Source organism: Lissotriton helveticus, chromosome 5_1 (assembly GCF_964261635.1).
Source record: "Lissotriton helveticus chromosome 5_1, aLisHel1.1, whole genome shotgun sequence".
Classification (NCBI taxonomy): domain Eukaryota; kingdom Metazoa; phylum Chordata; class Amphibia; order Caudata; family Salamandridae; genus Lissotriton; species Lissotriton helveticus.
The window spans coordinates 764202160-764346338 of NC_136065.1; the positions used below are offsets into that span (position 1 = coordinate 764202160).

A 144179-nucleotide genomic window follows, 5' to 3' on the forward strand; every position below is an offset into this window, starting at 1 on the left:
CGAGCTCTTCATTGCGACGCCTACTTAAAGTCGTCCTCTCCCGCGCAGCGGGACAGCGCAGGGGGACGCCGTCGCTTAGCCGGAGTCGTGCCAGAGTCCTGCCCGTCTGCGCTCGTCCGCGTCGAGGAAGCGCGAGCGGGGCCTGGACTCTGGCATTTAGTCTTCATACCATCATGCAGAATACCTTGATGCTCAGGTACAATCGCGCCGCTCTGCTTTCTATTAGAGAGAGGCTCACGGTGTGTGTTCATGATTCAGTGCACCCCCTGTCGGGTCCCTATGATTGCGCCTGTGGCAGTTTGTCACTTGATACCCCGTCTGGGGTGCGTTCTGTGGAAAGGAATGCCCCTAATACACGTACTAATATCTCTGAGCGTGTACTTAGCATCTGGAGTCTGAACGTGAGATCATTGGTCAAGCACCATCAGTCCCTACGTGACATGATCGAAAAGGACTCTCCTGACCTCATCTTCCTCACTGAGACTTGGCTTCAGGATGCGGACACTGCAATAATCAATCTGGCATTCCCTCCCAACTATACAGTGTTCACTCGTAACCGCACTTCTAGAGGGGGTGGCATAGCTATGGTGATAAAATCCTGCTTCCCGGCTGAATGGAAAGCTCTTGACCTACCAGCGTTTGAGAGCGCTTCTTTTAAGGTAGCCTTCAGTCATCAGTTTACACTCAGCGGTATGCTTATCTACCGCCCGCCAGGGAACGACACTGTCTTCAAGGCCGCTCTTGCTGACGTGGTCAGCTCTTTAGCTCCGAGATGTGCTAATTTTAACATTGTAGGCGATCTCAATATTCATTTTGATCAGGGGTCATTAGCACCTATTAATACCTTGCTAGCGGACCTTGAAGCCATGCAAATGGTCCAACTAGTTACCTCCCCTACCCACACAGGAGGTCATATCCTTGACCCCTTCTTTACCACACTGGAGCGGGCTAGGGTCTCTGACCCGATGGTGGTAGGCTGGACTGATCATCTGCTGGTTAAAGTGTCATGTCCTATAGATGACCCACAATTTAAACCTGTGGACAGACTGATCCTTAAAAGAAATTGGCATAAGCTCAAACTGGAGGAGTTTTATAAGATCTTGGAGGCGCAGCCCCTGGGCAATCTGCTGAATGTGGAACAAGGATATGAGCAGTTTCGTAACTGGGTCCTAGCCGCCCTTGACTCTCTTATACCGATGCGCTGGTCGAAATGCCATGCTAAAGTTCCCAGCCCATGGTATAATGATACTCTTGCCGAGCTTAAGAGAACGTGCCGGCAAGCTGAGAGGGCGTGGAGGAAATCCTTTGATCCTACCTTGAAATCTTTGTATTTTGCCCAGCTTAAGATCTATCACAGGGCAATCTGTCAAACCCGGGCCGCACACTATGCCTCCGAGTTTCAGAATAGCCCCAACCCGTCTAAATTAATCTTTAAGGTTCTCAAAGACCTTATGGGGAAACGGGCCACCTCGGTGGAAATCTGCACGGACTCTCACTGTGAAAGTCTGGCATCCTTTTTCATGGAGAAAGTGCAGGCGATCTACCGAGGATTCACGTCATCTGTGCCCGATGTTGAGCAAACCGGTGTGATAGCTACGGTTCATGAAACTCTGTCCTGCCTGCCAGTAATGTCTGACGAGGTCTTCGATACTCTGAGCCTCAAAATTAAATCTGGCTCTCCATTAGATCCGCTGAAGCCAGAGTTATTTAGACTTCTCCCTCCCCTATGTCGTGAGCCTATACTGGATCTGATCAATCTATCGCTCACATCGGGTGTGGTCCCTTCTTCCTGGAAGCAGGCAGTGGTCAGCCCAATTTTAAAGAAGCCTAACCTTGACCCCCTACTACCTGCTAGACTTGAGCGCCACGTTTGACACGGTGTCTCATGACATTTTGATCCGGCGCTTGGAGGGAGTGGGAATTGAGGGGACTGCTCTCCAATGGTTTCGCTTTTTCCTCTCGGACCGGTTTTTTAAAGTGGCTATTCCACCGTGTCACTCCTCTTTCCATCCACTGGGGCTGGGGGTTCCGCAGGGCTCTGCGTTGAGCCCCACTCTGTTCAACTTATATGTGAAACCGCTGGCTGCAGTCGTCAGACAATGTGGCCTAACCATGACATCGTATGCCGCGACACGCAGCTGGCGGTGACACTCAGTGGTGATCCCGAGGTGAACGCTCCCAGATTCCGTGCAGGACTCATTGCCGTGGCAAATTGGATGCGAACTAACTGTCTGCAGTTAAATCCCAAAAAAAACGAGGTCCTGATTCTAGGAAAGCAGGCGGAGCTCTGGGGAGACCAGTGGTGGCCTCCAGAATTGGGGGTGACTCCCATCCCAGCTGCCGAAGTTAAGAACCTGGGGGTCTGGCTGGATCCTACACTCTCCTTCACCAGCCATACGAAGAAGGTTGCAGCTACCTGTTATGGTATTCTGCGAGGGCTGAGACCGGTCCTCAAATTCTTCGACCCCCCTACTCGGCAACTGGTGGTCCAAGCCTCCATTCTTTCTCGGCTGGATTATGGGAGTGCGCTGATGCTCGGAGTGAATCAGGCGGAGGCCACTAGATTGCAAAGGGTACAGAATGCCGCGGCGCGAGCCATCGTTGGCCTTCCTAGACAGTGTTCTGTTTCTGCAGTTTTGACTTCTCTCCACTGGCTGCCGGTCAGACAGAGAATTAAATTTAAGGCTCTCTGCCTGACATTTAAAATCTTGAAGTTTTCCTCTCCTCCAGCCCTCGCTAAGCTTGTTTCCTCCTATGTTCCTACGCGGTCTCTTAGATCGGAACTTCTCCATCTGGCGGTCAATACACGGTTTAGACTGAGTAGGATGGGAGGTCGCTCCTTTCAAGTATTAGCGGCAGGATTATGGAATTCTCTCCCTGTCCATATTCGAGCCTTGAATAGCCTTACTTCCTTTAGGCGCGCCATAAAAACTTTTTTGTTCCCAATCGCTGACTGATTCCTTCCTCTTCTTCCCAGCATCGATTTGTTGTGTTGTGGTACCTGATCAGGCGCCGGGACGCCCCTTGGCTGGGGCAGCTGCGCGCCTTATAAAAACTACTAACATAACATAACATTTCCATGCACGGTTTTAGCTCAAACATGCTTTTCCAACGCATACCATTACCACGCATTAAAAAAAAAAAAAACAATGTATTTTAGGGGGGAGACCCCCATCTTCCCGTAATTATGTGGTAAAGCATACGTATTTATGGGGGAGACCCCCCACAGCCCCCAAATTCCCCATATAATGTGGTAAAAGCATGCAGTGTAAAAACTTGTTTGGGGTAAAAAACATGCGTTGTAAAAAAAAGCGTGGTTAAAGCACTTTCATATAAAAACCACTTTGTAAGAGATGCTTTACATTATATCAGTAAAGAGTGATTACCAAAGAAGCAAGTTCATAACTGTGTCTAGGTAGCAATATAAAACAAGCATTTACAATGCAGATAAAGATATAGTATGCCTTTACCAAGACTTTTTTAGCCTGAAAGAAGAAGGATAGAGACTGAAAACCAAAACAATAAAGAAAGTCACCCAAGAAGTCAACACAGAACAGTTTTTAAAAATAGAAAATCACTTTTTGTACATTTTTTTTATATTTACAGAAATCTAATCCTTAAAAAAACGTCATTACCTTCATTCAAACGACAAAGCAGCGGCCTATAAGAATCTTCAGAAAACACTCCAACAGATATACACAGTAAGTATCTGTAAAACTCTACAAAACTACAGAGACTGTCATCAAAGATACATTTAAGAAAAAATAGGTTAGTATTTGTGGGGGGAGACCCTTCAACTTTCCATAATAATGTGGTAAAAGCATGCAGTGTAAAAACATGCGTTGTTAAAAAAAAGCGTGGTTAAAGCTCTTACAAATAAAAACCACGTTGAAAGAGATGCTTTCCATTACATAAGTAAAGTGTGAGTACCAAAGAAGCAAGTTTATAACTGTGACTAGGTAGCAATATAAAACAAGCATTTACAACCCAGATAAAGAATTAGTATGCCTTTACCAATACCTTTTTAGCCTGAAAGAAGAAGATAGACACTGAAAACCAAAACAATAAAGCAAGTCGCCCAAGAAGTCAACACAGCACAGTTTTTAAAAATAGAAAATCACTTATTGTACCAGTTTTTTATATTTACAGAAATCTAATCCTTAAAAAAAACATAATTTCCTTCAATCAAACCAAGCAGCGGCCTATAAGAATCTTCAGAAAACAATTCAACAGATATACACAGTAGTCACCACGGGCCCGACGGGGGCGATCCGCCCACCATCCTTGCAGCAAAGACCCACCGCCATATTACAATGACTGGGGGTTCAGCGGCGGTCGGAAAGACAGTCCGCTGCTTTTCCGCCTGGTCGACAAGTCGACCGGGAGAAAAAAGGTTCAATATGTTGGCGGTGTCTGAAAGACACTGCAAGCCATATTACAATGTGGCCGTGAACATGGCCACGTGCCGCTACGGAAAGGCATGTGGAGTTTCCTAGCGGGGGCCAGTTGTGGGCCCCCAGGGACTCCGGGGGGATGTGGGGGGTGCACATGGGCACCCCCCTGCCTTTCAATGAACAACATGGCAGGCATCGCGTGGTGCCTGTCACGTTGTGCATTGAAACACACAACCTGCCTTTGTGGCATTACGAAGGGCGGTGCTCTCTGCACTGCCTGCTGCAATGTTGCAGATGCACCATGCGCCCGCCAGTGTGGCGGGCGCACCCTAATCGGGAGTGTGGGACCGCCGCACCTCCAGTGGGCGGTCCTGTTTCCCAAGGGTATGGGGCCCTTAGTATGCCACTGCCACGCTTTTTTTTTACCACACAAGTTTTTAGCTCAAAGATGCTTTTCCAACGCATACCATTACCACTCATTTAAAAAAAAAAATGTAAAAACTTTTTTATTTGCATTTTCAAAACAGTGCGATACAATAGTCAGTAAGGATATAAAGCACATTGAGCACAGTATTCTTTCATCAGAAACCATTATGTGTAATACACAAGTACAAACATATCTGAATCCAAAAGTTGTGTCATGGGTTTCCATCACTTTCATTATTTCTAATGCATCATTCGGAATCAGAGCTAGAACTATCATCATCCGAGGGTGGATCACAAATGTCCCCTCTATATTTATTCCATGCCCCCCAAACTTTACTCCATTTACGGGGACATCCCCTATTGCGGAACACTGCCCGTTCTGAAATCATAGCTGCATCCATATCATGTTTCCAGGCCGCTAGCGTAGGTGACTCCATCCCACCCCATTTCTGCGCTATGTTCCTCTTTGCCATCAGCATACCCAATGTCATCCAACCCTGTCCCGAACCTCATTTTTTTTTTAAACCAATGTATTTGTGGGGGGAGACCCCACACTCTCCCATCTTCCCGTAATTATGTGATAAAGCATAAAACATTTGTGGGGGGAGACACCCCAGAACCCCCCATTTTCCCTTAAATAAGTGGTAAAATCTTGCGTTATAACAACTTGCATGAGATAAAAAAACATGGGTTGTAAAAATTATGTGGTAAAATCATAACGAGCAAGAAAATTGCTAATTGTGAAAGCTGTTTCACACACAAAGAACAAAGAGTAATTACAAAACAAGCAAGTGCATAACAGTGACTGTAATCCAATATATTTTCCCAAAACTTTTAAGAGTACTTACCTCTCAGCAATTAATAATAAAAAAAGGAAACATGTAAAAAAATAAAAAAATATATATATTTTTTAAACAGATAATCAACAATGTCCTGCAGCAAGGAAGCAACATATGTCAAATCTCGGACAGGTAATAACCTTCTATAATATGGTGGGTACTTCTATTGTAAAGATAAATCTGTTGAACCCAGATGTCATTGGAAGTGTGTGCAATATTTCTCATCCCATTGCACAGGCAGATCTGTTACTCTGAAAGAAACCATGTTTAGGACAACAGACCATAACCACGCTGCCTCTGCAATGGAAATAGAAGTACAGGAACATGTCCAATAAATTAAACTTCTAGCACACACCGCCAATGAAAACTGTGGTACAATACTGAGGGAAGTGGCTCAGAACACACCTTTGGATGTTGCTGGTAGCATGCCCTCCATCCCCAACCTCAGACGAATGGTTCAAAGAGAAAAAGTGACAAGTAACCCCCACCACATAACACCCGCAACTTTGTAGACATTAAAATCTCTAATGAATTATTGCTCACTTTCTCTAATGAAAACTTTCTTTTGCACAATAATGGAGACATTCGTAAAAGAATTTTAATTTTTAGCACTAACCATAACCTTATAACCCTTGAGAACAGTCCAGTTTGGACGATGGATGGTACTTTCAAATCAACATCCTATCCATTTTCTCAAATTTACACTGTTCATGCTAATACAAATAACACAACAATCCCTTTAGTGTATGTTTTGCTGCCTGACCAACAATCTTCTACGTACACTGATTTTTTGTCTGTAATAAAAAGCAAAACCGTGAATAAAAGTCCTCGAACAGTAATTATTGATTTTGAATTGGCAATGATTACTACAATTACAAAATTATACCCAGAAACGCAAATCCAAGGATGTTTCTTTCATTTTTCGCAGGCTTATTGGCGTAAGATTCAGAAATCCTCCTTGATTGAGGACTATTTAGCAAGCAGCAAACTACAATTTGAATTTTGAAAACTAACAGAGTTGTGTTTTGTACCACCTGAGAGTGTAGATGAGTACTACACTGCAATTACAGGATCCGATTTGTTTTCCCCAAATGAAGAAAAATTGGCATTAATACTAAATTAATTTGAGGATACGTGGATTGGCCGTCTATGCAGGTCAGGCCGTAGGAGTATCCTAGAATGGTGGAACTGCTATTCAACCTGCTTGGAGGGTGGTGCAAAAACAAAAAATGCCATTGAGGAATGGCATCATTCTTTTAATAAAACTGTATCTAAACATCATCCTAATTTTTATCATTTCCTGGAAATTTTGAAAAAGGAGCAAAGTTTCCAGGAAATGAGACTAGGTCAGGTAGCCTGAATCCTCAAATTTCCAAGAAAAGCAAAGAAATGTCTTAGAGACTATTGGCTAAACTTCAACAATTTACGTTGATGGTGGCTTCTGACTACCTTGACAGTATTGCGTACATTTTATATTACTGATTTAAAAAAATACTAACATAATTTCGAAATTACTTGTCATTTTTTACTCTATCAACAATTCATTTGGAATTTTTGAAAATGTTTTTCACTTAAAAAAGGAAAGTTGGGGTTCCTACCTTCAGTTGTCTTCTTTTTTCAACTTATTGGGACTGCAAAATTTTCCTTGAGTCACCATGAGTCAACAACTCCTATCACCACGATCTTTTTCAAAGCCTTTTTTTTATTTTGTAAAAAACTCCCAGAATAATCCATATTTTTCACAAAAAAAACCAAAATCCAGGAAAATTTGATAAATAGGCAACTATATTAGCCTCAATCCATTGCATAACTGGATTCTCCTTTTATCCACCATAAATTTTGCAATGATCAGTTCCAAAAAAATTGCATTTTTTTGCCTTAATCCATAAAGAAAATGCTTTTTGATATAAAAGTTTTAAATATTTTGAGAAACTCCAAAATCAAATGAGTAACAACAGAAGGCAACTATATTAGTCTAAATGCAGAGAATTTAAAACACGAACGTTGATAAGCACTTTGATAAAAAACAATTAAATGTGCAGTACTCAAAAAAATTTCTTCAGCAACAACAGGAACAGCTGTACTTCTCCAAATTTTCAGAATTATGGATATAGTATGAAAGCACATTTACTACCATCTCTGGAACCCCTGAAAAAAGGCATGCCCTGAATTAATGATTCGATATAAACAAATACTGTTATTACAATAAGAAGCATTCTCTTACATTTACATCCTTTTTTTTTTAATAAGCCATTCGTATGGAGGAAATGCAAACAGTAGAATGCATTGGTTTTTAAAAATTGTGAAAACTGAGCCTAATATTAACACTAAATCCTTTTCAAACGATAACACTTCCCACAGATTTTACTTTACATTAGGGGTAACCACCATGTTTTTATTTTTAAAATAAAGTTTGTTAAACGTACCTGTCTGCAAATTGTCCGTCTTCTCATCTTCACCGGAAGGCACTGAAGTCCGGAAAACGTGGAAAATTATCTTGCGCCAGCATCAGCAGATTCTTCAAAAATAGAAGACGAACAAATATTCCAATACAAAGATATTGAAAAGCGTGTGAAAATGTTATACTTTTTTTGCATATGCTTGAAAATAAAAAATTCAAACATTATCAATAAATCGTCTTTTTAAAGCAGAAATGTGTCTGATTTAATTATTTTCAACCCAAAAAATCGTGCATATTTAAAAAAATGTATATATATATATATATATATATTCACTGAAAAAACCATAGGTTATAGACCATATATAGTTAGGAATTAGAATTTAAAAAACCTTTTTTTTACTCACACAAAACCATTGAAATTCCATATATAGTTAGTTAGTTGCACTAACTATATATCGCGCACCCGCAATCCACTGCTGATCATGTCACATATTACATCATTCATGACATGGTCAGTGACATCACTGATGACATCACTGATGACATCTCAAATGACAGTGGAAGTATACTTGTCTGGACGAAGGATTTAGTAGGTGCATGACTGAATGTATGAGTGAGTGATTAAATGTGTCTCACTGAGTGCATGGGTTAGTGACTAAACTGTCTTAATTTGTGCATCATTATGTCTGTTGTTCTGTAAACTGCTGCATGTGTTGATCAGTAGCTATATGATTAACTATATGGGTTATTGATTGATTGTCCAAGTATTTGTATGGGAGACTGAGTGTGTGTGTGGCTGGCTGGGAGGTGTGTGACTCTGTGCAGATCAATGTGTACTTGTATCAATGATTGTATAAGAGAGTAAGTATGTGTTAGTTTTTTTTTGAAAATGTAAGGTGCTCTATGTTTAACTGTATAGACAAGAAAATGGAAGTGTGATTGATTCTTTACAGGACTGACTAGGTGTGTGAGTAACTCCATGGATGAGTGGCAAAGTGTGAGTGTCTGTATAGGTGTATGAGTGCATATGATAGTGTTGTAAAGATGAGTGATGGTATGTATGAATGATTGTATGGGTGAATGAGTGAATGTGTGTGTAGACGTAGGAATCAGTGAGTGCGTATGTAGTAACTAGTATTGGTGTGTCAATGGTTTCAAAAATTATACTCTGTATTTAACACTGGGTGTAACAGAGGTTATATTAAAATGTGAGGAGATGCATTGTATTGTCACATGAATGATATCATCAGTAATGTGGTCATTGATGTCAAATGAGATGTCATCAGTGATGTCATCAGTGATGTCATTTGAGATGTCATCAGTGATGTCATCAGTGATGTCACTGACCATGTCATGAATGATGTAATATGTGACATGATCAGCAGTGGATTGCGGGTGCGCGATATATAGTTAGTGCAACTAACTAACTATATATGGAATTTCAATGGTTTTGTGTGAGTAAAAAAAGGTTTTTTAAATGCTAATTCCTAACTATATATGGTCTATAACCTATGGTTTTTTCAGTGAATTTTCAAGGTTTTGTAAATGCTAATTCCTAACTATATATGGTCTATAACCTATGGTTTTTTCAGTGAATTTCATTGGTTTTTTAAAAGCTAATATCTATATCTGTAAAATATATTCTTTATTACGTGACGTATCACGTAGCCACGTGAGACGCCTCATGACAAGTCGCATAACCGTGACGTATCGGCTCTGCAGCGCAAACAAAACCCGTAACGTAAGCGCGCCGGAGCACGCTTACAGATATATATATCTTTTTTAACCTTAATTAGCCAAAATCCACACGTGCACATATCTTGAGGCCTTGCAAAGGCACATCAAACAAACAGTCCCTACAATTTTTCAAAGTTTTCTTGATAATCTATTCCATTTTTTTTGTTTTTTACTGTTTCTCTTGTTACGCTTACCGGGACGCTACCCGGTACGCGAACCGGATGCTCCAAAAACACAAGATGGCGGACTCCCGTTACGCTGCCGGTTAGCTGCCCGGTTCGCGTACCGGGAAGCGCCTCTACCGCGAAAAAACACAATTTTTTTTTTTTTGCCCCGCGGGGGACTTTAATATCCCCTTCATCAATCCTAGGGGGTCAGGAGGGGTTTACCTTGCCCCCTTTCCTTCATTTCCCCCTTCGTTTTTCACCACATCTTGTCTCTCGAACCTACCGAGAAACAAGATGGCGACCGCTCCGGACTGTTTACAATGTTGACAGCTACGCTGCCGGTTAGCTGCCCGGTGAGCTGCCCGGTTCGCGTACCGGGACGCGCCTCTACTGCGAAAATTTTTATTTTTTTATTTTTTCCCCCGCGGGGCACTTTAATATCCCCCTGATCAATCCTAGGGGGTCAGGAGGGGTCTACCTTGCCCCCTTTCCTTCATTCTCCCCTTCGTTTTTCACCACATCTTGTCTCTTGATCCTACCGAGAGACAAGATGGCGGCCGCTCCGGACTGTTTAGAATGTTGACAGACACCGGAGAGCCAATCAGCTTCGCTTCGCGAAGTTCCGTTACGCGCCAGGTACGCGAACCGGGGCGCTGCCCGGAGCGCGCTTACAGATATATATCTTTTTTTGAACGTTAATTTCTCAAAATCCACTGGAGCACATATCTTGAGACCTAGCAAAGGCACATCGGGCTAACAGTCCCTACAATTTTGCCAAGTTTCGTGCAAATCCATTCAGCCGTTCGGGCTAAAAGTGAGGCCAACCGCCCTATGGAAATTAACATGGGAAAAACACGTTTTGGAAGGGTCCCGCGGGACAACATTTTTTAAATTTTTTTTCCGATTTTCGCGGGGGGAGCGCACGGTAAGCGCACCTGGGAGCGTACCGGGGAGCGTACCATGGGGAAAAATAGTGAAAAAAATTAGTGTAAAATAATCATTTTGAGTGATCAGAGGTAGGGTAGCTCTGAAAAGAGCTTTTGGGTTCTGTGGCTGATTTAGGTACCTACAAGTACATCCCACACACACGCACACACACACACCCCACACACACACCCACACACACACTCTTCACACACACACATCTCACACACACACACACCCCACACACAACCCTACACCCCCACACCCACACACTCCCCACACACCCACACCTCCATCCACACCCAAACACCCCACACACCCACACCGACACCTTACACATCCACACCCACACCCACACACCCACACACCTCACAGACACCCAGGCTGTGTCCGGCCGAGACAACGCCCGGACACAGCCTGCTCCGAAACTGACGTGAGCAGTTGGGAGGAACATTACACGAATTGGTGACACAGAGACCATTGAAAGGGAGGTATAGGTATGCCCTCCTACACAGGAGAAACAAAATACCAATGAATGGGTGTAGGGTGAAGATACACAAGCCCTGAAGAAATTGCCGTGAGTTTTCTAATAGGCAATGAAGCATGTCGGCATTTTAACACGAGCAGACTAACAGCCTAGCTAGACTAGCAGACTAGCAGCCTAGAATAAATCACAGAAGGCCAGCTAGTATTAGCTCACTTTTAACGCAGTGGGGTTCTATCTTGCTATACACATATGTAAATGTAGGTGTACTTATATAGCGCAAACCTGTCACCCAAAGGGCTTCCTGGCGCTTGCTTAGGGAACCCGTCCTGGTATTCCCCTGTGAGAAACCCCGGCAGGGTGTCCACAAGGTGAAAGCCAGGCATCCCGCCGCGAGGGGCCGTAGTGGAGATTAAGCAAGCTATTGCCCAGAGTTGCAGAGTGTGACCCCGTGATTCGAGTAGGCACCGGAGCGAGAATTGTCGAGTCCGTGGAATTTTGAGCCCGAGACCCGCCGAGGCGGGGAATCGAACCCTGGTCCACGGTCGATCTCAGCTTCCGGGTCTGCCGCCTCTAACCACTGAGCCACGCTTCATATCTGGGTGTATATGCAGGCACTGGTACCCTAGCACCTTCACCTACTTTTATTCTTTTTCTTTGACACTTCACAATTTCTGTTCGAGTGGTGCACGCTGATGATGAGATCCTAGGTGGCAGGCGAGTACCTTCCTGCAGAGCCTTCATGGTGATACTCCCGTGAGGCGACACCACTCTTTTCCTCATGATTTTCTCATCTTGATTCTCATCTAACTGCTGTGTCTAAACCCCCCCTACCTGTGCTTTTCTCACTAGATGTGGGTGGCAGGTGAGGTAGAGATTGGTAGAGTTAGATGGGCAAACAGTGTTCTATGTTTTAAAGAGTCAGAAAGTGGTGCACCTGGTCTAGAAACATTAGCCTGTAGAGATGGCAATGTCCCCATCCTAATGGAGATATAGGAGGGCCTAGTCAAGGATAATCACATCACCATAAGTAACAGGTCCAGCACTGTGACATATATATTGGAATATACCAAGGCAGTTTGTGGAAAAAGTGTCATCAATTGCCCAAAGGTGTCCTTTAAAACCATTTCCAGACCTACCCCAGTCAAAGTGCCTAGGTCATTTCCACCACAGTGCAAAATTATACGGTCAGGGTGTGGCAGATGGTGAAAGGTTTTCACCAATGGTATCAATTGATGACATCTCAATCATCTTTGGCCAATCCATTTTATGTGCATATTTGGTAAATCAAGGTTGTGAAAATTTCTGATAGCTGCATACCTTTGAGCCCGGTGAATGTAGCTGTGTCCAATAATCCAGACAGAGTACATGGTGAGAGGAGGTTCTGGTGCAGTCAGATGAAGTGTAGGAATGAAATGGCAGTTGGAACAGTAGGAGTTTGCAAAAAAAAAACTGTGTAGTTTCAGTGCTCTTGAATCACAAGCAATGATTGGGGGATTCAGATAGTTGAAAACTGAAAGTTAGGGTGCATGGTTGTGCTCTGTGAAAGAAGTCATTTGAATGGTCAAGAAAAAGTAATTAAAAGAAAGATAGCACCTGATAAGCTGGTTTATTGATAGATCAAACATCCTTGCTGAGTTCATTTGCAACATTGTAGAATAAACTTTTAACCCTGAGAGCTCAGTGAGGAGGGAGTTGCTATGGTAGCAGGTAGAAAGGGCTGAGGGGGGGAAGGGTGTTGATTTGAAAATAGAGAGGGAAGAGTTTTGATTGGTTACCATGAGGAATATGTGTGTAGAATTAGAGGTTCTCTGTGCCATTCATGGTTGCAGTGCCTGGAGTACATACCTTTTGCTCTGCTAAAGAAATATTGGTGTGTGTATCTGACACTGTTCTCAATCTCCCAACGCATTTGTAAAGGTGAGTTATGATTCATTCAATATAGATAGAGAGTTCAGATTAAGAAGCACATTGAGCTTCTTTGCTGTTGGTTTGTGTGATGCTTTTTGAAAATGCATGGTATCAATATTTGCAATAGAGAGGAAATGTATTTTGTAAAATAGTGAGTTTTCAGAACTGAAATGGAATTCTTGTACATAGGACCTGCGCTGTGTTTCTAAAATGTTATTCAAAAAACGATTTTGGGGCAAATCAATGGTTTTACATTTTTGAGAAGGAATAAATAGTGTGTGCATGATTACATAAAAATATTTGAACCTTTCACAATCATATCACCTGTGTTACCTCAGATTAGGAAGCAGAATGAGCTTCTTTGCTGTTGGGTTGCGTAATTTTTTGGGTAATGCCTGGTAGGAATGTTTGCAATAGAGAGGAAATGTATTTTGTAAAATAGTGAGTTTTCAGAACTGAAATGGAATTCTTGTACATAGGACCTGCGCCGTGTTTCTAAAATGTTATTCAAAAAACGATTTTGGGGCAAATCAATGGTTTTACATTTTTGAGAAGGAATAAATAGTGTGTGCATGATTACATAAAAATATTTGAACCTTTCACAATCATATCACCTGTGTTACCTCAGATTAGGAAGCAGAATGAGCTTCTTTGCTGTTGGTTTGTGTCATTTTTTTGGTAATGCCTGGTAGGAATGTTTGCAATAGAGAGGAAATGTATTTTGTAAAATAGTGAGTTTTGAGTACTGAAATGGAATGCTTGTACATAGGACCTGTGTTCTGTTTCTAAAATGTTATTAAAAATACGATTTTGGGGCAAATCAATGACTTTTACATTTTTCAGAAGGAATAGATAGTGTGTGCATGATTACATAAAAATATTTGAACCTTTTATAATCATGTCACCTGTGTTACCTCAGATTAGGAAGCAGACTGAGCTTCTTTGCTGTTGGGTTGTGTCATTTTTTGGGTAATGCTTGGTAGGAATGTTTGCAATAGAGAGGAAATGTATTTTGTAAAATAGTGAGTTTTCAGTACTGAAATGGAATGGTTGTACATAGGACCTGTGTTCTGTTTCTAAAATGTTATTCAAGGTCAAGGTCAAAAGTTACGTTTATTTAGATCATAATCTTTAAACCAATACACAGTGCTTACTTGCAATAAACTATCAACAGTCATCAAAATTCATACAAAATTATCCTTAATTTCATTCCTTTAAAATATCGGTGTAAATGGACTTCCCCCAGACAGATGGCAATTGACACCAGGTACACATATTATCAGCAATTCCAATGATTTTCCTAATAAAACTCATAAAACCAATTATCTCTAGACAATTCCATTTAAAACATTAAAATCTATTACTGATTTATTATAACACTATGTACCCTTTTTAAAAATTTCCCAAGTGCGATTGCGATATCAATGCTTGGAAGTTCTGTTATTAGCTCAAGTGCTTGTCTCCTGTTCTTTATATCATATTTTATAAATATTGGGCGCAGCCAAAGTTTACGCTGTTCTAAATTATTTAAACAGTCTAGCAAAAAGTGCACGATGTCCCCTTTTGTGCCCAGTCTGCATTTGCAATGCCCATTAGGGTCCAACATTTTGGTTTTAAATTCTTTATTTGATAACCATGGGTTGATCCCAATACGTAGTCTTAGGATCTCTTGTCTAAGCCACGTGTTAGGCAATAGATCCAAGTAAGGGAACCAGGATTCCTTTGCCCATGCCTTCATCATGAAATCCACTGATATTTTCTTCTCTAGATATTCCCTATCCATACTTCTTGTAGACATTTGACCATTAATACGTAATTCCTGTTTTGAGCACTCTATAGTTAGCGCCTCACAAGACATATCCACTTTTATATTTTCACAGGCCTGTAACATTCTCCTCTTACACATTTTAGCCCATTTTAGGTCACTTCGTTGTATTTCGTTTCGGCACCAATGTGCAATTTTTTTATCGTTTTCTAGGCGTTTCCAGAACCGAATTACTGCACATTGCGTCTGAACTCCCCAAGCTGTTGTTCCTAGCTCTGTTCTTATGGCTTGAACCATTGCCGATGGGGGTAGGGATAAGAGCTTTTTCATGCATTTTCCTTACTCTATGTCCCAGGCTCCCCTACCGCTCAAATAAAGGACCTCCGCTCCATAGAGGACTTGTGGTGGAATCATCGCGTTAAATGCTTTCAATAATGGCCGATGAGACTTATCCCCATAATCCCGGTTAAACATTTTTAGACCAGCAATTGAGGTTTGTGACTTCGCTTTTTGGGCTTCGAGGTGTGTTTGCCAATTTAATTTTTTATCGAACCACACACCTAGATATCGGTATTCATTTACGGATTCTAATTTAAGATCCCCTAAAAACCAATTAAACTTGATCGCTTTTTTACCAAAGCATAAGATTTTTGTTTTGTCTAGATTTACCTTTAAAAACAGCTTTTTACAATATTCATTAAAATAATTCAGTTTCCTTTGTAAGCCAATTTCTGTTTGATCCACTATCACTAGATCATCTGCATATAGCAGACACGACACCTTTTTGCCATCCATTCTTGGACTGGCGCTACCCTTTACTTCGAGGTATTTCGGTAAATCGGCTAGAAAGATGGAGAATAACTGGGGGGCCAGTACGCAGCCTTGCCGCAGGCCATTTTCAATGGGAATTTTTGGCGTTAGTGTCCCCTCAGTATCCCTGATAACTTGGGCCCAATTTTCCCGGTGCAATTCTTTTAATATCATCAACAAGTCACTTGGGATATTTTTCTTAGTTAGTATTTCCCAGAGACAGTCCCGGTCTACCGAGTCAAATGCGGCTCGGAAGTCCACGAAGCAGCAACAGAGTTTTCCGTTCTGTTCCGTCGATTTCCTCGCCATTGCCCATAGGGAGAAGCAGTGATCTATTGTTGAATGACCTGCTCTAAACCCTCCCTGTTCGATTGGTATTATTGAGTACTCTTCCACCCAGGCGTTCAGTCTGTTAAGGACAAGTTTTGAGAAGACTTTTGCCCCTATGTCCAGGAGATTTATCAATCTATAATTTTGCGGTTCCCCTGGGCTACCCTTTTTGTGGATAGGTCTGATTATTGCCCCCTTCTAGTTTGATGGCATTTTTCCCTCTGTTAGGATTAATTGGAAGAGGTTTGAGAAAAACTGTGCCCACCATTTTGTTTGGGATTTAAGGATTATAGCTGGGAGGTTATCCGGCCCTGCTGCTCTAGTTAGGTTCAACTTCTTGATTATTTCTCCAATGTGGTCTTCTGTGAAATCTGATTTAAATTCGTCTGAGATTTCCTGCCACCCTGGTAGAGCTCTTACTCCTGGGACTAGTCTAGCTTCATACAGTTCCCTTATATATTTGTCCCAGGCTGCCTCACTTACGACGCATATCATTTCTCCTGCAGGGGGAGACGATGCTGCTTTTATCAATTTCCAAAATTGTCTCAGATTCTTATTTTCAATTGATTCTAGCAGCTCTCCCCAGCATTTCTCTTTGTACTCCATTTTTGCATCAAGGGCCATCTTCTTAAGCTCTACTTTTAGGGAGTTTATATATTTTTTCCTCTCTAGGTTAAATTCTTTCCTTTGTTTTCTAGCTTCTGCCCTTATTTCTCTTTTTTTAATTTGGCAGTCCATTGAGAACCATTTCAGGCGGCTGTCGCGATTTGTTTGGCCTTTACTTTTATTCTTCTTTAGTTCTATCCTAAGACATTCGACTAATTGGGCAATTTTCTCCTCGTACCATTTTAGATTTAAGTTTTCTAGATTTACCAATTCTATCTTTTGTTGGAATGATTTTAACTTTTCCACATAATCTTCGGTTACTCTGGTTGTTGCCCTTTTTGGATAATCTAATTCTTGGTGAATCACCTTTTCCCTTGGTTCCAACCTTCCCCATTTTAAACTTACCGAAAGCAGATTATGGTCACTACCTTCACCATTCAGTACTTTAAAGTCCTGCACTAAGTTGAAGTTCCATGCTGGCATAAAGACATAGTCAATTGGGGAGTTTTGTAAACCTTTTTTAAAAGTCTTCTTTGCAGGGCACTCTGATTTGGACCTGCCATTTAGGCAGAAGAGTCCCTTTTCCCCCAAATAATTGGCCAATTCCCGATCCAGCTTTGAGGGGTCACATGTTGGAAACTTTGCATATGTTATTCCATAGGCGTCTAGTAGTTCTGTGCACCAACGATCGGTCTTCCCTGGGTATAGTTTATGGTTAAAATCCCCTAAAATTAACAATATGTCTGAAGTGTACCTTTCAAAAATATGATCTACGTCCTGTTTAAAGTTTCCCATCTCTCTTGCATAGTCCTCTACATTGTCCCATTGTATAAATACATTTACAACAATTATCTTTGCATATGACTTATCCAGACAGAGATGGTTTATCCTACATGCCAATAACCATTTACACTTTACTTTTAACATTGTCACATTTCTTAGTATCTTCGTTGAGATAAGCGTCATTATTCCCCCTAAGGGGCGACCAAATCTTTGTCTCGTTGCCGGTCGATTTAGTTGGTAATATCCCTCGAAGAAGGGGGTTTCGCCGCATGCCCAAGTCTCTTGTAGGCAGGCAATTGCTACTTCGTTTATACGAAGCTTTAACTGTTCCCTTTTTAAATCATTGCCTAGCCCGTTTATGTTCCACGTTAAGAGACTTAGGGCATTCGGCGACCCTCTCTCCTATTCTATTTCGCTCAGACCCCCGACTACCTCACTTTCCTCCACATCGCACTCGATTGAGTCCCCTAGATGGCTACATTGACTAAAATTGCCCAACCAATCCTCATTCGCTGTGTTATTTATCACCACCTTTAGACGGTTATCCCCTTCATCTTTACCCTGGTGTATTCTCACCTGTCTCTTTCCCAGACCTGCGTGGCAGCTTAGGAAGTCCCTTCCTGTGAATACTTTCCCCCTTAGGTCTTTTTCAGTCAGTACCTTTACTCCTTCTTGGAGAATCTCACTGGCTTCCCTCAGAATTGCCTTTCTTACCAGATCTGAGTGTAACAATACTTTTGTTATTTCCCCACCTGTGGTGCTGTCTATAAAGCCCACCTGTCTTAAATCTTTTGTGTCAATCCCACTCAAGCTTACACATTTTGAGAAGATCGCCAAGATTTGTGATCTATTTAGGGGTTTTATTTTTCTTGACTTCTTATCCCTTTGGCCTTCTTCTGCTGGTTCTAGGTAGACCCATTTATTGTTCCCCTGATCATATCCTTTCTCTGGGAGTTCTAAAGTTTTCTGTCTTGGTCCTTCCTTCCCTGTTACTCCCGTTTCTATCTCTTGTGGCTGATAAATTTCTTCCGCTTTCCTATGTCTCAGGGGGGTCTGCCTTTGACTTTTTAATGAGGGGGTTATTCTCTGGCTTATGGGTTTATTCTTTTGTACTGTCCCTTTTGGGTCCTTGCCTTTCTTACTCTTTTCTTGTATGTTTTGAACCTTCCTTAATGTTTCTATTTCCGAAGGTCTGGTCGGGACAAAGGCCCGAGCCATAATGTTTAGTGTATCTCCGGTTTCTTTTTCCTTCGACTTCACCTTTGGCCCTACCTGCGTGGCCTGCTTTTTTCCCGCTCTACCTTTAGTGTGAATTATTACATGGTCACATCTCCTTCTTATCAACATTGGGCGCCTAAAGATATAGACATTTTCTGGGGGCTCTATCCGACTACTTTCCAAGCTTTGTTCCGTAGCTTGGGGGGTTCCTACTGGCCTTATCAGGGTAGACATTTGGCCTTTGATTCCAGTCAACTCATCCTCTATCTTCTTTAGGTGTTGCTTTTGAGAATTCAGAACTCCATTATTCAGCAATGAGACTTCGAGGATCTCTTGCAGAGTTTTTTGCAACATTAATAGAAGATCCATCATTGAGATGGTAGGGGCCATTGAGAGGTCAGGGTCATGTTGGCTATTTATCTCTGGGATTATGTGGCTTCTGATTTTCCCAGTATTCTGCAAATTTGAGTTATTTCCCCTTTCTTCACTCAATGGTACTTGGCTGGGGGATACCTCCCAAACAAAACTTGTCTCCAGGCTGACTCTTCTCGCTTGATCTTCATTCCCCGATACTTGGGGGGAGAACAGTTTTGGGGATGAAGATAGCCGAGGTACCAGCAAATTTGAATTCTGACTGTTTAGTATTAGATTTATTAATAGGGGATCCTCCAGCTCTTCTTCCTGTTCTTTTTCTGGCGTTCCTCTCAGGTTTTGATCCTCTTGAAGCACGTTATCTGTTCCTCTATTTGTTGTCTTGGAGTCCTCCTCATCAGAGTCCACATTTATTGCCGTTGGGTTTTGGATTTTATAGTGTTTACCTAAGAAATCCTTTACTGGGTTTGAGGGCTCTGTAGTCTGTTTTTTAAGGGATGTTAGAGAGCACCCTTTTTTTTACTTGCGGGGCCTTTTTTGGTCCTTTTTTACATTTCCCCTTCTTGCGTCTCTTCACGGAAATATCCTCCTGGGAAATCAGACTCTCTTGGCTCTCTTCCCTTAAACTGGACTCAGCCGGTTGTTCGCTCGTCTCCGGGCTGGAATCTTGTGCCTCCTTCCGCGCTTTCTTTCTTAATTTGCGGCCCATACCGTTTTATAGGATTAAACTGGTGGGGGTTTATTTATTTATTTTTTTACATTTTTTTTTCCCTATTTAACTTGCTTTCTTTTTACTGTACAGAGTGGGTTACTAATCACCAATTAATATTCATATATTCTGGCTTGAACATACACTCCTCCACACTCCTCCACACTGTAGCTGACTTACCTCTGTTGTGCACTATCCACCAGCCTGCCTTGCCAAGGATTAATGATGCAAATCTCTTCCTTTAACTCCTTCTCTGGGGGTGTTTTCAGTATTTCAGTGTTTTCAGTTTTTCCACTGTTTTCCCCCAGTTGGGGCGCCCAGAGGCTCAATGGTCAGGGCTAAAAGGTCGACTCTAGGAGGTCCCAGGTAACCGTTTTATAAAGCTCCCCCTAGGGGCACCTAGGAGCGCAGTTTGCCGCTTCTCGCGCCTTTCTGCGTCTCCCAGTCCCAGGTTTCTCTGGCCTCAACCAGGGGTGCCCAAAGCTTTGTCGACTTGGTGCAGCTACTCCCGAAAGGCGCGGAAGTGAGGGTGGGGTCAGTTGGATTCACCCCTCCGCTGTACCGCGCCTCGCAGCACAAACAGTCCAGACAGCTGCGGGGGGACACACCCCTCGGCTCACGTCTCCAGCTGCACCGAGCGCGGCGCCTCGGCGTTTAGAGACAGAAGATGCCTCCTAAACTCGCTGGGCATTTTTCGACGCTTTTCTCCCGCGACGGTCCCTGATACAGTTCCCGGCTCCCAGCTCTGGGTTTCCGCGGCGTCCGCGGCGTTTTCGCTCAGTTTGGTCCGGCGTTTAGTCCGGCGTCTCTCTCGTGATACTCCTCGTGATACTCCTCCTCTGGTGCTTCCGGCAAGGCGAGGCGGGGCGTAGCGGCAACAGAAGTCCTTATTCAAAATACAATTTTGTGGCAAATCAATGACTTTTACATTTTTGAGAATGAATAAATAGTGTGTGCATGATTACATACAAATATTTGAACCTTTTACAATCATGTCACCTGTGTTACCTCAGATTAGGAAGCAGACTGAGCTTCTTTGCTGTTGGGTTGTGTCATTTTTTTGGTAATGCTTGGTAGAAATGTTTGCAATAGAGAGGAAATGTATTTTGTAAAATAGTGAGTTTTCAGTACTGAAATGGAATGCTTGTACATAGGACCTGCGCTGTGTTTCTAAAATGTTATTCAAAAAACGATTTTGGGGCAAATCAATGGCTTTTACATTTTTGAGAAGGAATAAATAGTGTGTGCATGTTTACATAAAAATATTTGAACCTTTCACAATCATGTCACCTGTGTTACCTCAGATTAGGAAGCAGAATGAGGTTCTTTGCTGTTGGTTTGTGTCATTTTTTGGGTAATGCTTGGTAGGAATGTTTTCAATAGAGAGGAATGTATGTTACCTGTGTTTCCTCAAATTAGGAAGTGGATTGTGCAGATGAGGTGATGCATGTCCAGGGGCACAAAGGAGTTGAGGCCTGTGTCCATGAGTGCAATTGAGAGGACTTACCTCCTCTGACCCTTAGACAAACATTATCTAATCTGTGGCCCTTCGACAGGCCTCAATACATTGAGTATAATTGATCGTAACAGGCTGCAGATGAGATGAGGCGTGTTCAGGGGTGTAAATGAACTGAGGCCTGTCTAATGGTGCAGATGAGTTGAGGTATATTCTGGGTTGCAGATAAGGTGAGGATTGTCCAGGGGTGCATAGGAGGTGATGCCTGTGTTGAGGAGTGTAGTGGAAGAGAGGTCTGTCCAGGGGTGGAAAGGAGGTGAGGGCTGTGTCTAAGAGTGCAGTGGGGGATAGGCTTCATGAAGTGCAGTCCAGTGCACTCTTAGACACCGGCCTCACCACCTATGCTCCCCAGGACAGTCCTTACCTCATGTGTACAATCTGCTTACTAATCTGAGGAAACACAGGCGATATGATTGTGAAATGTGCAAATATATTTTTTTAAACATGCAGATACTATCTAATCCTTGTCAATAATGTAAAAGTAATTCATGTGCCCGAAATATTTTTTTAGTATTATATTTAAAAAACAGAGATAAGGTCATGTGTAGAAGTATTATAGTGTTTATATTGTTTGCTTATTGTCATTGTTTTGTTGTTTGGTAATAGTGGTCTATAATGATTTTTTTTTGTTTCCCACAGATTTAAATCAAGATTTCAATAGTAAGGAAATATGCCCTTAAGGGAAAGGAGACGAAAAGATTGTAAGCAGAAAAAATCAAAAACAGCAACGGAATTAAAGCAGTCTCCTACAACAAATACTTCAAAAAACAGGAAAAAAGCTCCTGGTAAGACAACTAAGTCTTTCTTACGGAACATATGTAGATAAAAAAAAAATGTTGGACAGAATGTAGAAAAAGAGAAGGAGAGAGCAAATTTGAAGAGGAAGGAGAGATTCCGAAAAAATGTTACTACTGCAGCAGGAGACAATAATATGTATAGGAATAGAAGGCAAAATCAATTTAGGGACATTCGTAAACGAATGTTTCGCAATAGGGTGGTTTTAAATTTGTTAACAAATATTAAAAAAGGTAAATAGAGATCTGCTTTTTATAAGAAAAAGAAAAGTGTAGAGAAGATTGTTGATCATGCTTTTGAAGTTAAGAAAAAAATATTTATTTTAATAATCAATAGAATTAGGACACTTAACAAGACAATTGATGTTTTCAAATCTAACAGTAAATAGAAAAGAGTAATTAATCGGACTAATTTTTGTAAAGTTTTTTCTGGAGAATGGATGCACAGTTCAAGTTGTGAGCCATTTTTTAATGAGGAGAGTTACTTTCAGGAGAATGATTTAGTGCATGCAGTTGACACCAGTGGTCGAGCATATGAGGTGAAAGACGGTTGTCCGATTGAAAAAGAGAAACTTGTGCCTAGAGAACCAGAAGAGGTGTTAACTGATGAAGTTTTAGGGAGACGTACTAAGGGTCCAGTGTAAACTTGGAAGTGTAGTAGTATTTGTAGTGTGCGACAGGAATCAATCGATTTGTTTTGTAATTTCTTATGTACATATAGTAAGTAAACTCTAAAACAGAAAATGAAGATGTTGCAAGACTTAGATCCTTGCAGAGTGAGAGAAAACACAGGTTTGCAAGGGCATTCACTGGCTTGTCTTTCTAGAAAAGTCAGAGTGTTTTTCATCATTTTAGGATGTTAGCAGTGCATCATAACAAAATGAGGAAATTAGTGAGAAGGTTGTATTATGCAAAAAGTCCAGCACTTAAGCTTAAACAATTAAACAGTGCTCTTTTGCATGGAACTGAATTAGATGTGAAGAAGATTTGTGAAGAAATTGAGATTTGTTATTTTAGTGAAAAAGAGGACAGTGTAGAAATTGACACAGAAATTCAAGGGTAATGTGGAAGATAATGTACAGATTTCAACTACAGAAAAGTTTGACCAGGAAATTATCAGGTTTAAGGTGAAATCAAGTGAAAGGCCGAATTTTACTTCTGTGTGTTGTCGACGAACTCATTATAAGCATCAAACTAGATTAGTTGATTTATACGTAAAAAGTGAAAAGATAAATAATTATGAGTGGAAGGATTTTGCAACTTATTTGTGGGTGGAGAATTCTTTTGATTTGAGTTCTGATCAGCGTATTTGTAAATATTGTTATGATAAATTAAATCAAAACAGAATGCCTGCTAGAGCTGTTCATAATAATCTTGAGTTGGTAGACATTCCTCCTGAATTGATGGATTTAAATACATATGAGTGTATTTTGATTCAATGTGTCCATCCTTTTCAGGCAATTGTTCGCATGGAGCCTAAGATAGGGAAATTGCCTCCTTCAGATTTACAGAGAGGATTAAAGGGAAAAGTTGTTTATTTGCCTCTAGATTTCAAGAAAAATATTGATACAATTGGTGTAGAGAAAGTGGAAGAGGAACCTCTGGTTATTCTAGTTAATGGGGTTCCGACAAAGAGTAAGAAAATCTGGCAAGATTTAGTGGATGTTAGGAAAGTCAAAAAGGCAACCTTGTATTTGGTTAGAAACAATGAGTACTACAAACATGTATGTGTTGGAGCAGAGGAAACAGCTGCAGATGAAGACAGTGATTGTTCAGCTGGCCAAAATGAAAACGTTGATGTGTCTAGAAGTGAAGAAATATATGAACATTATACTGTTCATCCTTTGCATTCCAAAGAAGTAATGGGGAATGCAATTGACTTGTTTCAAATGAAATCAGCAAAAGGAAGTCCCATTAGTGTATGGGAAGAAAGTTTGGAAGCTCGTTGTTTTCCACAGCTATTTCCAACAGGTCGAGGTGGACGATATGACGATCGACCACTTCAAATTCCAGCATCTGAATACCGGACTTTAAGATTATATGCTGAAGATCCAAGGTTTCATCAATGCATCCCATATTTGTTTCATCTACTGTATGAAAGTGACTTGTCTGGGCTTTCTTATGCAGTAAACCATATACTGAAAAGTGGAGTACATCTCCAAAATGTTTCAGCGAGGGACTTTATGGAGAAAGTTAATCTGCAAGATAATATTTTGGAATCTCATATAATCAATCTCATGGCATGTCAGCGTGGTACAAACGAGTATTGGTACCATCGTCATGGGGAATTGAAATGTATGCTAAGAAACTTAGGAACTCCTACATGGTTCCTCACTCTTAGCTGTGCCGAGTATGCATGGGACGACTTACTTCAATTTATACGCGAGGCAAATGCAAATATACAAAATATAGAATTCAAAACACCTGGAGAACTGTGTTCTTTGGATCCAGTGAATGTATGCAGATATTTTAATCATAGATTTGAAGCTATGATGTCTTTCATTACCAACAAAAAAAATCCTCCCCTTGGAGAGGTTTTGGATTTCTTTTGGATAAAGGAGTACCAAGCGAGAGGTGCTCCTCACATACATATGTTGTTGTGGATTAAAGATGCACCCAAATTTGGAACAGATTCGGATGAGACAGTGATGAGCTTCATTGAAGAGTATTCATAATGTGCTGTTCCGAAAACTACTGAAGAAAACAGTTTAATGCAACAAGTTTTAAGTTTTCAATCCCATCGTTGTGGAAAGTACTGTCGTCGAAAATTCAGAAACAAGGACAAGTTCTACACAAAATGTCGTTTTGGTTTTCCACGAGCAGTGATTTCTAAAGGAAGAGTAAATAATCTGATGTCTTCTCTGCGACATACTGTGACGAGGAAATCACCCAAAAATACATACAATTTAAAAAGAAACGAAGAGTCCAAGTACATCAACGACTACAACCCAGTGATTTTGTCCATGTGGAATGCTAACATGGATATTCAATTCGTTGCTGACAACTCTATTGCTGTGGCTCGATATGTGACGTCTTACATCACAAAAAAAGAAAAGACAGAACTGAAGGAAATGTGAGAGGACATTTCACATGAAAAGAGTATAAGCAAGAAATTATACAGTTACAGTCTAAAGATGTTGTCACATCGGGAAATTGGAGCATATGAATGATCCGTTCGATTGTCATCAGCAAGTCTATATGCCAAATCTAGAACCATCATTTGGGTGAGTCTAGGTCTTGCTGCAACACGAAACCGAGTTTTGAAATCTGTACAGGAAATAGAGTATTTGGCAGAGAAAGAACCAGAAAGTACAGATATTTTGAAGACAAACATGTTGGATACATACTATCCAAATAGAAGTCCTTATCTTGAGAACGCTTGTCTCTATGAAGTTCTGCAAAGATATATTTATAAGAGGAACATCAAAGAAGATATCAATAATGGAATATATGCTGTCATTGGATGTGAAGGATGTCTAGTGAAACAGAGAAAAGGTCATTTGATTAATCATCGAAAATTGAGTTGTGAAAATCCAGATAAAAGAGAATTTTACTATTTGGCTCTTTTGCAACTCTTTAAACCATGGCGTACAGAAGAGGAACTACTTGGAGATTTTCTCTGTTACGAAGACTCTTTTAATGCAACGAAGGATACCATAGAATGTCCTGTTTTTCCAAATTATCTGCAAATGTTGAATGAAGAAATAGAGCAAGAAGCAACAATTGCTGCAGAGATTGCGAGAGACAGTTCTCAAGACAGTCAGAGTTCTGCTTCATTGAGTCAGGATCCACTAGGAGGACCAATTATCCAAAATGAAGCTGCCACTGCCATGGATGAGGTGGAAAGAGCTATGGAGCGAGCTCAAAAGGATGTAATTAATTTAGAAGATTTGGTGAAACAATTAAACCTTGAGCAGAAACAGATATATGACGAAGTCACGGAACAGGTTGAACATGGATTCAGTCATGAGAAGAAAGAGTGCTCATGTACATCATTTAAGCCTGTCCAACTGTACGTGAGTGGAGAAGCGGGAACTGGAAAAAGTTTTCTGAATAAAGCAATTACAACTTATCTGCAGAAAAGGACTGAATCGCCGCTGTCTTGTGTTGTTACCGCTCCAACTGGGCTGGCAGCACATAATATTAAAGGGATTACTTTACATCGTTTACTGATGCTGCCAGTGGAGCATGATAACAAATTGCAATACCACAAGCTATCTGGAGATGCGTGTTCCGAAGTTTCCAGAGTCCTGAAGAAAATGAAACTTCTTATCATTGATGAAGCATGGTCTCAAATCTAATGCTTGCTTTTGTGCATTTGAGAATGCAAGAAATTCTTAGAACAGAGTATGATGTGTTATTCGGAGGAAAACACATTATTGTTTTTGAGATCTACTGCAGTTGACTCCAGTGAAAGGACAACCAGTGTTTAAAATGGTCACGCATGAAGATACCAGGAAGTGCCTAGGAAGCATTGGAAACGTTAATATATGGTTACATTTCAAATATGCAGAACTACTCCAAAATATGCGGCAGGCAAAGGATGAAGATTATAAAAATATTCTACAAGATGTAAGAATCGGAAAAGTAAGTCAGCATGGGAAAGAAGCTTTACATGGACGATTAATTTCAAATTTGTACCCAAATGAAAACATTCTTCCAGAGAATATTTTTAAGAAAATTAACGAGAAGAAATCTGGCATATGTTTGATGCCTACTCTGAAAGAATGTTCCATGTTCAACAACAAAATGTTAAAGTTAGAAAATGAAGAGATAGTGAAACTGGAAACTATAGATAAAATAGAGCATATGGGAGCAACAATTATTTTGTCAGAAAATTTGAAATCAAAATTGGATTCATTAGAGAAGACTATATCTAAAACTGCTGGTTTTGGAAAGACTCTGAATGTGTGTTTAAATTGTCGTATTATTTTGAAAAGGAATTTAAATGTTGAAAGAGGTCTGGTAAATGGAGCAATGGGTCCTGTTGTTGGTTTTGTGAATTACAAAAATAGAGATGGAATTGAAATTTTAAAAATTAAATTTGATGGCATTGACGAAATAGAACAAATTTGTCGTTGTTCAGCTAGATTTTTGCTTGTGAAAGACTTATATGTTCGCCGAAAACAGTTTCCTGTTTGTTTGGCATATGCAGTGACAATTCATAAATCTCAAGATTTAAGTGTAGATAGTGCTTTGGTGAACATTGGAAGTTCTGTGTTTAAAGAGGGTATGGCATATGTGGCATTATCACGAGTCAGAACTTTATCAGGATTGTACTTGATTGAGTGTGATGAAACAAAGATTTGTGCTGATTTAGATTGTGTTAAAGAATAGAATAGGTTAAGAAGAGAGTATGCTCCACATTTGCCTCAATATACTCTGTTTGAAAAACGTGTGGTAGGCCGAAAAAGTAGAAATGAGAATAATTGCAGTGAGGTACTAGCAAAAAGACAAAAAGTAGATGAAACTGTAATTGTAAGCAGAAAGAAAAAGGATTCTGTTGAAGATGTTGTTGGATTTCAGTTTGAAAACAGTTCTGATGTCAACTGCTATGCTAATGTACTGGTTAATGATGTTTTTTTTCTTCAAAATTTACAAGAACAGATTGTTGAAAATCGGGATCAAACATTCTGCTGTTTATTGAATTCTGTGTTTGAGAAATGTAGCAGTGATAGAGCAAAAATAGAAAGTGTTTCAGAAATTAGAAATCTTCTAGACATATGTTCTGGTCAAAATCAATTTTCACAGATTATTTAGCAGGATTGTCAGGAATTTTTAATGTATATGTTTGATGTATTGGAAGATGAAGGAGTAGATATAAAAAATATTTTTAGCCTTTCTTATCAATGGCAGTATGACTGTGACAACTGTACTTTATCACGTAGTACTAGAATAGACACTGAAAGATTTATATATTTGAGTTTACCAGACTGCAAATCAGTGCCTTTTAATAATCTAGTTAAAGCAGCTGATCACAGTATGGTGTGTACCCAATGTAAGTCTGCAATGCTGTCCACATTATTTTTACAAACTTATGGTAAATATGTGATTTTAATGTTCCAACGATGTAGACCTGATGGAAGTAAATTGTCAACTTCTATTAAAAATGTTGTGGCTTCTCAGTTATCAATTTCAGGAAGAACCTTTGCAACTGTAGCTATTATTTATCATGACGGTCCTTCAACAACATCAGGGCATTACACATGCTATTTAAAAAGTTGTAAAGGTTGGACCCTTTGTAATGACACTCATTTGACTTTCAAACAACGTTTGCCTTTTGACTTAAAAAATTCATATCTAGTGTTTTTAGAACCAAAATGTAAGTAAAGGTAATTGGGCTATGAAGACGGGAGCAGTTAATAAAGGTTAGTTTGCTGTTTAAAATTATATTCTGAGTAAAAGTGATCAAGATAATATAAAAAATTGAGTTGTCATATAGGTACTGTAAGTGGATCTTATAGTAAGTGATATCAGTATTATAGGAAATGGTGAACATGAGTGAGTCAGAGATGGAATTACGAACATTTAAATATTGTGAAAATGTTGTTTGAACCTTTCTTTCAGAACGTCGGAAAAACGGTAATTTTAGAGTTTGTTTTAATTAATTTGAAAATATACTGATACATCTGACACTATTTGGCCTTAAGGAATGGTGAAGGAATGAGCAAAGAGTTATGACTGAACAGAAGGAGTATATGAAAATAATGAAAATATTTGAGATGTTCTTCGAGGTTTTCTTCTAGAAAGTCGATGAAATGGAATTTTTAGAGAACAGCAGAGTACTTTCCAACGAAAAGGACCTTCATGATATACAATTTGGCCTAAAGGAAAAGTAAGTGAATCAAAGATTAGTGTACATTTGTTATTTTTAAGTTTAGATGTTTTTTTTAAAAACACAAACTTTTTGATTGTGTTTTTTTCTCCCCGCTGTCATATGATGAGTAGTTTGAACTCACTTTTTTAAGTGAAATTCAATATATTCTGAGAACAGCAAAAATAAACTATGTAACATGTTGTACAAGCTAATCTATAGTTTGTATTCTGTAATTTAAATTATATTCCCATTGTCTCGCACTCACTTTCCTTTTTCCACCCTCTTTCAGCTCTTTTTACTCACTTATAATGTCTTTCTTTCACTCTCTTTCAACCCCGTTCTTTTACTCCACTTCTTTCACAACCCCTCATTCTCATTTCAACTGTCTGCATCCCCTCTCTCCCTTGCATAACTATTCAGCTTTCAGTCTGTCTGCTTTACTTTCCTTTTCCGTGTTTTCCTCCTTTGCTCTTTTAGTAATTCCTCTTTACTCACTCACCAGTATTGTCGCACTCTATCACTATAAATCATCCACTCTCCCTCGCTTATCTTTGTTTCCTCCTTTCTTTTGACCTCTTCTCTCTATTTTCCGTTCACTACCTCTATGTCCTCAGTCCCTCACTCTCCTTGTGTTATGTTCACTTGTGTTTATCTACCTTCTATAATTTCTCTTACAACAACTTCACTGCTCCTCTCTCATCGTTCTTCAACCTATTTCCTTTAGTCCGGTTCCATTACTACCCCTCATTTCCTATCTTTCAGTGTCCTTCTCTTTACTTTCATCACCGAATCACTTTCTCTCAGTACCACTGCTTTAGTCCTCTTCTCCTCTCTTTCCTTCTTTTGCTCCCTTACTCATTTTTCTTTCCTCACTCATTGTACTCCACTTCACTCAGTCTTTCCCTTAGTCTCTCTGTCTACTAACTTCCTCACTCCTTTTCCCTCAATCCTTCTATATTATCCTCTCTCCCTTCATCCCTTCACTCTATGACTCTCCTTCACTTACTCTCAGTTATCTTCCATTCCTCATTCTTCTTTATTAGACTCCTTTCCCTCTCAGTCATTATCTTTTTACTTACTCCTGTTTCTTGATTTAGTTTTGCTAACTCATATTCTTTTAGTATATTTCTTACCTTCAGTTCATTTTTCTCTTCTTCTCTTCCTTTCTGTCAGTGACTCTATATGCCTTACTCTTAGTAATGTGCTCTCCTTCTATTTCTTTTTCCGTCTTTTTGTCCTTCTACCTTACTTTTTTCTAAATACACTGTTATGATTTTTAACCTCTTCATTTGTATCTTTAATTTTAAATACATAGTTTACTAATTATAACTTATTTTTTCTTCTCTCTTTACAGATACAAAATGTAGTAAAATAATGTAATTAAAGTTACATTTATTATATGGTAAGTGTGACTAAAGATATGTAGTTTGTCATCACCCTTTGCTTTAACCTCACTACTATTTTCTCAACCTACCTCACTCCTGTTTCTTTACTCTGATTTCCTCACTTATTCATATTCTCCATGTTTAATACCCTTTCCCTATTTCCCCTCCCACATTCAACTTCTTTCAGTCCCCATTCTTTACTTCCCTTACCCTCTGTTCCCTTCCTTTGCTCCCTCACTCATTCTCTTTACCTTAATCATTTACTTCACTCCTACACACACACCTTCCCCCAACACACACACACACCTCTGATATACACCCCCCCCACACACACACACACAGCCACACACACTCTTCACACACACACCCACACATCCCACACACACACACACACTCCACATACATACCCCCCACACTCACATAACCCCCACACATATCTTACACACCCACACCTCCACCCATACCCAAACACCCCACACACTCACACCCAGACACACACACGTTACACACCCACACCCCCACCTACACCCACTGACTCCCTATAAGTCACCCACACTGCCTTACTTACCTTTCTGTCCTGTTTCACTCAGACCCTTTCAGTCACTGTTTCCTTTACTCTCTCTCTCTCTTTTCTGTCTGTCACTCCCCATGTCTTACCCTAATTCAGTTTTTTCACCCTTTCACCCCTCTTTACTTACACTCACTGCTCTTTTCTCACCCTCCCTCACCGTTGTTCATTTATCCCAGTTCCATCACTACCCTTCTTTCCCCATTCTTTACTGTTTTCTTTCAACACCCACTCACATTCTCCCAGTACCTCTACTTTACTCTTCTTCGTCTCTCTTCTCTAATTTCACTCCCTTATTCATTTTCCTTTTCTCAATAACATCCTATTATACCTTCTCTGTTTTTTACTATGTAATAAACAATCCCTCTGTGTTGCTCTCTCTAGCTCTCTTCCTCTTAACATTACTCTCTCTGTGTTCTTCCCTCATGCTCACTCCTTCATTAATTTTTTTTTTCTTTTTTTTGGGTGCGCGCCCCGGTGCGCGTACCCTAAGGAAAAAAGAATGACAGAGATTCTTTAAAAATATAGTTTTTTTTTATAAATTAAAGGTAGTTCTAAAAAGAAATGTTTTGTTATTCTTTTTGTTGTTTTATATTTTTTTTATTGTTTTTTTAAAAATTTTTTTACTTTTTTTGGCTTTTCTGAACACTTTAAAAAAAAAATTGTATTTTTTATGGGGGGAAACAAAAAACAGGGAATTGTAAACGGCTCAACTGGAGCAAAAAAAAAATCAGGAAAAAATTAGGTTTTTTTGGGGCAATTGTGGTTGTCACCAGCAAGAACGATGAGCTTTACGCTCTGCTCACCATAGCTGATGGTCTTACCACAAAAAATACAAGTCACCCTAAATTCACCAAACCGTGGTTGGATGATTGGCATCGTCTCCCGTGTGTCTGAATAAGCAAAAAAGGTGGGGGCTTTCATCATTTGGAAAACAAAACTGTTCTGGACCAATGAAAAGTGTTATTTTCAAGTCACATGATCCGAGTTTTCATCATTTGGAAACCAAAACTGATCTGCACCAATGAAAAGTGTTATTTTCAAATCACATGACCCGACGCGCTTACGCTACGCGCCCCGGGGCGCACCCCGGGGTGCGCCCGCGGGCGCGCAGCGCAAGCGCGTCAGTACGTTGCGCGATCGTATGCGCTCGTGTGCTTCCGGGTGCGCTTACGTAGTGCGTCATATGACGCATCACACGGTTACGCGAAACGTCACGATGTTGTTTTCGTTCGCGAGAATAGCGCTAATGGGACGCTCACCGGTAGGCGCCCCGGGGCGCGCCGTAACATTGCGCTTACCCATGCGTTCACCGGTACGCACCCCGGGAGCGCTCCGGGGCAAAAAAAAAACGATTGCATAATTATACAATATAAAATTTGTTATTACATTTTTTACTTATTATACCTATAGAGATTTGCTATTAAAAAAACCATTGAAATTCACTAAAAAAAACCATAGGTTTCACACCAGTTATAGTTAGGAATTAGCATTTAAAAAACCGATTAAATTCACTGAAAAAACCATAGGTTTCACACCTGTTATAGTTAGCTGGAAGTTTTACTCGCATAAAACCATTGAAATTCCCACGTTATAGTTAGTTGGACTCACTATAACTTGCGCGTGCAATGCACTGCTGATGTCATCACATATTACATCACTCATGACATGGTCAGTGACATCACTCATGACATCACTCATCAGTGATATATATATATATATATATATATATATATATATATATATATATATATATATATATATTACCTACTGGCGGTCGCCAGTAGGTATATATAGTTAGAATTTTCAAAAATCCCATAGGGAAAAAATCCTATGTCTAATAACTTTGGCGTTTGTGGACGGAATTGGCTGAAATTTTCTGGAAAATGGAACATTTTGTTTCTGAGCAGCCCCTGGAAATTTGGGGGGGGTTCGTCAAGGGGGGGCCGAGAAAAAAGGGGGGTCCCAAAACGTGTTTTTAACATTGAGTTTTCCATAGGGCGGTTGGCCTCACTTTTAGCCCGAACGGCTGAATGGATTTCCACGAAACTTGGCAAAATTGTAGGGACTGGTAGCCCGATGTGCCTTTGCTAGGTCTCAATATATGTGCTTCAGTGGATTTTGAGAAATTAACGTTTAAAAAAAGATATATATCTGTAAGCGCGCTCTGGGCAGCGCTCCGGTTCGCGGACTTTACGCGTAACGGAACTTCGCGAAGCGAAGCTGATTGGCTCTCCGGTGTCTGTCAACATTCTAAACAGTCCGGAGCGGCCGCCATCTTGTCTCTCGGTAGGATCGAGAGACAAGAGGAGGCCAAAACAAAGGGGGAAATGACCATAAGGGGGCATAGTAGATCCTCCCTGACCCCCTAGGTTTAATGTGGAGCCTTTAAAAGGGCCCCGCGGGGCAAAAAAAATAAAAAATAAAATTTGTTTTTTTTGCGTGGGTAGCGCCCGGTTCGCGAACCGGGAAGCGTTCTGGGCAGCGTACTATAAGGAAAAAAGAATGATAGACTTTTCAAATACTGTATGTTAATTGATTGTTGGTTTTGTTGATTATTTTTTAATTTTTTTATTTTTTAAGCAATTATTTATTATTGTGATTGTGTTTGAAAATTTAATAACATTTCTAACATTTAACTAGTTTATGAATTACATATAAAAATGATTAAAGACTCAAACAATTTTTTAATATTACATACAATTTTATTTTTCGGATTGTTTTTCAAAATTTAATAGAACGTCGAGCATTCTTCTTTTTTTAAAAAATGTTTGGTTCGCTCCCGGTTCGCGAACCGGGAAGCGAACTGGGAGCGAACTAAAAGAAATAGAGCTTGCTAGAGTGCTAAACATTCTAGCAATTTTTTTTGAAAGGGGAGGTAGTTCTGAAAAGAACTTTTTTTAAAATGTTTTTGTTGTTTTATATATTTTTTTATTTTTTGAACATTTTTTGTTTTTTTTGTATTTTTTGAACAATTTTATATATTTTTTGGTTTTTTTTGGGGGGGAAACAACAAAAAACAGGCATTGAAAAGGGCTCAACAGGAGCAAAAAAAAAATTACTGTGTGGGGCGGTTAGGGCAATTATGATTGTTGTAAGCTAGGTTTATTGAATTGATACTCATGTTGCCACATGATATCAATGCACCGCAGTGCAGACAAGTAAACTTCATATGCCCAAAATTATCCTGGATGTTTGGCACGGTTTCCCGTGCCTCTGCTGCTGTCAAAGAAATCAACGAAGTTGACCTGGCCACAGGAGTTGCTGTTGGGTTCTGTTCCATGTCTCTTATTTCCGCCCGGCTGCAATTGAGTGGATGCCACCTGCTCATGTGCCTATGCATGGTATAGTTCCCATAGCTATACTTTTTATCAGTCCCTCTTGATAATTTTTCTTTGCAAATGAGGCAGGTGACATACCTCGCATTCACTTTTTTCTGGCCTGGAGGCATTGAAAAAAACTGCCAAATGAAACTGGCTTTCCTATGGGAAACCCGGGGCACCTCTTCCAAGAACTGTGGTCCTTCTCTCTCCTCTTCCTCTATTTCTTCCTCTTCCTCCTCTGTGTTGGTGATGACCTGGGGAGGTGGTCCTCTCTTCCCATGAGGAGGTGGTGGTGGTGGTGGGGGTCCACCAGCTGAAGCTACCATTGAAGCCATTGCTCTAGTATGAAATAAGGTCTTCCTCTCACAAAGATGAAAGTCAGAGTGAGGAAAGAAGAAGGGGTTTTCATCATTTGGGAAAAACAATAGTTCTAAACCAATGAAAAGTGTTATTTTTAGGTCACCTGACCTAGCCTTACATGATTATGAAACCAAAAGTTAAATGAACCAATGAAAAGTTTTATTAACAAGTCACATGACCTCTCACGCTTATGTTACGCGCTGCGGAACGCGCCCCGGATCGCTTCCGGGTCGCTGCGCTTCCCGCCTCGGTTCGCGTACCGGAGCTCTTCCGGGTGCGCTAACGCAGCGCGTCATAAGACGCATTACGCGACAACGTGATACGTCGCGCTTCCGCGACGCGTCACGATGTTGATTTCTAACGCGGCAGTTGCGCTAACGGAACGTTTACCGGTTCGCGGACCAGGTCGCGGCATCAAATTGAGCTAACGGAAAGCTTCCCGGTTCGCGAACCGGGAGCGAAACAAAAAAAATATTTAAAAAAAAATTATTAATAAACATATAAAATATATTTTTGGATTTAAAGAAGAATACATTTTATAGCTATAGATATTAGCTTTTAAAAAACCAATGAAATTCACTGAAAAAACCATAGGTTATAGACCATATATAGTTAGGAATTAGCATTTACAAAACCTTGAAAATTCACTGAAAAAAACCATAGGTTATAGACCATATATAGTTAGGAATTAGCATTTACAAAACCTTGAAAATTCACTGAAAAAACCATAGGTTATAGACCATATATAGTTAGGAATTAGCATTTAAAAAACCTTATTTTACTCACACAAAACCATTGAAATTCCATATATAGTTAGTTGTACTAACTATATATCGCGCACCCGCAATCCACTGCTGATCATGTCACATATTACATCATTCATGACATGGTCAGTGACATCACTGATGACATCACTGATGACATCTCAAATGACATCACTGATGACATCACTGATGACATCTCAAATGACATCACTGATGACATCACTGATGACATCTCAAATGACATCACTGATAACATCACTGATGACAACATCCAGTGACTGTATTTTTCTGTAAAGTTAAAATATGTCTTGAGTGGATGTATAAGTGTCTGGATGAAGGATTTAGTAGGGGCATGACTGACTGTATGAGTGACTGATTAAATGTGTCTCACTGAGTGCATGGGTTAGTGACTAAACTGTCTTAATTTGTGCATCATTATGTCTGTTGTTTTGTAAACTGCTGCATGTGTTGATCAGTAGCTATATGATTAACTGTATGGGTCATTGATTGGTTGCCCAAGCATTTGTATGGGAGACTGAGTGTGTGTGTGGGTGGCTGGGAGGTGTATGACTCTCTGCATAGATGTGTGAGCAGTTGATTGACTAGATGTATGGGTTCAAAAGTGCATGTGGAAACAGCTGTATGGGCAGTTGACTGTGTGCATGAGTGTATTGGTGAGTGAATGGATATCTCAGTGCTACATGTTAAAGTAAGTACATATGTAAAATACAGTACATGTGAGAGTTGACATATATAAATAACTGTGCATAAGAGCCAGTGAATGTGTGAGTGGCTGTATGGATCATTGTGAACTTGTATCCAGGATTGTATAAGTGAGTAAATATGTTTTAGTATATGTTTGAATAAGTAAGGTGTGTATAATTGTATAGTTGAGGAAATGGAGGTGTGATTGATTCTTTGTATGACTGACTAAGTGTCTGAGTAACTCCATGGATGAGTGACAGTCTATGAGTGTCTGTTTACACTGATTGTATCTAAGGTTATATTAGAGTCTGAAGAGGTTCATCGTATTATCACATGAATGATGTCATCAGTGATGTGATCAGTAATGTCAAATGAGATGTCATCAGTGATGTCATCAGTGATGTCATTTGAGATGTCATCAGTGATGTCATTTGAGATGTCATCAGTGATGTCATCAGTGATGTCATTTGAGATGTCATCAGTGATGTCATCAGTGATGTCATTTGAGATGTCATCAGTGATGTCATCAGTGATGTCACTGACCATGTCATGAATGATGTAATATGTGACATGATCAGCAGTGGATTGCGGGTGCGCGATATATAGTTAGTAAAACTAACTATATATGGAATTTCAATGGTTTTGTGTGAGTAAAATAAGGTTTTTTAAATGCTAATTCCTAACTATATATGGTCTATAACCTATGGTTTTTTCAGTGAATTTTCAAGGTTTTGTAAATGCTAATTCCTAACTATATATGGTCTATAACCTATGGTTTTTTCAGTGAATTTTCAAGGTTTTGTAAATGCTAATTCCTAACTATATATGGTCTATAACCTATGGTTTTTTCAGTGAATATTTATATATATATATATATATATATTTATATATATATATATAATAAAAAAGTTACCAGTGTATTAAATTACTTTCCCAAACACTACCCCTATCCACTAAAGATCCCATCGCTTAAGATAAGTAATTCGGATAGAAAATACATTTCTATTAAAAGACAATTATAGATATTATTTTCCACAAAATAATGTAATACCTGGGTAATAAAATTAATACCTAGATATTAGATAACTTCCCTGCCCATTACCACTATCATAGCTACATCCTGTGGCTTGAACTTAAATATAAAGTTTTTAAAATAAATAACCATGCATTACCACAAATGACCAAAAACATAACACATAAAAAGTAGCAAAAATAGTCCTGCCTACCTTACAAAAACTGAGCATTCCCAAAGACACTGTTCCCACGACGAAAGCATGATGAGAGCAGACTACTTGCACTGAATCCATAGAGTCCGCCAGCCAGTAGACAACACTGCCGAATCTGAGTGGGTGGGGGCGGAGAGAATTCCTGGTTACCCGCCATCCTGTTTGCAGCAAAGCGAAGAGGTGTGGGTGCCGGGTCATTAAGCCAGTGCCATAGAGTATGACAGAGTGACCTGCGGAGATGAGATGAGTGACGTGATGAATCTGCTTCTTTGTGAACATTGCTATGCTTGGAAATGCCCGGAAGTAGGTTGAGTGACGTGACGGTCTTCGTCGGTCTTCATGGTTGAGGTCTTCGTTGTTGAGAAAGTCATGAATTAGGACTTAGTTGTTCGAGATTCGTCGTGATTCAGACTTCGTTGTTAAGGTAAGTCGTTGTTCCAATTTCGTTGTTTAGGATGTTTCCCATTGAGGGGACATCAAAATTACCTATAACGAAATGACCTGGTTATGCAATGGGGGTCCCCAGGGTTTTTGGCCTGAGCTCTCTGGTCATCTAGGGAAACCTACCAAACCCACTCATTTCTGAAAACGAGACACCCAAGGGAGTCCAGGGAAGTGTGGCTTGAGTGGATCCCCCAACGTTTGCCTACCCAAAATTCCCAGCAAACCTCTAATTTAGCTGATGAAAATGATATTTTCCACATATTTTTGCATGGCCTACCACACAGCTTTCCGCTCAGTCTCCTGAGTAAAATGATACCTCATTTGTGTGGCTGTCCTATGCAGAATTGGCTAAAAACGTATTTTTTTAAAGAAAATGTAGCACCTAAAATACGCTGTGCCACCAGTGTGGTATCATTTTACTCGGGAGACCGAGGGGAATGCTGGGTGGTAGGACATATGTGCCTGCACGCTGAGCCAACATCAAAATGTGTGAAAACAATTATTTATTCAGCAAAATTTGGGTAGGAAACCGTTGGGGGATCCACCCAACCCATACCTCCCTGGACTCTCCAGGGTGTCTAGTTTTCACAAATGTGTAAGTTTGGTAGGTTTCCCTCGATGGCTGCCGAGCTCGGGGCCAAAAACCGAGGTGCCCCCTTTGTAAAACCAGATTTTTTTGTGATAGGTAATTTTGATGTCTCCACAATATGTTTTGGGCCCTTGCCTGTCACAGGTACTTGGCCCCCCACACAAGTGAGGTACCATTTTTATTGGGAGACCTGGAGGAACACTGGGTGGTAGGAAATTTGTGTCAGCCCGGTGATCCCACAACTTTCCCACACACATAGTGTTTTTCAGCGTAATTTGAGGTTTGCAGGGAATTCCGGGTAGAAAACTGTTCGGGGGTCCACCCAAGCCATACCTCCCTGGAATCCCCCGGGTGTCTAGTTTTCAGAAATGTGTGTGTTTTGTAGGTCTCCCTAGATGGCTGCCGAGCCCGGGTCAAAAAACCCAGGTGACCCCCCTGTTGCAAAACCAGGTCGCGAATACATGGCCTACCCAGGCAAGTGAGGTACCATTATTATCGAGGGATCTGGGGGAATGTTGGGTGGTAGGACATTTGTGTCAGCCCATTTATTCCACAGAAATTTTAGATAAATTAGTTGTTTTCGGCTAAATTTAAGGTTTGCAGGGGGTTCTGGGTAGGAAAACGCTGGTGGGTCCATGAAAGCCATACCTCCCAGGACTCCCCTGGGTGTCTAGTTTTCATAAATGTGTGGGTTTGGTAGGGTTCCCTAGATGGCCGCCAAGCACAGGGCCAAAAACCCAGGTGACCCCCTTGCAAAACTAGGTCGTTTTGTGGTAGGTAATTTTGATGTCTACACAATACATTTTGGTCCCTTGCCTGTTGCGGGTACTTGGCCTACCCATGCGAGGGAGGTACCATTTTTATCAGGAGACCTGGAGGAACACTGAGGGGTATGAGGTTTGTATCAGCACAGTGATCGTACAACTTTCCCACAGTGAAATTTGATTAACATTTGATTTTTTTAGCTAAATTTGAGCTTTGTAGGGGATTCTCGTGAGGAAAATCTTGGTGGGTCCATGCAAACCATACCTCCCTGGACTCCCCTAGGTGTCTAGTTTTCAGAAATGTGTGGGTTTGCTAGATTTCCTTAGATGGCCGCTGAGCCTGAGAGCCTGAGCCTGCAGGTGACGCCCTTGAAAAACAGGTAGTTTTGTGAAAGATAGGTGGGCACCTATGTTTTTGGTCCTGGGTTTGGAGGCATCTAGGGGAACCTAAACACCCCAGCTATTTCTAAAAACTAAACACCGGTGGGAATATACGGAGGTGTGGCTTGTGTTGATCCCCCAACATTTTCCTTCCAAAAATTCAATGCAAACCTCAAATGTAGCTAAAGAGTCACATTTTCCTCTAATATATGTGTGGGAAAGTTGTGGGGTCATCGCATGGCACAAATTTCCTACTACCCAGCAATCTCCTCAGTCTCCCGAAAAAAATGATACCTTACTTGTGTGGATGGGCCAAGTGCCTTTGACATAGAAGGGCCAAGAACGGGTAGAAATTGAGGGGGGCCCAAAGCGGGTCAAAAAGGGCAGTTTGTATATACGTTTTTCGGCTAGCCCTACTTTGGGTATCCACACAAGCGAGTTATCATTTTTCTCGGGAGACCAAGGAGAATGCTGGGTAGTAGGAAATTTGTGCCTGCACTGTGATCCTACAACTTACCCACACTGAAATGTGAGGAACATGCTAGTTTGTAAGTACATTTGAGGTTTGCAGGGGATTCTGGGTAAGAAAATGCTGGAGGATCCATGCAAGCCACACCACCAGCAAAGAGTTAGTACATTCACACAACCATCCACACACACACCGCCAGCCAAGCGTTCCTACATATAAATAAAACAACACAATCCCTGGCTGCTAGTGGGCTTTCTGCCCAGGGAGGGCAGATTAGGGAATATTCCCCCATCTGTGTTCCAGGGGAGGCAGGCAGGCTGGGGCAATTTGTTTTGGGAGGGTGGAGGCATTGGCATGCCCATTTTGAGCAGCCCCCACCTCTACGTAAAAAAAAAAACAATCCCTGGGGCCTAGTGGGCTTTCTGCACCCCCAGGGGGCAGATCAGGGGCTATTGCCCCATCTGCCTTGGGGAGGGCAGAAAGACAGTGAGATTGGGGGGACATTGGCATGCCCGTTTTGGGCAGCCCATATCCCTAAATTCAATGAAAAGAAATCCCTGGCGTCTAGTGGGCTTTCTATCCCCCCCACCAGGGAGGCAGATTGCTCCCTCGGGGTGCAGGAGGACTAATTTTGAGGGGTGGGTGGGGCAAAGGCATGCCCATCTTGGGCAGACCCCGCCTCTAATTGCAGTGAAACCAAATCCCGGGTATCTAGTGGGCTTTCTGCCCCCCCAGGGGGCAGAAATACTCTACCATTTTGGGGGTGGGGGCATTGGCATGCTCATAGTGGGCAGCTCCACCCCTAATTCGAAATGCAAAAAAAATCCCTGGTATCTAGTGGGCCTTCTGCCCCCCAATGGGGCAGATTGGGGGCTACTTCCCGCATCTGAACCCCAGGGGGTAGGAAAGACTGATGCACCCAATTTTATATGGGAGAACAAAAGCCGCTGCCCAAGGGGCCGTTCTCTCCTTCCTTGTGGCTAGTGAGTGGATCCCTGCTTGGGGATCACCCTCCTGGGATGATCCCCAAGCAGGGATCCACTAGCTTCCCTTTCCAACGATACCTCTCCTGACTTTCTAGAAGCTTAGGGGGCTGAGATAGAACCTATCAGCTCATTTCAGTTTTGGTTTCAATAAAATGACATCAGCGCAACGTGCAAGTTGATCGTCATTTCATAGAACCCAAAAGTAGGAAGGTGGCTACCTGACTATGGTTACCCCAGATTTTTTTGCCTTGTGTTTAGCTGGTTTTTGACTTAGTTGACCTGGTTCCCTGCCAATCAGGGCCCCAGGCCATCTGCTCTCTCTGTAAAATGGATTCCATGTACCCTAGGTACATACCACAATTGGAAATGGACTCCTTGTCAGCCCCTGTACCAGGCACTATAGGTGCTCAGGGCATAGGTGCCACCAAGGCCTACCAGGGGCTGCAGCATATATTTTGCCACCCCTGGCTGGTTCTTAAATTGACACAACTGGCTGATCACTCAGCTGGGGCAAGGTGGTGTAATCACCTCTTGCTTAGATATAGTATACCTATATCTAAACCTATATCTGGACACATATAAACCTGTGAGCCACTCCTATGGAAGGCCTTATCAATCCTGGAGGCAGAGTGTGTGGTTTAATGTGAGATGGAGCTCTGGCATGAGCTGAGCCTATCTGCAGCCGTCGGGAACAAATCCCTAAGCTGTTTCAGGATAATGCCATACCATATACTATTAAGTGCATTATAATCCTCGCGGTTATATAGCAACTTTGGTTTGGCTTTATCAAAACATGTCGTGTAAGGTGTCATACGATTTGGAATACTATCCCCTCGCCAGTTCTGGCGACGGGGATAGCATTCCACCCCTCTAGAGGGGTAAGACATGTTACTTTACTTAAATGCGGTTAATTTCTAAAAGAGCCCCAGTCCCAGCGCGGCCTGGATCAAAGGAAAGGGGTGTGTCCACCCCCTTCCTGGGTCCCACCCATAGGAGGGGACCTAGCAGGTAATCCAGCCCCCCAGAATCGAATAAGAGTGGGAGCACTTCAGATTATCCTGATGAAACATAAGAAACGAAACTCTGGACCCTTCGACATCCTACTCAACGTAGAAGACTGAAGAATCTCCCTTGTGGTCAAGGAGTGACCACCCTGTGCAAACAGGCACCATCCAGCCCTCGACGTCTGCTTTGTTGCAGTTCCCGCCGGAACTCGAGCGACAGAGTTCGACGAGATCAAGCTTGCCTGCCTTCTAACAGCCCGATCCACAGTCCCTGCAGAGCTGAGACCCGTGGAGGCAACCGGAATCGTGGGGCACGCCATCTTGGAAAGACCACGAGACGCTGACCGTGCAGCCCACGAGTGACCCTCGAAGCTGTACAACGGGGTTTGAGAAGCCCCAACCCTGAGCCACTCTTGCACCGAAGTTCAGCCCTCCACACTCGACGAGTGCTGCGTGGGGCCCTTCTGCTTCTTTTGGCTCAACGCGTTGGTCCGGTCACTTGCCAGCTGGCTTGTGGCCCCTGTGCCGACGAAACTTGAAATTCGACTTGTGATTCTGGTTGCCCCAGATTTGCACCAGCTCCCCTGAAAAGGAGCCCCCACTCTGACCTTCCTGGTCTGAGTGAGAAGCAATCTTCCAGTTCCGCGTGGATTGATTTTGCCAAGTGTTGTTTGCTCCAATCTTGAAGCCGACAGCGCCGACGGCGAGAGACTGCGTGAGACAGATCGTGACCCGCTCCTGGACTTCGCAGATGCCCCAGAGCCCACGTGACAGCGGAGAGAAGCTCCTCGACAACCACCTGATTGCGCCCGACATTGCCTGGTTCCATCCTGGTTCCACCCTGGTCACTGCTGAGTGACCCAGACTCTGTCCCCTCTGCTTTCAGGTACTTTTCGACTTGAGTCCACCCTTGGACTCCACCGGACACTTCTCCTTCACCTCGCCTGCAGCCCTGTCAGCTTCAAGCACCAAGAACCTGCGTGATGAAACCCGACTCAACTTCGACCCTGTGCACCCACTTCCTGTGGGTGAGGTAACATTGCAACGCCGTTGTTCCCACACTGGTACACACCTCTAGGGTCTGTGTCTTAAGTTTTGTTCCTCTAGGTTCAGCGGAAGTGTCCTTAAACTCTATTTGTGTAACTTTTACGCACCATTGACTTAACATTGATGCATGCTTGTGCTTTCAGCACTGCACCCGAATCCCGCGGGCTTTTCCCGACTTCAGCATTGCTTGTCCCGACTGCTCCCAGCGATTCCCTAGGCCCTAGGCCTAACCACTGATCGAATGGTCTCTCTTATACCATTTTTTTAGTATATGGTTTGAGTGGCCCCTTGGCCCCATCCAAAATTGTGCAACTTTGTATGTTATACTGTGCTTTTGATTTAACGCTTTTGCCCCTTTATTCATAAAGAATACTGGGGATTGTTTTTAGTAATAAATACATCTATTTTTATAATATATACTTGTGTGGTGTCCTTTCATTTGATATTACAGGATTGTATGTGGTAAAACAGCTCGCTTAACACGACCTCTTAAGTTAAGCCTTTAAGCTGCTTAGTCCATGCTACCCCTAGGATAGCTTGTCTAATAAGGTTGACTTACAACCAGACACCATAAGGGTTGTTTGGACTGATACAAGGTGGTTCCAGAATTGGAAACATCATATATCAGGCCAACTTCTCACATTGGTGAGCAGCGGTGCGGATTTGATCTTGCTGTTTGTTTTACCATTGCAATCTTTTTATCAAATTGAAAGATCACATCAAGTACCTTTAGGTACATATAAATCAAAAGCTTAGCATATTTAAGTTCTACTGAACTTAGTAGTTGTAGATTAAAGGGATTAGCACACCCTGACTACAACTCACTAGCAAGGTACAGTAGGGAAACACTTAGTGTAGGTAGGTGCATCACTTACACCACACTAGAGTCATGTCTGACACAGGAAAAGCCTCAGGGTCTGTTCCTGTGACGGTTGACCTTACCCAGGCAACTCCCAGCTATGACAAACTAACCCACAAAGACTTGGTTGCCTTGTGCATCTCAAGAGGAGGGTTAAAAAGGGGCAGAAGTCCCACCAGTCCTTCCCTGATAGCCATTCTAGAACAGGATGACTTAGAAAAGGCAAATGCAGTTCCCTTAGAATCAGGAGATGGCGTGAACCCCCCAGCCACTGAGACCACCCCAGAGGAAGAAGAGGAGGAGGACTCAGAGGTAGAGGACCCTGAAGATCAGGATCAGGGGGTTAACCAGGTTGTAGTTGCCAGGCTTAACCAGGCCAACTTAAACCTACTGGGAAAGGGAGAGGGCCAGCACCTCCCCAGATCCCACCCGATCATTCTCCCAGGCAACAGAAGAGTGAGATCTCCATCAGGGGACTCTCATATTTCTAGTGCCTCAAGAGAATCTCAGAGAGGTATGACTGCCTCTCAGAAGATAGAGCATAAGGCCAGGATGAGAGCTGTCAAACTCCAAATAGAGAGGGAGGTAGCCCTGGCTCAAGCTAGACTTGCCTTGGCAAGAGAACAGAAAATGTGTGGCTTAGATGCCACTGGTGGCAGCAATATTCCTAAAGAGAAACCCAGGTCCTATGATAGTAGAAACCTGACAAAGATTGTGCCCCCCTACAAGGAAGGGGATGACATCCACAAATGGATAACTGCTCTTGAGAGAGCCTGCATGGTACAGCAGGTTCCTGAGGAACAGTGGGCAGCAATCTTATCGTACTCCTTTTCAGAGAAAGGGAGAGATAAGCTCCTCACTGTTAGACATGAGGATGCAAAACAATTACAAAGTCCTGAGAAGTGTCCTAATAGATGGGTTTGGCTTAACCACTGAACAGTACATGTTGAAGTTCAGAGACACCCAGAAGACACAGACACAGGACTGGACTGATTTTGTAGATTGTGCTACTAAGGCTCTGGAGGGTTGGCTAAATGGCAGCAAAGTACATGACTTCACAGGATTGTATAATTTGATTATGAGGGAGCAGATCCTAAGTAATTGTCAGAACCAGCTCTTACACCAGCACCTGGTGGACTCAGATTTGACCTCTCCCCAAGAATTGGGAAAGAGGGCAGATAAATGGGTCAGAACCAGGATTAGGCCTAAGAATCAGGACAGTAACCAGAAGAAGGAGTCTACCAAGCCTCAAGATAAGGGTGGGGATAAAAGTAAAGAAAAGACTTCCCCAGGGCCCCAAAACTCCAAGAATGGGGGTGGGTCCCAAGACACTTCTTCAACTGAGAAAAAGCCTTATTGTTATGCCTGTAAACAGGTTGGGCATTACAAAACAGACAACTGTTGTCCCAAGAATAACAATAAAGAGAATGTACCTCCAAAGCCAGCTCCAACACCTCCTGTTACTGTCAGCAGTAATCCCCCAGGCAGTGGGAGCACACCCAGGAATCTGGGTGGGTTTACTTTTGGAGCCCAGGAGGACCCTGGCCTATCCAGGTCCCCATCCCCAAATACTCTTGTTTATGAGACTGGCATGGGGTTTGCCAACTTCTCTGATTGCCCAAATACTTTGAGCAAATATAGACAAGAACCCATCATCAATGGTTTGAAAGTTGAAGCTTTTAGAGACACAGGGGCCAGCATCACCATGGTGGCTGATTGTATAGTCCCCTTTAAACAACTTTTACCTGGTGCCACATATCAGGTAACAAACATTGATGGCATCCAAACAAATCATCCCATGGCAGTAGTAAGTCTCAGCTGGGGAGGTGTCACTGGCCCAAAGAGAGTGGCAGTGTCACAAAACTTGCCTGTAGACTGCCTACTTGGTAATGATTTGGAAATCTCAGCCTGGGCTGAGGTTGAACAGGAAACCCATTCTAGAATGGTAAATTCCAATGGAAAGGTTAGTGGGGCTGTAATGGCTACAGCCCCAATTCAAGATGTCCTTCCTGAAAAGGTTGGTAGGGCTGAGCAACTCTCTGCCCCATCTTTAGCAAAAGCTCTTCCTGAACAGAATAGCAAAGCTATTAAAATATAAAACACGTGTGTTTTGACGTATATTAGTCCTTCTGTATTTTTTACAGCGTTTTGATGGCCTTCGCTCCAACTATGCATTGCTACCTCATACCTGTACTATGCGTACTATACGTACGATTTTTTATAATAATAATACTCTGTATTATTTACAGCGTGTTGATGGCCTACGCTCCAACTATGCCTGCTACCTCATACCTGTACTATACGTTATATTGGTGCTATGTTATATACTATATTGGTGCTATGTACATGAACTTGTTGATCTACCTCCCTACTATGCCCCCTTGTTCCCCTACCCTCCACCTGCCTATGTAAAGCGCTCTGTTATCTGCAAAGATCTTGTTCGCGCTATATAAAACTCTCAAAATAAATAAATAAAATAAATAAATAAAATAAATAAACAGCAGAAACCCAAACTGAGTCTCCTCCTGAAAAGGTTGGTGGGGCTGTGATGGCCACAGCCCAAACTCAAACTGATATGTGTGTTGTGAAGCCTGAAATGATGGATAACTCCACACAAACTGAGAGCACAGAGGAGGACGAGAAATCTCCCCCTCACCAGACTTTAGGAAAGGATCAGCCTCCTAAGGGAACTGATCTTACCCCTGATGAAGGAACTGCCCCAGAGGTGGTTGGGCTTAGCCTGACAAAGCCTCTGATGTCAGTGGACCCTTCTCAGGTGGGACCCAGTCTGGAGCAGGTAACCTGCCCCTCTCTACCTTGCCTTAGTCAGCCCAGGGCTGCAGAGGACAAGAAGGACAGTAAGACCCAGAGGACCCCCTGTCAAATAAAGCACCCCATCAACAGATTAGGGGCACCAAAACTAGTAGCCCTAGTGAGGTGAAAACTTTAAAAACTCCTGAGGGAGCCCCCTTAAAAGTAGTTAGGGACCTCCCACAGATGGATTCTGTTGGGCACAGCCAAACCTGGGACCCAAAGGGCCCAAACCTGAACTGTCCCTCCAGCAAGCCAAACAGAGGGACCCAGCCTCCAGCTTTAGGTAGCCAGAGGTTGACCCTGAGAGCACAGTGCAACTCAGTTGAAGAAAGAAAGGCACACATGGTGGAAGATACTTGGAGGAAGCTGAGCCCTAAATTAGTGGAGCCTCACTTCAATACTCCATATCCAAACCAGCCTTTGACTTTGCATAAACACACCCAAGGTAGTGATTCCCTATGGTGGAGACCCTCTAATACCCCAAGGGTGAGGGACTGCTTAGTGGACCATGAGACAGGGGGTACCCATGCTAGTGCAGGTACTGCCTTATATGGCCACTCAGGCAATATAGGCTTACCTGGCCAAGGATAGCCTTATCTCCTTTCGTTTGGGGGGGGGGGGGTTATGTAGGAAGGTGGCTACCTGACTATGGTTACCCCAGATTGTTTTGCCTTGTGTTTAGCTGGTTTTTGACTTAGTTGACCTGGTTCCCTGCCAATCAGGGCCCCAGGCCATCTGCTCACTCTGTAAAATGGATTCCATGTACCCTAGGTACATACCACAATTGGAAATGGACTCCTTGTCAGCCCCTGTACCATGCACTATAGGTGCTCAGGGCATAGGTGCCACCAAGGCCTACCAGGGGCTGCAGCATATCTTTTGCCACCCCTGGCTGGTTCTTAAATTGACACAACTGGCTGATCACTCAGCTGGGGCAAGGTGGTGTAATCACCTCTTGCTTAGATATAGTATACCTATATCTAAACCTATATCTGGACACATATAAACCTGTGAGCCACTCCTATGGAAGGCCTTATCAATCCTGGAGGCAGAGTGCGTGGTTTAATGTGAGATGGAGCTCTGGCATGAGCTGAGCCTATCTGCAGCCGTCGGGAACAAATCCCTAAGCTGTTTCAGGATAATGCCATACCATATACTATTAAGGGCATTATAATCCTCGCGGTTATATAGCAACTTTGGTTTGGCTTTATCAAAACATGTCGTGTAAGGTGTCATACGATTTGGAATACTATCCCCTCGCCAGTTCTGGTGACGGGGATAGCATTCCACCCCTCTAGAGGGGTAAGACATGTTACTTTACTTAAATGCGGTTAATTTCTAAAAGGGCCTCAGATCCACAAAATGGATGCTTCTGCCACAGACACAAGTCTGACCCCCTGAAGCTGACCGAAACTCAGCCAAAGGGGCCTGGACAAAGGGTTTCCTGTCGCAGGGAGGTGTCACACCCCCCCAGACAGGAGATAGTGGATTGTAGCAGGGAGGTTTGAAAGAAACCAGACACTGCCTGGGGAGCACAAGGCTGCCCCTTGCATAATCCGGTCAAACCGGTTCTGGGGCACACCAGCCCCAGTCCCAGCGCGGCCTGGATCAAAGGAAAGGGGTGTATCCACCCCCTTCCTGGGTCCCACCCATAAGAGGGGACCTAGCAGGTAATCCAGCCCCCCAGAATCGAATAAGAGTGGGAGCACTTCAGATTATCCTGATGAAACATAAGAAACGAAACTCTGGACCCTTCGACATCCTACTCAACGTAGAAGACTGAAGAATCTCCCTTGTGGTCAAGGAGTGACCACCCTGTGCAAACAGGCACCATCCAGCCCTCGACGTCTGCTTTGTTGCAGTTCCCGCCAGAACTCGAGCGACAGAGATCGACGAGATCAATCTTGCCTGCCTTCTAACAGCCCGATCCACAGTCCCTGCAGAGCTGAGACCCGTGGAGGCGACCGGAAGCGTGGGGCACGCCATCTTGGAAAGACAATGAGACGCTGACCGTGCAGCCCACAAGTGACCCTCGAAGCTGTACAACGGGGTTTGAGAAGCCCCAACCCTGAGCCACTCTTGCACCGAAGTTCAGCCCTCCACACTCGACGAGTGCTGCGTGGGGCCCTTCTGCTTCTTTTGGCTCAATGCGTTGGTCCGGTCACTTGCCAGCTGGCTTGTGGCCCCTGTGCCAACGAAACTTGAAATTCGACTTGTGATTCTGGTTGCCCCAGATTTGCACCAGCTCCCCTGAAAAGGAGCCCCCACTCTGACCTTCCTGGTCCGAGTGAGAAGCAATCTTCCAGTTCCGCGTGGATTGCTTTTGCCAAGTGTTGTTTGCTCCAATCTTGACGCCAACAGCGCTGACGGCGAGAACCTGCGTGGGACAGATCGTGACCTGCTCCTGGACTTCGTAGATGCCCCAGAGCCCACGTGACAGCGGAGAGAAGCTCCTCGACAACCACCTGATTGCGCCCGACATTGCCTGGTTCCATCCTGGTTCCACCCTGGTCACTGCTGAGTGACCCAGACTCTGTCCCCTCTGCTTTCAGGTACTTTTCGACTTGAGTCCACCCTTGGACTCCACCGGACACTTGTCCTTCACCTCGCCTGCAGCCCTTTCAGCTTCAAGCACCAAGAACCTGCGTGACGAAACCCGACTCAACTTCGACCCTGTGCACCCACTTCCTGTGGGTGAGGTAACATTGCAACGCCGGTGTTCCCACACTGGTACACACCTCTAGGGTCTGTGTCTTAAGTTTTGTTCCTCTAGGTTCAGCGGAAGTGTCCTTAAACTCTATTTGTGTAACTTTTACGCACCATTGACTTAACATTGATGCATGCTTGTGCTTTCAGCACTGCACCCGAATCCCGCGGGCTTTTCCCGACTTCAGCATTGCTTGTCTCGACTGCTCCCAGCGATTCCCTCATCATATATCAGGCCAACTTCTCACACCAAAAATACAGCCTTGGGATCTGGGTAAGCTGTTTCTCAGCTCCCGAGGCTGTTGAGGAGGGGGAGGGGGAGGGAATCCCTCTGGTGCAAGCACCAAAGGGATTCCCTGTACCATGGCGCTGGATGCGCAGGAGGCGTCCGACACACATGAGCACTTATGCGTCAGACGGCTTCTGTGCTTCCGACGCATGGAAGGGGTTAAGAAGATGGCTGACAGTAGGAACAACATATTTACATTGTGCTTTTGTTAGCATAATAAATTGGATATGAATGATAAATTGGATAGGATTAAAGAGGTAAACATGTTGTTATTACTCCGTTTTATGAAAATGGAAGCAGCTTTAACTTGCGCGCTTTTAATTTTTGATGCTTTCTTTTAGGTCTCAATCGTTGGTGAAATAAAACTATTATGAAAGGATGCCTCCTTATATTCTCCAAACATGGCATGTAATGGGAGGCTTCTCAACTACATATCCTGCCAGTAGACAATGTAACACCACCTAAGCACCATCTTAGCATCAGTGCAGCACCAACTCATCACCAGTCATTATCACTCAGCACCACTTCAGCACCAACACCACACCACCTCAGCATCACTCAGCCCCAGGGCAGCCCCACTACTTCACTAGTGCAGCACCACCTCAGCACCACTTCAGCAGCAACTCAACACCAACACAGCACTACTTCAACATTGGCGCAGATCCACCTCATCGCCAGCACAGAATCACTCAGCACCAGCACAGCTTCACCTGAGCACCAACTCAGCATTAGCAAAGCATTAGCGCAGCACCATCTCAGCATTAGCACAGCACCACCTCGGCGGCAACTCAGCACCACTTCGGAATTAGTGCAGCACCAACTCAGCACCAGCGTAGAATTGCCTCAGCCCCGGCACAGCACCAACTCAGTACCACTCAGCACCAGCACAGCACCACCTGAGCAACACCTCAGCATCACTCATCACCACCTCTGTATCACTCAGCACCACCTCCACATAAGCACACCACCACTTCTGTACCACCTCCGTATTAGTCACCACCACCTCAGCACAGCATCAGTGCAGCACCACCTCAGCACCTTTGCAGCCTCACCTCAACAGCAACTCAGCACCACTTCAGCAACGGCAAACCACCATCTCCGCATCAGTGCAACATCACCTAAGCACAGTAATTAGCACCACATGAGCACCAGCTCAGCACCACCTGTGCACCACCACCTCAGCATGACTCGGCAACACCACAGTATCACTCAGCACCACTCAGCATTACCACAGCATCACTCAACATCACCTCAGCACCACCCAGTACCACCTGAGCATCAGCACACCACCACCTTCACCTCTGCATCACTGCACCACTACCAGTGCTCACATCACTACTTCAGAATTAGCACACCAACTCAGCATCACTCAGCACCACCTGAGCACCACCACAGCACTATCTGAGCACCACTGTGGTTCCTGACGATGGTTGTTAGGGGATCCATGTAGATGTTGAAGAGGATGGGGCTGAGGGAGGAGCCCTTGGGCACTCCATAGTTGGTCTTCGTCAGTTCCGAGAGTTAGTGATGGAGTCTGACCCGCTGAGTTCTTCTGGTGAGGAAGTAACATATCCAGTCGAGGACCTTGCCGCAGATGCCGGCACTGTGTAGTATGGTGGCTAGGATGCGGTGGGAGATGGTGTTGAATGCAGCCGAGAGGTCCAGGAGGATGAGGGCTGCTATTTTGCCCTAGTTGAGAAGAGAGCAGATGTCATCAGTGGTAGCAAGTAGAGTGGTCTAGGTGCTGTGGTTTCTTCAGAATTTGAATTGAGAAATATGCAGGATGTTGTTAGCTTCAAGGAATTTTGCTGGCTGGGTGTTGACGGCCTTTTCAATGACCTTAGCTGCGAAGGGAAGCAGCGAGGTGGGCCTGAAGTTCTTGAGGTCCGTTGGGTCCGCGGACGGTTTCTTCAGCAGGGGGTTGACTTCAACGTGTTTCCAGTCATCGGAGAAGGTGGCGGTCTCAAAGGAGCAGTTGATCGTCCGACGTAGTTCGGGTGCAATGGCAAAGGCTTCTCTGTGAAGACGTGGTTTGGGCAAGGGTCTGATAGTGCTCTTGAGTGGATGATTTTCATGGTGTCTTCTATCATGGGCGGGATCCATTTGAACATGGTCTGTTGGGTGATGACGGATGAGGGGGAGCTGGAGCGGTAAGGTGGTTTTGGTTGTCAAAATTGTCGTTGATCATCCTAATCTTGCGGTGGAAGAATGTGCTGAGGCTGTTGCAGAGGTCTTAAGAGGGTGGGACGTCTTTTGTTTCTCTTCGGGGTTTGACACATTCCATGATGATGGAGAAAAGCTCTGTGCTATTGTGTGCGTTGGTGATGATTCTGGCTTTGGAGAGATTTCTTCCTTGTGAATCTGATGAGTTGGTGTGCGGTGGTGGCTGCTCAGCAGGAGGCACATGTTTCCGTGTTTTTGTTGTTTCTCCATGCATCTCAACTCATCATCAGGAGGAGCGTCTGGGTTCTTGGAGTGCAAGGGTGAACCAGTTTGCTTTCTTAAGGTGTCTTCCGGTGGCTTTCTTGAGGGGGAAAAGTGTTGGCGCAGTTCGTGATCCATTGATGGAGGTTCATTGCTTTGGTTTTGTGTGTCTGACGTGGTCGGTGGTAGGGTGATATCGAGCACGGAAGTGAGCTAGTCTTAGGTGACTTTATTCCAGCTTCTGCTGGGGAGGATGTGGGCATGCTTGAGTATGGTAGGTTTTTTGAAGGAGAAGTGGATGCAGTGGTGAACTGTATTGCTTTACAACTCGGCATTGATGCTCATTAACAATTTATAAGGACTATCCTTTGTCCCCAGCTCGTTTGCCAATAGATATAAAATAAACCATGACATTTTCTCATTTTTTCGAAAAGTGAGGCTCAAGAAATATTTTGATGGTGTAGCTGATAATGAAGAAGAGGTTAATCTCTCTGGATGCAAACTACCATCCACCTTCACGCCAACACTAGAAATGCTAGGCCCAGAAGTGGGCATTTTTGAAAAAAATGTACTAAAAGAACTGGAAAAAATAATGAAATATATCCCTAAACCCCAACAAAACTTGAGCACTGAAGAGAGAACAGCCTTAAAACTACTACAAGATAATGCAGACATCACTATTAAACCGTGCGACAAAGCAGGGGGAATAGTTATTATGGATACTGATAAGTATTCCAATAAAATCTATGACATGCTCAATGTAGAGGACCACTACAAAAGAACTGACAGACGAGCAATTATTGAGCTTGCAAGACAAATAGAAATAACAGTCAATAAAGCATTCACAGATGGTTTCATCTGTCAAAAAGAAAAGGACTTCTTGATAAAAGCCAATCCTGTAACTCCGGCAATTTATGGTGTCCCCAAGACACATAAAAATATCCGAGATCCACCCCTCAGACCTATAGTGGCTTCTATAAATTCCAACACTGAACCACTATCAAAATACCTAGATACGTTTCTTTGTCCGTTAACAACAACATACAGCTCCTACATCAAGGATACGGGACACATTATCACCACCTTAGAGCATGCCCCTTTCAATGAAGACACACAATTCTTAGTCACATGTGATATAGAATCTCTTTATACCAACATCCCCCAGGATCTAGCAATGGAAGCGGTGGCAGCGCTCCTTGCTAGAACACCGGGACAAGGAAACAGACCCAACAACTTCATCCTGGAATGTTTGGAGATTGTTTTGCATAATAATTTCTTTGAATTTAGAGGTAGCTTATATCATCAAATCAAGGGAGTAAGCATGGGGGCTTCCTGTGCCCCCAGTATTGCCAACATTTACATGGGAGAGTTCGAATTAAAAAATATCTTTAACGAACTAGCCCCATTCTATGAAAATGTCAGTATGTGGCATCGTTTCATAGATGACATATTTTTTATATGGACGGGCACGGAAGAAACGCTAAAAGTATTTATGGAGTGGCTAAATTTAGCAGACCCACATTTGAAATTCACCTGCAATTTTTCATCCAAACAGGTAGAATTTTTAGACATATGGGTCCAAAGCAGCGAAGGAGAAATCACGGTCAGCCTGTATCGTAAGCCAACTGCAAAAAATACCATCTTAGAACACGGGAGCTACCATCCCCCGTGTCAAAAAGACTCTATCCCCTTTGGGGAATTTCTTAGAATCAGGCGCAATTGTACAGACATACAAGACTTTATGATTCATGCAAAAAAACTACAAGACCGGCTATTGGCACGTGGGTACCCAAGAAAACTGGTTCGCCAATCGCTCAAAAGAGCTAAATACTACAATAGGGACGCTTTATTTAATCAACCCACTAAAGCCCCTAACCACAACTTGGTCTGTGTTCTAAACCACACAACCCTCAACAATAAAATTAGACAGGTTATAAACAAAAACTGGAAAATTTTAAATACCAACGACCATGACACAGAACTAAAAAGACCCGTGATAGCGTTCAGAAGGAACCCCAACCTCAGAGACAAATTGGTTCACAGCAGAGAAAAACATAAAGACAGCACTGGCCAACGATCCATAGATGGCAAACCATTACCAAAAGGGAATCATAGGTGTGGAACCTGCCATGCTTGTGATCAAATCATCCCAGGTAACTTATGGACCTATAGAAGTAAAACAGGCCAGCTCACAGAGATGACAAATTGTAAAACATCAAATATAATTTATCTAATTCTATGCCCTTGCAATCTCGGCTACATAGGAGAGACTGCCAGAGAATTTCGTGTGAGATTCTCTGAGCACAAATCAGCTGTCAGAACTAACAAACACAATGCCCCCATGGTAGCCCATTATACCCAATTCGGCCATACAGAAAAAGATATGCGATGGTTGATCTTAGAACGAGTACAACACGACCCTGGGAAAGACATGACTAAATTAAGGAAACAGCGGGAAACGTTCTGGATATTCCATCTTGACACGGTACGCCATGGGCATAATGAAGAAATTTGCTGGATCATCACATAGTAGGCGCACTTAATCCTAGCCTGGCAACTGCAGAATATCAGAGGGCTATGCCACCATACACAGACTCCCTGTAATTAGATTAAAAGCACACTGTGCTGAGCCAAACCTCAATTTGCTATTGATACTATGCTATACAGACACCCATTAAAGATCTGCCTATGTACAATTAGAAGAACTAGAGGTAACTAGAGATTATGGGGCGATTTCATCACTGGGCAGCTGCTTGAAGTTAAGGCTTGGTGCCTGGCTTGGTATTTTCTGTAGATATTAAAAATACAAATAATGCAAAATGCAGCACAAAAATGTTCGACATTATAATCAAATTAATAGCCACTTTATCCATACCGAAGTTTGAGCCCACTCAAACCTCTAAATAAAAGCACTCTTTGCAACGTTAGGTCAGCATTCTTTGATCTGTATTTATATCAACATAGGTGCCCCCTTCGTGGTTTAGCGCTACGCAAAAAACGTCACCTTTATATTTATATCCATTTTTGAGTCCCTTCTTTGTGTAGACTAGTTCTCCTGAACACATACCCATGTTCAGTCCTACATCCATCTCTAAGCGAGAGGATTCGACGCAGCTGCAAACAATTAAGCTGTAGCCCAGACTATAAAAAGAAACGACGTTCCAGTGCACGATGTCAGTGGCAGTGACACCGGCCGAAGGCGCTGTTCGTTAGACGTCAATCTAAAGGTTTGCAGGTAAGCGTTTCACCCCAGCCCCGCTTTTTCCTTAGTATGCAACAGCGTAGTGCAATCCATCTCAAAGCAGAAATTCTTTCTGAGCTTTGTCACGGTCTTCTGCTTTTCAGGGACACGCTGCCGGAAAAGACTTTAAATATTTGCTCCACATTCGGGTTTTCGAGTCAAAATAGGTAAGGAAAGGAAATTCCCTCGTTGCATTGTACAAGACTTATTTAAACGATAGCAATACCTATTTATTGGAGGCATTAGCCTTCCTACATGACAGACGCACTGTGAATGAGTCTCGGAGGCAGTACAGATTTAGCTAACAACTCTAACTGTGAGATGTTTTACTAAAGGGACAGTCTATTAGAGCCAAACTTTATATAATCAGAAACGATAAGTTCGATGTTTATGCAACTCTGCAGACAGACAATTGGCAGATAAATAGGTCAACTTTACTGAAACATCCTGACGTAGACAGTTAGCAAAGGCTCTGTCCCCAACATGTGACACTGTCTTTATTTCATTCTCAGGACTCTATATTTCCAGCGTCGAGTTGGTTTAAAGCCCCTTTTGAAACAAATAAAACCATCGAATAAGCATTCAGACTGCACTGGATTCATAGCGATACCGGTAATTCTGCTACAGTGATGAATCCGAGCTATGATTATTGGTTAATATTGAATCCCATATCTAACTAGGGCGCATGTATATTCTCCTGGCAGGTAGGCGATTTTGCCACTCATGGGAGTTTTTTCGAAACGAGCGGAGATATTCAGTCCCACCACAACGGAGACATTTAATAAGTCACAGGTAGACCATATCTCTGTCAAAAATGTCCTATAGTGCATGCTGCATGCTGCGCGAGTGCATTAAAATCAGTAAACCGGACAAAAAAAAAAAAAAAATGTTTTTTCCTTCTTTTCCATCCAACTCCAACTCTGCATTTTTTTCTAAATTCTGAATTCACCCTATTTCTTTGTTAAAAAGTTGTCTTTACACTTTGGGATATAAGGTACTATTCACTACACGTATGTGATCATCCGCCCTTGTCTGCGATCTCATCACGCTCATAGCACATAGCATGAAAAAGAAAAATTTACTGAAGTAGGAATGTATACTAAGGATGCATAGACATTAATGCTGGAATCTATGTTCTCATTTCAGATAAATGTGAACCCCTTGTTTTTAATAGTGTGTCGTCCATTTTATATGTTGGCCCTGAGGAAGGTGATGTAAAGAAATGATACCACCGAAACGTACGTAGGCCGTACGCATCAGAGACCCTCACATAAGTCACAACTATATATGGGGAGTAAGAGAAAAATATGAAGTGAAAAGACTACCAACCCCTAATACTAAATCAACATCGTGAGGAATCTACAAAAGGACACAAAATAATTGTTTTCACCTTTTTTCACTGTGTTTTTTTCATTGTGTTTGTTGTGATAGTTTTGTCTAGATAGAGAGTATGAGTGATTGAGTATGTATGACTGATGGTATGAAAGATAGCAACAAAGTCTTGGGGTTCCAGACAAGCAATAAACCAACTTTGTGTTTTTTTATATTTAATGTATTATGTCACTGTATACTAAAAATGATTGTGAATATATTGTCACTAAAAAATGAGAAAAATGAAATAAGAATGATATAAAATAAAATAAAAGAATTGAAGAAATCAAATCAAAAATTCAAAGTGAATGATTTCATAGAAATGTCTGCATCCCTTATAAATTGTTAATGAGCATCAATGCCGAGTTGTAAAGCAATATAGGTCCTTTAAGAGGTTTTTCTAGTTTGCTGTTGGTTTGCTACTCCCTCCTCTAGACCTGAAAATAATATTGGGAGTACCCTTGTTACTCTTTCTATGCAGTGGTGAACTGTCCAGAGGAGTTCTATGGAGTGCGATGTAGGAGATGCTGTTTCCTCCGGTGAAGACAGGGTTGAGTGTATGCCCTACTGCGTGTGTGGGGTTGGTGACTAGTTGATTCAGTTCTAAAATGGCAAGTTTCTCTGGGAGGGAAGCAGTGTTTGAGTCATCGTAGTTATCCAGGATACAGCATCAGCACAGCACCACCTCCACATTAGTGCACCACCACCAGTGCAGCCCTACCTGAGCACCATTGCAGTCCCAGCTCAGCACCATTGCAAACCCGCCACAGCAGCAATTCAGAACCAATGCAGCACTACTTCAGCACTACCACAGCATCAGCGCAGCTTCACCTCAGCACTGCACCAGCTCAGCATCACTGATTACCAGTTTAATACCACCTGAACATCAGCGCAGCACTACCACCTCAGCATCACTCAGAACCACCTCAACATCACTCAGAACCACCTCAGCATCACTCAGAACCACCTCAGCATCACTCAGAACCACCTCAGCATCACTCAGCACCACTTCAGTATCACTCAGCTTAACCTGAGCTCCCCCACAGTACCACCTCAGCATAGCACCATCTCAGCATCAGCACAGCACCCTCTCTGCATCAGTGCACCACCACCAGCACAGCCTCACCTCAGCACCAGGAAGTCCAACCTCCGCAGTAATTCAGCTTCAGCGCAGATCCGTCTCGGCAAACGTGCAGCATCAGAACAGCATCGACTCTGAATCACTCAGCATCACCTGAGTATTACCTCTGCACCAGCACACCACCACCATCTCAGCACGACCTCAGTCTGCCCTTGAATCTGGCATCTGTTGGTTCTCCCCTAGTGTCCATCCGCTGCTTGCATTGTAATTCAGGTTCTATTTCTCAATCTCCACCCTCCTGAGGTTTATGTCCCCCATAACAAACAACAAAAATCTATAACAAACAAGCATTAGAACAGGCAAGAAGAAGCTACCAGCATTGCAAGGGCAAAAAAACTGGAGGAAATAGTTTTTATGTTAAATCTTTTTTTAATAGGGTGGTTTAGTTGTACGTAATGTCTTCTTGGTTATATATAAGGTAACAAAAATGCTTATTTTTTATGATAACATTCCCTGATAGCTTTGGCACAGAGCAGACATGCTTAATTTAAGGGTAATATGTAAAATATATAAGCAGTAGCAAAACAGTAATAAAGTCAACATTAAAAAATCCTTCATTGAATTACAAATATAGAGTAAAAGACAAATGACTCAAAATGGATATAAAAATAATGAAGGTGACTAGAGATATGAATTTTTAAAGTTTTAATTAGAGCAGAGTAGGAGCACCAAAAACCACAAAGGGGTATTGATATTCAATAGTCCTGATAGATGGGGACCTAGACTCAATTTGAGGTTGACTGCAATGAAGTGTGAGTCGGATACACAAACCACGTTCATCCTTGTCAAATATTTTACCTTCTGGCTTGGGGCCTGATTACAATATTGGCAGACAGGGTTTCTCCGTTACAAACATGACGGATATACCTTACAACAAATTCCATTCCATTATATCCAATAGAAGCTGTAATACCAGGGGCGGGATATCCCTTTTGACATTTGTGACGGAGCAGCCCACCTACCAAGTTCATAATGAGGTCCTTAGTCCTTTAAATCCCAATCCTCCACAGGAGTATGCATCTAAAGCCCTGCAGGACCATAGGTGCCCGATGGAGGCTTACAGTAGGGCTCAGTCCCAGTCAAGTTGCCAAAGGTCAACTGGGTACTTCTAGGTAAGATTTGCTTGTAGCTTGTTGTATACCATAACTATGGGGTAAAAGTTCCCTGGACCATCCCAACCTAATTTCAAGATGATAAAAGTATCCAGTTGCACTAAAGTTGGGCTCTGAGAGCTGGGGTATGTGTGTGGGGAGTGTACTATGGTAATCCAGTGTCCTCCCACATCTAAGACTAAAATCCAATTTGAGGCAACCACTGTATACACAATAAATCCAAAGACAGACGTTTGGTAGGACAAAAGCAGTGTCCTTCAGCAACCAGGCCATGGATCCACAAGAATTGTCTTGAAATCCTGTTCTCTCCCCTTTTAAGTGAGCCCTAAGGGTTATATGTAAAATCGGCAGACCTGTCAAGCAGATGTGACTCTTTAGTATCGAAATCGAGGCCCACTGCCCCACCCTGCATATTTGGTTGATTTCGTAGTAGTCCTCTCTGCCTATTCAGGTCAGCGTATTGTTTGCTCCTGGGATGCATTTGGCACCTGTTCACACCTATTCAAGGCTAATCATTTGCTGGGTGCTCGCAGAGGCTCATGTTAATTAGCCTTCTGACAGTTCAAGCAGTTCAAGGGTAAGTTTCTGAAAGTTAAAATGTTCCTTAATATTTACTAAAAATCCTACTCCAATTTTGAATTACATTTTTACTATCTATTAAATAAATGGTGGTTTGATTATTTTTCTAGCTTGTACTTTTCCCGACTTACAGTATTAGTGTTTAAACACAAAAAGTGACTAAATTAACCGGTGCTTAACCCTCCGGTAGGTTGGCAGGCATAACTTAGAGCCAATGTGTAAAGTATTTATTCAGCACTTTAACAGCAATAAAGTGAAAACACCACCACATAAGAAAGATCATGCACTAATTTAGAAAAATAAAGTACATTTTGCCATATTATTTCACAGCAAAATAACAATGAATTTCTTAAAATTTAAAGTGTAAAATAGCACCTAAAAGATCAAAGTGCCAACCATGGACATCTAGTCATGTGAGACTGGGGCAAAGTCGAAAGTTGTGGCTGACCACGATGGAGCGCGGTTCGGATACACAAAGTGTATTGGGCTTGGTCCCCGCTTACCTTCAGACGTAGAATTGTTTTTTCAAGAAAGATGTCAAAGAACTCCATGCGCTGCTGGGCAAGGCAGCTGCAGTTTCCAAGAGGGAGGTATGAATATTTCTATGTTCAGATTTAGTCACCTTAATGGAAGTTGAAAATCTCCAGCTGAATGAAGCTGCAGGCGGTAGCAGACAATGGCTCCTTAAGGCTGGATATCCCTTCTGTGAGGAGCTCCTGAATAGGATTTGCTGCTGCTAAGAATAAGGTGTCGGGAGCTGCTGCAAAGTCAGGCTGACTAGTGAGGTCTCTTGGGTAGATCAGCAAGCAGGTAGGTCCTGATCTCCTCACAGTTCTCAGAGCACTTTTTGGCACAACGTTCTATAAATCCCAAGTTTTGTATGAGGGCTATCTGGGCACCTTTATCACGACTTCCAAGGTTCCAGCACTGAAAGGGCACCACTTAAATGGTCATGACTCACTCCATCTGGGTCCAGGTGTGGGTTCAAGATGGTTGGAAACTTTTCTGTCCCTGAGGCTATAATCAGAATGCCAGTCAACTAGCCCTTAGACTCACTCTGTAAGTCTTGGGTTTTTATACTTGATCATACACAAAAGGAGCATAAGAGGGAATTAACAGTCAGGTTGCCCTCTACTTTGCCCAAGCGTCAATACATGCAGATCAGTAGTGGTAGTATATTTACCTGGTGGTTGCTATCAGAGTTCATACCAGCAACACACCCCCTGGGGAGTATTCTCAACTTTTTAGCCACGTATCCCTTGTAGGTAATCACAGTCGCCGCCCGTCAACCTGTGGGTATATACACATACATATATTAATAAATGCGTACACACTCCTAGATGTTTCGCATATTTTCCGTTTTGTGCAAGATTGCCTGCCACACCTCCGTTCATCTACCCTATTCGTTAAAGTCAAGCATATTATTTATACTGACCAGCATTGCCCCATATATTTGCTGTACTGCTATTTAGTATTTCAAGTTATTCATATCTCACGAAGGCCCAACTTTACATCTCAAGACATTTATCCATACTGCCTCCGAATCAGCGGTATCTCGATTTGACAAGGCAAATCACTCTGCCATGCTGCCCCTGGGTCAACAATATCTCAACTCGATCCAGCGGAACATTCAAGCATGTGATGTCTCTTTAGTTGTTTGTATCTCTCGCCGGGGAATCTCACAGCCCTTAGTCACGCTTACATACTCTTACTGCGTTACAAGGCGCCTCCAGCTGACACTCCTCCCGATCACCCAGAGTATTCACACGCTCCTTCAGGAGTGTGCACCTGAAGGGGACCCGTAGACCCACCCAGTGACCTCTCAAACTCAGCCCCATTATGTTGTCGCCTGCCGGTGCCATTTTGGAGTGGTGTTATATACGCATACTCCGATCTAAAATCCTAATATTTATGCTGCCTTTAAAAACAATTTTATGTTTTTGATGCCATTCACCAAGTGCGTGAATATTATAAATTGTGCAGGAAACACCTACCATCACTGCCCTAAATTATGTTACTAAAATGTAGTCGGGTTTGAAAATGCTGGAACCTCCCCGCACTCTGAATAAAGGTGTGGTAGCACAAACGTGATATATATGCATCTGCACTGCATTGGAGCTAATTCTCTTCCTACAGTTTTTTTATTAACAGCATTCCGAAATGCATTTCAAAACAGAGACAGGAATGGTCACGGCTCACAATTATGTAATGGTGAATTAGTACGTCGATGCAGTCAGGTGTCAATATAATGGGAACCACTATACTCCACATTTTGAGATAGTAAAATATTATCATCATTAGTGGTTCATTGATCACGCACAATTGAGCTCTAACAAGAGGTGCTACTTTTCAAACGAACTTAAGACCATGGCCCCCTTTATTATGAGTGACAATATGTTCCTAGCTGTCTGATCAGTGTACCTCCATCCAGTAATTCAAGCAAAATGTGATATACATCTCAGGTGTACTATCTACCCACTGTATTCCATTCGATACAGTAATTCAGGCACACTTGGTCCACCTTCTCTGAAAAGATCCATCAGATCTCCTTCCTGGCCAGTATGTCTTCCACACTATGTGCATCTTCCTCTACTCTCTTGAGCACTATCCATTTCAAATCCCTTAACTTGTGTCTCTGCTCTTGATAACAGCAAACTAGTTGTGTGGTCTATTTTCCTGCCTTGAGGGAGCTGATATGTTCTTGTGTCCTCACTTTGACTTTGCGGGAAGTTATGCCAATATAGTGCAATCGACAGGCACATGTGAGTCTTTATATTACATTAGTGGTATTGCAATTGTTGATTCAATTCAAATGCCATGTCTTGCCATTTGTCGACTGAACACTTTTTGATGTCTCCGTAAGATCACACACTGAGCAACTGTCACAGGGGAAGTGTCCTGATGGTATGCCTGTTTCTTTTATGTGCTGGATAGGGTGGGTGTGGACCAACCGGTCTCTTAAATTAGAGGCTCTCCTAAATGCAAACCTTGGGGGCGACATTTTGGTCACACTCGTGTCCAACAATGTCTAATGTTTTCTGATGATCTGCCTAATTTTCGTTTCCAGAGGGTCAAAAGTGGTTACCACTGTCAAGCAGATGTCCTTGTGGCTCTCATTCTTTTCTAACAAGGCATCACAGGGGTATTAAGCGCTCTCTGGCGTGCCCTTTTTGCCACCCTGGTAGGATAGGCTCTGTTTTCAAGCTTTGACACCAGGTCCTCAAATTGCTCCATATACATTCTTGTTGATGTACAATGTGAGAAGATGGCCTGGTATATGATGTTCACTATTCTAGTGAGCACCTTGCACCAGTCCAAACAACCCTTATGGTGATGGTTGTAAAGTCAACCTTATAGACCAGCTATCCTAGGGGTAGCATGGACAAAAGAAGTCTTAGGCTAAACTCTAGAGGGCATGTGAAGCCAGCTGTTTTACCATATGAAAACCTTTTAATACCAAATGAAAGAACACCACACAGGTTATATATTCAAAATATATATGTATTTATTTCTAAGCAACCCTCTGAACTCTTTATGAGCACAGGAGCACAAGCGCATAACAAGTAACTTAATATAACATACAAAAGTTGCACAAATATGGATAGGCCCTGGTGGCCCGTAAAACCATATACTAAAATAGTGGTATAAGAGCCACATCACGAACAATGGTAAGGCCTAGAGCCTTGGGAATCGCTGGGGCTACACTGGACTAACAGTTGTTAGGGAGCAGAAGGCCCACGGGATGCGGGTGCAGTGTCTAAATGCACACGCGTGGACACATAGAAGTTAATGGGTGCGCAAAGTTAAAAAGTTAAAGATTTTGGAGTCTTCCAACTGGACTAAAAACTAACCACTTGAAACTAGGACACTAGGAGTGTAAACATTTACAGGCGCACCGCAGTACTTGCGTTACCTCACCCACAGGAAGCGGGTGCATAGGTGTCAAAGTGTGTCGGGTTTCGTCGTGGAGTTCTGTGGAGCCTTGGAGAAAAGATGCTGCAGGCGACCAGGAGAGAATAGTCCGGTTGGATCCAAGGGTGTATCTAGGATGAAGAGTACCTGAAAGCAGAGGGGACAGAGTCTGGGTCACTAGCCAGTGACCAGGATGGAACCAGGAAGGAACCAGGCAATGTCGCGAAGCAATCAGGTGATGTCAAGGAGCTTGTCTCCACTGCCACGTGAACCAGGAGGTGTCAATGACAACCAGGAGCTGGGCACGGTCTGTCCCATGAAGGTTCTCGCTGTCGGCGGTGTCGGTTCTCGATTCGGAGTCAACAGGCCTTGGCAAATGGAACCCACACAGGAATCAAAGATGGCTTCTGGATCAGACCAGCAAGGTCTGATGGGCTGCTCCTGGCAAGGGCCAGTCTGGAGCAACCAGACCAGTTGTGTAGATTTCAGGTTTCGTCGTCACAGAGGCCACTAGCCAACGGGCAAGTGACCGCACAGACGCGTCAAGCAGGAAAATGCAAAAGGGCCCCACGCAGCACTCGGTGAGTGTGGAGAGGCGATCTTCGGTGCAGTTGTTGCTCGGGGCTGGGGCTTCTCAATCCCCAATGCACAATTTCGAGGGTGCCTCAGAAGTTGCACGGAAAGCAATTTGCTGGCTTTCCAAGATGGCCGGTCCCACGTCTCTCGTCACCTCCACGGGTCTCAGCTTTGCTGTGGCTGTGGATCGGGCTGTTGGATGTCTGGAAGTCTGGTTCTTGTCAGGCTCTGTGTTCGAGCTCCGGCGGGAGCAACGACAAAGGAAACCGTTGAGCGCTTGATGGTGCCTGCTTGCACAGGGTGGTCACTCCTTGACCACAAGGGAAATTCTTCAGTCTTCTACGTCAAGTAGGATGTGGAAGGGTCCAGAGTTTTGTATCAGAGTTTCAGTTAGGATTATCTAAAGTCTTGGGACTCAGCTCCTACCTATACACCAAATCTAGGGGCTGGATTACCTGCTAGGTTCCTCCTATGGGTGGGACCCAGGAAGGGGGTAGTTACATCCCTTTCCCTTTGTCCAGTTTCGCGCCAGAGCTGGGGTTGGAGTGCCCCAGCACCGGTTTGAACTGGACTATGCATGGGACACCTTGTGTGCCCCAGGCAGTGTCTCCTTTCATTCAGCCCTCCCTGCCCCAATACACTATAGCCTGTCTGGGGTGGTGCTAGCACCTCCCTGTGACAGGAAACCTATTGTCCAAGCCTCCCTCGCTGGAAGGACTCCCAGCAGAAGGAGGTCAGACTTGTGTCTGTGGCAGCAGCATCCATTTTGTGATGCTGAGGCTCTGGTTAACTTTAACTGGGATTAATGGAAGTAACATGTCTTCTCCCTCTAGAAGGGTGGACATGTTTTGATAAAGCCAAACCAAAGATAGCATTTAACCGCGAGGTTCATAATGCATTTAAGAGTATATGGTATGGCATTATCCTAGAACAGCTATAAGGACAAGGTTCCGAAAGCTGCAGACAGGCTCATCTCATGCTAGAGCACCATCTCACATAAAACCAACCACTCTGCCTTCAGGATTTTTAAGGCCTGCCATAGGAGTGACTTATAGGTGTATATGTGTCCAGATATAGGGTTAGACATAGGAATACTATATCTAAGCAAGGGGTGATTACACAACCTTGCCCCAGCTGAGTGATCATCCAGTTGTGTCAGTTTGGATGGCCAGCCAGGGGTGGCAAAAGATATGCTGCAGCCCCTGGTAGGCCTTGGGTGCACCTATGCCTTGGATACCTATAGTACACTGTACAGGGACTCACAAGAGTGACCCAATATCCAATTAGGTGGTGAGTGGGTTGTGGCAGAGCCCATTGCTGCTTGTGCTAGCGCCAGCGCGCATTCGTTTTAATTGTTTGCCAGTCTGTTTTTAAAACAAAAAACTCTCTTTTAATTGTACTTGTGCTGGTGCAGACGGCGGGTTAGCGAGTTAGGCTTCCCATCTAGGTGCCCCCTTAGCACAGAGTCTGGAAGACCTACCTGACAGAGGACGTACACCGGAGGGCTGATCTGTCATTCATCCTTCGCGCCCCGGTCCGACGCGGTGGTTAGCACCTTTGTGCGGAGGGCGCAGAAGGTAAAGACAGCCACTTCCGGTGCGCGGGAGGCCGATCAGCGGTCTAGTGTTTTGCACGCTGACGGGCTGCGGGATACTTAAGGCACTGGAAGTTCACCCGCATTTGTGGTAAGTGGGTTGTGGCAGAGCCCATCGCTGCTTGTGTTAGCGCCAGCGCGCATTCGTTTTAATTGTTTGCCATTCTATTTTTAAAACAAAAAACTCTCTTTTAATTGTACTTGTGCTGGTGCAGACGGCGGGTTAGCGAGTTAGGCTTCCCGTCTAGGTGCCCCCTTAGCACAGAGTCCGGAAGACCTACCTGACAGAGGACGCACACCGGAGGGCTGATCTGTCATTCATCCTTCCCGCCCCGGTCCGACGCGGTGGTTAGCACCTTTGTGCGGAGGGTGCGGAAGGTAAAGACAGCCACTTCCGGTGCGCGGGAGGCCGATCAGCGGTCTAGTGTTTTGCACGCTGACGGGCTGCGGGATACTTAAGGCAGATGCCTTTTCGGGAGCGCAGCGGACGAGTGTAGCAGGCGCGACGAAGGCGCGCCGAAGTCGCGCTTAAGTCAAGCCCGTCTGCGCCCGTCCGCGATCGTATGCAAGCCAGGGCCAGACCCTATGTCCAACAGGCGGGGCACATACGGTGGAGCAGGCAGGAGCTGATGGCTCTCCGCAGTACCACTTCCAACTCATGTGTGCATAACATGCGAGTGGAGGATAGCATGGTCTGTGAGCACTGCAACTTCTCCTATGACTCTGGCAGGGAGGTGGCTTCTAGAGACCATAACCTGGCCTGTGGCATGCTCAACGTACGTTCCCTGCGGAAACACAAATTAGATCTCTATGATTTAATCACTGAGAAACAATGGGATCTTGTGTTTCCCACAGAGACGTGGTTAGATGAATACTCCACCCCTGATGCCTTAGAGGCGCTACCAGAGAGCTACATAATGCTTAGGCAAGATAGACCTACTGGTAGAGGAGGGGGCATCGCTATTGTTGCCAGGCAAAGCCTACGATGCCAGTTAGACTACTCCCCCATCCTGGACAGTGAGGCAGGGAGCTTCACCATCAAAGTTAAGGAGGGATGCACGCTGAAGGGTCTTTTGATCTATAGACCCCCAGGCCCTATGGCCAGGTTTGGGGAGAGTCTGGTAGAAGGCATTATGGAGGCTGTGCTGCGCAGAGGCAAGTTCCTGGTACTAGGGGATCTTAATTTACATCTGAATGACCCCATGGACAACGCTGCCAGGGATTTCTGCCAGACGCTGGGAGCCCTCCAGCTGAACCAGATAGTAGGTGGTCCCACTCATCAGCTGGGCCACTTGCTAGATCCTATATTTGTTAACTGGGGGGAAGTAGAAGCTATGACTCCCATTCCTATTCCCTGGTCGGATCATCACCTGGTACCTTTCTCCATACGCATCCCAGGGGCAAGACCACCGGAGCCTGCACCACTGCACCACCCTAGGCGGAGATGGGCCACCTTCTCCCAGGCTAAATTCTGTGCGGCACTAACCAATGGGGGGAGCCCTGGGGGGGATGATGCGGATACTGCAAACACCAATCTCTGTAAACGCATCACTGAAGCGCTCGATTGCACGGCCCCACTCTCCCGCGCTAAATCGGGTGGCCGCACACAGAAAACAGCCTTGTGGTATAGTGATGAGCTTCGTGTTGCGAAAGCAGCACTGAAGCGAGCTGAAAGACAGTGGCGAGGGGCTTTTGCCGCAGATGCTAAGGAGATCTACCTAATTGAGAGGCGAGCCTATCACGGGCTAATCAGGAAGTCCAAAGCGGCATATTATGCCACTAGGATTAGTGAAGTGGGGAATTCCACGAAGGAATTGTTTTTGCTCTATTAAACTATCTCGGGTGGGAAACCAGCTATTGCCCCTGATGATTGCTCGGTGGAATCCTGTGACAGGGTTGCAGATTTTTTCGCCGAGAAAGTAGCGAAAATGTACTCAGCGTTCCCTAGTCACCCCACCGTAGGGTCGGAGTTTGTGGAAGTCCCGAGGGAATGGGGGGATAGATACACACTGACCAACTTTGCCACCCCGTCCCCGGAGGCCCTTTTAACGATCTATAGGTCCGTTAAGTCTGGCTCCCCACGGGACCCCACCACCCCGAAACGGCTAGCTGAGAGCTTGCCAGTGCTAGAACCTTACATCAGACACTTGCTGGACGTGTCATTTCGTACTAGGACCGTGCCCAGAGACTGGAAACAGGCGGTGGTTCTACCTCATAGGAAGAAGCCTAACATCAGCTTCGAAAAGTTGGAGAACCTCCGACCTATCTCCCTCCTGCCCTACCTGGCCAAAGTGGCGGAAAAAACGGTAAACATGCAATTGATGGATTTCGTGGAGAAAGCTGCCCTCCTGCACGACACCCAGTTTGGTTTCTGTCCCCGCCACTCAACTGAATCAGCGCTTCTGATGGCTGTGGAGACCTTACGCCAGGGGGCGGATGAGGGTCAGACCATGGCCCTCATCCTATTGGACCTAAGTGCAGCGTTCGACACTGTAGCTCATACCACCTTGCTACAGTGTCTGAACAGCGGAGGGATATCTGGCGCTGCACTCGAATGGCTCCAATCCTTCCTGACAGGGAGAAGTTTTCAGGTTCGCCAGGGGGAATATTATTCCAGGCAATTCGGTCTGGGACAGGGCGTGCCCCAGGGCTCGTCCCTGAGCCCCACCCTATTTAATTTATATGTCTCCCCGGTGGCACCTATTGTCGAAAGCCATGGTCTTCGCATAGTGTCCTATGCTGACGACACGCAGCTGGTCATCTCCCTTTCGCGCGCGCCCCGATCTTGCGGTGGACAGATTCAGAGCTTGCATGCAAGAACTTGCAACCTGGATGTCCACCAACTGCCTCAAGCTGAACGGCAGCCAGACCGAGGTGCTCGTGGTGGGAGGTAGCCCATCTGTTTGGTCGTCGGCATGGTGGCCCTCATGCTTAGGCGAAGTTCCTACACCCTGTCAGGAAGCCAGGAACCTTGGAGTCTGGCTCGACACGGACCTGTCCTTTGGTCCTCAGATAGACCGTGTGGTGGGTATGTGCTTCACCGTCCTAAAAGGTCTGCGGAAGGTTTTAGATCTCCTTCCTACAACGGCCCGTAGGACACTGGTGCATGCCCTTGTCACATCGAGCCTGGACTACGGCAATTTGCTGTACTTGGGAGCCACCAGTAAGGCAATAAACCACCTCCAGGTGATGCAGAATGCAGCAGCCCACCTGATTTTGAAATTTCCCAAGAGAGCTGCTTCCAAAGCAGCCCTTCAGACCCTTCACTGGCTCCCAGTAAGGAGTAGGGTCGAGTTTAAGGCCCTTTGCACCTGCCATCGCATCCTTACTGGGAAGGCACCAGCACCGCTGCAGAGTCTGGTCACCCGATACGCGCCCACGTGCGCCCTGCGCTCCTCCTATGGAAGCCTACTAAAGGTCCCCAGGATAAGAAAAGCTCACATGGGAGGCAGATCTTTCCGCTACCTGGCGGCGAAAAACTGAAATGACTTACCTTTGGACCTTCGTCTGGAGCCATCTGAACTTGGCTTCAGGAAGAAGCTTAAAACCCACCTGTACACACGGTAAACCTCTAAACCTTGCGGCCCAGCTTTGCCTACTCTACTTGCCATAGCGCTGGGACACGCCATCCGAGCGTAACCAGGCGCTTTATAAAATTCCCTTAATTAATTAATAGTTATGTACCTAAGGTACATGAAGTCCATTTTACAGAAAGAGCAGACAGCCTGGGGCCCTGATTAGCAGGATCCCAGGCCAACTAATTAAAAAACCAGCTAAACGCAAGGAAAAAAATCTGGGGTAACCATAGTCAGGTATCCACCTTCCTACATACAATTCCTGCGATATCGTAAAAATTGCCCCACAGGGAAATGATCCCACAAGGCTCTGGGATGGAAGGAACGGTAATGTAACATTGAGTTCCAGTTGGTGGGTTTTTGATGGACAGTTGTATGAAGTTTGTTTTCAGCTGCAACAATGTCCAGGTATAAATTGACAGCAGAGTGCTTAATAATGGTCCATGTGAACTCGAGGCAACTGTTTGTCCTCTGGTCCAGTCCAGATGCATATCACATCGTCAATAAACCTTTTCCAAAGTGAGATGTTTTGTTTGAAGGGATTGGAGACATGATGGATAACATTCTCCTCAAATTGGCCGGCGTAGATGCAGACCAAACTGGGCACAAATGTAGCCCCCATGAGGTCCCGGAGACCTGTAACTAAAGCTGGGTATTTTTAGCCAAAGAAATTTCTAGTAAGGGCCAACTCCACATACTGCAACACAAAGGACTACGGTGTGTCATAAAACCACTCCTATACCCCAAGAGCCTGTGCTGCTGCCACCAGTGTGGCATCTTGGGGTATGCTGGTATACAGAGATTCAATGTCTATTGTCACCAAACATTGATGCTCAGGATCATTCTCCACAGTGCCCAGGATATTTAGGATATCGGTGGTGTCCTGGACAAATGTAGGTTGAGGTTTAACAATTTCAAGAAAAAGTCGGCGAATTGTGATAGCAGCCCTAATAATTACTGGATCCCAGATACAATCAGGTGACCCCCTGGTGGGCACTGTACCTTATGGATTTTCGACATAATTTAAAATCCGGCATCCTGGGCTTCGGATTCACAAGGAAATCAGCTTCTTTGTGAGTGATCCACTTCTTCTCTTTTACATTTGCCACCATTGCCCTGATCAAGTCTTGAAGTTCACCTGTGGGGTCCCATGCCAATGATTGGTAATTAGTGTGTACCCCCAGTAGTTTGAGGACCTCAATTAACAATCCTTAGTGTTCATCACCACCACTGCGCCTTTGTTGGGTGGTGTTATATGTTTTCATCTGTTAGACTTGGAATCTTTTGGTGTGTTTCCCCTGAGTTTTTGCATTCTGACCTCCCGGTTTTGACTCTGTTCTGCGCTCATTTCTCACTGGTGATCAGTGGTAAAGTGCAAGCGCTCCTGTGGGAAAGTGTGTTATGGATTGGCGTTTCCATGATTGGGATATTTGATTTACTTGTTAGTCCCTGGTAAAGTGCACTGATTGTGCCAGGGCCGGTGAATCAAATGCTACTGTAGGCCTGCAGCACTGATTGTGCCACCCACATGAGTAGCCCTGAAAAGGATACTCAGACCCGCCATGGCAGAGTCTACACGCAGTTTGTAACTGCCATGTCAACTTGGCCAGTGCACACACTTGCCAGTCCCTCACCTTCCCTTTTCCTACGTGTCTGCCACCCTTAAGGTAGGCCCAAGGTACCCCTGTGGGCCGAGTGCAGTGTACGTGAAAGGTAGGACATGCCCTGGTGTGTGTGGCATGTCCTGCTAGTGATATTCATCTAATTTCATTTTTCACTATTGCAAAGCTACCTATTCCCCATAGGACAGAATGGGGAGTTTGTTTATAACATCTTATAAACATAACTGGCCCGGGGAATTAGGTAGGAAAATAAAGTTTAGTATGCCTGAGCTCAGAAATCTAAAGATGCATCTTTTAGTGAAGGTGATTTGTACATTCTGTGTTTGAAAATACCACTTTTAGGTAATAAGTATTTTTTTGCTCAGTCATCCCGTGTGACTCTGCTGGAATGTGCATTGCCTGCCTAGGTTTTGGATGACTGAAGGCTGGAGAGCAGGAGTGGCTCCAGATAGTCTAAATGGGTCAGGAAAGGACTGAATAGACCTGGGCTGCAATTGGGGAAGGGGAGGAGATTTCCTGGCACCTCAAAGGGCCTGGTCTGCCTCTGACCATGCCGTCTCCACCTCCTGCCAGGAAGTCTCACCAGAGAAGGCAGAAATGGTTCTGGCTGGGCACAAAGGAATACTAGCAAGAAGGCTTGCTGGCACCATGCACTGTTCACTGGGTTTACATAAAACCCTACAAGTCATTCAATGTTCAAAATAAATCATGAGACATTTAAAATTAGTTCATTCATGAAATCTTTTCTTCTCAGTCTTTTTTTGTAACCAAAACATAAATGCAACCATAAACATCAATCAGTCTTGAAAATCCATAATATCAGCGGTAATCACATTATTTACAATTTGTATGTCATAAACAATACAGAGCATAACATGATTATATATTCCATATAATTCTTGCAAGAGCCCGATGCATTTCGGGACTGTGTAGTCCCTTCCTCAGGGGCCAACCTCTAGTATAGGACGCAATGCGTTGTGATGTAGCTTTGACAAGCAGCCTCTTCTGTCTTATCACAACGCCACAATCCTCCGAAAATGCGATACCAATTAAAATGCCGAAGGCTCAAGAATTGATGAAAGTAAAGCTTCCATCAAGTGAAGCCGACTTTCGTGGTACTTCCTTGGTATGAAAACCGTTGGCTGGGCACAGACACTCTCTGCCTAAGAGATCAAATGATTTTGGAATATAAATATTGGGGCCCAGACCCCTGAACTTTAGAACTCTTTTGGACCTAGAAGACTGCCAAGAAGAAGAGCTGGAGAAGCTGTGAGGAAGAATTACCACTTTGCTGTGTACTTTTCTGTGTTGGCCTGCAGGCGCTGCTTCTGTCTTTGGCAGTGAAAGTACTGGACTGAACTTTCTGCAATCTACTTTCTCCAAGGGCTTGAGGTAGAGCTTGTCCCCTGTTCATGAAATCTCAGGAATAGCAAAGACTTCAAGCTCTTCTTCCCTCAGCACTGGGAACTGTGTGTTTTGTGCTGCAACAGAAGAAAAGCAACCCGACAACGTCTATGACGCTGCTGCTGACTCTGTGTCACTGAAGGCACCGCAGTGGGCACTGCCGCAATGCCGGAGCCGTTACCCTGGTCTCACGATGACACTGCCCCGCACTCCGCACCGCCTTGCTTAATGATGACGCCTTGGTATCCCAGACGACGACGCTCCATGACAAAATCTACACCGCTGCTTGCACCGTGGTTCGAGGGTACCGCCCGTAAAAGCACCATCGACTCCAGTTCATCAGCTGACGACAGCGCTTCATCAACAACGACGCTGCTGCTTGGACCGTGACCGGCCAGCAATGTGACGAGTACCGCCTTCACGTCGCACCGCGAACCTGGTCTTACCGATGACCCCATCTGATGCCACCACCGAGCTGCTGCTCGCAGCACCACCTGACAACACTGCCAGCTGCGCTGCTGCCTTTTGCACTGCAGCACCCGAAGCCTGGCGAAGGCAGCACTCCTGACCCCAACACAGAGGAGATTGATCTGCAACACGTTTGACTTCGAGGGCCCGATGACTCCTGCACCGACCTCTGGAACAGATGCCTGCATACACCGTGCTTTCAGAAGCTCAACAAGAGGTTGTTAACGCCCTAAATTTCTGAAAGGTACTGTTTGAGGGTCTTTTCGACACCGTAGCTGGCCCACGACACCGCGGTCAGCCAGAACTGTTTGGATCTGTTTGCTCACGACGACGTGGTAGCCCTGGACGGAGCTATCAACATCAAGGAACTTTTTTTCAAGCATATTTTGATAACCAAAGACTTTTAAGTACTGTATTGTGGATTTTTTTTATTGTTTGTGGTCTTGTCTTAAGTATATAAAAATATTGGATATTTTTCTAAACTGGTGTGCTGTCCTTTTGTAGTGCTAACTCTGTATTACTGTCTGTTCTGTGCAAGTGCTTTACACACTGCCTCTAAGATAAGCCTGACTGTTCGTGTCAAGCTAGCAAGGGGGTGAGCAGGGATATTTTAGGAGTGTAACTCCCTTATCCTGACTAGAGTGGTGGTTTCTGCCTGGCTTTGGCACATGCCCTAGCCTACCCAATAATCCCATTTCTAACATCATACCATTATTCCGTAATTATTTTATAGCTTGCCAATCAGTCCGACTCATGCTATAAAAATTGTGTTGACTCTCAGACTGTTCCAATGAGGCGATATCTTGGAGTACCTGTTGTTCAAAAACCAAAACATTTGGTCCCACAGAGGAACTAGGGGGGCAAAACTGTGAGGGGCGATATAGGTTGGTCGAAAAAACAGATGGAGGTTCCTGCCTTCTTTCCCTAAAAAATGGTTCGAGTTTTATCTTCCTGATTAGTTCAAAGAACGCCGTCCTGAACTTAAAGGTCCATGTTTAGGTGTTGGCATGTGCCCTAGGCCTTTATTTAAGACCTGCACCTCTCTACATGTAAGTTGATGGTCAGACAAATTGACCACTGTTATTTACAGGGGCATCCTGCTGCAGGTTATCTTGGGCGAGTATGCCTGCCATGTTTGCTCTGGATTTTGGCATCCCCTGCCTCTTCCCCTCTGGCCACCCCCTCTGTTGCCTCTCTGATTCTGGCCTAAAAAAGACCTCAGTAGTGCACCAAGATCTTTGTTAGGTCTATTCTGGGGATTAAAGGGATGAGAGGCACAAGGACGTCTGCTTGCCAGTGGTAACCACTTTTGACCCTTTGTCAACAAAAATTAGGCTGATCAGAAAACATTGGTCATTTTTGGACACAAGTGAAACCAAAATGCCGCCCCCAAGGTTTGCATTTAGGAGAGCCTCTAACTTAAGAGACCGGTTGGTCCACACCCGACCTATCCAGCACATAAAAGAAACAAGCATAGCACCAGGACACTTCCCATGTGACAGTTGCTCTGTGTGTGATTTTAGGGAGATATCCAAAAAGTGTTCAGTTGACAAATGGCAAACATGGCATTTGAACAGATTCAGCCTAACGTCCCACAAAGTCAAAGTGAGGATACAAGAACACATCAGCACATTCAAGGCAGGAAAATTGACAAAACAACTAGTTCGTCATTATCAAGAGCAGAGACACAAGTTCTGGGATTCGAAATGGATAGTGTTCGAGAGACAGTAGTGGGAGATATGCTGAGTATGGAAGACAACTTCATCTAGCAGCTATTTCCAAAAATCCTAGGGACTTCTGGAGTATTATTAACACCCCTATCTTCAAACCAGCTTCAGCATTAACATTGGACTGTCACGTAGACAAGGAATCATGAGTCACATATTTTTTCCAGTATACTTGATCCTAATATGGAGAGGGTAAAACAGCAGTTTTTACCTATGTGTGACCCTAGTAAACATCCCCTGATCTTTGATCATCAGGAGATAAGAGAAGCCCATTATGCAGTGCTCTGGCAACAAAGCGCACAGACCGAATTCTATCAATCAATCAATCAATCATAACATTTGTAGAGCGCACTACTCACCCGGAAGGGTCTCAAGGCGCTTGGGGGAAGGGGTCCGCTATTTCTCGAACAGCCAGGTCTTGAGTTGTCTCCTGAAGGCGAGATGGTCCTGGGTCAGCCGAAGGTGGATGGGGAGGGAGTTCCATGTCTTGGCCGCCAGGTAGGAGAAGGATCTGCCTCTGGCGTTGGCTCTTCGGATGCGTGGTACGGCGGCGAGGGCGAGGCTTGTAGAACGTAGCTGACGGGTGGGCGTGTAGAAGGTCAGGCGGTCGTTTAGGTACTTGGGTCCCAGGTTGTGGAGAGACTTGTGTGCGTGGGTGAGGAGCCTGAACGTGATCCTCTTGCTGACGGGGAGCCAGTGCAGGTCTCTCAGGTGGCCGGAGATGTGGCTGCGTCGGGGGATGTTCAGGATGAGTCGGGCGGCGGCGTTCTGGATGCGTTGGAGATTCTACCCCTATAGATTTCTTCCTTGATCGTCCCCACTTATGGAGTCCTGTGCTGACAAATTACTTTAATGTAATATCTAAGGTGGGAAAACCAGACTCATGGAAAAAGTCTATCTTAGTTCCAATCTACAAGAAAGGGGGCTTAGCCGAGGTCAAACACTATAGGCCAATTTTGTTGCTAGATAGCACAGTAAAACTAATGGGAAGAGTCTTATTAAACAGACTGGAGGAGTGGGCAGCCAATAAAAAGGTCTTAATTCCTGTCCAATATGGCTTCAAAAAGGGAGTGGGCTCTCAAGGCCAGTGAATTAATTTAAGCGTATTAATCTCCAAGTACTCTCAAGTAAAATCTGGGAGATTATACTTGGCATTTATGGACTTGTAGGCAGCGTTTGACTGCATGGCCCATCAACATCTTTGGAGGATAATGGAAGAAATGGGCATAGAAGAGTGTATTATATCTTTTATTAGTTAGCTCTACTCATCAGCTACGGCCTGTGTCAGATAAGGGAGAGATGGGGAATGCACCAGGGTGTTTTCAATTAATAGGGGGGTCATGCAAGGTTGTGTGCTCGCCCCATTTCTTCATTCTATTTACACCAATGGGGTGGAAGTCTCCCGCTAGACTCAATACCAGACTGCCCTAAAATTAACAAAGTTTGCACTCCAATTCTCCTGCATGCTGATGACGCAGTGCTTATTGCCTGCACGGCTCTTACCCTTCAAAAGTTACTAGACGTATATGTAACTTATATGCAAAAACTAGGGCTAAAAACGAATGAGGCCAAGTCCTTTATTTTAATTACTGGCTCCAAAAACAGGAAGGTTCCAAACTTCCATATATCTGGCCAGAAAATAGCCCATACTGATACCTTCTCCTATTTAGGTGTAACGTTTGATAGGCAACTATCAGGGACAAATATGCTTGCTACTAGGGGTTTATCACTAGAGAGAATCATTATTGCTTTCCGCTCATTTATTAAAAAATTGGGGGTAAAACCCATTAACATGGCAAAAAACGTTTACGCAGCACAATCAGTGATGGTAGCAACTACGGGACAGGCATTTGGGGATATATCAACCCATCTGCCCTACAGACCAAAGAGGACACATTTTGAAAAAAACTAGTGGGCCTCCCAGTAAGCTGCTCCCATTTGATTGCCCATGCAGGATTGGAAGTTCCATATCTGACCAATACTATTGCCTTGGCATTCTATATGGAAAATGGAATCATTCCTTATCAAGCAGAAGCTAATTGAAGATTGCCTATCCCTGAAAAATGCCCCTAAGAATTCATGGATCTCCTATATTATATCTACTCTATCCTCCTTAGGTTTAGAACGCTTATTTGCTGTCCCGATTGACTGTTTGAAGTTCTCAAAAAAGGAGATAAAATCGCGTTTTCTGAAATTGAGGGCTGAAGTAAGATTGAAAGTAAACTGTACAAAAGTATTGGTCAAAGCATATTTAGAAAGTCCAATGGTACAGGAAGGACCAACATACTAAATTTTTACTGTGACAAATTCACTTCACAGATTGTTTCTAATTAGGTTCCGTTTGAAGTTTATTCCATGTATGTTGGCCCATCCAGCCGGAATTTATTCCATAAATTAATTAACATCCTGTCCATGCGATGGTGTTCCTGCACAATAAAATCTACATATTCTCTTTTTTTTGTGCAAATTTTATGTAGAACCACGTAAAAGATTTATTCTGCCCTTGATGCGTAAATACTGTTTTAAACAATGTCGTGTTGCACTGTATTTTCTACAATCCTTGCCTACCCTATGGTTTGTTTTTCCTTGGTGTCCTTTTCAATCCAATCACGAAAAATGTGGAAATTGCACAATAACTGAGGATGAATTTTAAACTGATCCTATCAACTGGCTTTTAATAATTGTTCTCTAATAGAGTTTGTTATGATGCAATTTTTATCCCTCTATGTATATAATTTTCTTTTTGTATAGATGTTTTTAAACTCTCTTTTTTTTGTACTTTTATGATCTTATACTATAAGTACTGAATAAAGTAAATTGACTGACTGAGTAGTGGGGGATGCACATAGTGTAGATGACCTACTAGCCAGGAAGGAGGCACAATGGATCTTTTCAGAAGAGGTGGACCAAGTGGGCCTGAATTACTGAATTGAATGGAATAAAGTGGGTAGATAGTACACCTGAGATGTATATCACATTGCGCTTGAACTACTGGATGGGGGGACACTGATCAGACAGCTAGGAACCTATTGAAACTCACAATAAAATGAACCATGGTCTTAAGTTCTTTTGAAAAGCAGCACCTCGTGTTAGAGGTCCATTGTGGTGATCAGTGAACCCCTAATAATGATATTATATTACTATCTCAAAATGTGGAGTATAGTGATTCCCAATATATTGACACCTGACTGGACCGACGTACTAATGTTCCATTACACAATTGTGAGCGGTGAGCATTCCTGTCTCTGTTTTGAAATGTATTTCGGAATGCTGTTAATTGGAAAACTGTAGGAAGAGAATTAGCTCCAATGAAGTGCAGATGCATATACATATCACTTTTCTGCTAACACACCTTTATGCAGAGTGCGGGGAGGTTCCAGCATTTCCGCACCCCGCTACAATTTAGAAACGTAATTTAGGACAGTGATGGTAAGTGTTTCCTGCCCAATTTATAATATTCCCACAATCGGTGAATGCCATTAAAATATAAAACAGTTTTTAAATGCACCATAAATATTAGTATTTTAGATCGGAGTACGCGTATATAACACCACTCCAATATGGCACCGACGGACGACTACGTAATGGGGCCGAGTTTAAGAGGTCACTGAGTGGGGCTACTGGTGCCCTTCCGAAGCATGCTCTTGAAGAAGCGCTCGAACGCTCCGGGTGATTGGGATGAGTGCAAGCTGGAGGCACACTGTAACACGGTAAGAGTGTGTGAGCGTGATTAAGGGCTGTGAGAATTCCCGGCGAGATATACAAACAACTAAAAAGACATCACAGACTTGGGGGCAGCATGCTTGAATGTTTTGCTGTGCTGAGTCAAGATATTGTTGACCCGGGGCAGCATGGCAGAGAGATTTGCCATTTTAAATCGAGATACCGATGATTCGGGGGCAGTATGGATTCATGTTTTGAGATGTTAAGTGGGGCCTCCATGAGCTATGAATAACTCAAAATACAAAATAGCACTACATCACAGATGGGGCAATGCTAGCCGGTATAAATACAGATGCATGACTTTATCGAATAGGCTAGATGGGTGGAGATGTGGCAGGCAATCTTGCAAACAATGGGGAATATGCGAAACATCCAGGAGCGTGTACACATTTATTAATCTATCTGTGTGTATATATACTCACAGGTTGATGGGCGGTGACAGTGATTGCCTACAGGGGGTGCTTGGCTAAAAAGTTGAGAATACTCCCCGGGGTGTGTTGCTAGTATAAACTCTGATAGCAATCACCTGATAAATATATTACCACTACTGATCTGCATGTATTAACGCTTGGGCAGAGTTGCCAGTTAACGCTTTAATATGTCTTCATTGGTTGGCACCATGTTTCTTTTACCATTTGTCAATAATCACAGGCTAAGCTTCAAGTACTGTAGTGTAGTTCCTATATCCCCAGTAGGCTCTGCGCATTGGAATAATATACACTATAGATTTTACATAGGACTGAGGTCAGTATGGGCCATATGTATCATCCTTACCATTTGCGATTTCTAAATAGCGATTTTTAAGGAATCGCTATTTAGAAATCGCAAAACGGTATGTATGTAGGAAATCGCTTCTTTTTAGCGATTCCTTAACATTCCTAAATTGCGATTAGCAAATTGCTAATCGCAAATTTCCCATTCATTTCTATGGGCCAGGAGGCCCATAGGAATGAAGGGGAAATTTGCGATTAGCAATTTGCTAATCGCAATTTAGGAATATTTTCAAGGGTGCAGTGGTGTCACAAGAGCACCCTGCTGCACCCCTGAAAATTACATGTGTGGGCATATGGCGCACATACATGCCCTAAGGGCATGTATGAGTGTCATATGCCACCTTTGGATTTTAAATAAATTGCTTTTTCAAAAGAATTCGCAACTTACCACCAACTAGAAGTTGGTGGTAATTTGCGAATCCTTATGGGCATTTTTGCATTAATTTTTATTTGATACATTGCATTTAAGGAATCGCACAATTTGCGATTCCTTAAGTGCTATCGCAAAATAAGGAATGGCAAATTTTGCGATTCCTTATTTTGCTACGAAAATGTTTCATACATTCCATTTAGCAAATTAGCATTCGCAAAGGCTGAAATTCTGCGAATTTCGGCCTTTGCGAAAGCTAATTTGCTTGATACATATGGCCCTAAGTCTCTATCGAGTACATTAAACTTAATTGTGTGTGCCAGCTAACTCAGAGGTCACTAGAATCTTTCTCGAATAAACAAGAAGGGATTAGTCTCTGACAACCGCATAAACATGACAGCTTTGTTTCCCTTTGAGTCTGAACTATATCTTCAGAGTCATGGAAACAATAGAGAACTATTTCACTCAGTCAATCGTGCATGCTTCGTTTCTACAGAGTTTGCACAGAAATAGAGAGACAGGCGTTTCAATAAAAAGGGTTTATTGAACAGTCTTCTTTCTCATTCAAAAAAGGTGAACTGCTACAATCGTTAGACAGAATGCGAAGTATAATGCGTACAGTGTAAACAGTAATATAAAATAATAATGTAATAGCAATTTCTGTTGCTATGACATATATAAAAATACATACATAAATAACACAGGCTAAAATACTCAACTGGTGCTTCTAAAATACGCCTACCCCAGTGTACCTAACCTAGGTCTAGTACGAGGGAAGACGTAGGTGCTGTCTTAGCTACAGTTTAGTTTTTCCAGCTCCATACCTTAGAATGGGAGAGGTTGGTATCTCTTTCCCAGGACTCGATTTCCCAACATCCCGCAAGGGGAGTCAGAAACACTGGAGCTGGATTCTCGGCAGGAGGATGACAGCTTCTGGTCAGTGCGTCAGCTGGGGAGTTGGCTTCCTTCAGCACTTGCTGTAGCGAGCTGCGTCGTGCAAGTAGGTAGTCGAACTGCACCGAACCACACCGTGCTTTGCCATAGCAAGTGAAGGTATATTTGTACCTTGAAAGTGTTTAGGAATGCCAGTATTGACATAAAAGTCTGGCATATGAACGTCATGAATGAACCCCCAAGGAATAGATGTTCATGCATAATAAATGAGTTCTTGGAGAAATCAATATCCAGGCAAGGGGAAGTCCCTGAAGTTTAGGAGTCTGGTTTTCCAGGAAGTCGTTGTGATGTAGATGAACGGTTGTAAGTAGCCATGCCTGTATTTGGGTAGCATGGGCTATGCCTAAATAAGGACTGGACTTCTATGCCTTTATAAAGGCAATGTGAATTATACCTATATAAGGGTATGAATCGGGAAATGCATACGCTATCTAAATCGAAACACAACACCCACTCCACTTTCGTATGAACAACATTACTATATTTCTAAACATGGAAACATATCTAAAATGTATCTACTCACGAAGAGCTAAAAGCATGTTTCAAACACATTTTAAATAATGTATCAAAACTAGTTGTAAGCATAAAATTGCATTGGTGCTAAACACATTAAAGCAATGTTTCATTCTAATCAAATGTAGATATTTTAAATGCAGTTCAACGAATCATAAAAATATACATTCATGAAATGGCTCGTAAATACAGCAGAGAAGGGCCGAAACCATTTCATGTCAGATTACATAAAACTGTTTGTTTGTGGACAAGGTCATATATTGTCTCTAGAAGTATTCAAAGAATGCTTGTTCTCTATAAATAGTTCTACTTTAAGCAGATTACTTGTGCCAAAAAATGAAAAATACAAATTTAGAGAAAAAAAATTAATCATTCATTCATTCATTCAATAAACTTTATTTCGGTTAGTTTTAACCATAAAAGTACATAAAATATACATTTTCGTTATTCCGCAGTTCCTTTTTGAATATAAAAATTAATATACATCATATGCAGTCAGAGGGGAGAAGGCAAATTGTTAAAACCGTTAAAAAATGTAAATATTTTTAAAATTATATTGTTTAAAAAGATTAAGACAGCATTTGTTGATCCCAAATAGTTCACACGTCTCATCGGATAAGAACATAAAGGGCCCTATTAATTAAGTAATTTCCTTCGAATAGACCACATAGAAAACAGAAATTTAGTTATAGCAGACACTATCAAAGGGTTCGTGTCAGACTTCAAGATCCTAAAGAAGACTTGGTAGTCCCTTATACCCATATTATTACATAATTGTATTATCCACTTTTTTGTATATGTAAGTAGGCTGGACAGAAGAGAGTAACATGCAAAGTGGTTTCATTTTCGGTTCTACAGCCGGGGCATAAATGAACTGGGCCCCCCGTCCACCTATCTGTCATATTATAAAGGGGCAGCGTTCCAAATCTAAACTGTAAGTACAGCTTCTTCGCCAAAGTAGGTAGAATTACATCTATTTCTTGTTCAAAGCTTTATGTGGACTTATGGCTCAGGAAGGCACCAGTCAGACTCGTTGATGATACTGAGCTAATGGTCCTTCCGAGACTAAAGTCCTTCACAGCACCAGACAGTGTTTTCTTTGAAATAGATAGAGAAGTGACCTCAGGATTTAGCCAGAGGTTTTCATAGCCAATTTGGACTAGAGACTGTCTTACGTAACTTAACCATGGAATTCTACCTGCTCCTGGTAAGGCTAGAACCACCTTCAATTCCCTTCTGTAGCTTTCCAGCTCGGGGGTGCTCCACAGCCTCCTCCAAAAATTAATCATAGGAAAAAGTTCTTTGTTGTCAAAAATGAAGGTCAAATTCAAGGTCTCTCAGAACACTGTGTGCCAAAATCAAAAGTCAGTGTTAGGGCTTGGAGAAAACATTAAATCTTCTATGTCTGTAGACAAAAAATCGTCTATCATTGTAGGTGAAAGTTGCATTACCTCGTTTAGAAGGTTAACTGCACATAGATGTGAAGCATCGCCTTCAGCATTGGTCGCATCAGCAATGTTCGTATCTGATATTACCTGCGCGCCTGAAGTTTCCTCTCGTACCTCAGCATCAGCAATTTGCATCTGTGCGATCTCAATGAATGCTGTCATCAGAATTGGTAGCCGCTAGGGACAACACAGAGCATGGGCCATTCCCGGTTCAAGCAAAGTTTCATCATCCGTTGGCATGATTGATGGGAGTGTCAGACAGGTGTCTAGCATGTACTCTTCTCCGCATAGCAGGCAGTGTAGAACAGATAACATGCAATCTTGCCAGATTGGTCTGAATGACAGAAACATTGTTGTATTTAATTCTTGTAGATGTGGTAACCCCAAAATGTAGATGATGTGCTCACACCACTGGTATAACTTCCCTCTTTTTATGTTTCCCCGCATATTCCTCCTCCCTCTTCTCTCTCTTCCTCCCTTCCTCTGACTCCCCTCCTCTCCTTCCCCACTTGGTTCATTCCCTTGAAGGGGAATTAGAACGTTCACTCTTGAGGTACTGCGTGGCCACTGAGTGATCAGAGGAGCATGAAACTGGTTGTTGAATAAACTTCTCTTTCAACCTACCTAAGTGGATCGTACTTTCTTAACAATTTGGCGTCGAGGATCCCTGCCGTGTGGGGGACGGCACCAGTTTCACCCCCACCTTCTTTGCCTCCTCTGATCCGTTTTCTTTCAAGTTGGTATCACCGCATCTTCACCTGTGGTTTCCTTCTCAACTTATCCTGTATTTAGGGTGAGTTTTCGCCATCTAGAGTTCACAGCGCTACGTGGGTGACATTTTTCAGATCTTTCTTGTCAGCTTATTTTACGTCTGACTTCTCCATGACAAGTCAAGTGTTTCCCCAGATATCTCCTCAAGCCCAGTTATGTGTCTCGCCTGAGCGCTGCATTGAGGCTTCCTACAATGGAGGTAGTGTCTTGCCTCTGCGTACCTCCTGCCTCAACGTGTAAGCTCTTTTCTCAGCAGTCAAGTGCCTCTCCAGGGACTTTCTCTAGCGCGGTGAAGTGTCTCGCCTGAGAGCTGCTCCTTGGTTCTCTGGTACGGAGGCAGTGTCTCGCCTTGGCGCACTCTGTGGGCATTGTTTGCTGACGTTTTCTCTGGTGCGGAGGTAGTGTCTCACCTCGGCGCACCCTGTGGGCATTGTTTGCTGACGTTCCTGTCATTTCATTTCCTGAGTAGCGGCCCATGTGTGGTTGAGGCATCACTTTCATACCTTCGGCACTAGTCTCAGTGTGCTGCTTCCCACGCATGAGTCTTCGCTCTCCCTCCAGCAGTGGTTCCTGTCTTGTGCAGTTTTCTCCTGAGGTAGTGTCCATCAGTTTCTTCTTCATGACGCCGATCCTGGAGTGTTTGAATGCGCAGTCAAATTCACTGAGGTAGCGTTTTTAGTCTGCACAGTCTAACGTTGATCCTCGGAGTACCTGAAATTGCCACAGTTGGAGGTAGTGTTTCGCTGCTGCGCCAGCGCTCTTCAGTCAGAGAACAGTTCTAGTCTCAAGGAGCACAGCTGATATTTAACAGTGTATACAGCATCTGTGTTCCTTCAAGTTTTTTCAGCGTTTTCAGCATTATTTATTTATTCTCCTTCCATATATGGCAGTATTTCCAGCAATTATTTTATCAAATTTCAATGCTGATGTTTTCACTTGACTATTTACAGTGACTCTTTTTACTGTTTTGTTCGAATTGATTATTTCTCAATGTGTTATGTATCATCTTTTAACGGGAATATTTGAATGTACATATTGCACATTTCCTTAGTGTTACATACATCTTCGCCTGTTTTTTTTCTCACCGTCCCTTTTTCTCCTTCACATCTTGTTCTTTATTTTCTTCTCTCCATCTCACATTGTTTCTCGTTCTTTCTCCTCTTCTATTTTTCCCTTTCAACTTTTCAATTTAGTTTTTGCCTAGCCTGGATTTTCTGGTTTCTTTCTGAAGCACAATGTCAGTAACTAACATAAATCAACCCCCTCCATTTCTAAATGAAGAAGGGGAACCAGATATACCTTGGGAACAATGGATAAAAATGTTACACTCGTATTTAATTGCAATAGGGGGAGAAAAGTTCTCAGCAGTTAGGAAACAACATATTTTGCTTCACAATTTAGGTACACAAGCAAGAAAAGTGTATGAGGATCTAGTGGTAGGTGAAGAAGAGGGTGGTGAAGGTGATGTTGATGTTTTTACCATAACATTACGCAAATTAGGTGCTCACTTTAAAGATAAAATAAATGTTGTGTTGGAAAGACACAAATTCTTTAAAAGATCTTAAGGAAAAAATGAAAAAGTTACTAATTACATCGCAGCATTGAGAGGTCTTTCTGCAACTTGTGAATTCGGGGCACTCACAGATTCTCTTATTAGAGATCAACTTGTTCGTTTCAGGAATGATCCCAAGGTGCAAGAAAGACTATTAACTTTAAATCCTGATTTAGATGAAGCTATTAGCATAGCAAAGGGCATAGAGCATACTGCATTTTGTGTCAAAGAAATGAAAATGAACAAATCGGGTGTATACGATGATAACAATGTTAATGAAGTTAATGATGTGGATGGTGTGTTAAAGGTTTATAAAGTAAATACAGCTACCAAACCCAAAGTATTGAAAGATCAAACTAGATGTTTCCGTTGTGGGAACATAAATCATCTGGCAAATTTTCCGAGGTGCCCAGCAATAAGAGTAACATGTAAAAAATGTAACAAGATTGGTCATCTTTCTAAATGTTGTAATTCCAAAGAAAGTAGACCTGAAGTACACCTTGTACAACAAGAACAAGAACCTAGAAGTTTTGAAAATAAGTTTATTTTTCAAATTAAGAATGAAGATTAAAATTATGACAATGTTATCTATCCTAAAAGTGACATTTTATTGAATGGCAAAAATGTAAATATGTATGCTGATTCGTGTTCGCCATACACCTTGGTAGAGGAGGAAACTTTTAAAAGTTTATTCAATTCTAATGAATATGTGTTTGAAGAACCAGACATTCACCCTGGGGGTTACAACAAAGACCCTATTCCTCTAAAAGGCATGGTCAAAATGCAAATATCATTCAAGGATAGACCCACATATGGTAAAATATATGTCACTGAGAGAGGAAGTAACTTGCTAGGATGGAGACATCAAAAAGATTTGGGTATCACTCTTGATCCCAACAATAAAGAACAAGTATTACTTGTAGACAGATCTCTTACTGGTAGCAAAATAAGCCTATTACCAAGTACCCCTACACCCAGAGTCTCAGATCCTTACAGCTTTTACTACTCCCTTTGGTACTTTTAAGTTCTTAAGATTACCATTTGGACTGGCTTCGGCTGCTTCAGCCTTCCAAAGTATTATGCAACATATTCTAAGGAATGTTGAAAAGTCATTATGTTTTCAAGACGATATACTTGTCTACGGATCCAATGAATCAGAACATGATGACAACTTAAGAAAGGTGTGTGACAGACTTAAAGTAGCAGGATTAACCATAAAAAAAGAAAAATGCAAATTTGGTATGGCTTCAGTTGATTTTTTAGGACACACGCTTTTATCTGAGGGTATTAGACCTAAGGTGGATCTCATTGAGGCAGTTGTTAAGGCTCCTCCTCCCCTGAAAAAGGAGGAAGTCAAATCATTTCTCGGACTGGCTGAATACATGTCCAAATTCATAAAAAACTTTGCTGATTTGGTACAACCTATTAGAGATCTTTTAAAAAAGGATGTTAAATATTCTTGGTCTCCAGAACATGAGCAAGTTTTTTCCAAAATCAAATTAGCCATTGCCTCAGCGCCCTGTATCGGAAACTTTGATAGCATCAAGGATACCATTCTCACCACTGATGCTAGTAAAAGGGGTCTTGGCGCCACTCTTTCCCAAATCCAAAATGGCAAAGAAAAAATCATAGCATTTGCCTCAAGGACTTTAAAGGATGCTGAGGTAAATTACTCTACCATTGAAAAAGAAGCTCAGTCATGTTTCTGGGCCACCAATCATTTCAAGTACTTTTTATGGGGTATACCTTTCAAACTTAAAACAGATTATAAACCCCGTATCTCTTTATTTGCTTTTAAAAGCATAGAGAAAACCACCCCTAGAATAAACAAATGGTTGATTTCACTTCAAACTTTCAATTACACCATTGAATACATTCCAGGTGAGAAAAACCTCTTAGAGGATTGCCTTTCCCGCCTACCCATAGAGGCATCTATTTCTTTAGATGAGAAAAAAGAGGATTCTGATGTCTTACAAGTTTCCATTCCCTCGATCTTAGAAAAAGAATGGAAATTCGCCTATAAGAATGACAACATCCTTAAAGATGTGAGTGACAAAATCATTAATGGTTGGCCTGACAAGTGCAAAAATCTTCCCTCAGATCTTCATCCATACTGGAATGTTAGAGATGAACTGTCTATAGTGGATTCTTATGTGTACAAAAATAACAAGGTTGTACCCCCAGAATATCTCAGGAAACAAATTTGTGAATTAGCACATGAAGGGCACTTAGGGAGAAGCCTCAAACTACGTGCTGGATACTGGTTTCCGGCCATGGATTCACGTGTTGAAGAGTTAGTCAAGGGTTGCCATGCGTGTGGCATAAGCGACAAAACTAAGATTACCAGAAGAACACCTTTAGAACCGGTTCCTATTCCCATCAAGGCATGGGAAAAGTTAGGCATGGATATTATAGGTCCCCTACAAGTTCCAGGTTTGCAAGAAAAGTATATTCTGGTTCTAGTGGACTATTTTTCTAAGTGGATTATCACAAAGTTTGTAAATAACGTCTGCACTAAAACCATCAAATGTTTCTTATCAGACACTTTTTCAAATGAAGGTATTCCACACACACTCATTACGGACAATGGGATTCAATTCGTCTCTGAAGAGATGAAGGATTTCTTGAGCAGTTTAGCCATCAAACATATTTCCACACCTTTGTATTGTCCCCGTGCCAATGGTTTAGTAGAGCGATGCAACAGGATGATAAAAGATACATTGCAGCTTGCTGTGGCATCACACAAACCTATTATTCAATCTGTCAAGGACATGATTTGGTCGTATGCCATTACACCTAATAGTGTAACAGGTTACTCCCCTTTCAGCCTCTTGAGAGGACGCAAACCTGGTTCTAAGCTCACACCTAATTGGTTGTTCCAAGATGGTACCTTTAGATGGGACAAACAGGTTGCACAAGAGAAAATTCTAAGTAACCAAGAAAAGTATAAATGTGAATATGATCAAAGATGGGGAACCAAACCTAGAGTATGGGAAGCTGGTCAACAAGTTTTTGTAAAGAAACCTGTGTCAACGGCCAGTAGGTACAATAACTTTTACGGAGCAGAAAAGATAAAAGAAGTAGGTAAAAATGTGGTCACAATGTCTGATGGCAGAAAATGGAGCATGGACAGGTTGGTCAAAGTTCCTGATCTCTCTGACAATTCAATCTCCCAAAATAAGGGTGAGGTTGTTCATGAGCAGCAGGGTAAAAGAATCATAAAAACACCTTTATGGCAAAGAGCCTTTGTGATGAAATGATTCTAGACTATGTGATGAACTGCTTTTATCTCATGTTATCGTTCTGTATTTCTGGCAGAAAAGGAGATGTGTTATAACTTCCCTCTTTTTATGTTTCCCCGCATATTCCTCCTCCCTCTTCTCTCTCTTCCTCCCTTCCTCTGACTCCCCTCCTCTCCTTATCCACTTGGTTCATTCCCTGAAGGGGAATTAGAACGTTCACTCTTGAGGTACTGCGTGGCCACTGAGTGATCAGAGGAGCATGAAACTGGTTGTTGAATAAACTTCTCTTTGAACCTACCTAAGTGGATCGTACTTTCTTAACAACTACTTTATCTCCAATAGAGCTCTCTCTATGGTGCTTGGAGTGGCGCTGGTGGTTTGGCTTGCCATATCATAGCAGAAGGAGCAAACATAGTATCCCCCTGCAATGAGTCCTAAAAGGAGGGGCAGTCCGCAAAAACACAGAGTGCACGAAGTTTGTAAATACTCTGAGGACTGCTTGAAAAGGTGCTAACAGGCCGGAACACACATTCTTAAATAGATGTACAATACTGCTTGTATCAGACATGTTTAAGATAGGACTTAACATTTCTGAGAAATGTATAGGGCAGGTTGTATTCAAAAGGGCATGTATCTCAGCAGAAATCCTTGGAACTTGTAGATCGTAAGTCTCTCTGGCCGAGGTCAGTGGCACAGTTTTTTACAAAAGAATGGCTTTCATTCTTTTTAGAGTATCAATTCGTATAGAAGAGATGTTCAGTGAAGGCCATAGAGGCGACTCCCTGACTGTCTTGGTTTGTGGAAACAATACTTGCATATAGCAAGTGACCCTGGATGACACAGTTACTAGATATGGTATACCTGACAACATGCCACATCAGCTGTGATCGTTCAACATGAGGTAACTTCCATTCGAAAGTTGTCCAAAAATTGGATCAATCATTGCAGCTGGTGAACCTTGCAGGTGACAGGATAAGTTGTTAGAGGAACCATCACAGGCCCTGTGTAAATTAATACCCTGACAAAGGAGAGAACTACTCAGTGCAGTTTCACAGTTTGAACCACTAAGAAACACTTCACGACCCCCACTCCAACATCTGTGTATGTATAATAATCCACATTTGTATAGCGCACAATCACCCGTTAGGGTCTCTAGGCGCTGGGGGCCGTCGGGAAGATTAAGCAAGCTATTGCCCAGAGTCGCATGGTGCTGAACTAACCTGCCGCCGGGCCCGGGGATCGAACCCTGATTCCCAGGTTCCAGCGTCAGTCGCCCTGGCCGCGGCGCCACACCTCTCCCTGTATGGTAAATCCCAGGATGTCTTGATGTATTCTTTACCCAACCTTTCATATGTGACTGCTGGTGTGTGTTTTAGACAATACTGAAAATGAAAAATTGTAACAGGCAGAGTGATTGTTTCATGTATTATCCATTCAGTAGCTGGTTTTTCTGATACCATAAATGGCAATCTTTCCAGTTTTTCAATGCTCAGCACTGTATAGTCTGCTCCCCTTTGTGCCAATTCAATCTGTTTATCAGTGAGATTGAATTCTGAAAACAGTGACGTGGTATTGATTAAATGCCAAGGCACATAGCCTGAACAAAGGTTTTGTAACATCCAGCCTAATAGCATGATATAACGTAGTTGCAACTGACCATTTTGCAACATGACCAAGTCCTGTTCCTTGATGTCTATGGCAGAAGATACTATGCTGTCCAATGAATATATCCTGGACGTCAGAGTCGTTAATCCATTGTCAACTACAGAGAGAGATTTCTTGGCTGGTGGCAGCAGTCTAGCCCTCTTGGAACCCTGCGAATTACTTTTGCTTTAGCGCTGACATCGGTAGACATTGTCGCTGCTCTGGCGCGATTAAGGCGCCAGCGCTTCTGAAAGTTTTTATGCTCATTTAAAATTGTTAAAATCATTTCCTTATTTCACCTACCGATTGTATTGATTAAAGCTGTGCAGCCCGCCCTGTACCATCGCGGCTGGTGGCGTTTGCGTGGAGGGTGAGGCGAGCCGCCATCTTGGGTGGAGCTGGACCAGATTTAGCGGTCTAGTTCTCCCGGGAGGCAGGCTATAAAACAAATGTGTATTCAGGAGCGCAGCGGGCGTGACGAATGCGCGCCGAAGTCGCGCATAAGTCAAGCCCGTCTGCGCCCGTCCGCGGCAGTCCGGGGCCTGGGGCCAGAACCCCTGGTCAAATTTACAAATACTCCTCCTTAGCGCTGTTGTCACTTAGACCCTCTGATAGTGCAGGATTCGCCCCACCTGCCCACGCCCTAAAGCGTGCTGCCACTTACGGTATTCTGAACCCACAGATTATCACTGGTAAAGCTCTCAGGCCAAGTTCCTCCTTGCCTCCCTTACCCTCTCCTGATTTAGAGATTAATCTTAAATGCTTTTATCTAAACACTAGGTCCATGGTTAAACACCACACGGACATTTTCCTCCTGCTTCAAGTTGAGCAACCAGATATTTTACTCCTTACAGAGACCTGGCTTAGCGCCGATTCTTTGCCCGACATCTTAGCAGCAGTTCCCTCGAATTACTACATTCTGCACGTCGATAGACCGGCTGACAAAAGGGGCGGAGGGGTCGCCGCGATTATTCACAGCTCCCTTAAAGTTTCTCTCCTACCGTCCTTTGACCTCATAGGATCAGATAACTTGATTTTTAAAATGGACACTAATTCTGGATCATTACTCCTGATCCTTATATATCGTCCTCCTCAAAATATGCCCACTTTTGCGGCATCCTTAGCAGAACAGCTTGCCCCTTTAATTATTTCTTACAAAAAAATCGTATTGCTGGGCGATCTCAATCTTTGGCTGGACTCTGTTGAGTCAGACACTCATGCAGCTGCGTTGAAAGAGGCCCTCCTTGACATGAACCTTACTCAACAGATACATCTTCCAACCCATGAAAAAGGGCATAGCCTTGATCAGATTTGGTCTCAGAACATCTCCCTGGCTATCAATTCCATCACGCCCTGCATTTGGTCGGACCATTTTTTGATCAATTTCACTATGACTATCGAAAGAAGTAAGAAGCCCCAGTCCCAGACAGGAGGAAAAACCAGATTATGGAAGAATGTCGACATCCCTGCTTTTATTGGTTCTTTAACCTCTTCCCTCCCCTCATTAGATCAGGATATTGAAAACATGGAAGAAGCCTTTTCTGACTGGCTACTCCAGGCAGCTGATGCACATGCCCCCTGCATCAATTTTTCCCGCTCTCGCCCCAATGACGCTCACAGGTGGTTTACACCTCTTTTGAAAACGTATAAACTCGAAGTCCGTCAAATGGAGCGAAAGTGGCGAATAGCCTATTCAGAACAAGATAGAGCCAACTACTGTAAGGCCCGAAAGGACTATCAAAAGCTCATTCAGAAACATAAAACAGATTATTTTTCGGAAAAAATTCTTAATGCTCACAACAAATCAAGAGAACTGTTCAACATTGTGGAAAATCTTAGCGCCAGTGACAGAACCTCTCTCCCGATGGTTCCCACTCAGGAGCTCTGTAACTCGTTAAACTCCTTCTTTTTTGATAAAATCTGCACTATAAAACAGGGTATTCCCATTACTCAGTCTCCCCTCCTTTTGGCGGACACCTTTTACAATCCTGTGACCCTGGATTCTTTTCCCTCTATCGATAGTGCCAATTTAATTAAACTTCTCGCTAAGGTTAAATCAGGTTCTCCTGATGACATCTGCCCCCCTTATATTCTGAATGAAGTAGGAACTAGCATTTCCGTGGGTATACTTTCTATGCTGAATGGATCGCTCACACAGGGCAAAGTCCCAAATAATTTTAAAAAGGCCCTCCTTATTCCCCTTCTAAAAAAGGCAGGAGCCAATCCGCTAGATCCGCTTAATTATAGGCCCATATCCCTGCTGCCTTACTGCGCCAAACTTTTGGAGGCTCATGTATGTGACAGCATCTCCAAATTTTTGGAGGACTCAAAGTATCTTGCACCTAATCAGGCTGGCTTCCGCCCTTGTCATTCTACTGAAGGAGTCATTCTTTCGGTGCAGAACACTTTGAGGCGGAACGCGGATGCAGGGATCCACCAGGCTCTGGTGCTACTTGACCTCTCTGCTGCGTTCGACACGGTCGACTATACCATCTTGGTCGACCGTGTCGAGCAGGCAGGTCTCAGGGGCCCTGCGTTGAGTTGGATCCGCTCATTCATCACTGGCCGTACTCAATCAGTTAGATTGGGCTCCTTCACTGCCCCTACTATATCTACCATCTGTGGAGTACCTCAGGGCTCATCTTTATCACCCCTGCTTTTTAATCTATACCTACGTCCCCTTTTATATTCCCTCCGGAAAGCGAAAGTCACCATCCTCAACTATGCAGATGATTTGCAGCTCATCTTCCCTTTGAACACCAAGGACTCAGTGGTAGAATTTCAAAACACCATGTCCCACATTTTGAGCTGGATGAACTGCAATCATCTGAAACTTAATCCAGGCAAGACCGAATTGGTCTTGCCTGGACAGAGTGCACTTAGTTGGAACCCCAGCTTCTGGCCTTCTAGCATGGGTGCCCCTCCACCTAAGTCATCCTCGGTTAAGAGCCTGGGAATTTTCATCAGTGAGGATCTCTCCCTAAAAAAACAGGTAGGAGCAGTTGTGTCATCTAGCTTTTTCCAGCTGAAGAAAATTAAGAAAATTGCCTGTTTCTTCTCCTCGGCTGCCCTTACACAGATCGTCATCTACCTGGTTCTTTCCAGATTAGATTTTTCCAACAGCCTTTATTTTGGCCTTCAAAGTGGAGAGCTTAAACGCCTCCAGCTCGTTCAGAACCAGGCAGCCAGACTTCTTCTGAATCTCTCCAAGAGGCAGTCTGTTAGACTTGGCTTGAAGCAGCTACACTGGCTGCCTGTCGAACAACGCGTAGCTTTTAAAGCAGGGTGCATCTTATTTAAGTCTTTACATGACTCTGGCCCCCTATTCATTAGAGATCTATTCAAAAGATACAGCCCTTCCCGTAATCTCCGGTCCATCCACAAATCCCTTCTGATCGTCCCTTCCTATAAGAGGAAACGTCTCGGAGGCAGCTGCTTTGACCATCTTGCAGCTGCCTTCTGGAACTCTCTCCCCCTTGATCTTAAACTGAATGATAACATCCTCAGTTTTAGACATTCCCTGAAAACCTGGCTCTTCTCGCAGGCGCATTACTGAGCTGCCTCATTTCTACGGTGATTGTTGTGCTTTGTTCCTTCCTACAGCGCCATGAAGCCCTTGGGCGTACGAGCGCTTAATACATTCATTTTAACATTAACATTAACATTAAATTAATACGATCAATTTCTCGTATTTGTTCTGCAATCTCTGCTTGTGTAATCTTCCATATTTCGTTATATGCAGCATATATACCGGCATATATAAAATGTTTTTGACGCGGTTTTCTTGGTCCTAGCAAGAATTCCCTACGGTCCGTGCCATCTTTAAGTAAAGATAAGTGTTGCTTTACATCCTTAAGTGTAGATCTTTGTAGCCAATCAAGGCAGAGCTTCCCTACACTGTATGTTGTTACTATTCCAGGATGCTGTCTTTGAACATATCTTGGGTCTGGCATGTTGATTTTAAACCCTTGTGTTTTGTTCAGGAATCTATCTTAACAGTTGTTTGTGTCTGTGGGCCAGATTAACCATTTTTTCCAATCTGGATCTGTTCTGTTGTGAAGCAAAATAGTATGTACGTCGACCTCCCCTTCTGAAGTGTTATTACTTTCAGGTGTAGGTGTAGGTGTGGATGAGTAGTTCATGTCTTTTATCTTGGCTAACCCAAGGCAAGACGTCTGTTGAACAGTGTCATTCCCAAAACATAATTTGCTCAGAGATGATACAGGCTCTAAACATAGCTGCTACCCCCATATACTTGCCAATCTTTTGTACCCCAGACAGTTTTTGTCTCAATGCTGTCTTTCCAAAAGTCAAAACCTAGTCTAGGCAGTCGAGAAAAAAAAGGCTGCAGAATACATCTCTTTGGTGTTTGTTAACATACTCTTCAGTCCTGTTTTGTTTATATTTTTAAAGTAAAATGATTCTGGATTGAATATATTGAACCCTGAAAAGTATGGAAAATTATTCGCAAAAGTTTTTGAGCTACCCCTTGGCGGTGAAGGACAATGTTCCCATTGGTTATACATAAATACATTTCTAGGACTTGCAGATTTGTGCAAGAAATTATGACCATAATTGTTATAACAATACATTTGTTCATAGTCTGGAGAACCTTCTAAATATTCATAATTTGTGAATACTGCAGACATTTCTAGGTCTGACATCATATTATTAACTGTCTCGAAGTCCCAAACATCAGAAAAGTCCTAGATGAAACAAAGTCACCTAATGAAATCTTGAACTGGTGTGGAATCTTCAACAGCTCCGACGGGCCAAAAATGTCCTATTCTGTTATGTCCCATGCTATACCAGCAGGTATAGGAACGGCTGTGATGGTCACTGTTGACAAGTCTCTTTGTTGATGAGACGATTTGTGTGGTTTGAGGAGTAAGTTGACGTTCTTACTTGCTGTGTCCATTTTGACATATCTTCCATTTATCAGCATACCCAGAGTTATTACCAGAGCTAACCAAAGTAGAAGAAAAATTATTCCCAACACAATCCAAAGTTCAATCCATGGAGAAACCAGATAACTCTTCCAGGTGATGAAAAAAGTCAGTTGCTGGTTCTTTGAAAGTTCTTTTTGCTGGCGACGTTTCAGGTTCGCTGGGATCCTCAGATCAGAAAACGTATCAAAGTTAATGAAATAGACAGAGGCAGTTCTGTCAATTGTTGGAATAGCATCCAGATTCGTTGAAATTGCTGGAACCACTTGATCACTAGTTACTTTGTTGTAGACAGGAGTTTTGTGATGAACTGTTATTTAGGTCTCAAGAGGTACAAGTTCCATAGCTTTGTTGCATAGTCCTTCTCTCACTGCAGATTCTTCAAAGGGGATGAGTCTCTCAGTTTGAACCTCTTGGATTGTAGCTGGAGGAGTGAGTCTGCTACTTGGTCGGAGTCCACTTGGTCTGCTGCTTAGTATTGGCCACATAGTGGGGTTTGATCAGGTTTTTAGACACAAACTTGTTCTCCTTTTTACCCGCAAGGAGCGGCAGCAAAACTGTTCTTCATTCGTGTACTACTAGGACAGGTACTGGTTGTCTGTAAGAAGGCCTAAATTCCTTCTTGTCTGTGATATTTTCTCTGACTAGATCACCATCCTTTGGGATCCAGACAGGCCTTGCTTGAACGGTTGGTTTTTCCCCAGTAGTGGTTGGCTTCAGGAACACATTGCTTTGTTTCGTTCTTAGTTCATTTAAGTCCTGTAAAACAGCCAAACAATCTTTGATATCAAAATTCTTTTGTTTCACCACTGATGTGTGACAATCAAGGTCCGAGGCCAACATTGTTGTCCAAAAGAGGACCCCATATGGAGTGATACCCCCTAGAGAACTTCTTGACAAGTTGTCAAGACTACGTTGGACACTTATTAGATGTTTAATCCACCATTACCCGAACCTAATACCCTTGCTGTTATTGACTGCTTTATGTCCCGTTTTTTTCTTTCCACAACTGAATTTCCCCCAGAATTGAATGGAGAAGAGTACCTCAATGCAACGCCCAAACTGGCCATGGCTTCTTTGTAAGCTCGAGAGCTAAATGCAGGACCCTGGTCAGAATGTAGCATGCCAATTGCGTATGTGCCGATAAAGACTAGCCATTCTTGTATAACAGCTCGAACATCAGCCGAGCGCTGAGGCCACATCCAAAGGAACCTTGTCTTAGTATTTGTTGGACCATATTTATCCACAGGGATGTCTGTGTGTAGAAAATCTAATGCTGTCTAACAATGGTGTCTGTACTGGGCTGACTATGCTATAGACAGGTATCTGGCGGCGATCTCTATTGCAGCCTATGCAATTAATTACAAATATGTGATGTGTGCATTCATTCCTGGCCACCAACACATCTCTTTTACAGTTAATATTGTCTTAGAGATCCCTTGATGTATCAGACCCTCTCCCAAATGTGCTTCGTAAATCAAACCTGCTCTACGTTCCCTGTTTGGAATTACTCTATCCCCCACTCCAGGAATTCGAGCAAATGGAACGCTATTTGCATCAATTATATATGGGTATTCAAGTGGAAGCTTCTTAGGTAACACTGCACCGCTGCCTTTGCATGTTGCATTGACAGCCAGCATTATTTCACTGTCTATTTTAGTTTTTGAACGAGTGATTGCAGCTACGGAAGCTGATTGCACAGCCCCCTTCGTGGCTTCATCAGCCAATGAATAACGGGAACGCCGTCACGTTGATGACTCAGCGTGTGTATCACATGAGTGTTTGGTAGTCCTTCTCGTAACTGAACTACTTGTTCCCAAAGCATTTTATGCTTAATTGTGCCATCTTTTGCACCTTTGAAACCGTTCTGAAGCCAATTCTTTAAATATTAATTGTAGGATTGAACACAATAGAAAGAATCACACACTATGAGTGTGGGGAATTTGCGATCCGTATTTTCAAGTGCCATTTTGAATGCCTGTAGTTCAGCTCGCTGAGCTGTACAATCTCCCAGAGATTGTGTTTTTGTCACCATCGGTCTGAATTTGCCATTGCCCATACAATGTTTAACGATCGCGCATGCAGCACTATAAGCTTATTTATCCCCGTAGGAGGTTGAACTGATCCGTCAGTATAAATTATACATTCATACGGGTCTAGAGGCAGAATTTCCGTAGGCAGAGCACATTCTTGTTCATATTGTAGAAATGCTCTTGGTTTTAAATAAGGATCAAAAACATATTCAACATCAGTTGCAGTAAGAGAATTAACCCATTGTATCCATCTTGGATGTAAAGCTTTAACATTTGGAATGCTCGCTTTTGTCACTGCCTCTAAGGCAGATACATTAGTTACAACCATAATGCGTTTCCTCTATGCTAGAGCTCTTTCTCTTGCTACAGCTGTTTGAACAACTGTCAGAATGTGTTCTGTTGAAGTGAATTTTATTTCTGCTTGTGTAGACAAATGTGATTTGTATGCGATTGGTACTTTTTCACCTTCATTAAAAGTTAAATAGGTGAATCTGCATTGAGCCGGAATGATACGGATAACTAAGTTGCGTACGTTTACATGTGTTTGTAAATGTTAATTTGCTATCATGTCTGTTTGGAGTGAACGCAAAATTCCTGTGTGTTTTTGTGTCCAATTTACTGTTTTAAAATCAGGTTTGATTAATTCGTAGAGAGGTTTAACCCTTTCTGCGTAGTTAAGAATATAAGTTCTTTCGAAATTTAGGAAACCTAGAATTGACTGTAAGTTTTTCAGCGTTTTTGGAGGTTGGAGCAGCGCACACTTCTAAAAAGTTGTCTGCCAGGCTTTTGCCTTCCCTTGATAGTCCATATCCTAGTAAGAGGACGTTGAGATGGGCAATTCTCAAATTCTTAAAATTGAATGTATACCCCTCAGAGGCGAAGCCAAGTATAATGGTGTTCACCCTGTTCAAGTCCAAGTCATCATCTGTAATGTAGATATCATCGACGTAAGACAATGCCTCATCATCATGAGTTTGTAGTAACTCTGTTACCCTTGATGAGATTAACCCAGGACTTTTCTTGAATCCTTGAGGGAGATGATAGAAGTGATGCTGTGTCCCCATCATTGAGAGATAGGTCAAACACCCACTTTCAGGTGCAATATTTTGACAAAAGAAACCATTTAAAATATCTAATGTGGTTTTATATTTCTTACACACAATGTTATTCATTAATGCAGTACTGTGTGCATTTTACACCACAAATGTTTTCAACAGAGTTTAGATGTCTGTAATCCAATACTAGACGATATGTATTGTCTGGTTTGGAGACTGGAAACAGAGGATTATTCATTGATGAGGAGCATGTTTCAATCACCCCTTAGTATTCAAGTTGATCTAATATCTTCCTCACCTGTTTTTTAGCTTCTTTCTTAACTGGGTACTGCCTTTGCGCAGTTAGTTGAATTTTTCAACTGGATTTTATGGTGAGGCGAGTCCTCATCCCATCCTACATGATTCTTGTATAATGCTGGGGCTTGGGCAACTGCCCATTTCCTGGCATAAGTATACTTTAAATGAATTGGAATATGGTTAGAGAAGGTTAGCATATTGATGTCTTCACCATGTGGGCACTCCCTGACAAATGCTGGTGACCAGTCTTGTTCAGCCAGAAGTATATCGTAACCCTTAGAAAGTCACTCCCAAAAGAGTGCTTTCATTTTTCTTGGTATGTCTCCCTCCATCCGGAGTGTTATTTCATATAACCTATGTGGAGAATGAAAATTAACCCCGGTATCTGCAGTTTCAACTTCAATGTCTTCATTCAAGTCCACTGTCTCCAGAAGTCCCTTCAGGCTCTGGCGAGCTATTGTTACTACTGCTGCGCTGTCCATCATTGTCTGAGCCCATTCTCTGTTCTTGAGTTGGGTCCTCAAGATCTTCGGCATGTCTGATTTTTAGACCTGCTACCTTCTTTTTGGTAAATTGAGATTTTAGTTTACTTTTCTGAACGTGTTGATCGTCTTTGGCCCTCACACGTTCTTCTTTGTTTTCTGACCGTCCGCTTCTTTTGGATTTCTGTGACAAAGTCTGAAAGGTACGAGAGGAACGTGTATCAGTATCTTGATATCTATCAGATTTTCTCAAATTATCCCTATTCTTGAGGTTGTACCTCCTTTCAGAGGGCTCCTTTTGAGGAGACCTACCTCGGGAATGAGAATGCTTCTCTTTTGAAGTTTGTTTGCTATTTTCCCACTTCTTTTTAGAAGCGGTAGGAGTGTTTTCAGTAAAGACCTTTTCAGGACTTCAGACACTTCTGGTTTAACTGTATATTTCTACTAATCTTTGTATATTACTAAGTAATTCATCCTCTGACATTGCTTCAATGTCAGGGTCAGATGTATAGCCAGCTAAAACCAGCAATGTTTCTCCTGGTCTACCTATTGGACCGAGCCTGGCAATGTGATTTAAATGTTTTAGGGCGCCTTTAAACCAGAGCTCATGCTCCTGGTATGTGAGAGGAATTTCGATATCCTCGAAAGGAATATACTCATCCGGTGGTTCATCTTTTTTGTAGAAGTGAAACAAATGTGTTACTGGATTTGATTCTGGGATTACTATCCATGAATAGAATACCTCTGTCTCGTGATATTCATGTGCCTCTATCACAAAAACTGCTCTACCATCTCTTGATGATAGGACATGTTTTATAAGTTTTATAGTGATGGCTTTCCTTAAATTTGGAGGAATGATTACTGCATTCTTGTCGGTTTCATTAAAACCTGTCAGGTTAAAAACTGGTACGGTGTCTCCGCTTGTAACTGCTGTCGGGGCGGTATCCTCGTCAGCCATTTCAATGAAAGTTTGCAGAGCAAGTTTCAAGTAAACAAAGATAAGGTGCACAATATTTTAAAACACTGTATCCTTCAACGTTGAACAAACCAAAAACTAATACATAGGATTTTTCGTCCTACTTGGCTATGGCGGATATTATCCCTTACCCACTCCAGACGTCTTTTGGAGTATTAGGAGTAGGGGGTCTCTCAGAAAAGCACGACTGAGTTACTGCAGTATCTAGCAATATATTAGTGCCTTACCAAACTGTTGGGCACCATGTAGTGTAGATCCTATATCCCTAATATGCTCTGCGCACTGGAATAATATACACTATTGAGTACATTAAACTGTGTGTGCCAGCTAACTCAGACGTCCCTAGAAGCTTTCTCGAATAAACAAGACGGGATTAGTCTCTGACAACCGCATAAACATGACAACTTTGTTTTCCTTAGAGTCGGAACAATATCTTCAGAGTCGTGGAAACAATAGATAACTATTTCACTCATTCAATCGTGCATGCTTTGTTTCTACAGAGTCTGCACAGAAATAGAGAGACGGGCGTTTCAATAAAAAGGGCTTATTGAACAGTCTTCTTTCTCATGCAAGAGAGGTGAACTGCTACAATCGTTAGCCAGAATGCGAAGTATAATGCGTACAGCGTAAACAGTAATATAAAAAAATAATGTAATAGCATTGTCTGTTGCTATGACATATATAAAAATACATATATAAATAACACAGGCTAAAATACTCAACTGGTGCTTCTAAAATACGCCTACCCCAGTGTACCTAACCTAGGTCTAGTACAAGGGAAGAAGTAGGTGCTGTCTTAGCTATAGTTTAGTTTTGCCAAGAATTGCCAAAGGTTTCTCTAGGTTGTAATCAGCTCCATATCTTAGAATGAGAGAGGTTGGTATCTCTTTCCCGGGACTCGATTTCCCACCATCCCGCAAGGGGAGTCAGAAACACTGGAGCTGGATTCTCAGCAGGAGGATGAAAGCTTCTGGGCAGTGCGTCAGGTGTGGAGTTGGATTCCTTCGGCGCTTGCTGTAGCGAGCTGCGTCGTGCAAGTAGGTAGTCGAACTGCACCGAACCACACCGTGCTTTGCCATAGCAAGTGAGGTATATTTATACCTTGAAGGTGTAAAAGTCGGGAATATGAACGTCATGAATGAACCCCGAAGGAATAGATGTTCATGCATAATAAATAAGTTCTTGGAGAAATCAATATCCAGGCAAGGGGAAGTCCCTAAAGCTTAAGAGTCTGGTTTTCCAAGAAGTCGTTGTGATGTAGATGAATGGATGTAAGAAGCCATGCCTGTATTTGGGTAGCATGGGCTATGCCTAAATAAGGACTGGATTTCTATGCCTATATAAGGGCAATGTGAATTATACCTATATAAAGGCATGAATCGGGAAATGCATACGGAATTCGAAATTGAAACACAACAGTACGAGTGAGGTGAAAACTGGTCCCCAAGCACTGATGGAATTGCCGCAAGGAATTGGCAATGAAACCTGGTGGCCTTTCCTAATTGAAATGGTCTAAAAGATGCAGTTCTTTTTAATCTGAGTGTGCTCACGACATCCAATAAAGTATGTATATTTGCGAGTTAGTCACAACTCATTTTAGCTTGCAGAAGCAATTTTCTTTTTCTCACTACGGGGTCCAGTTGGCATATAATTACACTAGCACTTTCTGTGCATTCTTGCATTGTTGCACATGTTACTTCTGTTTCTTTCTTTCTCTTCACCTCTAAAGATAATTTTGGCACTATTATGCTTTTTTCACTGTCATGAAAATCACCAATGATGAAAGCGTGGGCAAACTGGTGAGTACCAACCAGCTGCTCCCTTGGTGAGGCTTATGTGAGGTACTTTCTGACCTTTCTCACATTTCTCTTCTTGATCACATTTACAAGAGGATTTGCAGTTTGGTAGATTTGCAAAAAGTTGAAATCCAGATATGACTGAAATACCTTCTGAAGCCAGCCTCTGGGCAGAGATATTATTAAACTGCCCCAGGCACCCTTGAAAAGTATTGGTGTTCAAGAACAATCAGGTTTTTATACATTGTGTTTTCAATACTTGATGCCAGCTTTGAAGTGGAAGAAACTTCTGGAGTACTCCCCACCCTCACAACCAGAAGTGTACGGAGTTTCCTGCCTTTTTTCCTTTGTCCCAATCTGTTTGCAATTACAGTAGACGAGTGTGAAGTTCTTTATGTGTGAGCTGAGACAGTATCTCTGAAGTGCAAGTAGGGTACTACACAGTCCCTTCCCCCATTCTGACTTGGATGGCCCATCGTCCCAACACCCAGTCCCTCTATTATGTGACTGTCTCGAAGGAATACACTATATCCAACTATACCTAGTCATGTGATTGAGGAAATAGGCTGTAGGCACCAAAAGGTTAGGACAGGAAGATGCTAACTTTCTATAAGTTAACCAACAAAAAACTGCCAATACTGATGCTCATTCAGACTTCACATTTATAGCAGCAACCAGACGACCTAAACACTCTGTTTGGAAAAAGAAAATTTGAATTTTATTTTTCTTTATCAAATATTTTTTAAACTTTCTTATTTGTTATCTTTGTGTTGAAAAAACATTTGTTTTTTTGGAACTTTCAACAATACAAGTGAAGTATAATTTATACCTACACTGAAGACACAACAACACTTAACACAACAGACAAATGTAATACAAAAGAAATCAAAGTCTCAATACAATAAACCAATAATATGTACAGCTCCTGTTCTTCACAAATTTTGATCTTCACTCTTTTTATCAATGCCTCAGATACTTTTTAATTATATAGATTGCATTTTTGTTTTTTGATTCAGAGGTAAAATCCAAATGGTGGACCAATTAGGCTCCCTTCATATTTTCAGATAAATATACACCTAGTTAATAGTGAGCATCCAGTGGTTGTATATTGGTCCAGCCTTACTGATTAGGAGCCAAACCCTTTCTTGTTTTCATAACTTTCTATAAGTACCATTTTCAGAATTGTGTCTAAAAATCCGATTTTACTGTTAAAGACGATATTAAATTACAATGCCATAGACACCAAACATTATGTTTCTACCTGCTCCCAAACAAAAGTTGTCACTTATTAAAATTAATACGTTAACCCAATGTTATCATATGGCCGAGGTAGGCCTAACAATAGTATAAAATACATTTGTGAGTTGTTTACTAGCAGGACATGTAAAGCTTAGAAGTACATGTCCAACTTCTACATTACAAGATTCCCTGCCCTATGGGCTGTCTAAGGCTTACCTTAGTGGTGACATATATATTATAAAAAGGGAATTTTAGGCTTGGCCATGGAATTATTTTGGCAAGTCATATTGGTAGTTTAAAACTGCATTTAGGCTTTAATGGCAGGCCTAAGACTTGTTAAATGGATCTACTTTAGTGAGTGGCACAATGAGTGTTGTAGCTCCACTAGTAGCATTTAGTCTCCCAGCACTGGGCGTATGACATGCCACGTTACTAGGGATAAGCTACATTTGCAATCAGGTGTAAGCCATTTTTACCATGTTTTACAAGCACTTTCCACTTGCCAGCAGTAGTAAAGTGCACAGAGTCCTAAGGCCAGTAAAAATGAATTCAGCAAAAAATAGGAGGGGAGTAGGAAAACAAATTTGGGGGAAGACCATCCTAAGGCTGCCGGTCTAACACAAGTGCATGCACAAGCTGCAGCTCTGTGCTCAGCTCATTAAATATTTTTGCTAGAAGCTAAAGTGAAATTTATTTAAAGCTGTACTAGTATTTTGTAGTCTAGTTCAAATGTGCTCTGATCATGAAATATTCAGCCTCTCCCTCCCTGGACTCAAGCAAGTATTTTCAGAGTAAGAGCCCACCAGTATGAATAATAACAAATCACCCTGTTCCCAACACCCACAATGCTTATGTTTGCAATTTGTATGCTAATTGCCCTTGTTGACTTACCTGAGACCTCCTCAACAAGTTAAAATGGTGAGAACAAGGCAGGCTTTCTGTTTTGATTAGATCATCAGACATAGAGACACTAACACTATGGCAGAGGTGAATGGCACAGGACTAGCAGCCATAAAAATTCACCCATAGAAAAGAACACATTGTATGTGATTTAAGCACAAATTCTGGATCAGAGCATGGGGTCAATGACAGAGTGATACAATGGTTCATACTGGTCCAGGGTGACATATCCAGTGACCCAGAGACAAGAAAATCACATACACTGCCACTGGCTTCTTGAGGCAGCGTGGGTTCCAAAGTGATGAAAAACGCCTTATATTGTGCTAAAAAAATACACCTCACATGCATGAACCTCAATACCATTGCCTACAGACACATCTGCTCATGAATGTTGGTGAAAATCGCTTGCCCCTGTACTCCTGGGGGTTCTACTATAGGGAACACATGGGAAACGGCATAGGTACAAAGGTGTGGGAAGATGGCCAAGATCCAACCTCAAGTGGGCTGCCACTGGAGGAAATTTAGAACTACTGATGATGTGACACACTAGCCACACAAGGGTTGAGGAAGATTAAAGTACCTATGCCCCCACCTTCGAAGATCCCACTGTGGGTAACTCCACTTATAGAAGGTGCCACTTCTAACAGAGACACAAGCAACACTAAGGGTTAGTGTAAATGGATGAGCTAGCACTTTGTCACCTATCTACTCAGACTACCTATGTACTTATCTATCCGTACGCCTGTGTGCATGTATTCTTTCTGTTTGTTATCCATAGATCTGTCTGCCTGCCTGTTGTCCATCTGCCTGCATGGCGGCTTCCTGCTTGTCTACCTCCCGTCCAGCCATCGTGCAGCTGTAATACTTTACAGCAAAAGACTGGCAAAGTCAGTCAGTCTTGCCTATGTGAGCTATTGCGTTATACACTTTTTTCAATTGCAGGAGGGTAGGTGGGTCACCTACAACCTCAGTGTTGAATACCCTCCCTCCCTCTGACTTTCCATGTTTTCCATGTTGTAGGAAGGTGGAATCTGACTGCATGGTTGCCCCCACTTTTTTCCTGGTGTTTTGCTGGTTTTCAACTTAGTGTGGCTAGGATCCTGCTAATCAGGACCCCAGCCTATCTGCTTTCCCCTTTAATTTGATTATATGTACTTTAGGTACACTCCAGATTGGATTCTGGAGTACCCTTGTAAATCCCTAGTATATGGGATACTATGTACACAGGGCATAGGTACCCCAGAGGCCTACCAGGGGCTGAAGCATGTATTATACCACCCCTGGGCTGCCTTCCAAAATGACACCACAGGTCTGCTACAGCAGCCTGTGTAAGGTGGTGTATGCACCCCTTACTTAGATATAGGTTCCCTATATCTACCTTATATCACTACACATATAAACCTATCAGTCACCCCTATGGCAGGCCTTATCAATCCTGAGGGTAGGATGCAGGTTTTTGTGTGAGAGGGTGCCCCTGCATGAGCAGGGCTCCTCTGCAGCCTTCAGAATCTATTCCCCGGGGTTGTTTTATGATACTGCCAGACTATATACCCTTAAGTGCATTATAACCTTGCAGTGAATGCTAACTTTAGAATGGATGCATGTAAATATGTTGTGTTTGGTGTCAAACACTTTGGAATCATACCCCCACACCAGTAACTGGTGTTGGAGTATGATCCAACCCTTCTAGAGGGAGAGACATGACAGCACCGGTATACCTGGTACCAGCGAACAGAGCCCTGGCATTACAAAATGGATGCTGCCAGCCCCAGACACGAGTCTGGCCTCCTGCTGCTGGACGAAACTCCAGCAGGGGAGGCCTGGACAATAGGTTTCCTGTCACAGGGAGGTGTAACCACCTCCCAGACAGGCTTTAGTGTATTGGGCTGGGTGGGTGCACTCCAAGAGTGCTTTGAAATCTGCACTAGGGGCACATTTGGTATCCCTGTGCATAGCCCAGTTCAAACCAGTTGCAGGGTCTACCAGCCCCTACTCTGGCGCGAAACTGGACAAACGCAATGGGTGTAGCCACCCGTCTTTCCAAACTCTCCCATAGGTGGTTCCCCAGAGTTTGTCCCACCACTTCTTTGGGTATAAGATAGGAACTCCGGGCAACAGCACTTTAGATTAACTGGACGAAACTCTGATACTGAATCCTGGACCTTTGACGATCTACAAAGCGCTAGATGAATGAAGAATCTCCCTTGGAGTAAAGGAGTTACTCCCCTGCGTGGCAGGCACCAAAGACGCATCTGACTGGTTTGCATCTCCGAAGCTCCCCTCGGACTCCAAGGAATTTGCAACACAGGAGGTGGGTTCCCCGACTTTCTAGAGGCTGACCCGAGCTCCCAGCAAAGCTGAGACCCTTAGCCCTCTTAGGGACCGTGGAACCAGAACCCATGGACACCGTGCACATTTGCAAGTGCATATGCTTCTCAATGATCCTTGAGGCTGTGCATTGTGTTACTGGTAGCCCAGTCCCCAAGCAGCAATACCATTGATGATTGCCGGCCTACACTCCACGAGTGAACCATGAGCCGGCCATTTATGTTTTCTCTCGAGGTACCTTTGGAATCCCTGGTCCGTCGACCTGTGGGTCCCTAAGCACTCAACTTTAACCTTCCTTGGGCTTCCTTGGTTGCTCCAGACTCTTCACCACTTGGGGAGTCCCCTGGACCTTGCTGGTCCTCACCGAAGCATCTTTTCTCTACCAGCGTGGGTTGTTCTTGCCAAGGCTTGTTGTGTTCAAACTGGACTCCGACGCCGCAGCACTCGACATCCTTCCTGGGACAGCTCAAATCCATCTCCTGGTCATCGTCGATGCCTCATGGTCCTCGTGGCTGCAGAGTCTAGCTTCACTGCTTCTCACCTGAAGCATCCAACATCGGTGGGCCTTCGTCTATCGTGCCCCTGGTCACTGGCAAGTGACCAAGACTCTGTACACTCCGCTTTCAGGTTCTTCCCATCTTCCATCCAGGCTTGGATCACACTGGACACTTTTCCTCTTCATGGCAGCAGCCCTTTGCAGCTGGTGGCCATTGAAAACGACTATGATTCCTGACACCATTTGAACCTATGCACCCGGCTTACCTGGGTGAGGTAACTCGAGTACTCCGGTGCTCCTGTGGGTGTTGGCCCCAGAACCCCTTCAATCTAGAGGGGTTTGCTTAAAGTCCCCTCCTCGGTGTCCTTAACTTCTAAAATTCCAACCGTAAGTTTCCCATAGAATAGTATGGGGCTCGCGCCAGTGTTCTCACACTGCATACGTCCCCATGGGTCTCCTGTGTAACTACCTTGGGTGGTTCCTTGGGGTCCCAGCGCTTCTACGTGCTCTCGGCACTGTATCTAGTCAAGTTGTTGTACTTATACCACTTTCTTAATACACTATTGTGTTTTAATGTACTTTGCTCTGTAATCTCATAAAGAGATTACTAGAGAGTGTTTAGTAATACATACATATATTTTATATATACCTTGTGTGGTTCTCCTTTCATTTAGACATTCAAGAGGTTATAATCTGTTAAACCAAGCTGCTTTACACTCCTTCAAGACTTAGCCTGAAGGCTGCTCTCCATAGCTACTGCTAGGATAGTTTCAATAAAGGTTGTCTTTAAACCTATCATCAAAAAGGGTTGTTTGGACTGGTGCAAGATGCCCACTAGAACTAGTGGACAGTATATGCCAGCCCAACTTCTCACACATGTTAGCTGCACACCCAGTGATCTTGATGAGACACTTACTTTGAACCCTACTGCAGCTCTCCAAATCATTCTCTGGATACACCAATGGCAGTGAGTTGAGGCACATCAGCCATATAAAAAAATGTAAATCCAGTATTTGTAAAGCATGAACAGCTACCCGACGTGAGTCCCGTGCTCTCCATGCCACTTGAATCAAGCTATCCTGGCTGACGAAGGCTGATAGACAGAAACTGGTCCTAGGATGCTTGATTCCGGTCCAGGGAAGACATGGCTTGGCAGTTCGGGCTGGACTGTTCCCATGAGGCACAGGGTCAAGACTGATTTGCATATGGCCATGTCTGAACTAGGGTGGTGTGGTGAGCAAAATAACGATGGATCAAACCCAGATCTGTGACTGGGAGTGAATCTTTTTCTATTGTGAAACATTCCATCCATCAATTGTTGTTTTTGCATTTGTCACCCCGAGTGGGACGGGTATGCTCAGACATGAGTCCCGTGCTCTCCATGCCACTGGAATCAAGCTATCCTGGCTGATGAAGGCTGATAGCCAGAAACCTGTCCTAGGATGCTTGATTCCTGTCCAGGGAAGACATGGCTTGGCAGTTCGGTCTGGACTGTCCCATGAGGCACAGGATCAAGACTGATTTGCATATAGCCATGTCTAAATTGGGGTGGTGTGGTGCGCACAATAATGATGGATTGAACCCAGATCTGTGACTGGGGGTGAATGTTTTGCCATTGTGCAACATTCCGTCCATCATTTGTTGTTTTTGCATTTGTCACCCCGGGTGTGACGGGTATGCTCAGACGTGAGTCCCGTGCTCTCCATGCCACTGGAATCAAGCTATCCTGGCTGATGATAGCCAAAAAACGGTCCTAGGATGCTTGATTCCGGTCCAGGGAAGACATGGCTTGGCAGTTCCGGCTGGACTGTTCCCATGAGGCACAGGGTCAAGACTGATTTGCATATGGCCATGCCTGAACTGGGGTGGTGTGGTGAGCAAAATAACGATGGATTAAACCCAGATCTGTGACTGGGGGTGAATGTTTTACATTGTGCAACATTCCGTCCATCAATTGTTGTTTTTGCTAAGGCATCCCGGCACTGGGGGCTGCCGGGAGGATTAAGCAAGCTATTGCCTAGAGACCTATGGTGCTGGGCTGACCTGCTGCTGGTTCCAGGGTTTGAACAGTGACCCCAGATTCCAGTGTCAGTCGCCCTGGCCGGGGCGACACATCTCTTCCCTAATATAGACTTCAAAGGCTATTTCATTTCATGTGAATATGCTGTGACATTGCACATGTTACTATTGATATTGTAAGCACTGTTAAACACCCTGATAGATGTTACAGAATGTATAATTGTATGCACATCACAGAAGAGTTTTTTTTTCTTTATTTCAGTTCTTAAAATGTGTGAGTGTATTACAAACATATAATTCTCACTTTTTATATGTGTGTTCCCGGACAGATACTTTTTAATAAGGAATCCAAGAGGAACTCTCACAGTTGTCTCATGAGAGTTGTCCATGCACAAACTGAGAGGTACCCCTTGCACCTTTTGCCTGAAGCGTTTACTTGGAAAAGTGCTTCTTAGGCTGGGTCATCTTCTGCTGCTAGAAAAGTGCAACAATTCGTCCTTTTTTCTCTGTGATGGACCTAGGTCCCACCAAGGTCACATTGGGACCACCAATTTGCACAGACATCCCCAAAAGGTGGCCCACATACGCAGATCACAACCTTTTATGAAACATTGTTTGGTTAGTATTGGGGTAAATTGAGCTTTTAAAAGGTACAACAGCCAGTAACTTTATCAAAGACCTGAAACACCAATATTGCATTGCAGTTTACCAAAAGGTTTTCAGATGCAAGGAAAATAAATAATCTCACCGTCAGATCCTTGAATCCATTGTTCATTCTTAGATCACCCTACCTTGGCTTAGCCTCAGATTGAATAATCCCTGGCCCGCAATCAGGATCTAAAACTCCTGGCCATCCTTAGGGACCAGCACTTGCAGCTGACCAACCTGATCCTAGAGGTTCACTCATCGTCAAATCTGTAGGCTCCTGTTCCCCCTAAAGGATCCATGGGTGCTGCTCATTCTAAGTCTTTGAGGCTCTTACTTACCATCATTTCACCCCTAAGCTACCCACTTACCAATAGGACCCTTATGCTCATTTCTACTTTCCAGGCCACTGAACAAATTCTGATCCCCAAGTCTGTAGCTCACTCTAAGGAGACTTTGAGTTCCAGCTTATTTTCGGGTCACCTGATTTCCCTGTCAACCCTCAGGCCCAGAAGATATTGCTATTTTTTACCTAGAAGCTTGAGGAAACATTAAATTCCCTGAGAACCATGTTCACCTTGAGATTCTGCAAAGCACATTTTCCTCCTTAGCTTCCTTGCTGCTCTGGTCACCGTAAAGACAGAAGGCTTATAGTCACCACCAGATCAACTGATCATCCTCAATCCTTGGAACGGGCATTGGGGGTGCCATTTGCTTCAGGGGAATTCTTTATGTAGGTCCCAGAACCTACAGCTCACCCTCAGGTTCCTGCTCCCTCTCAGTTCCCTAAAATCGGGCTCACCCTCAGGTCTTGAATGCTCCTGTTTGCCCCAATGTCTTGTTCGTCCCTTGAAGTGGCAAAGTGTAATTCTCAATATCGTTTACTTGAAGCTACTGAGCCCTCGCTGGTGCCAAGACCTTCATTCTCAGGGACCTTGATCAATGAAGCTCATGCTTAGTTTAGGCCCCTGAGGTTCCTGTTAATCCTCAAGGCCATTACAACTTCTGCTTTATTTCAGACCCTGAAAGCTCTTCCTAGTCACTCTGAGATCTCCTGAGGTTTCTGAAAATACTTGGGAGGTTGGAAAACTTCCTGATAAACCTCCGGCATCACTGCCTCTTTACATCTAAATATTTAAGTTGCCACACAAAAGCTTCTCTCTTCATGTAATGGGATGGGGTAGAACACAGCTGGTACTTGATGATTTTCATATATTGTGAGAGGAGACGTGACCTGAATCTACTTGACATGCTAGATGAAACCACTCCAGCTACAGCTTTTCATTTAATTGTCTCTGTATTATCTATGTCCTTGTTTTTTCATTTGCTCACCCTGTCCTTTCTTCCTTTTTCTGGCACTATCCCTCTCTCTCCTTCCTTTACATCCTTAGTTTATCACACTCTCACATTCTCGCCCTGTGCATCATTGTCTATGTTTCCGTATATCTGTCCACCTACCATACCAACTTTTTATTCCCCATCTCCTCATCTATTTTACTCTCCTCATTTATCAATCCCCCTTGACTCTTTTCTCCTCTCTCTAGTTTTCTCTTTTTCTTTAATTTTACTAATGATCCCATTTTCCCCAAATCCTGATGTTTTCTTCTATGCCGTTCTTTCTACCTAACTCTGGAAATTCCCCCTCACTCATTGTCTCCTTTGTAAGCTCTTTCGTTCTTTTTCTACCCCCTCTGTACTTATGCCTTACTTTTAATTTCTACCCTCATTTGAGTTGTACTTCAGTTCTGTTACTTTCTTGCATATTCCCCCTTCTTGGTGTTTTCTCATATCAGTAGCACTCATTTCCATCATCCCCTTGAACTGATTTGTGTCCTGTACTACACTTCATATTCCTTTGTGCCCAGTTTGTTGCCTTATTGCAATCAGTATCTACCTGCTTTAGCAAACATCCCCTTCACATTTGCAGAAAACAACCATTTCCCCACAGAAAATGGGGGGCACGACATCATCTTGAGGGGGCGCACTCTCCACCTTAAAATCTCACTGTCCCATATCTCAAGTACATTTGCGACATGCGATACTTTTGTAATTGAAAGCAACACGTTTTCCTACTGTCTTCAGCTCTCTGAGCGACTCTACAATGTGATGGTGTCTGGTCCAAACCTGCCTCTCAGACACTAACGTGCAGGCAGGTGCGCATCGCCCATTAAGCTCAAAAGGCTTCAGCAAACCCCCCGCCGGTCCTGTGTGTGAGCCCGGCTGAGACAACTATCCGGGAACACACACATCCGCTCCTGAGTACTTCACAGGTCTTTAAAAGACTATTTGCTTGTTAATGACACTTTGTTCTTTTTTCACTACTTCTTAGAGCCCCTGCATCTCCACTCTGCCTATTGCTGGAATAATTAGACCCCACCCCCCTCGAAATTTGGCCCTAGTTGCACCGCTGTGTGCAGGGCACATTGGCTGCCTTTGTGTTGTTAAAGATGACAGCAATTCCGAATGGTAAGAAAAGGTGCCCTCTTCAGCACAAAAACAGCACACGTGCATACACACTGAGTTTGTCTGTTTTCTATTTAAGTAAAAAGTCAAATGAGTTATTCTCTGCCTCACCTCTCCCGATCAAATCGCTGAGATAAAGAAATCTGTAAATACAGATCAGAGCCCAGTGGATGAAAACACTCAAGTGCTCATTAGATTTTTAACCACCGCCATTGAACACATTTGTATATTCTTTTGCTAATTATCCACTGTCCTTGTTTTTCAGCACTGTGACTGAAAAAGGTGCAGCTGTCCTAGCGCAGTTACTTGATGAAAATGTACTTCTGTTATTTTTCTGACTGCTGTGCCAGCCCCATTCTTTATCTCGGTAATGTATTTGATCCCATTGTCACACGTTCCATTCCCTGTAGGCATACATGCCAACATTTTAGGACAGGGACATGGGAGATTTAAAATAAAAAATCGGGAGAATGAAATTTCCCTATTGACTTCTATTGTGGAAAATGCAATTTCAGGCGGGAGACAGCTAAAATAAAGCAATTTGTGGCTTGAAAAATTGGTAGTCACTAGGGTCAAAGTTCTGGTGGTCTGGTTTTTGCCCTCCAAGCAGATCTAAGAGGTATGCCCAATAGCTGTGCAACATGCTTACCCAAGTCATTTTAGCAGAGGACAATGGTGACTGCCAACCCATCTTTCCAAAGAGGTATTTAAAATTGTGTACAACCTTTCCATCACCAAAGCACCTATGCCTGCTGGATGTTAGTACTCTAGATGCAGGTTGTACACCTGGAGGCCTGACAGGGCAAAAACTGATTGTAGCCCTCGTAGTAACTGCCCTTCATGGTCCCATTGGAAGCAGAAGCCACTATATGAACATAGCAGCGGAATGCCTGGAAATGGAGTAGCCAGAAGCTAGTAGCCAGGCCTTCTGGGGGAGGGTCCACTACTAGTTGGTCACAGACGTTGAGCACTTGGATGTATGTAGATTCAGTCAGGAGTGGAGAGCAACCTTTAGTTCAACGTGCATTATCTGTGGTAGTAATTAAGAAAGGCTGGTCAGTAAGGTGCAAAGAACTGAAAAAGTCCCAAAAACACTCAACTGTTAAGAGGCCCTTTAGTGTATTTCCCTCATAACTCACAATGCCAACTAAATCCAAAGATGTGCAATATTATACAATTTAAGACATATAATGAACAAATCAAGAGTCCTAAAAAACGTGTGTATTGTGTTTAAAATACAATTTATTACGAATCAAATAAAATCAATGCTATATAGCATAGTTGTAGTGCCAAATTTCCAAATGTAAAGTACAGTCTATTGTTAAAAAAAATGTTCTCAGTGCAAATACAAAGTTAAAAAGAATATCATAAAAATCACAGTTGTTAGGGTATTCTTTTTAACTTTGATTTTATTTGATTTGTAATAAATTGTATTTTAAACACAATACACACGTTTTTTAGGACTCTTGATTTGTTCATTATATGTCTTAAATTGTATAATATTGCACATCTTTGGATTTAGTTGGCATTGTGAGTTATGAGGGAAATACACTAAAGGGCCTCTTAACAGTTGAGTGTTTTTGGGACTTTTTCAGTTCTTTACTCTTTTTCTCCTTGTCCCGAATTGGATTTTAAAGGAGACCTCCCTTTCCTTTCTTTTATTTGGTCAGTAAGGTGCTCCATAAGCGATACATTTAAGACATTTAAGTAGTGGCATCTTGCTTTCTGCCATGAGATAGGACGTCTCTTTTTTGTAATAGGCTAGTTTGAGGTTCACTCACAAAGGTAGTCTTTCTGCAATGGGAAGGGTTCTAATCCCTGTCTGTTCACCAGCTCTTCTGTTTTTAGATAAAGGTAAAGAGAGTACAAAAATTCCTGATAGCACTGCTGTAATATGTGTTCTTCGAGAGGAATGTGCATTTGGAGGCATAGCTTTTCAATAATGTTAGGGGTGTATGATTCTAAGATTTCCTAACAAGCATCAAGGTGTACCCAACTAAAAGGATAGGGCAAGCTGGAGCTCCTGGACAGTGGTAACAGGCAGGGTTAGGAGCATGCATTTTCAGTTATTTAGAAAAGTACGCCCAGTCAGCATTGGAGCTCAGTGAGATAGTCTTGACTATTTGTCCACTGTAGTCCAGTTCCTCTTCACAGTAATATAGGGCAGAAAGGCCACGGAGAGCAAGCTAGCATAACCCAAACTTAACATCAACAGACCAGGCTTAGGGTGAGCAGCGGCAGCAGAGTTTTTAGTAGCCGAGGCCCAGCAGCAGAACACGAGTGGAAAAATTAAGGAATCAGGGAAAGCAGACTAGATAAAAGCATCAATTTGTAGAAAAAAGCTGCAGAATACCGAAGAATATGCAATAATAAGGCACCTAAACCTCCAGGAAGGGAAAGTTTAGAACTTCCTGAACCATAAAACTGGTGTACTCCATGGTGAGCTACATAGCAAGGAACCAATGATCTCTCTTTCTTTCCCCTTTTTAATAAAATATGTAGAAATGGTTTAAAAAATCTAATGATATGAATATTATGTGCAAGGGTTGATGTGCTGAACAATATTGTAATTTGTTTTGTTCTACTGAGATGTACAATGCCCATTGTTGCTTCAAGCTGGAAAGTTTTGAGCTAATGTTTCTAAGTGGCTGTGGATGTAGTAGGTTCAATCAGTTATTTTCCAGATATGGAATGGGATATGCGGATGGCGGTCAATTATGTAGTGTACCAGATTACAGAACTTTCTGACAGGTAGTGGGGGGGCCCAACATTTAAAAAAAAAATCAGCTGAGGGGGCTCAACCTAAAGAAGTTTGAAGACCTCTGCTCTAGAGACACAATAACACTACCAGAAGATTGGTCAAGCTCAGCGAGGAGGGTCTGGTCGGTTAAGGGTCTGGTCTTCATGGAATCATCCTAGTTTTGCTGCTCTGTTGTTCACCCATGAGGAGAACAAAGGACACTAGTCAGGAAGATCCAGCCCCAATGTTGTCTGTCCACCCTCTCACACCCACTCTCCTACCTTGTGTTTGGTGGTATACTAAATATCTCAAATACCCATGAAGCAACTGGGTTCACAGTACTGTGAATTTTTGGAATCAAATAACTTCTCTGACTTGCGTTCAAAATTTTGGTGATATGTTGTATTGAGACCTCTTTTAAGCCACTAGGACAAATAAGAAAGTTATGCTGTTGTTGTTATTCACCTTAACTCACAGTACAGCAATAACCACCTTTCTTAGGCCACTTAGTTTAGTACATGCTAAATTTCTTTACTCACAATTCTTGTTTATTTGGAAAGAACCCTTTGTAGTTCAATCAATGTTGATTCACACCATCGTTCCTGGTGAGCTTGGGTGTCATACCTTCAAGGAGCTCATACTACTATTGAAAGGAAAAAATATGCATCACCAATCGCTAATATTGTGTTACATTCTTTGGATAACTATATGGCTTTGTCTACTCAGGGTTTGGTAGCTCAGCATCCTTTTAGGTCCCTCTCCTGATTTTGCCATGATACGTGTGGCAGATTTCCCATTGTCCCCCCCTCCATAGCCTTTCCTCCTCCTCCTCTTTCCTTTCTCATTTCTTCTTCTTTGCTGATATACTATATTTATTGAGCAATACACATTCTGTCATGTATGACCTTACTGCACAATATGATGGTCTTTTATGAGACCCATCTTCTTTGGGATCATATGTACTACCTGATGAACTTCAAATACCTGCTATTTGTTATAGGTATATGGTCATGATAAACTTTACCTTTTCATGCCAGTTCAGGTACTGTTTGTCATATATCTCTTTTTAACTTTTTGATTCTTACTTGTTTGCATCAATTTCTGATATGTATGTATCGCTGCTGTTTTTGTAACTGTACTTCTTTTTATCCAAATACAATACATTATTTGAACACAAAACAATATTTATAAGCTCAAGTTTCTTAAATTTCCAAACCTAACAACAAGTTCTGTGCCCAGTGTTTCCCTTCTCATAAATCCTAAGTTTACACAGTCAGTTTTTTAAACAAGGATTTTCTCCATGTACCATTGTTCTTGGACATTGGTAAATGTTTGAAGTCCTTCTCTTTACTTTACAGTGGATGACAGTGGGGCGATGTTTGTGGAAGCTGAATTTCACTCCTGGGCTCGGAGACTTCAGGTAAGTTGCTGTAGCTGCTAAAGGTGTGGTTTTTGTCCATCTTCAAACAGAGGAGAGATCCCGTCTCTCCAGATCACGTGAGGCAAAGCGCTGAGTCAGTCTTGGGTATGGCTTAAATGACCGGGCCACGCCCAAGATAGCAGCCAAGATTTGCTGAATTCCTGCAAGAGTTCGGCAAATCCTGCGGTGCTCAATGCAGTCCATGCTCACTTGAGCATTAGTGTGAATAAATGATGCTTTACCAAATGAAAACCAAAAGGCACTGCAAGATACCACTTGCAACACAACTGTTAGCCTAGAAATGTCCCTGCTTACGTATTATCCCATGTAAGTTTGTAAGTTAGCATTCGCAGGACCATTTTCTCTTTAGGCGCCATTTTGACTCATGATCCGAACTAATCCTTTGCTATTTCTGAGAAAAGGCTTCCGCTAAGTTGTGCTTCCCCAAGGTTGGGTTTGCTTCACTAATGAATAGACTGTTCTTATTAGCACACTCTTTTCTCTCAAGACAAAGGCCTTCTCCCCCTTTTCTGGTGACATGACATGAGCAACTGGAGTGGCCTTAGAATTTGAAAGTTTGTATGAGATATGAGCAATTTGATTTTTTCCTTGTATTCCATTACTTGCAGCACCTGCCTGGAAAATTCCACTATGGTGTGTTCTAGCCCAGTTGTGAATTGTACGTAATGTATCTTTATGCTTGTCGATTTCAGTCCCTCTGCAGCTCTCCTAGCGACTGGACAGACTAGGCTCCTCTCTGAGTGTACTTTGAATAAATAATTATTGGTTTGTATTATCTACTTTCTGACCGACTCTTCATTTGTATTGAAGGCTGAGAGGTGGTCATTAGTGACCCAAAATGGGCCAATTCCTTCAATTGGGGACTCCTTCAGGTGAGTGACCCATCCCCTTTCTACGGACAAGGAAGAGGTCGAGGCTATCGTCGGGTCAAACTGACGGTTCAGGGATCCCTGCGCGAGGAGTGCTCGCATCTGCCCCTTCCATCCTGCTGGGTGGTGCCTTTCCCAGTGGTCTGAAGAGTCGGCAGTGGAGAATCAGTTTGTTTGTGCTATTCATATCAGGTGAGTATGTTTTGGTTCTTTGTGGATATGGTCCCATTGTGGATTGAGTTTGGTGCGGCCTGAGGACTGTTTTGATAAAAGTATTTACAATTGCTTTGCCTGGCAACAATGACTAATCTGTTTTCTTATTTTTTTTTAAATGCCTGGGATCAGTAGCTTTTTCTCCATGTGTTGTTGTTGTTGTTCTGAAGATGCTCAATTGGAAGAAGCCCAGCCAGTTCCTCCAGGAGGCACCCCTATTTTTGATGTGTATGTGAAGCATGGTCGTGGCCCTATTATGTTTAGTACATTATGGCACAAATATACAAGGGACACTGCCGAGTTACAGTGGCCGTTGACAGGCACTTTTTATGAGCAAAAGATTGTTTTTTTACAAGAACAGTTATTTAAAAGACGGAGTAGACAGTCTATGTTTGATTCCCTCAGTATGTGACAGAAAGTAGCTAGGCAGAGATGATTGAGATGGAAAAAGATGCACTAAAACGGAAAATGCAAACACTGAATCAAAAAGCTGAAGCATATGATAGAGAAAAGCAAGAAGCAGGAGTTGAATGTGAAGCTAGGAGGTTTTGTTTGCAAATTGATAAATCTTATTTGGCCCAAGAGGAAAATGATACGATTGTCGGGGAATTGTTGGACACTTGACCCCCGCCCCCATATGCTCTGCAGAGGATATATCCTGTTGTGCCTTTGTTTATCACAGCAGCCTGTTGCAGCCTGTTGCGCTGGCTCATACAGCTCCGATGTCTTCCGCTGTCGTTTTGACAGCTTCAGACATGGCACCCTCTGCTCCCTCTTTGTCTTTGCCATCTGTGGCTATTGTTAGCATACAACTGCCTCAACCTCCATACCTCCTGCTCTTTTGCCTCGGATGCAACCGCCAGCGACTATGCACCTGTTGCTTCTGTTGCTTCCCCTTCTATTGTTCTTCATCCCTCGATATTTCTGAGTGTTGAGACGGCAGTGCGCAGATTTGAGGATAAAGATTGGACTAAAGTTAAGGAGCAAATGGGCCAGTTAGTGCGCTCTAGTGCGGGGTATGAAGAGAAGAGGGTAGTAGCAGATCATGCTGCACAGTGGGGTCGTAATCCCATTTATAGTGTGGAGGATGTTTGGGCAGTTATGCGAGATTTTGAGGCTTTTGTACAACAGCATGCTCCTAAGCATATGTCTGCTACGTTGATTGGTCTTTGTCAGCAAAACCTTGGAAATGAAGCACCGCAAATTCTATATGATATTAGAGATTGTGTGTATGTTAGTGGTTTGGAGCCCAGAGAAGTTTTCAGGAATGATACATTCATTTTTATTTTTTTTGCTAGGCACGGGGAAATTAACTGATTTGCCCAGAATCTCAGGATGTTCAGCGTCATTGCCGAGACTTGAACCCAATTCCCCAGATTCAAGGTTGACCGCCCTAGCTGTTAGGCCAACTCCTCTCCCCTTCTGTTATTTTGAATATGGCTTAATAATATGAACATTGTGACCAAGAGGAGACGGACAAGACAGATAATAAGTATGAGGAATTGAAGACTAAGGTGTTGTTACAGCAAGCGTTTAGGGGTAATGGCACGAGGCGGTCCTGCCAGACAGATTTCATCAACTAGTCTGACCCCAACACTTTTGGGCCGAATCAGTGTGCGTATTGTAAGGAGGAGGGCCGTTGGAGTAGTGAGTGTCCTGTGCTTTTGCGAAAATTGACTGTTTCTAAAGGGTGAGGTCCTCTTGGACGAGGTCATGGGACCCATAGAGCATAGAGTGCAGCGGTCTCACAAGGTCGTTTGATACCAATTACTTTGACGGCCCTTGCAATGGACAGTATTATCATGATGATTATGATATGGATGAGGTGACAGGGAAGTCTCATAGCTAGGACAGCCAGGGACAGAGTGAGGGATCAGTTCCTATACCTGTAGATCAGCTAGGTCCTTATGTCATTTTGGATTTGCTAGGCTCGACTAAGGAATTTTTGGTAGACACAGGTGAAACAAAGAGTTCTCTCTGTCAACATTTGTCCCTGGGGTGTCTCTGTCTGGCCATAATAATGTTTCGGTAGGTTTTTCAAGTGTACTGGTCATAAGCCCCATTTCACCTCACCTTGCATTGACATTGACTGTTGGTCCTTTTACTGTGGTTTCTCTGTTTTTGCTGATGTCCAGTTGTGGTGAAATTGTGATAGGTTTGAATTTGTTAAAGGAATTGCATGCTACTATTTATTGTTTCCCGCAAGATGTTTATATGACGATAGGCCCAAATGTGTGTACTGCACCCTGTTTGTCTCACCCTCTTCCCGTTGAATTTGCTAATGTGCCATCCACATTGAGGGAGACGGGTGATACAGATGTAGGATTGTTGCATATACCACCTGTTTGCATACAGGTGAAAGACAATGCTGTTTTGCCTCGTATTCCTCAGTGTAAGATACCTCAGGCAGGAGAACGAGCCCTTCTTCAGATTGTTCAGGAATTGATACAAAAAGGTGTAGTTGAAGAGACATCTGCTAATATTTGTAATAGTCCTATTTTTCCGATTCTTAAGTGGACACCCTCAGGTACCCTTGATGATCAGGTGGATGTTTATAGCTTTGTGATTGACCTGCGCAAAGTTAACAAGATTGTGCCCCCCAGTTTCGGGTGGTTCCTGATATTACCTCCATTTTGACAATGATTCCTTCTACTGCTAAACTATTTTCTGTTATTGATTTGAAAATGCATTCTTCAGTATTCCTATTCATCTCAATAGTAGGTATCTGTTTGGTTTTTCCCTATCTGGTAGAAGCTTTAGATTCTGTTGAGCTCCTCAGGGCTATGCTGAGAGTCTGAGCATTTATAGCCTAGCATTAAAAGGTCAATTGGATTCCCTTTTGCTTCCCCCAGGTAATGTATTAGTGCAATATGTTAATGACCTCCTCATAGCCTCTGATACAGAGCAAGGCTGTAGGATAGTACTGTTAAATTATTGTTGCATTTGGCTCATCTTGGCCAAAAAGTTTCCCTTTCTAATTGTCAGTATTTTTGACATGAGGTTACCTATTTAGGTCACCTAATGTCAAAGGAGGGTAGGAGGTTGACCCCTGAGTGTATTAGTACTATTGTTAAAATACCCATTCCACAAACTCAAAAGGATGTGCACGCTTTTATAGATATCACTTCCTATTGCAGGCAGTGGATATATAACTGTTCTTTACTAATCAAGCTTTTGCTTGCACTAACAACGAAAGAAGTGCATGAGCCTTTGCCTTGGATGCCTGAATGCCAGCAGTCTTTCGAGCAATTGAAAACTGCGCTTTGTTTAGCTCCTGTGCTTGGTACACCTAACTACAGCAAGCCGTTTGTGCCCTATGTCCGCAAGATGGCTAGTTGTGCACTTTCTGTCCAAACACAAAATTTGGGGTTAACGCAATGACTGTGTGCTTATTTCTCTGCTGTTCTTAACCCTGTCATGAGAGCCCTCTGGAGTTGTGTAAGAGCGGTCGCTGCTGTGGCCACTTCAATTAGACAATCGGCTGGACTTCTACTTGATATTGACCACACAGTTATGGTACCCCATGCTGTGGATATACATTTGAATAAGATGAAGACACAGCACCTCACACATGCACATCTTACTGGCTATGAATTGATAGTATTTGCTAAACACATTACAATTAAAGGATGTGCTACTCTGAATCCTGAGCCCTGAGACCTCTTTTGGTGAATTGTTGCGCTATACAAAAGCCTTTGACATTTGACATTTGACATTTGACAATCCAGCCACGTTACTACCCCTCATTTCTGAGAGTGATAAAGTAGACAAACACAATTGCATCTTCTGTACGGAGGAAGAGACAAAAGGATGGGTAGACTTGACTGATGTTACCTTATCTGACCCACAAGGGGAACTATATGTCGATGGCTCTTGTTTCAAGTTACCAGATGGCAATACGACTGCAGCCTATGCTATTAGCGCACTGCGCACGTAGTAGAGACATCACATGTCCTTTATCAGTTGGCTAAGCTGCTAAGCTAGCTGCCCTTATTAGAACTTGTGAATTGAGTGAGGGACTGGTTGTCAATATCTATACTGACAGTCAGTATGCCTTTGGGGTTGCGCGTAATTTTGTGCGACTCTGGGCAGAGAGTGGGTTCCTTACTTCGCATGGCACCAAAATCCAACATGGGCACCTTATATTGAGGCTTTTGTCTGCTTTGACACTCAATAAGCAATTGGCAATAGGGAAGTGTAGTGCCCACCAGAAGGTTATTGATGATATAGGTAGATAAAATGCTTTTGCAGATTAGACAGTTAAGGAAATGGCCCTGACAAAGATGAAAAGAATGCTTGTAGCAGGTCCAGCTAGGTAGGTCCCTGAGGTTTTCATGTTTGAAGATACCCTTGAAAATGTAAAAGTGATACAAAGTGAAGCCACAACAGAAGAATTAGCACTGTGGCAGGCAAGTACAGAACAGTTGTATGATGAAGGATATTGGATTGATAAATCAGGGAAGCAGAGATGGATGGTGCCAGATGCATATGTTCTTCCCGTGGTCACTATGGCCCATGGTCCGGCTCATATTAGTGCTAATGGCATTTGTAAATTATTAGACCCCGTATGGCTGAATGACAATATCGCAAAGACAGCTGCACACTTGGTGAAGTACTGCATGGTATGTATGGTGCATAATCCTGGGACGTGTACCCCTACACTGCCCGGTAATTTTGCAAATTGATTATATAGAATTAGAAAGATGCAATAATCTGAAGTATGTTTTGGTGGTTGTATGTGCATTCAGTTAATGGGTTGAGGCTTACCCCACTAAGGACAATACTGTCATTACGATTGCAAAGCTACTTCTGAAGGAGTTCTTTCCTCATTTTGGCTTGCCTCAAGTGATCTGGAGTGACAACGGAAGTCATTTTAATGCAAAAGGAATTCAATTGGTTTGTGAGGGTGTCCATGTCAAAGAGAAATTCAATGTCTCCAATCATTCTCAGTCAGTGGGTTTGGTTGAGAAGTACAATGGTACTCTCAAATTAAAATTGGCAAAAATTCAGGAGACAACAGGTTTACAGTGGCCAGATGCTTTACCATTAGCACTCTTGTCAACAAGAAGATCAGCTCATACTAGAACGCAACCTCATATGGTTCATATAGAACCATATGAGGTTGCGTTTGGACACCTGGCATTGAATACCCTGTGTTGTTGATTATGTTGGCCAGTTAACCAAAAGTTTATGTTTTATTCACCAACATGTGCATGAATTTCTGCTGTCCACACCAGAGGGACTCGCCCATGATAGAATGTTGAGATATTGGCACAGCGCAGGGGTATTGTCTGATATTGAACTCAAATATTTGTTCAATCCCAATCCTCTGGCGGCTTATATGTATATCCTGCCTAAGGTACATAAGAGCATTACCATGCCACCTGGAAGACCGATAATATCGGGCATAGGTTCTGCAATAGAACATATCTCAGAATATATAGACATTACCCTCCAACCGGTTGTACGTAGTCTTCCATCTTTCATAGAAGATACAAAGGATTTTCCCAATAAATTAGTAAACGTGACTTGGATGGATGATGCCTTATTGGTGACATTAGACGTCTGTGCCCTATACACCAGCGTATGTGTGTGTGTGTGTGTGTATTTCGATTTATATAGTGCACTAATCACCCAGGGGTCTCAAGGCGCTTGCTTAGGGAACCCGTCCTGGTATTCCCCTGTGAGATACCCCAGCAGGGTATTCACAAGGTGAAATCCAGGCATCCCGCCGCGAGGGGCCGTAGTGGAGATTAAGCAAGCTATTGCCCAGAGTCGCAGAGTGTGACCCCGTGAGTCGATTAGGCACCGGAGCGAGAATTGTCGAGTCCGTGGAATTTTGAGCCCGAGACCCGCCGAGGCGGGGAATCGAACCCTGGTCCACGGCTGATCTCAGCTTCCGGGTCTGCCGCCTCTAACCACTGAGCCACGCTTCTCCACAGCGTACCCGTAAACAAAGGTATGGAAGCCCTTACATACTTCCTGTCCAAACGTGATGCCACCCTATACCATCATACTGAAATGGTACTGGAAATGACCCGTTTTGCACTTAACAATAACTTTTTCACCCATAATAGCACCTGGTATCATCAACACTCAGGTGTAGCGATGGGGGCGAAATTTTCGCCTTCATTCGCTAATATCTTTATGGGATTCTTTGAAGAATCCCATATATGGAAACATGGTCCTTCTGGGCTAACTAACCACATCATATTTTGGTGTCGGTTTATCGATGATATTTTTTTGATTTGGGGAGGAGATAAGACTTCACTCAAGGAATTTGTCTCTTATATCAATCATAACACCTATAATTTGAGCTTTACCTCCCACTATAGTACAAACAGTGTAGACTTTCTGGATATCACCCTATTTGTAAATAATGGTAAACTTGAGAGCAAATTGTTCAGAAGGATCACCGCATGCAACTCAGTATTACATGCGAGTAGTGCACATCCTACTTCGCAGAAAACTGCCATCCCCTTTGGGGTAATGACCAGGCTACGCCGTAACTGTAGTTCCGACAATGATTTTCAATGTGAGATAACCAAACTTAAGGAACGTTTTGATAAAAGAGGCTATGATAAAATGATACTTAATAAAGCCCACAATCGGATCAACAAGATTCAGAGATCAGAAACACTCAAACGTAAAAAAAGACATACCAATAAAGGAGACAAGATATCTCTGATCACCCAATTCAACTCGCACAGCAATCAAGTCTATGGGACTATAAACAAGCATTGGAAGATTCTCAAACTGGACCTGGATTTGGATCCATATTTGACCAACAAACCTAAGCTCACATATAGAAGGGGAAGAACTCTTAGAAACATCATAAGCCCCTCTATAGTTAGCAATGTTGCTACAACCAGTACTACCAATATATGGTTTCCAAATAAACCAAAGGGGTTTTTTAAATGTACCCAATGCTGTGTATGGCAATTTGCTGATGATAAAAAGATCTTTAAATATAATACCCAACAAACTCACCACATTAATCAGTTTATTAACTGCAATACTAAGTTTACTGTTTATTGTATAATTTGCAAATGTGGTCAAATTTACGTTGGTAGCACCACAAGACCCCTCAAAGAGAGGATACAGGAGCACATACGAGCTATTCGTAATTGCAACAAAAGCTACCCCTTGGCAGTCCATTATAATGCAGTGCACACAGAATCTGAAATATTGGCAATCAAGTTTCATGGCATTGCTGAGGTGAAAGCTAATCCTAGAGGAGGGGACAGAGTAGCTGCATTGAGAAAATTGGAATCACAGTGGTTGATCAAATTGAGAGCAGTTGACAGGGGACTAAACACTGATCGAGAATTACATGTGTTTCTTAAGGAATTAAATTACCAAGCTAGTTTGAGACACTATAATTCAGTCACCCATCACAGTCTATCTGTACTGTGGGCTTTATGATCTTGCCTACAATATATATCTTCGAACATTTTATGTCAAAATGATTTATGAACAAATATATTTTTCAATATCATCAGTCTAGCATATAGTTATGGATCCACAAATTGGAGTATTTCCTGTTTACCAATGTCCTGAGTATCAGCTTAATATCTTATTGTGAGTAAGGCATCTCCAAACATATATATATATGTCAGTTGATACGGTGGGTAATCATGCTCTTCATCATACTGTAAATTGGCTCCACATAGATGCTGTCTTTCTCGTTGTCATTACTGGAGATGATCGCTGTTTATGTTTTGTTCTGTTTTTTGAAATACAAAGATTGGATTGTCTATCCTTCATTTAGGGACAGGTTGCCACTATTTAATACAACTATTTGTTTGTTGGAATTTATCTTTAAATTTATGCTTCTATTGGGACTCCTTTATATGGCCGCCGTTCATGCATCTAGCTGAGATTGTTTCCTAGTGGTCTGTCACTTATGTTTAAACATGTTCGTTAAGACTCATCTTTAATATATTTAAACCTGTGTTTCATCTAAGAGCGTTCAGGTTGACTGCCGACCTTTTCCTTACTATTTGCTACGACTAACTACACTTTAAAATGGCCGCCGTTTTAGTCTTGTTCAGCACTAGTTACAATCCTTCAGTCTGTCATCGACTTCTATGACTCCTACGCTGTGCAGATTGTTTACACCTGAATTCCTTAGACGTTTTTTTTTCCCGCATTATTCACTTCACGGCATATAAAATGCCTTCTACCATTAGCGTTTTTTGCTATTGTAGGCGACGAAGCGGGATACGAACGCTGCTGCCACTTGGCGGGTGAGTAGGCAGTTGGATGATAGCTGTGTAACGGACAGGGGGTGCCAGTAGTCCTTTATTTTGTATTTGCGCTCCACCCAGCACGTAATATGGGAACCCTTATGTTATTAGTCCCTTTCTTTGATAACAGTATCGATCTAATTATTTTTAAACATGCCACTTATGTAAACTTTTTCGTCTTCAGACTGCAACTTATCAGGGTTGCGAACACGGACTTCCTTTACCCTTCAAGGAGTTCGTCTAAATTTACTTGCTCACATTGGATATTGTGTGACTCTTGCTACGGGATCCTGCCTATAACTTTGGATCGTTACAGCCTTAATCTATATCCAAATTCCATTTTTCCGCCTACGGTGAGCTTTTTCACTACTTATTCATTATGGGGTGTTGGGGGCCATCAATTGTTCAAGCCGTCATGCGGCTCTTATTTCAATTGGTCTTTTTTTGACTCGGCAGTCATGTTACTGTTACTATACTTTACATCACTAATCTAATTCTGAAACTGACTTCGGCCGTGTATTCACTCTAGTTGTATATGGATATTTATTCAGGGGGGACAGTCGAGTGTACCCTAATTTCCCAGCCTATATATAAAATAAGCTGCTTCTCTTATTTGCTGACAATTAAATGCTTATTGGTTTTTGTGTACTTTACATAATTAGTTTAGACTAAATTGCTCTTACTTTATATAATTCCTATTTGGATTTGTTTTATAAGCTTCTACATCAAACATAGAACATGTGTCTCCGGAGGTAATTATATCTACATTTGATCTGGGGAATACTGATTACTACTCTCTGCTATATAAATATTGTCCCAGTACACAGGTTTTCATATCATGTATGATATGTGTGTTTCCATACATTATATGACAATTTACCATGTCACCTTCAATTTTTTCTCAGGCCTTTGAATGATACTTTTATAGTAACTACTTATAGAATGCTTATATTCATTCTGTTTTTTCTATTCAGATACATCTTCTTATTAATGAATGACGACACGTTTGTCAAGATAAATATGCTGACCCTCCTGCTGAAATGAATTCAGTTATGTGTTTTACCCCATTCTCTATTTCTGGGGTGAGTTATTTTTGTCTCACTACCATGTTGTGCAACTATCGGCTCTGATTATATATAGTAGTGTTCTTGCTTTTCCTTAGACCCGTTCACATTAACTTAATGTCCATGCTAATACATTGTTTCATTCGATTTGGGATCCTGTTTTATCCCATATTGTGGAACTTCCCTCAATTGGGTATATATACTTTTTACTTTGCACAAATCGCTTCCTTTTGCTGATAGTCTCCTCGGTCATATAAATTTGTTACAGATTCCGGATTTGTGTCTGATTCCTATCCGTGGTATTGACTCCCATTTCTTGTCCTTCTAGGTATCTCACTATTAACACATAGCGTTGTGTCTTCACTTCATCAGCGGATTACCAAACACCTTCCTATTATTATCTATGGTGGGTGTTTTTGATTGCTATGTACGACTATCATTTATTTACTCCTAGTTATGCTGCATTACATAGGACTCCTCAATGGATGTGTGACTTACTCATGTCTTATGTATCGTGCCAGGAGTATAAATTTCTAATGATATCTCCCTATATTAGGATGCTGTATATATATGTACTGTTTTTTATACGTTACAGGTTGATATTATATATGTATTAACTTGTTATGAAATAATATTTCTGTTTTCTTGTATGTTGTGTACATATGTGTTTGCTTTGTTTGTATATAATATTTGTTGATGTTTTGATTGTAATATATATGTACTATTTAATTACTCCAGCCTTGATGAAGTCTCTGTGGGAGACGAAACACGTGTTGGCGATGTTTATGCTGGGAGAATCTGTTTTTTATGAACTTTGAATAAAGAAGAATAACAAAAATATTGCTATCTGAAGAGGACCTCTTTTTGACTCTACTTTGGACCATTGTTTACCCTTATACTGTGTGAATCTTGTGTTGTCTTATAAATTTTACTGGTGACAATAGTTCATTGTTTAATTTTTGCAATACGCACATTAAGACTGAAATAATGTAAAATATTTTTTGGTGTGCTGTAATCAGAACCTCACCTCTCTGAAGGACTCACCCATGATATCCAACCTGTCGATTATGTATTACTGAAGAAATTTCAGCGAAATAAATGTTTGGAGCCGCATTGGAAGAGCCGAAACAAGTCCTGGAAGCCGCATCTGATTGTAGGGGCCACAGTGGTCCAAAGAGACACACGCAAGTTAGTGGTGTCTGTGCTGGACGTGCCAAGGTGGAACCCTTCATCTGCTGATTAATGTCACACTTTAAAACAAAATTCTTCATCTGTTTAGTAAGTTGGGCTGCCAAAAGCACTGTTTCAACAATGAAACTGTCGCAGTAACTCCTCTGTAGAACCCAGACCTTTGTGTGTAGCTAGCATTAAACCTAATCTGCAATCCATGTTTGGTATTACTTCATCCCCCACTCCTGGAATTTGAGCATACAGAATGTTATTTGCATCTAACTTATAGGAGTATCTGAGTGGAAAACCTTTAGGCAAGACTGGGCGGTTTTTGCATGAAGGAATGACAGCTACCACTAGCTGTCTGTTTATTCTTGTATTTGAACAAGTGATTATAGCTACAGCAGCAGTACGTACTGCCCCTTTTGGGGCTTCATCAGCCAATGAATTCCCTTCAATGTAAATGCTATCACGTTGATGACTCATCATGTGTATCACGTGAGCTCTTGGTAGTTCGTTTTTCAACTCAGCTACCTGTTACCATAGCATTTTATGCTTAATTGTGGCACCTTATGAGTCCTTAAACCCATTTTGACCCCAGTAATGAAGATATTAATTGTATGACTGAACACTGTAAAAAGAATTGCACACTGTCAGTGTGGGGAATTCCCGATCCAAATTTATTAGTGCCAGTAACAGGGCTTTTTATTCTGCCAGCTGAGCCGTGCAGTCTCCTAGAGACTGTGTCTTCGTACGTCTAGGATGGAACTTACCTTCCTGCATATGACGCTTCACAATCGTACATGTGGCGCTGTATTGCTGTTTACTTCCTACAGCCGGCTGAGCAGATCCGTCAGTGTGAATAATGTATTCATACTGATCTAGAGGCATTATTTAATTTGGGAGAGGATATTATTGTTCATATTGCAGTAATGCTTGTGTTTTTAGACTATTGTCATATCTGTATTCTACATCCATCGCAGTGAGAGAATTAGCCCATTGTATCCATCTTGGATGTAAGGCTTTAGCATTGGAACGCTTGCCTTTGTAGCACCCTCTAAGGCTGGTACCAGAATTACGACAATTATTTGTTTCCCATGAGCCAGCGCTCTTTCTCTCACTACAGAGGTCTGTACTGCTGTCAGAATTGTTTCTGTAGAAGCAAAACGCATTTCAGCGTTTGTGTACAAGTGTGATTTGTATACTATGGGTACTGTTTCGCCTTCATTGAAGGTTAGGTAAGTATACCCAGATTGACCCGCTATGACACGGATCACCAAGTTGTGGACATTCACGCGTGTCTGCAAGTGTTTTGATGATATCATGTCAGCTTGTAGGGAACGAAGGATATCTGTGTGTTCACGTGTCCAATGCCTAACTGAAAAATCAGGGCTTATTAGGTCGTAGAAAGGTTTTAATTTTTCTGCGTGATCTAAAATGTATGTTCTGCCAAACTTTAAGAATTCCAATATGGACTGTAGATTTTTCAGCGTGTTAGGGGGTTGGCTCAGCGCACACTTTTCTAAAAAGTTAGCTGACAGGCCTTTCCCTTCACTTGATAACTCAAATCCCAAAAATAGGACATTGAGGTGGATTCCATTTTTAGCCCTCAGAGGTGAACCTCAAATTTATGTTGCTCACCCAGGTCAAGTGATCTTTTAAATCATCATCTGCCAGATAAAAATCATCTACATAGGACAATGCCTCTTCATCCAAATTCTGAAGTAACTATGTTACCCTAGAGGAGAACAATGCTGGGCTATTCTTATACCCTTGGGGGAGTCGACAATGTTGACGCTGAGAACCGATCATTGAGAATGCTGTCTAATAGCTGCTTTCAGGTGCTATATTTTGGCAGAAGAATCAATTTGAGATATCTAGTGTTGTTTTGTATTTTACTGAACAAAGTTATTCAATATTGCAGCACTGTGTGCATTCTGTACTGCAAATGTTTTAGTGAATGTGTTCAGAAGTCAAAAGTCTAAAACAAGACGGTATGAATTATCGGCTTTCATTATGGGAAAGAAAGGATTATTCATTGAAGAGGTGCAAGTTTCAATTACACCCTAATATACAAGTTGATCTAAGATTTCCCTGACCCGTTGTTATGCTTCTTGTTTTATTGAGTAATATCTTTGTGGAGTTCGAGTAGTTTATACTGGGATTGTATGGTGAGGTGACTCAGTATCCCACCCAACATGGTTGTGATATAATGCTGGAGCAAGTGCTACATTCCTGCGCGTATGTGTGTTTTAAGTATATTGGAACAAGATTGGAAAAAGCCAGTAAAATTACTGTTTCTCCCTTTGGACAATCCATAACAATTTCAGGCGGCCAATTGTTTTCAGCTAAAAGGATGTCATAGCCATAAGTCAGGTTCTTCCAAAAGAGACCTTTAAGTTTTCCTGGTTTGTCCCCCTCCATTTGGAGTGTTATTTCATGTAACCTCTGTGGGATGTTTCCACCGTGATATACTTATTCAACTCTTCTGTAACCAGAAATTCCATCAGGTTCTGGCGAGCTATTTTTACTTCTGCTGCGCTTTCTAGCAATGTCAGACCTTTGAGACCTGCTACTTTCTTCTTTTTAAATTGAGGTTTTGATTTTGGCTTTTCTTCTTTTTAGGAAGTATAGTCTGAAGTGTGTTGCAAGTCTCTGGACTTTGTACGCTCTTCTTGTTGGTGTCCTGAACGTCCTTCCCTCTCGGAGTGTTTTGATGAAACCTGAAAGGAAAGAGAGGAACGTGTATTAGTGTCTGATACTTGTCCATTTTTTTATGTTATGACGATTCCTAAGGTTATACCTCCTTTCGGAGGGCTCCTGTTGAGGAGGCCCTCCCCTGGATAGTGATCTATTCTCTCTATTCTTTTGTTGTTTATTGTTTTCCCATTTCTTCTTTGAAGAAATAGGTGGTTGCTTAGCATTATCCTTTTCAGGACCACCCATGAGTTGAGGTTTTGCTGTTCTAGCTCCCAAACTATCTCTACCTAATTCAGCATAGGTGTCTTCAATAATTTTAGGTAATTCATATTCCTGTTGTGAAGGAGTGAAGTCCCTCAGGCATTAGCGTATTGCCGCTGCTGCTGCCTCCCATTTAAGTTTGCCAATATTATAACTGATACCTGGGCACAATTTCCAAATATTTTCATCCCTAAGTTCAGAGCAGGTTCTGCTCCATACTCATTCTGTATTTGTCTAAATATTTCTGGTATTACTGCTAATGAAGGGATACCATGATTTCTGGTATATATGGCAGGGGAAACTGTACCCCAAGAGGTACAATCCTCTATCTGGGTAGCTATCCCCATTGGCAAGCAAATTCTAAGGATTCTGTGTTTTTCTTGAGGGCTAGTGTGTGGAAATACTGCTTCTAATTGTGTTATTTTTTGAGCTATCCAAAATGCTATTTTTTCACGTTTAGTGGGCATCTTACCCATAACCCCGAGTAGCGTTTGTGGTGTTATTTTAGTTGTAGATCCCTGAATTTTCCCTGCTTGTGTAGCCCTTGCTGGCTGAAGTGTGAATGTTCTCATCATCAACTGTGTCAGGTTTCTGTAAAGTTTTATTATTTCTTCATGAAGTGGACGTAATTCTGCTACTGGCATTATGTCAATGTTTGGATGTGGTGTATAGGCCGCTAGGACTGGCCAAGTTGCTCCATCTCTGCCGAGCAGACTGAGTCTCACTATTTCTTTTGTGTGTGGGAGGGCGCCTTTAAACCAGTTTATGTGCTCCTGGTAGGTAAGCGGAACATCAATGTCGTCATATGGACGGTATTTGTCTGGTCTTTCATCCTCAGTATTGGAATTAAATGTGCATAAAAAAAGTTGTGAAGAAAAGAAACAACAATAATTAACGAGCTGGTAATTAGTGTAGGAAATACAGTGCTGTAATGAGTGTAGGGTAAAAAAAAAACGCAAGTGAAATCCAAGGTGCCGTAAGACCATTAGCCCGTGAAAACATGCCAACAAATAACGCGCTACGAATTAGAACGTATACGTAAAGTGAGGCTTAGAAACAAAAATAGTAAATACGAATCCGCGTGGGCATGCGAAGCAGTTATCACTAAGAGTGTGGTAGGATATTAGTAAAAGGTGGAAATTCGTAAGAATTCCTGGGAAGACTAAAGCTTACCCGCTCAAGTTGTGAAAAGAACTTGTGTGTCTATTCTCTTCCGACATTCGCAAGTGCAAGGATGAACAGAACCCGGAAGACGCGGGTTGAAATAGCGTGTACACGCTATTTCAACCCGCTTCTTCCGGGTTCTGTTCATCCTGTAATTACCAGCTCGTTAATTATTGTTGTTTCTTTTCTTTACAACTTATTTTATGCACATTCCTCCGCCTCCTCACATTGTTCATACAACTTATTGAATTTTTTGTGCATTCTGTGATATCGCAGGTCAGCGATAGACTTTTGTTTTATGGTTTATTTTCTTCATAGATTCCCCCTGATGAAGTGCTATGCACAAAATGCATAGGGGATAATGCTCACTTTTGTGATTCATTGAAATGTTTGGACATTGAACTACTGATGTATATATCCAACAAGAACAAGGAGATTTAATCATATGCTGGAATATGATGATTTCACATGATAACACTAAGAATTAAAAAGATATCATTACGATCTACAAATTTCTAAGTTTACAAATTTTTACAAATAATCTATGCGCATGGGCGCCATTGGAGTGCATGAGGTTTGTCCTTACACGGTGTAAGGCTCTCCTGCTGATTTCTGGTTCGCACCTCAAGGATTAGGAAGTGATCACCGCGAGCACCCAAAATCTGAGAGTATTTTGGTTTACCTTACCCTTGGAACTTTTGATTAACAGAGAGTGCAGTGGTTTCTACAATTTTTCAAATGATATAGAAGTACATACATTTTTTTTCGAAATTATACTCCATTTTAAATTCCTATAGCTGCAAGGAGAACTGGTCTATGCGTTTCGAACTCTCGAAAAATGGTGGCGTTCTCATCAGGACCACGTAGCCATAAGACAAAATAGTGATAGTCTTGTATAAACTATAAATGCCCTCAACACCTCTTCTTCTACTTATTAGCAGATTGTTAATGCGCTTACCTTAAAACTGCTCTAATCACCGGACTCTCAAATTGAAAATTATATTGGGAAACAAAAAAGCCAACTCTCAATATACCACCTATGCAAGCTCGAACTATCGCTAAACATATCACACATTCAAACTTTGCTTACAAGAATGTTCTCTCGGGGGGGGTGGAGCTAGCCGGCAACAGAAATGGCCGCCTAAGCCGACAGCTCCCCCGTCTCTACGCACTATCCTGCAATTATCCTCCATGTACGGCGGTTCATGACCCCCTAGCCTGCTTGATTTGGACATCGGAGCTTCTGGTGCTCGGCCTGGGCTGCGGCTCGGACCCCGTGAAACCTGTCAGCGGTAACGACGATGGGAGAGGCCTGGTGCATCGAGTGCCCCCGAGAAGCAGCGTCCTGGCCTGACAGCGAGTCGGCGGTGGGTCGTCTGTGCCCGTCTGCGGGCTTACGCCGGTGCCCGGTGCCGGAGTGGCGGTGCTGGTGGGGCCTGCTGGCGTGGGCTGTCGCTTGCCTTGCCCCCGACATAGACGGCGGCTATATCTGCGGGGGCGCAGACATCGTCCCTCCCGCCCTCCCCCCACCTGGATCTGGTGCCTCTTGCGGAGCTGCGACATCTGGGGCTGCGGTGGCTGGGCCGCGAGCCCATGAGGTGAGGATTGACTGGAGGAGGGCGCGGCTGGGAGTAGAAGATTCAGGGCTCTTCGGTGCCCGGGGGCCTGCAGATCTGAACAGGAGCTCCCAGGGGCATAGCGGAAAGCGACCGAAAGGGGCATAGACAGCGGAGCGGGCTCCGTCCCTGTAAGCGGGCCCAAGGGGAGGGTGACCACCCTCCTCCCCCTGGCGGACTTGGATAACTAGGGCCTTGGATGAGTGCTGAGGCGCAGGGACCAGACGACGTGGCGGTGTGCGGCGGGCGCCTTCTTGTTGTGGCCGTGGAGGCGTTGGAGGTGGCCTTGGGAAGCCCCTTCTACAGAGCATTGTCTGCCATCTTGGATCTGGCAATCAACAACGCGGTGTCGGGGATGGCAGAGGCGCTTGGGGGTCTGCAGTGAGGCATCGGTGAGTGGACTCTGATCCTACAGCCTTCTGCACTGACTACATTGGCTGGTGTGGGACCTGTCTGCCCCCACACACACACACTTGAGCGAGACTTGGGCGGCGTCGCCCTGCGCAGTGGACCCTGATCATAGCTTGTGGATTACCTACCCTAGCTGCTTCCAAAGGCACCTCGACTGTCCAGACATGGGCCGCCCGGACAGGTCGCAGCCAAAGCTTTCGTTTGACCCGAAGGGCCCCAAGGCGGCCGACACAACTGCGGGGAAGGATTCGGGGGAGCACGATGCGCAGGGCGACCCCCCGCATCAGGACATAAGAATTATGCTGCTTGCCATGGAAAAGAGTCTACAGGAAGGCATCACGTCGCTGGGTACCAAAATAGATGCTCTCACGTATCCAATGGACCGCATGGCGGAAAGATTGGACAAGCAGGCGGAGAGGATGGACATGGCGGAGCGTCACATTACGGAGGTTGATGAGGCGCAGATCTCCTTGGATGTACAAAACAAGCAAGTCGACAGAGCGATGTAAATGTTGATAGATAAGACGGAGGATTTGGAGGCCCGGTCTCGAAGATGCAACCTGCGCATTACGGGCCTCCCGAAGAACACCCCGACTGGCAACATGGAAGTATTTGTCGAAGGCCTGCTCAAGAAGTTGCTTGGAGACACCGCCTTCCCTGACATGTTTGTAGTAGAGAGGGCTCACCGCTCGCTTGGCCCGCGCCTGAAGCCGGGCGCTCCACCGAGGCCAGTGATAGCCAAGCTACTCAATTACAGAGACCGCAATGTGGCCCTGCGGCTAGCACGAGAGAAACAACCTTTTCAGTTTCGAGGGCTCTACCATCGTGCTGTTCCCGGATTTCACTGCTAAGGTCCAGGAGGCAAGAAGGCAATTCATCCCGATGAAAGGGCAGCTACGCGAAATGGGAGCAGATTATGCTATGTTGTATCCAGCAAAACTGCGGATCAATCGGCAAGGGAAGTCTCTGATCTTTACAGACCCTAAGGCACTACAGAGGGCCCTCAAGGACTGGCAAAAAGAAGGTCGATTCTCCCCCGGTGACGAGGCTGGTGTGACGGGGGGCTCCATGGAAGACCAGGACTGATTTGAACGACTGCAGCTGAGTTGGTGATGTTTGAAATGTTTTATATTGTTTCTCACTTTCCCCTCTGAGCCATGGTGGTCCTGGAAGGGGCGAAGTGGTCCGACTGGTTGGGGGCCATACCGTTGTTACCCTCTACCTTGATAGATGGCCAATAAAGGACTATGGGGGTGGTTTGTTGCCCAGAGCCACTCGCTGAGGATGTGCTGCATTGTGCTGCATTGTGCTGCGGGCTGGTATTGCTAAGGGGTGGGCGTCCACATCAGGGCTCTGACTACCCCTGCATTAGATAAGGTTGGATGTTGGGGTTGCCTACCTCTTGTTTGACTGTGCTACGGCACGCAGAGTCCATTCCTTGTGGGGTGCCAGTTGCTATGCTTTTTCCTGCTATGAGAAACCAGAGCTCTTACGTACTGTGATGGCCTGAGCACGTAAATCCCAGGGGGTATTGGACATGGGCCGAAGAGCCGTACTTGGTATTCCTTTGATGAGACGGGGGGGCGGGTGACAGTACACTTTCTTTACATAGTAGTTTGTATTCTGCTTACTACCTCCGCCCACGTGCATATTACGCTGAACTTGATTTGTTGTTTGAGGGTGTGAAGGGGGGAATTTTGCTCTGGGGGGAGGATGCCTGGGGGGGAGTTCAGGGAGAGTTTTGACCGCGGCCTAGTTGGGGAAGGGCAAGCGTGGGCAGGTTTGGGTGGTGGGGTGGACAGCGAGCAAGAGTTATGTTGCTGTGGGAGGGGAAATATTTTCATTTTGTTGTTATGCTTGGCATGTTTTCACAACTGGCTGTATAGAGATACGTTGAGGAATAACATTCGCAGACCTCGAGGATGGGACTCATGGTTCGACAATGGCTGCTGATGTGACTCAGACTGGGGAGTTGGATGATACATTGACATTGATGACATGGAACATACGGGGCCTTAACGACCACAGGAAGGTTAGGAAAGTGCTACAATATTTCGCAAGACACAGGGTGGATATTGCTCTCCTCCAGGAGACACACTTACCCATAGACAGCCATATTTTGCGCTGTCGGGCCTGCAGGGTAATGTACATGCGGCAGGTTTCACGACACATTCACGAGGGGTCCTAACATGGGTCAACCCGAAGGCACACAACACAATGGCACCCCTGGTGACGGATAGGGAAGGGAGATACACCATCACAAGATGTCGAGGTAAGGGTCTAGACCTCTGTGTTGTCAATACTTATGGTCCGAACTTTGACAACCCGGATTTCTACACACACTTAGCTGACAGGATTATGACCCACTCTGGGGGAGAGGTCCAATGGTGAGGGGAATTCAATTTAACTAGGCAGCCAGACATTGACAGGTCGGACGGGCCATGCCGACAACCTTCCACCTCAGCTAGGGTCCTTGCGGCCCAGATGGCTCGCCTTGACCTTAGTGACGTCTGGAGACACAGACACCCCACGACGGGAGGTTACACACATTATTCGGCACAATATCTCATCCATACGAGAATTGACTACTGGCTGGCCACACCTTTCTTGACTTCGACAATAAAAGACTGTAGGGTACTACCCCACACATACTCGGACCATTCCCCGATACTGCTGTCGGTGACAACCCCGGCGTGGCGGATTCCTCTGTTCGCGTGGCGCTTTCCCCCGTTTTTGCTCCTAGATGCCTCCTTTAAGCAGGACCTGGCGACGGCTATCGAAATATATTTCAAGGCTAATGTGGGCTCCGTAGAGTCATTCCACAGCGTCTGGGAGGCCTTTAAGCTGTACATCAGGGGTGTTGCCATCTCTAAACATTCAGGTGTCCTCAAATCGATCAGAGGCAGGTTCCAAACCTTGGAAGCCAAACTCAAAGACTTGGAGACTAGGCGCCTGCGAGACCACAGCAAGGCCCTCTCCCTCAACCATAACAGAATACCATGAGGAGGCAGACGCGGAAGTCCAAAACTTAGGGAAATATGCGACGGCTAGGTCTTACGGCGAGGGCGAATGCCCGAGCGCAGTGCTTGCGCAGATGGTGAAGCGGGGCAAGCGCGGAACGGGAATTCCAGAAATGAGGTGCGAGAACACAAATGACTTGCTCTCGAACGTGCAAGTGGCGGAGCGATTTCGGGAGTACTACTCTATGCTTTATGCCTCCCGTGGCCCGGTAGGGGACGAGCGCATTCTGGATTATCTCACGCATATCGAACTGCCTGGGCTTTCCAACAGGCACCAAGCTTTCTTAGTGCGCCCGATAGAGTGGGAGGAAATAGTGTGGGCACTGTCGGGCATGAAATCTGAAAGTGCGCCAGGCAGCGATGGCCTAACGGTCGCCTTCTACAAAGCCTCCCCGTATATTTTGCTTCCCAGGCTACTCGCTTTATTCGAGGACTTGGCAGACTCGGGCAACTCGCCGCCCTCAATGCGAGAGGCAGTCCTAGTGGCGATTTTGAAACCAGGTAAAGACCCTGGAGACTGCACATCTTACCGTCCCCTGTCTTTATTGAATGTGGACGCAAAGCTCTTTGCCAAACTGATTGCCAACCGACTCAGCCCGATGATCACCACGTTAGTGGCTCCGGAGCAGGTGGGCTTGGTACCTTCACGCAACCTCACTTACAACCTCAGGACTGTTTTTGCGGCATTTCAGCACATACGCCCGAAGGTTTTGGCAGTTGCCGTTTTCCTCGATATGGAAAAGGCCTTCGACTCCGTCGAATGGCCGTTCCTCCGGCACGTTCTGAGTTGGATGGGAGTTGGCCAGCTGTTTTTACAGCTTTTAGCCACACTGTACACCTCCCCGGTGGCCCGCGTGCGTATTGGCTCATTGGTCACGGAACAAATACAGATTGGTTCGGGGCACGAGGCAGGGTTGCCCCCTCTCCCCAATGCTCTATGCCTTGGTGGCGGAGCCGCTTGCTTGCGCTCTGTGCGAATACCACAGCCACAGAGGTGTCCGCTTTTCCACATATAGACTTATCTGTTCCACACATGCGGACAACACTCTGCTGTATGTTAGGGACCCCAAAACCCATCTGTCGGCGGTGTTACACAAGGTGGTATTATTTATCTCCCTCTTGGGCATCCATGTCAATTGGGACAAGACCCTGATGTTCCCGCTTACACAATCAACGATTCAGTTCACCCCAGAGTACCCCATACAGTGGACTACGGAGGCAGTGCGTTATCTGGGGATACGACTTCACACCGACTCAGAGATAGTCCTACGCGAAAATTTTGGGACAGCGGTTTCTAAGTTAGAGGAAGACATTGAGAAATGGATCTCTCTTCCGCTGTCACTTCAGGGGTGCATAGCCCTCATGAAAATGATCGCTTTGCCCCGTTTTCTTTTTCTGTTCTGTAACATTCCCATGGTTCTGTCCAGCAATTTTTTTCGACAGCTAAGAGGCTTGATGGTTCAGCTGGCATGGGCGGGTAAACGACCGAGAGTGGCTTGGAGCATCCTGTCGCGGCCGTTCTCTGCTGGGGGCCTGAACGCTCCAGACTTAGAGCTATACTATCGTGCGGCGCAATGTGCCCCAGCGTATCACTGGATCCACGGCCCACCGGATATTCCATACATTCGCATTGAAGCAATCTTGGTGGATCCGATGCCCCTTCCAATGTTGCTAGCACTGCCCCGCGACCGTCGGACTGGCATCCTCGACTCCCTCAATGCGGTAACCCATGCGTGGCACCACATGATGGACCTACAGGCGTGTACTCTGCTATACGCCCCAAACGCTGCAGTGGAGTGGTGTGCCTGGCTAGCTCCATGCTTGGAGAAGGCAGTGGTGAAGGCACTGAAAGCAATCAGCATCTACAAGATGGGGGAGCTGTTTTCAGACGGTGTAGCATGTACTTGGGATACAATTGCAACAGGCGACGAATGCAACCGAGTGCTGTGTCGTTTTCAGTTTCACAGAATAAGACACGCACTTAGAGCACTGTTAGTAGACGACATGCAGGAACCGCAGATAATCTCGACCTTTGACTATGTCGTTAATGCCAAGTCCCCGGCGAAACTGATCACAAATTTGTATAGGATAGCTCTGTCGGAAAGATCAGTGGAGTACGCCAAACTGAGACTGGCGTGACAGTCCAATTTGCAGATTGACCTGACTGAGGAGATATGGCAGTATTGCTGCTCTAGCACAAAGCGCATATCCCTCAATGGCCGACATAGGCTGCTACATTTCAAATATCTAAACAGGACCTATTATACCCCTGAAAGGCTGCACAGATACGGTCTGCGGGACAACCCGAGTTGTGAAAGGTGTGGGGAGCAAACCGCCGATTTCCTACATATGGCCTTATCCTGCCCGCAAATACACACATTTTGGGTCCCAGTATACCAGGAGGTTAATGACACCACACAACTGACATTGGACCCTGACCCCTTACTCGCTATACTGGGCTACTCCAAGCCTTTGCGACCGACACACAGACGTCTGGTGGATATGGCTTTCCTGTTAGCTAAAAGGTGTGTCGCGCTGACCTGGATGAGAGGCCCTACCCCCACGCTTGCACAATGGACAAGAGAGATGACATACTGCTGCACTCAGACTGAACACTATAGCGAATTATTGCCTCCGTGCAACCGGCCCAAAAACTTCTGGTCATGCTTCCTAGAGAGGAGATTGAAATTGTCGACCGCAGGGGATGGTGAGGAGGGGGGTAAATTGGACGGGGCGGCCGGTCTAACTGCGGACGCGGCACAGGACGATGACCCGCTCTGACCCCCCCTGGGCGACATGACAGAGATGTTCAGAGTGCCCATTGGAGTAGGAGCGTAACACTTTAACATGCACGAGATAAGCCTCAGTAGACAAGCTGTCGGTCTGACAGTCTACAATAGTAGCATATATCCAGGTCACTGCAGAAATGGAACTATGTCTGTACTAATTGACACCATTTGTTATGATATTCTCACGGTCTCATGCCATTATTTGTGTATGATGTTTTTCCTTGTTTATGAAAAAGCCAATAAAGATATATAAAAAAAAAAAAGAATGTTCTCTCGAGGTGCCCGTCTTATGCAAGGTGTTTTATGGTCAAAGGCGGACCTGTAATTGAAAGAAATTCACTCTAGACTTCGATTTTCAGTATTTTTTGTCTGTCTTCTGGATTCTTTGTAAAAGAGAGGATGAGTTGGGTGTCTTTGGCGTAGGATACAATGCTCAGCCCATGCTGTCTGATGATGGTGGCCAGGGGGGCCATGTAGATGTGGAAGAGCGTGGGGCTGAGTGATAATCCTTGGGTTACTCCGCAGGTGATATCAGTGGGTTTGGAGAGGAGAGGAGAGGGTTTCTGACGTATACAGAGGATGGTTATCACTAACCTTATAGCCGGATACAGCGGGAACTATGAGATGCTAATTAATCCCTTCCCCTACGTGGTACTACCAGTGAGTATATATGTAACACTACACGGATAACACCACTACCGAGGAAAGGGACAAAAGTGACAAAAGAAACAATAAAGTTGCAGCTGCTAGGTTCAGATAAGGGATGTCGTTTGAGATGATGTGTCTCACTTTCCTACAATCCTCCCCACTGGCCATATCATGCAGCTGCACATATCCCAACGTAAAATGTCACACAAATAGCAAAATAAAGAATCAAAACAAAATATAAATAATAGTCTTGCTGTTGTATATAGATGAGGTACTTTTTTCCTCTGGTATGTCCTTCTGGTATTGAAAATCCTATTAACTCCTTTCAGGGCGTTTCCAAAAGGTCACCACACATCCAGTTTAATCAGAGACTGATGAAGCTGTTGTTTAAGCAATATATAAGCTTAGAGCGCCCTCTAGCGTCCTTACTTCTAAGCTGTTTCAGGGAAATATCAGCACTTCTGCGTGCCCATGGAAAGCATTTAATGAAGCATGAAAAATAAACAAAAGGTAGCGCTTCCTTAGCGCGTATGCCAAGAGATACATCCTTGTGGGAACAAAAGGAATTTCAGAGTCTCTCAGCCTACATTGCTGCAGTCTGTAATCTCCGCCGGAGCTTGGACGCTCACCCCAAGCTGACCCAGTATTTCCATCGGCAACGGCCAAAAGAACATGCAGCTCTTTGTGTGTGGTTTACAGTACATGAAGCACATGTGAAAGCTCCAGCGTTAAAGCGCTCAATTCCCCATATTAGCCTTGGCGGCAATTGAGTGTGAATGCCACACCTCAACAGTCACTTAACCAGCCATAGAAGACGGCCAGGGCTCGAAGTCAATTACAGATCACTGCAGTTGACATTTCAATATCGGTTGTCTTGAAGCTCTGCTTACTTAGCGGAACAGATGGCAGAAACAGAAAGGATCCAAAATATTAAGGTCATAAGGGAATAGCAAGCCCGTAACTTCAGCGCTCTATCTCTCACTCTGTCAGGAATACTCGAGTGACAAGCAGCGAGTAAAGTGTAGTGAGGGGCTTATGTAGACAGGTCAGGTGACCTGTCTCCTCACTCGAGGATTCTGGGACGTGTAGTGTTCCAAATACGTACATTCATACCGTGTAATGTGTTCCTACTGTGTAATGTCTATCTGTGCCTAGTCACGACAGTTTCTTGGCAAGTAGCATGCTACTCCAGAACTCATACGGATTAGTGGTGAATTAGTATAATGAAATATGAAAGTAATTAGAGTGGTGGATATGATGGAGCAAGGATTCGCACGTAAAGCGACTTGCTTGTAATCATGAACCTCGAATAACCTTAATAAACTAATCAACCCGTTTGTCTTACTAATTTCCCCTTTATTCTGACATTTTGGGTGTCCCAGTGAAGCTTGCCTATGTGTTTTCTAATAGTAATACGCTTGCTACTAAGATGGCTGCTGCTACGCGGAAATTTCCTCTGCGCATGTGTCGGTCATACCCATGTGACGTGACATACTCGCAGTTCTGGTGGGAAACTCTTTGCACTTGCGCAGTAGAACTAAGATGGCTGCTTTGTGTCCTCACATGCCTGAAGCTTGCATCGCTGCTTCCGCTATGCTGCTTGTTTCGCATTAACCATTAAGGCTATAGTTATTATGAAATAATGGGAGTAATGTAGGGATTCATGGTATACAGTGCATTCATTTATTCTGTGTTCTAAAACTGTTTCTATTTACTTTACATGTATCGTAAATCCTTGGGCATGAGGGACGGGAATACTCCATTTTGAAAATCCCATCTGGGTGGGTGTGGGTGTGTGGGTGTATCACTGTTCACTTAATAATAAGCAAAGCACCTAAAGTCATCCCATATGTCATCAAATACATCCCATGTGAAGTGATAGATAATCTAATTATTTAGCTTCTTCATTTTCCTTTTCTAGTACTTATTTGCACTGTAGGGTGAAAGGTAAATTAATTAAGCAGTAGCCCTTGTAACAGAGTATTCTCAGTGCCACCCGTAATAGAAAAGTAATAGCTTCACCACCTGCATGTACTGGACCGGTACAGTAACGCAAGTCTGTCTCACTCATCATGGTGTGCGTCTGTTTTTCTCGGGTGCAAGTTCACTGCGCTGGCATTCTGCCGGCTTGCATAAGATAACGTACCAATTTTCCGAAACAAGAGAGAAGAAGAAGAATAAGACTGGTGTACTGTCATAGTCGACTGTAATGGAAGTCCATAGTGGTCGTAGAATTTGTTCATTAAACTACCACTAATGTTAGAGCAAGGATGCAGAAGTGGGAGGTTAGATAGATACTGTCCTCAATAGTTATGTACTGTGCTTAAAATTTGCTACTTGTACTGTGACACAACTTTCGGCTCAATCACTTTGTGTTATTAATGTTAAGGAGCACTGGTTACAGACTATGTACGGCGGTACGGAGCCAGGCTAACAAAGCCAACCGCCACCGCCAAGCAGCAAAAAGACCAGCTGCCCCCCACAGGAGCTGCAAGGCACGCCAGCGCCGCCTAGGAGTGAGAATGTCCTACCTGGAGCAGGAGGTCCATAGGTACAAGAACTTGGTGAAGGGCCTCCGCTTCGAGCATGCCACCCTCCGCAAGGAGTATGATGCCCTGGCCGCAAAATTCACCAGCACCCTCCAGTAGTGGAGTGTCCCTTGCCCTTTTTTTAGAGACTTTTGGGGGGTGGGATTTGGGAGTTGGGTGCTTTTTGGGACTTTTCAAAGACAATCGTTGGGGTTAGGGAGGGTCTTGAGGGAGATTATTTTGTTAGGGCTACATAAATATACTTTTTGAAACTTTATCGGACCATACCTGTTTTTTACTGCTTTTCAGTCTGGTGGGTGGGGGTGTAACAGTAAGTTTGTTTTCCTGAAGAGTCCTAGGACTTTAGTAGTACTACCGTCAATCTCTCGTCTAGTCCTAATACTCCATTATACTACCTCCCACCAAACGCTTATCTTACCTGTAATTTGTGTTAGAAATTAGGGCTAGGCCCAGGGCTGGCTCCACGTGAAATGGGGATTAATGTTGGCAATCCTGGGCGGATGAAATTTCCTCATTGCGGTGGTACTAGTGGTGTGACACAGTGGCAGTTGCATGCCTATGGAAAAAAAGAAAACGAAACCTGGTTTGTCCTTACTGTAGCATTACAACGGTTACGGCACGATCGAGAATATAGCAGGTGACAGTACACTAGAACAGTGCCACAATGTAGCCTAACAAATGGTAAAGTATTGCAAGTATAACTAGTACTTGCGTTGAATTTATTTGACATTGGCTCCTACTACTACAAGAAATAGTACTGAAGCTGAGTAAGTCTAGAATATATCCTCGTATTCCTTCACCAGCCTGTTGCTATGACCTTATCCTCCCCAGCAAGTGTGTGGAATTATTGATGTCATTTAGTCAGTCATCAAGCAAAACCACACAGCCCGGGGGAAGAGGGTTAGGGTTTGGAAAATGGATGGGAATGGGGGTTTCTTTTTGGGTAGGTTTTGTTGAGAGAAGAAAAAAAAAGCACAGCATGGACAAACAATAATTGAAGAAAAAGAAATCTTTGGGTACAAACTAAAGCTAACCACATGCAGTCACACTCATAGAAGAAAACAATGGATACTGTATCTGTATTCTGTATGTTGTTGGAGTTGTCCTGTTGAATTTGGTAAGTAAGTTGCATGCAGCAAACAATTCCTCTTATTAGCGGCACTCCTCCATTCCAGCTGATGCTTCGTCCATCAATGTTGGTGACCACTGACAGAAGACACCCTGTCCACTGGCTGCCTGGCGGATGTTGACTGAAACCTGGCCTGTAATTATTGAACGTAAAACAGGAAGTTCTATTACAATACCACTGATAAATAAATATAAGGTATGCACGCTGTGTGGTGCAAAAAGTCACACTTTCATTTCCCTAAGACAGTACAATATTGTTGAAATTGCGTACTCTGTCTGAGTCACCTTTTTAAGGATAAATAAGTATGGCCAAAATAATAGTTAGCTAACCCTAACGAACCCTAAGTTACAAAAAGTGCCAAAAGGTTTTTCCTTATGGATTTTGTCCTAAACACTTCTATCCGTTATTAGACCTTCACAGGAATGCCCCAAGAGACCCGCCAACCCACCCGCCAAAAAGCACACGACGACAACACCCCCAAACAGCCAAAAAGCAAAATCTCATACTTACAATATCTCTCGGCCTTCGGTCCAAACGCGCTGTGCAGCTAGGTCATCATCATAACTCCTGTTTTCCACCACGGATTTCCTGAAAAGCAAATGCAATCAAGATTAGACTGTCGCAGCAGTGCTCCGACAGAGACACCAAAACCCACCAACAAACACCAGGAAGCCCCTCAAACAGGCCCCCGGAAACGCTACATTGAGCAAGATGTCAGAAGAAATAGCAAAAAAAAAATCTGCATGGATTTTGTCCTAGACACTTCTATCCGTTATTAGACCTTCACAGGAATGCCCCAAGAGACCCGCCAACAAGCACACGACAACACCCCCAAACAGCCAAAAAGCAAAATCTCATACTTACAATATCTCTCGGCCTTCGGTCCAAACGCGCTGTGCAGCTAGGTCATCATCATAACTCCTGTTTTCCACCACGGATTTCCTGAAAAGCAAATGCAATCAAGATTGGACTGTCGCAGCAGTGCTCCCAGACCCCAAAACTCACCCACAAACACCCGGAACCCCGCCAAAGAGCACCTCAAAGGCAAG

At 43.3% G+C, this 144179-nt stretch overlaps 2 long non-coding RNA genes across 2 annotated transcripts; one reads left to right on the forward strand and one right to left on the reverse strand.

Annotated features, from left to right (window-relative positions):
• Window positions 1–7321: 7321 nt before the first annotated feature.
• Window positions 7322–61296, reverse strand: LOC144753368 (uncharacterized). Its single transcript, XR_013594320.1, has 3 exons — window positions 60058–61296; window positions 8086–8177; window positions 7322–7807 (listed from the first exon to the last, which is right to left on the reverse strand). It is a non-coding gene; the product is annotated as an uncharacterized LOC144753368 (long non-coding RNA).
• Window positions 55301–56965, forward strand: LOC144753367 (uncharacterized). The gene is made up of 4 exons (XR_013594319.1): window positions 55301–55345; window positions 55456–55518; window positions 56056–56143; window positions 56498–56965. It is a non-coding gene; the product is annotated as an uncharacterized LOC144753367 (long non-coding RNA).
• Window positions 61297–144179: the final 82883 nt, after the last annotated feature.